Consider the following 144,179-nt stretch of genomic DNA (forward strand, 5'->3'; position numbering starts at 1 on the left):
AATGTACTTGTATGCTCAGGGCTCTAGTAGACAGGTACACTTCTGGAGTTTTGGGAAGACTGCTTAGCACCGGACTGCGACTCTTGTTGTCTTTTGTATTTCCTTGATGTAGAATATGTAATGTTTAAAACACTTATGTAAAACTTATACCTATTAATGCAATGGTTGGCTGTACTTTGATTACTATAATGCATGTGTTGTGATACTTACATGACGTCATCCGCCCCTGAACGTTTCCGCCATTTTGGTTTGGGGGTGTGACAGATTGGTATCAGAGCCTTATTTATAGCGAACTTAGTATATCTATCATAAAAGATATACAACTATAAACACATTGGGATAAAACACTCTGACTAAGAATCATACTTTAAGAATATATATCATTATGTTATAAAAGTATAAATATATATTCAGAATATGTACATGCTAGAACAAGAATCATAATAAGAAGAACAGAATAAAAGTGTTTGGAGGTTGGACACTGCGGTTAAACCTGGGCAGTTATGTAATCATGTCTAGGATCAATATAGCCTGATCAAGTATATTTATTCGAGACATGACCAACATGTGCTTGGGAGTGATTGTAGTGTTGCAACAAGTCTAAAACTTACCTAGATACTCGAAAAATTCTAGAACCAAACATAAAGGTTTAAAATACTATAGGAGTATTTTAGTTACTATAAGATAACAACAAAGTACCGAGCATACGATTACAATACTACAAAAGTAGTACTAGACTAAACGTCTGTTAAATATCTCTTTACCCCATTCTCGTGTAGATATCGTGGCAGGATTCCATCTCCCCGGTGACCCGTACTTTCCCAACCCAGGAAATGGAGGATGACTTGATGATGAGCCAGAAGAAGAACCTGCAATATCCTTAGATGATCACTCCGTTGAGAACTATTCGGAGGGTTCCGACTCCGATCCCGAAGTCACTAATCTACCTTCAGTGGCTCCTGTCCCAAATCCTAACCCTCGTCCGGTTTTTCAAGGCCCGACGCCTTTATAGGTGGAAAGCTTGGAAACATGGAGTCAAGTGCAGAATCAACCTATGCCCTTCAATGGAGACAGAAGCTTCTACGATTTGAGTGCAGGAGGCTCGGCAGACAGAGTCTTACCAATCCTGGTCCGCAGGGTTGCTCGGAATGAAATACATGGTAGGACAGTCCTCAACAGAATCATGGAAGTGGATACCATCCCCCTTGAAGATGCTTGTGAGAGTCCTTGAAAGACAACGAGGCCCTGCAGCGAGAGCTTGCTGCAACTCAAGCTGAAGTCATAGAACTCCGAGCACGCCAAAGAGTATTCGAAAGACACCTTCTTGACATGGAGCGCCAGCTAGCTAACTTAAGGATCTGTTCGAGGAGTGCTCGTCGCAAGTAGGAAGTACTCTACTCCTCCTTTCTTTTAGTTGAGAATAGCCTTCCTATCTATGCTCTAAGTAGCACTTTTCCCCTGTAAACATCTCTGTATTGCAGGTATTGTTTTGCTAGTTCTTCATACTGACAAAATTTCCTTCTGTTAGTATGTTGTAGACCTACTCTTAGGTCAAAATTTTCCTAACTCTATGTAATCTTAATACCAACTATGGAGACAATAGTCTTAACTCGGTTAAAGGTCATCATTAGCAAATGTAAATCTTAGATCAGTAACCTGCGAACTAAGTAACTTTATCAAAGTCGTACCATTATTCATCTTCGAAACATATTTATAGGCTGTACTCTTATCCTAGAAAATCACTTCTTTCTCATCAATCTCATGTCATTCTCCGTAAAGAGCTTCGATGTCATCATCGGCATAGATGAGTGAGCCTCAATCACACTAATAACTTCTGTTTCAAGTAAACGATTTGCCTCAATTTTCCCTCTGGCGAAGCCTTCACCATTTTCCGTGATAAACTCACTTTGAATCTTCGTATCGTTTCATGCATCAAATCCCAGAAGTACCCGCAGAAGGAATGCTCTGCATTTCCAGCTCATGATAATGAAATGCAAAAATGATTAAAGACCATGAGATTTTTCCCGAAGTCTGCAAATTTTCCCAATACCTTTCCCAAAAATCTTCCAGGAATTTCTCCCGAGCGCCAAGTCGAGTTTCGTATCGACTTAATCCATGGGGATACACTTGTAGCTAAACCTTCATATTATCTAACGCCGGCGGGAGTACAAAATTTTTCCAACCAGCCCAATGAACTGATCAGTAAAGGATTCATAAGTCCGTATCATGTGAACCTTATTATGGATAGTTTTCAAATATTTAAAAAAATTGGAAATCAATGTTCACTAATCGAAGGTAACTTAGTTCGAATGACACTCGGTATCTAACCATTCTAGAGACTTACTTCCATTCCTGCTAGGACCACATCATAGGGATGTGGGTCAAACCAATAAGAACCAAATAACAAAACGGGAAATACTCATGCATATATAAAAATTTAGAATACATCCAGAGGCAACCATTGTCACTCACAAGTTCATTTTCTCGACGTGTAGCAGATCATGACTCCGAAGAAACATAGTCAGTCCGCTCGTAAAACTCCAAACCTTTAGATGGATTCAGCTACGTTCCAAGCTGCCGTCACAGCAGCCGAAGTAGCCGCTATAGCTATCCTTAACACTAGCAACGCAAATGTGGGTGGAAACGTTAATGACAATCCTAATCTTGCGATAACCAATTTCAACAACAAGTGCCTACTAGAAAAGGCACACCTGACCTTGTAACAACCAAAATTTTCCAACTAAATTAAACTTTTCAAAAACAAACCAAATACATTAATTATCACAAAATGGTTTTTAGTATGTTTATTATCAGAGTATCGCATAAACATCAGTGTAAAAATGAGGAGTGGTACGATCACACCTTCGTCTTGCCACGATCTCCTGAAGTACCTGAAACAAAACACTGAAACTGTAAGCCCGAAAGCTTAGAGAGTTACCCCCAAAATACCAACCACATATAACCATAATAATATCATATCTCAATATAGATTAGCCATACATATCGAGTCTACAGTGTGACTGGTCCGCCCGCATCGTGCCTTCAATCTACCTGGCCCACTCTCTGAGTCTACAGTATGACTGGTCCGCCCACACCGGGCCTTCAGTCGGTCTGGTCCACTCTCCAAGCCTCAACACGTCTGGACCACCCTATTGGGGCCTTCACCTATCCGGACCGCTCGTTGGGCCTACGGTCTATCCGGTTCGCCGTGGGTATGTTGGCCTACAACACGAAGCAGGACACGCCTCAACCCAACCCCAATCAAACAACCATGTGCACTTAAAATAGTTAATCACATAACAATCCTTAGCTAAACAAACAGTTCTATCATATTAGACAAAATAACAACATGCTAACCAGGATACCAACCTAACCAGTCACTAACATAACATTACCCTATATACCAGGATACCGACCTTTACCAGGTTACCAACATAATACAATCCTAATTAACTGGATGCAGATCTAGCAAATCAATAACATATCAAACAAATACCCGGATTCCCATCCAATAAAGGGTCGACCTTGGTGCCTTAGACCCTGTTGATATAGTGAGGATAACTCACCTTGCAATTACCGACTGACGAGATAAGATCAACTGCTCCGACCACCGACACGAACTCCGCCACAGTACACTACGAAATAACCAAATCCATAAGTACCAATATTACCAAAATACCCTTGGAAGTCAACCAATCAACTCTTGGTCAAAGTCAAAGAACTCAGTCAAATTCAATCTTCCTGGTTGACCCTACTCGCCGAGTCAACCTAGTGACTCGCCGAGTTCATGAACTCAGAATTCCACCATTCCCGACTCGACTCGCCGAGTCACCTAATGACTCACCGAGTCCTTCAATCCGAGTCCTAGCCTGTCCAACTCACTGAATCCACTCGACTCACTAATCCGCATCGTAACCTGATGAGTTAGGGTTTGCGACCCAACTCGTCGAGTCCAAGATAAGACTCGCCGAGTCCACTCAAGTAATCCTTATTCAGACGATTTTAGACCATTTCATTGCTTCCAACTCATAGATCTGGACTTCTAGGGCTAGATTCACATGTAAAGTTTCCAACTTTACGAGCATGCAAGGCACTATGGGCTCAAAACAAGCTAGAAGAAAGGTTTAAGACAAGGATACTCTCATGCATACCCAAGGGCCGATGCTTTCTGCTTTCATGGAGCAACACATGCCTAGATCTGAAGTTGCAACCTCAGATCTAGTTTCTAACCCGAAATGGATCTCAAACAAGCTAAGAAGCCCAAAATCAACCACCATGGATGAATCTAGAAGGAAATAGCTTAAGGTAATGGCCTCTTACCTTAGAGACGTAGCCAAAACAATGTAGATCCCAGATCTATACGAATTCCTTGATGCTAGAGTTCCAAACTACAAGCTCTTTTCACCAAATTCCTCTTATAAGCTCTAATTTCCTCAATAATGGAGACTCATATGTATCTAGGGTTTGCTGGAACTCACAGGGGGAATAGGGTCCCGAAATGAGGACATAAAGTCCTTTAAATAGGGTGCAAACCCTAAAATTTAGGGTTTCTCTTCCCAGCACCGACTCGTCGAGTCCAGCCGCCGACTCGGCGAGTCAGGTCACTTATCACATGCCCGACACCCGCTTCGACTCGACGAGTCAGGAGTCCTAATCGCCGAGTCCTTTCCTTTATTTTCACATAACACCCTTCAACTTCTTGCTTTTGAACTTGGGATGTTACAATTCTCCCCCATTTAAATTAGGTTTCATCCTCGAAGCCTGCTGCAGCACACAATTCTGGATGATACTCCCACAATGCAGCCTCTGATCCCAAACTGGCCCAGGTTCCTCCAAATACTACTATCGAATCCCTATAAAATCCATATCTTCCCCTGTAGGGGCCTGACAACTGCTTCAAGCCGGCCACCGACTTCTTTTCTCTGATGAAAACACTTATCAACTAGGTGCCACCTGATGATACTACCATATTCCCGTCTTACGCATTCATTCGCCGCTTGCGAAAACTGGATTCCATTATAAACCACCGGGTCCTAACCCAATATTTACCGGCTATCCTTTGCCCAACTAGCACTACTTCTATCAAATTGCACTGATGGGAACTCATCCCGTTTCTCCCCTGAATCCAATCCCTTACCGCGTTGACAAGATAATGCATCCTTCAGCTTTCGAGCAGCTCCCGTGAACCCCCATTTATCGCACTTATACACATCTAACCTGACCCAATCAGCCTCGGGCTGGAAAACCAGGCACGCCTACGATGGGTCCAACCATCGCTCAGATGGATCACCACAGCAAACATAACCCATGACTACAACCATACTTGGAACCCAAGGATCTATCCTTGCATCACTTCCGAACTACTTTGATTCGACATCAGTGATAATCATCCCACAACCTCAACGGACACCTAACCCGGATGAGCTTCCATACAACTGGTACAATCTCAGTGCTCACTACCCATAACTGAAATACTTTCGATCATCCATTCACACTGCCGCTTTCACTTTAGTTACCCAACACTCCTTCCCTAAGCTACTTACATTTTGTCACACCCCCAAACCAAGGATGGCGGAAAGGTCCGGGGGTGGAGGACTTCATGTATAGTATCACAACAACGAGTATAATAGTGCTCAAAGTAAATACGACCATCATAAATATAAATGAAAAATTTACACCAAAGTATATGTTTACATTTTTCAAATCAATTACATTATGATGACAAAATGAACTTGTTTGACGATTTAACGTCCCATCCTCAAGATGCTGTCGGTTTTCCTGTTTCACTGATTTCCTGAAAATACAAGTAGTTTTGAAGAAGTGTCAACAATTAAGTTGGTGAGTTCATAAGCTTTTGAAAGTAAGTGATTAAAAGCCGATCTTTGTAAAGAGTTGTATGTTACCAAGAAAATCCGATATTTTCCTTATAAAAACGATATGTAGTCTTAAAACCCAAGAATGGATGTGCGTGTGAGTTTTGTGTTATGTGATCTCAAATACCGAGACCGAAAGTGTACAAGTAAAATCCATACCTATTGTTATTAAAAGTGGTTTTAGGTCAACATAAAAACCCTTTTTGATTTATAAAATCCCGTATACTTTAAGTTTTGTTAACTCCATACGTGGGTCACTATAACTATACTAAGATTAACCAGTACTTTGTAATTTACCCCTTTTGTATAAGCCCAGTACTGTATGGCCGTACCTCGCTTAATATATAACCTAGTACCATATGGCCGCACCTCGCTTAATGTATAACCTGGTACCATATGGCCGCACCTCGCTTAATGTATAACCTGGTACTGTATGGCCGCACCTCGCTTAATGCATAACCTGGTACCGTATGGCCGTACCTCGCTTAACGTGAAAACTCGGTACCTTGTATTCGTACCCCATTTATATGTAATGAAAACCTCTTTTAATGAGCTCAAAATTTAAATTTAACATAAAATATACCTATTATAGTTTATCATAATGTTTGTAATGTATATGCAACCTAACTATATCTATTATAGTCTAGCATACTTATTTGTGGTGCATAATAGACTTATTTATACTTATCATAACTAAGCATAATTATTTGTATTGGTAATAACCCCTTGTATAAGATTACTACTTTCAAGATAAGGTAAATAATATGTAATATCAACCACATGTATTTTGATTAGTACTTTACTTGTCATAGTTTACCGAATGTTTGTAGGTGATGGATGTGAACATTGTTTATGATAATTTATCATTTCACCATACTTATTATAGTAAAAATCCATTTGTTTTCTGATGAACGTTTATATACCAAGACAAAATGACATATAATGTAACAACATATAATCACGTAACGATACACACCTTGCTCAACAAGTTAGAAGGTGTAAATGAAATTGATAGTATTTTCTAATTATAACATTTCCATTCCTGTTTTTATAAAATTTATAGGAAAATCATCAAAGGTCGAAATCAGAATCTGTAAATTCTGAGAGTTTAGAAAATGTGTCTAGTTTGTTTATAAATTTTCCCATGATTTTTAGTGATCTCTAACATGTGTGAAAAAGTCCATAATCACAGACTAGTCCAGATTGGTTCTTGAAATGATAGACAGTTTTGTAAAAATCACCATAAATCGTAGAAAAATCATGTGGAGATGTGCAAGTAGTCATTTTATAGCTAAGAACTGGAGATACTTCCACCTAAAATAGTTTTGAAAACTAAAATTTTTAATTTGACCAAAACAGTCCGTGAATGGAGTTGAACGTTTCTGATGAAGGCTGTTAAATGAGTTTAGTTGTGTTCTTGGTGTTTTAACTTGTATTCCCCCCCCCCCCCCCCTTAAAACTTAATAAAAACATGAAAAGATAGGGGTATGAACTCACCTTGTGTGATTTCAGTGGATGAATGTCGAAGAAAAGAAGTGTTCCACTCAAGAACACTAAGAAGACGTGTTGATGATTCGAGAATCTAACACAAAGATGATGGAGTTTGTGTAAGAAATCAATGATTTGAGTAGGAGGATGTGAAACCATCATTGGAATGATGAAGATATTTACCAAATGGAGAAGGAAAGTCTTGGAAAGTTCCTTGGAAATCTCGAACTTGAGAGAGGAGAGTTGAGAGAAAAGAGTTTGATCTTTTGGTGGAATGAGAGGAAATGAATGAAGTGAGGAGAGAGGTGGGTTTTACCCAGCCTCTAGAACGTGGTTATGGATAGAGTATGATGGAAAAAGTACAATGAAGTCACTAGGTATGGTGGGGAGGTGTGGCTAGTCATGGAGTGGGTGTGGGGGGGGGGTTGCTTGTGTCATAAATCAAAGAAAAGTCAACACTCCACCCTCTTGTACTTCACCCACTCTTCTTGGATAAGATTTATCCCCAAAAACATGATTAATTAATAAATATGGGGCCTTATATGTTAAAAGAAAGTTTTGGGTGAAAATCTCGCGTTAAAATAATTAAAAACAGGCCTAAAATGCAAAACTAGTCAAAAACCGGGTGAAAAAGGGCTTCCTGCGAGACCTCTCGGTACTGGGCCGAGGTTCGGTCCCTTTTGCTACTGGGCCGAAGGCGAAATGGAGCGAAATAGCCCGAAGGCGAAATGGAGCGAAGCTGAAGGGAAGGCTCGGTCCGAAGGGAGGTTCGGTGCTCAGGCGAGGTTCGATCCGAAGGGACCTTCGGGTTCGGTCTATGCGAGCCCTTGGTCCGAGATAGGGTAGTTCGCTTCTGACACCTTCGCTTCTGACAAGTTCGGTTCCTAAGAGGGTTCGGCTCCTTAAGAGGGTTCGGCTCCTTAAGGTTGATTTTCGCGTAGACTTTCGTTTTCGAGCTGTTTTTGACTCGGTTAAGGGTCGGGATGGCCCGAAAGACTATAAAAAGTTTAAGGAAATTTTGAGAGAGATTTGGGAGAGATTTCTCACACACTTGGAGAGATTTCTCATACTTAGAGAGATTTGGGAGAGATTTCACATACTTGGAGAGATTTGGGAGAGATTCTAGATAGAGAGAGATAAAGTGAAAACGATTGAGAGAGGTTTCATGTGTGACATTTGTGAGTGTCCGGCTTCGCAACGCAAGGTCCGTAAACCCCGTTAAGCCATGTTTAAGGATCTTACACACTCCCGATGAGTATGCAACATTGTTTTATTGGTTTGGTTCATTACTTAAGGCAGTTTTAGGTTAATGAAATCTAGATATGCTAACTTTTCAATTGATGATTTCTCATTAGCATAGCGAGTTGTATAGTAATTACCTAACGTAAGCCTTAGTACCCACGGGTTAATTGAGTCGACCGGTTTGACTTGTTGACTTTAGTTGACTTTGACTTGACCGGAAATTGATTGTCACACATTTCCCTTCCATTATTCAAGGAAGTCTACTCGACGACCTTTGCCACATCATCAGGTGCCACAGTGCTAAAACTCCACTCTACACTACCCATTCTAGAGCAACCGCTACTCCATAACTCCCATATACTCCGAATCTGATCACATAACTAACGAAGCCCATACACGGCCTTTAGCTAACTCCATTATCATGATCAATACTTGGGGCAAGACCTATTGATTGCTATTGCATGGCGACATACTCACTTATTCTCCGCATACAAGTCTACTAACACATACAGAGTCTTCAGCATGACTGGACCGCCTTACCAGGCCTTCAGCCTATCTGGACCACTCTCAGAACCTTCAGCATGTCTGGACTGCCCCTTATGGGCCTTCAGCCTGTCTGGACCGTTCTTCTAGCCTTCGGCCTAACCGGTATGCCCACCGGCCTTCAGTCTGTCCGAACCGCTCAAAACTGTTGTTCATCACCCTGAACCATTCTTCCCAGGAATCTCTCCTATGTAGTCTGTTCTAGCCCATTAGGGGTTCCGAACTCCAGATCCATCCCATGAATTTTTAACCCCGACCAAATCCCAGGCCTCACGTCGTTCAATTATCCTATTTGAAATCATGATTTGTTCCCTTCCCCACATGTCTATCACCTGCTCTAACCAGTCCACACTCGCGGCTAAAGACACTGCTAAACCCAAACAGCTAACCAAACTTGGATGCTTGCTGATTCACCTGAGAATTTTCCAATTCTCCCCACTTAGTGCACCAACTACTAACTACCGATGGCGAAACCAACATGGATCGATCGACCCTACATGATATAGTCCCCCTTCTCCATGAACTGTTTCCCTCTAGAGTGGGCAACCTCCACCGAAAAACTCTCCCGTCATCGCACATCCTGAACTCCAAGGAAGTTCGAATCTCAACTGAACACTTCTCACATCGCAGTTGTTATTCCTAGAAAAGAGATCATCTATCTTATCTTCCGATCATCAATCCTCATGGACGCTAATCGACTACATCTCCTAACTACTAAGATCCTCAATCATACTACGAATCATTCGGAAAAGACAGACAGGTTTACAATACCACACAAATAACAAGATAACAAGATAACAAGATAACAAGATGGAAACATACCCGCAACTGCATCTGGCTCTACCATGACCTCCTCTGCTGTAAGCTGGAGAGCGCATCCCTGAGCCCTTGAAGGCTCCGCTCCACCCTGACCCCCGCCCATAATCCTCAAATTGGCCGGTACTGGAGCCTGCACCGGTCTTGAAACAAGCTGTGGACAGTTGACCCTCAAGTGCCCAACCTGATGGCAATGATAACAAATCCTCATATATTGAACTGGGGCTGACTGATGGCAATCCCTCGTATAATGCCCCTCTCTCCCGCACTTGCGACACGCACCACCGGACCAACAAACTCCGACATGAACCTTCCCACACTTCTAACAAGTGTGGCTGCTCTGACCTCCAATCCTAGAGTCAACGGTTTTGGACCATTTCGGCGTCGGCTGCGACTGCACTGGGGCCTGCCTCTGCTCTCGCAACTGCAACTCAATCTCTAACTCATGCTGCCTGGCGGCCTCCTGCAACTCTAACAAGGTATCACATCTCTACATGGACACAAACTGCAAGATATCCCTCTTGAGCATACTCAGATATCGGGACATCTGAGCCTGCTCAGAAGCAAACTCATGGCAAAACATCGCCCTCTCCGTGAACATCCTGTTGATCTCCGTCACTGACTCTGAATCTTGCTTCAGCTCCAAGAACTCCTAAGCCAAACTCTCTCTCTGAACCCGCGGAACATAACGAGTACTGAACATCTCCCGGAACTGATCCCAAGTAACCGCAGCCCGCTGCGCATTAGAATAAGATCCCGTAGTCAACTTCCACCAATCCTTTGCTCTGAGCCTCAAAACGTTCAGAGCACACCTCACCCTCTGATCCGCAGGGAATGAACACGTGAAGAAACAACCCTCCACATATGAAAACCATCTCATAGCAATGATCGGATCCTGAACTCCATCAAAGGTAGGGGGCTTCGTATTATCGAAGTCCCGATACTGAAAACCTCGACCGAATCCTCCCCCTGCCACTGGTACAGCCGCTGTAGCTATCGCGACAGCCGTCTCCGCAAGAGCTACATAGCGCTCATCAAAGTGCTCAACCATGGCGGTCTTGATGAACCCAAACATCTCCGACAACGGAGCCCGAAACATAGTAGCAACCTCATCAAGCAGGATCTCACGAATCCTAGCATCCAACTCATCCGTACTCATCTGCCCAATGACCTCGGGTGGCGCTGATCCACCATGAACACCCTCTCCCTCTCCCGATCCTGATCCGGATCCATCCCCGATACGCCGCGTAACCACCATACTGAAAATACACCACAAGAATATTAGGCATTCCTCATAACAATCCCCGGGAACTAACTCCCAACCAAACCCTAGGGGTTGTGACTTCCTTGATACGCATATGGGTCCTGTGCTTTAAGTAGTATGGTCCCATACTACCTTCCACACCTACCCATATTTGTATCAAGTATCACCACAAACACCCTAACAAGAACATATACATAACGAACGCTCAATCCTCGCTGATATAGGAGCACAACCATCTCATAACCGACCTACTGGTCCCACACAATCCACCCATCCATGAAACTTCCAGCAACCCTTCAGCACTAGTGTATGCTAATCATACATAACGCTGGACCTTATAGACTTTCGAATATTCAATTCCGTAATAAGATAACCCTAGGCTAGCAGGCATCATGTAATCAGGAAATTCTATCATGCAATCCCTGAAGATCCCTAGCCTAGTACTAGCATGTTGTTCTAACACATCACATAATCAAATAACTTGTATGGTATTTTGGGGTCAACTTACTGGATCCATCTAATCGTACACTTTGCCTCCTCCTTTTCTTATTTGAAAACAATTTTAGAAATCATTTTGAAAACTGCCCTTGATTTGAGAATGGATTCACACGAATGTTCCTCCAATACACTCAAACCAAGGCTCTGATACCAACTTGTAACAACCAAAAATTTCCAACCAATTTAAACATTTCAAAAACAACCCAAATCCACTAATTATTACAAAAAGGTTTTCAGTTTGTTTATTATCAGAGTATCCCAGAAACATCAATGTAAAAATGAGGAGCGGTACGATCACGCCTTCGCCTTGCCACGATCTCCTGAAGTACCTGAAACAAAACAATGAAACTGTAAGCCCGAAAGCTTAGTGAGTTACCCCCAAAATACCAACCACATATAACCATACGCATATCATATCACAATACAGATCAGCAATGCATATCGAGTCTACAATGTGACTGGTCCGCCCGCACCGGGCCTTCAATCCACCTGGTCCACTCTTTGAGTCTACAGTATGACTGGTCCGCCTGCAATGGGCCTTCCGTCGGTCTGGTCCACTCTCTGAGCCTCGGCACGTCTAGACCGCCCTCTTGGGGCCTTCAGCCTATCCGGACCGCTCGTTGGGCCTACGGTCTATCCGGTCCGCCCTAGGTATGTTAGCCTACAACACGAAGCATAACGCACCTCAACCCAACCCCAGTCAAACAACCATGTGCACATAAAACAGTTAATCACATAACAATCCTCAGCCAAACAAACAGTTCTATCAAATCATACAACATAACAATATGGTAACTAGGATACCGACCTAACCGGTCACTAACATAACATTCCCTGTATACCAGGATACCGACCTTAACCAGGTCACTAACATAATACCATCCTAATTACCAGGATGCAGATCCAGCAAATAAATAACATATCAAACAAATACCCGAATTCCCATCAGATAAAGGGCCGACCTTGGTGCCTTAGATCCTGTTGATATAGTGAGGATAACTCACCTTGCAATTGCCGACTGAACGGATAAGATCAGCTGCTCCGACCACCGACACGAACTCCGCCACAGTACACTACCAAAGAACCAAATCCATAAGTACCAATATTACCAAAATAACCTTGGAAGTCAACCGGTCAACTCTTAGTCAAAGTCAAAGTCCTCAGTCAAAGTCAATCTTCCTGGTTGACCGTACTTGCCGAATCAACCTAGTGACTTGCCGATTTCATGAACTCAAAATTCAACCATTCCTGACTCGACTCGCCGAGTCACCCAATGACTCGACGAGTCCTTCAATCCGAGTCCTAGCCTGTCCAACCTACTGAGTCCACTTGACTCACTGATCCGCATCGTAACCTGATGAGTTAGGTTTTACGAAGCAACTCGTCGAGTCCAAAAACAGACTCACCGAGTCCACTCAAGTCATCCTTATTCAGACGATTTCAGACCATTTCACTACTTCCAACTCATTGATCTGGACTTCTAGGGCTAGATTTACACGTAAAGTTTCCAACTTTACGTGTATGCAAGGCACTATGGGCTCCAAACAAGCTAGAAGAAAGGTTTAAGACAAGCATACCCTCATGCATACCCAAGGGCCGATGCTTTCTGCTTTCATGGAACAACACAAGCCTAGATCTGAAGTTGCAACCTCAGATCTAGTTTCTAACCCGAAATGGATCTCAAGCAAGCTAAGAAGCCCCAAATCAACCACCATGGATGAATCTAGAAGGAAATAGATTAAGGTAATGGCCTCTTACCTAAGCGATGTACCCAAAACGATTTAGATCCCATATCTATATGAATTCCTTGATGCTAGCCTTCCAAACTACAAGCTCTTTTCACCAAATTCTTCTTCCAATCTCCAATTTCCTCAACAATGGAGACTTATACGTATCTAGGGTTTGCTGGAACTCACAGGGGGAATAGGGGGACGAAATGAGGACATAAAGTTCTTTAACTAGGGTGTAAACCCTAAAATTTAGGGTTTCTCTTCCCAGCCCCGACTCGTCGAGTCCAGCCGCTGACTCGGCGAGTCGGGTCACTTATCACGTGCCCGACACCCGCTTCGATTTGACGAGTCAGGAGTCCTACTCGCCGAGTCCTTTCCTTTATTTTCACATAACACCCTTCAACTTCTTGCTTTTGAACTTGGGATATTACAGACCCAAACTTAATACCATGAAACGAAAGTTCGAGAACGAGAAATGTAGTTTTTCAACCCAAAGACCTATTGAAAGGAAACGAGCTGGGGCAGTCAATACTCCCGTCCGCCCTGCTATTCTCACACCAACCACACCCTACTTGGGAAACCTCCCGTATTGCAGCGAATGCAACTACCATCACTATGGAGTCTATCGAGTGCTGCATTGCACTAGATGCAACATGAAGGGACACACCGCCCGCATCTGTAGGACCCCAGTCGAGTTCATAACCCTGACTACCAATGATAAGGCTAGTCCAACATGTCACCTATGTGGTAGGGTGGGGCATTTCAAGAGAGACTGTCCAACAGAGAAGAACGATGGGGAAGCAGGAGGAGATTGACCCCTCAGAGAAATGGGGAAAACATCAAAGAACTATGTCATATTTTGGTACGCTCTCAAAACCCCAAATTTTTTTGCCTATAACTTTGATTACTCTTTTGTTAAAATTAAATCCTAACATTCATATAAACTTTGAAGCCCTAATGGGTGAACTATGATGGATTAATGTATACGTCAGGGTTAGTTATACATGACTAGTATACGCCAAATGATTATTGAGAGACCTAGTAAGGATCATTTCATAAAAAATTTCATAATTTCAAATTATCAGAACCCTCGTACCAGTAGTACCCGCCAACGCCGAACCAAAAACAGGAAACGCCAGGAACATACACCCCGAGGTACCAATGTTCTAACAGAACGCTCCATCTGAACTAACGTAACGCACGATTCTACGACGTCATTCCTCTTAGTCCGACTAAGTCTACGTTATACCAAACCCACACATCCATAAGGAGACCCTTCGCCTTAAACCACTCGAACTTCAAGGTTCCCGTCACTCGTAATGAAAAACTAGATGCGAACTTCGAAAAGTTTATCTCACTTCCAGAACCTGAAAATATGCACGCGAAAAGTATGACATCCACCCGCAACTTTCCTTAAACATTCTTGATAGACCATTCTATGATTCCCACTTGCGCAACAAGCTAAGTTCAAGCACAAAGACTAGGGACAAATATGGTTGGTCTATCGATGTTAAATGTACACACGAGGGTGGTATATAATTAAGATCCTACAGACATAGGATGTGTGGTTCCGCCCTATCTCCTGTTCCTTGTCTGGTTATAGACTTGGGGCAGAGTCACCCATCCGACCGTCTTATCAATCTTAATTATATACGACTTGTGTACACGAGACAATGATAGATGGACTAGGTATGAGTCCTACCATGAACTTCAAGGCGGAGACCATTCAGAGTTAGACAAGAGCTTGCACATCGTGGAAGAATCATCCTCATCTTTTCGAGTCCGCTATTTGTATTCCATGTTTGAATTTCGGGACGAAATTACCTCTAACGGGGGGGATGATGTGACAACCCGAAATTGCTTTTGCACGAACCATTTAAAAATAAATCAATTCGGATTTATTTTTGTTCTCGTTAGTATTATTTTGGGCCTAACTGAATATTGTAAGCTCAGTACAATCAAGGTTTGGGTCCAAGAACGAGTTTTTACGAGTCATATAGTAGCATTCAGGCCGAACACCCCTTCGAGAGGAGTGTACGACCACAAAATCGAGTTTACGGCCGTACACCCCCACCCCACCCCCTTGGCCGAAAACTCACCCCTATATAAGGGATGAGTGGCCTTCATTTCACACTTTACACACTCCAAAGGCTTTCTCTCTCTACTCTCTCTCTACCTTCATAAAAAATTCTTCAAGATCTTCAAGATGTAAGTTTTTTACCACCTTCATTGTTGCTACATTCCTTATTCTAGTGATGAATCCCTGTTTCATCTCATGAATTTCATCTTTTTCTAGATTTTCTCTCTCACCAAGAACACCAAGAACACACACTAGTTCTTGGTGGCTAAAAACCAGATTTCAAGCTTCCTAATCGTAAGTAACTACTCCCTATACTTTATATCTACTAGAAAACATTGATTATCACTTACAAGTCGGCCTAAAACGCATGAACATAGAGGATTTACGGTCGTGAACTATGTGTACGGCCGTACACCCTTCTTTGGCCGAAAACTCTAGTTTTGGTCAATTATTGGTCTTAAACCCTTCCTTAAGCCATGCATGGGACTTTGAACACTTCCAAGAGGCTAGAAATGACCTAGAAACGCTACAAATCACAGTTTTCCACGAGTTTTTACGGTCGTAAACTCATGGGCCGAAAAACCATAGGTCGTAAACGATGGGCCGTAAACCCATGGGTCGTAAACCCTGTTGGGCTGCAAACCCCTGATCGTACACTCCTTTTACGATCGTAAACTCCCCATTTTCAAATCACATGCGATTCTACCACTTAGTTTCAAGTGTTTCCTAGACCCTAAGGTGATTTCTTTTCGTAACTAATAAGTGTTATACTCTCACCTAATACATGGATATGCTACTATATGTTAAATAGGATCCGTTTGTGCCCGAGGTTTCCCTTGGCACTCAACATTCCTTCCTTTGAATCCCATGTCAAACTTTGAGTTCATACCCCTACATTTTTCCATGTTTTTAAATGTTTTCAGGGGGGGGGGGATACAAGTAAAAGCACAAGTAATCTTGTGATCAAATATATTATTTCATTTGATATATTATTGTTATCAATATACGAAAAATCCAGAAAATCAATTTTACATAATGCGTTAGAATATGAACCATGCTAAAGCCGTTTTAAAAATTAAGGAAATGAACCTACGAATCATAAAAACCAAGGATACTATTTTATAAAGATTTATGCATTATCAAAAAAAAGTTTTCCTGTATTATTATTCGTAAAGTCGTCAACTTAATTGGGAGACATGTCCTTGGGCGCTTGCAATGTAACTAAGTGGTGGACTACCCTTATGAACCAGAATTTCCTGGAGGGAAAACATGTAGATCTATACGGGACTGACTATCCTGCACCTGACTACTAGCTACAGTCGGACCGGCAGGTCTACGGGTGACAAATGTAAAGGATACTGGCCCCGATACGTGTCATATCAAGTTTAAATATGGTCATAAAACTCGCCAAATCGACAAAGCTTCTACGTAATAATATACCTCTCTTACATAACTGCTTTAATAATATAAGTGTAGTACTTATATCTTACGATTTTGGAATCATTAAAGCTAAAACCTCTCGTATTCCAGGGAAAATAACGGATTTTCCCAACCTCAATCTCTTATTGGTGGTAACCAGGGTTTTCAAAACGAAACTATGCTTAACCTATATAAGTATGGTAGATGCTTATACTTTCTAATTTAAAACGAATAGATCAATAGTTTTTCATTTAGGGAAATGTAGGATTTCCCAAGGTAATCATCAGTATTTTAAAAATAGATGGTTTATCATTTAACTAATGAACTTCCATTATCGATTCCATGATTTATTAGTTTATACATAAATAGTATGAACCAAAAGCCATAGAAGAAATGGGTTTAATCATGCTTTTCATAAGAAAATATGGGATTTTCTTGAGGAACACATTTCAACTAATATCAAAGGGTCATTTTTCTTGAGGTTTATGTATATTTGTTTATTTCACCGGACAGTATGAGAATTTCCGGGAAAGATATTTTATTTTTCAAAAGAATCGAGAATTGTTTTCCTAAAACAAAATGCTTATGAACTCACTAGCTTTATGTTGATACTCTTTAAAAACTTACTTGTATTCTCAGGGCTCTAGTAGACAGGTACCCCTCTGGAGTTTTAGGAAGACTGCTTAGCACTGGACTGCGTCTCCTGTTGTCATTTGTATTTCCTTGATGTGGAATATGTAATGTTTAAAACACTTATGTAAAACTTATACCTATTAATGCAATGGTTGGTTGTACTTTGATTACTATAATGCATGTGTTGTGATACTTACATGACGTCATCCACCCTCGAACATTTCCTCCGTTTCGGTTTGTGGGTGTGACAAAAATCGCATCAAAAACTGATATCCACTCTCGAGGATTGATGGCCTTGTCAACCAACTACAAGGAACCTGTTTATACTCAAAGACCGACCTAACATCCGACTGTGATCAACTCAGATTTCGAGAAGAAAGAATTTCAACGTTGGCATTTAGGACTTAATACAGTCACTTTTAGTTTCATGTTATGCCATTCGTATTGACCAACGACGCCAACCGAAGTACGCCAATTCCTAGGGCTTGCAGACTACTATTAGTGATTCATCGAGAAATTCTCTAAAATAGCCATCCTCTCACCGCACTAACCCAAAATGAGAGAAAGTTCAATTAGGGAGAAAACCAAGAGACCGCCTTCCAGAAATTGAAATAGTTATTGTGCAATGCACCATTTTTGTCTCTTATAGAAAGAACATAAGAGTTTATAGTATTTTGCCACTCATCTCATCAGGGGTTAGGATGCGTACTGATGTAATGGAATAAGGTCATTGCATATGCATCCATACAACTCAATCTAAACAAGACCAACTACATTACCCATGAATTAGAGTTGGGAGCTATAGTGTTTTTCTTAAAGATTTGGAAATACTATCTATACGGAACGAAGTGTGTCGTGTTCACTGACCACAGAAGCCTCCAACACATCTTTGACTAGAAGAATCTCAATATGAGACAACAAATATGGGTTGTTCACAAATGATTACGAATTCAAAATTCGTTATCATCCTAGAAAAGCAAATGCCATGGAAGATGGTTTAAGAAGGAAAGAGAAAGAAAATCCACATCGTGAGAAAGCCTTAAAATTAACCACCCACTCCAATCTCACCACCCAAATTTGAGATGCTCAAGTGGAAGCACTCAAACCCGAGAATATTGTAGAAGAAAACCTGCGAGGTATGGACAAAAAGTTTGACCTCAAGGAAGGGAGAACACGGTATTTATTGAACCAAATTTCATCCCAAAAATTTGGTGAAGTCAGGAGTCTAGTCTAAAATGAAGCTCATAAATTGTGATATTTAGTACGTCTCAGATCAGATAAGATGTATCTCGATCATAAGAAGTGGTATTACTGGTCCAACATGAAGGCATAAATTGCCACCTATAACAGTACGTGCTTGACTTGCTCCAAAGTCAAAGAAAAGTACCAAAAGCCATAAGGACTAATACAACAACCATCAATCCTATAATGGAAATGGGAATAGCTAACCATGGACTTCATAACTAAGTTGCTAAGAATTTCAAACGGTTATGATACCCTATGGTTAGTGGTTGACCATTTAACCAAGTCTACCCATTTCCTAGCCATCAAAAGAAAGCAACAAGATAGAGAAACTCACTAGGACCTATCTCAAGGAGGTAATCAGACTACATTGTGTGCCAATATCTTTTATCTCAAACTAAGATTGTAGATTCACTTTTATATTCTGGCAATCATTGCAAAGGTTCCTCGGCATCAAACTCAATATGAGTACAACATAGCATCCTCAAACAGATGGGCAAAGTGAAAGAACAATACAAACTCTAGAAGACATGCTCCACAATTGTGTGATAGACTTCGATAAAGCATGAGATACTCACTTACCGCAAGTTGAGTTTTCATATAAGAATAACTATCACACTAACATAATGAACGCTCCATATGAGGCCTTGTACATGCATAAATGTTGTTCTCTGATATGTTGGATAGAAGTTGGAGATACCCGACTAGCTAAAAAGCATGGTAGAGCTACTCTGGTCCTAATATCATTCATGAAACAACATAAAATACTGTCGAGATAAAGGAACAACTAAAGACCACATGCAGTTTTCAGAAAAGTTATGCTGATATGAGACGCAAATCCTTAGAATTCAATGTCAGTGACCATGTCCTACTAAAGGTCGAAGTATGGAAAAGTTTCATCAGATATTGAAAAACGAGGTAAACTAAACCTCCGTTACATCGAACCTATAGAAATTCTAGCAAGGTTAGGTCTAGTGCCTTGCAACCTCAATTTACCTCATGAAGTAAATAAAGTTCATGATGCCTTCCACGTGTGTAATCTTAAGAAGTGTCTCTCTAATAAGAACCTTGGATTTTCTCTCGATGAGATCTAGGTCAACGCTAAACATTACTTTGTGAAGGAACTGGTGGATATCATGGATCAAGAAATCAAAAGCCTCAAACAATCTCGCATCGCTATAGTAACAGTCTGATGGAACTCTTGTAGAGAACCAGATTTTACTAGGGAACGTGAGGACCAAAACAAAGAATACTATTTGTAACTTTTCAGCGGTGTTCCCTCCACTAGTAGAACAATGTAATCTAGAACTTAATAATTTCAGGATGAAATTCCCTTAACGGGGAGGTAATGTAACATCCCAGAATTTTGGTCAAAGACTGTGAATGGTTAAGTTCACAATTAATATCTTGGTAATTTGACTCATTGAGTTTTAGTGCATCGTATGTGAAATAAATGAGTTTATTCCAACTACTATAAAATACCAAATGGTACTTACTTCCAAATGTGTAAACTGCCAAACGAACCAAACAAATTAAACTGCAACCTTAAAAAATGCGTTTGAAAAACTAAAATTTCGTATTAAGCAATTATAAGCGAAACAAACATTCTAGTATCGCAGTACATGATTCCCTATTCTCGAAAATATAAAGAATGTCGAAAATGAAGTTCGTATGCAAAAGATACGACTATATTAAGAATCCAAAACCAGTATAATACTGATTTTCTTAAAACCATTAAAAGCGTTTCTATCCATTGAGGAACTTGCACACCTCATATTGAAATTCATAAAGAGTTTTTGGAATTTGATCATAGTTTTTTATTTAATTTCATACTGGAAATATTTTTGACAAAAATGTTTGAAAAAGTTGAAAAACTGGACGTTCCTCGTCCAATTAAACACAAAACTTTAGATACGATTTCCCAGAGTTCTACAACTCGAAAAATTAATTCGTTTAAGTATTTTTGGAATACTTGTAAAAGATACCATTATTCTTCATTTTTAGAAAAATTATTTGTGTTAGGAAGTAAAACGGATAACTAGCAAAACTATAAGCACACAAGACACACAATGTACGTGGTTCGGTCAAGGTGACCTATGTCCACGGGCACTCAAATAGTGGTTACAATTACAATTACACAGAGATTATCCAATCACTCTAGAGTTCAAGATACAAAATGACCTAGCTTGCAACCATACTTATACTTGAGGGATCAGACCTAAAACCATAATGGGCCAATCTCATTGGCCCATCGGGCCATGAATGGAGGAAACCCATCATATTCCACCATACAACATCTTTTAGAACATTCTTGAGCACCGTAGAGGACTTCATAGCATACTTGGTTCATCAAGGACCAAGATGGTCCAACTTGCACCATGATGGTGCAACAAGTGTATGGATTACACATCAGGCTTCAAGTATGGCACAAGAACATCAAGATTAGAGAACCAACACCACCTTGGCACAAAAGGAACATACATGGAACAACAAGGCCATGCATGGCGCAAGAGTATACTCCATGGCTCAATAGGAGTACCCCATGGCACAAGAGGGATCCTCATGGTGCAAGAGAGAGTATAGTGGCATAATAAGGAATGCGCTTGGCACAACATCATCCTTCTTGGCCCATCCCTTCAACATACGGCTCAACAAGGTTCCCTTGTTACTCCATATCACTCCTAAGTGATCCAAACCTCTTCTAGGTGCTCCAAACCCCCTTCTGTATGATCCATGCCATTGGAACTTGATCCGTTCTTTTATCATACGATCCATCCCTTTCTCATATGATTCGTTCCTTTTTCACATGCTCTATGAACCCCAAGTGCTCCATTGAGTTTCAAGTGCTCCAAATGCTCCATGAACATGATCCAAATGCTCTATAAACATGATCCAAATACTTGAGTCACATTTAACAATCTCCACCTTGCTCTGAGCATCCTATGAACTCCACCTCGAACAAGAACTTCCTCTCCCTTGCTGCCATTTGTCCCCTAAGTGACCTACCTCAATCTAACATCAAACAAGTCCAAGAAAAGATTGAATTTCTATATGGACAACAAATTTGTCAACATATCTACTGGGATGAGCTAGGTATCAATCTTTAGTATTGAAAACTTTTCTCCTTCCAGAATATCCCGAATGAAATTCAGCCTGATAATGATGTACTTCGTCTTGTCATGATACACAGGTTTCTATGGAAGACTCAAAGCACTTTGAATGTTACAATACAAGATATGCTTCTCCAATTTCAGAACAAGACTCTGAATAAGCCCTTGCAACCATATCTCCTCCTTTATTTCTTCTATCATGGAAATATACTCGGATTCAGTTGTAGACAAAGCAACGCTATCTTTAACGTTGACTCCCAACAGATGGCACATCCAAATAAATTCAATAGGTACCATGTCCATGAGTTGTGCTTCAAAAATTCAACACCATAATTAGAGTCAACATATCCTACCAATTCACTCTTCGTATTTGCTCCATACACCAAGCAAACATCTGGCGTTCCCTTCAAGTATCGGAAGATCCACTTTATAGCTTCCTAATGAGTCTTCCTTGGATTAATCATAAACCTACTAACCACACTAACTGCATGAGCCAAATTAGTTATGGCACAGACTATAGCATACATGAGACTTCCAACAACACTTGAGTATGGAATCCTACTCATGTACTTCCTTTCTTCATTAGTAATTTAGTAGTGGGTATAGTGCTTGCAACAATTTAAGAGTGAACTGCCAAAGGAGTTCCAACTAGCTTTGACTGATCAGAATTGAAGGATTGTGTAAATTTCTCCATGTACTTTTGTTGAGAAATACATAACCGACCTGTTCTTCTATCCCTTTGAATGTCTATCCCCAACATCTTCTTTGCTGCTCCCAAATCCTTCATCTCAAACTCATTCTTCAGGGTCGCCTTCAAGTCATTTATTCCACCCATGTCTTCAGCTACGAAGATAATATCATCAACATATAGCAACAAATATATAAGTATCTAGTGACAATTCCTTTGAGTAAACACACTTGTCGAACTGGTTTTGAGTTTAGCCATTCGAGATCGTGAATGAATCAAATCTCTTGTACCATTGTCTTGGAGACTACTTCAACCCATACAGGGATTTTTTCAGCAAACATACATGATACTTCTTAGAATCGAGGAACCCTTCTGGATCGGACATATAAATCTTATCTTCTAAGATCCCATGAAGAAATGTAGTTTTCACATCAATTTGTTCAAGCTCCAGATCCAATGCACTCACCATGGCCAAAAGAACCCAAATTGTTTTGTGCTTCACGACAGGTGAGAACACCTCGAGATAGTCAATTCCTTCTTTCTAAGAAAACCCTTTCACCACTAACGTTGCCTTGAACCTAGCTGGTTCAACTCCTAGTATCCATTCCTTCTTCTTAAAGATCCATTTGCATCCTACTGGCTTTGCTCCCTTTGCTAATAGAACAAGATCCCATGTTTCATTCTTCTCTAAAGATTGCATTTCTTCATTCATGGCCATCAACCAATCATTTTCTTCTTTACTCGCCATAGCCTCTTTATACAATTGAGGTTCTTCAATGTCAATGTCTTATCTAGCTGCTAAAGCAATAGCAATGGAGTCAAGTTCACCTAAATTCACACATCCCATATATATATATATATATATATATATATATATATATATATCAAGTTACCGAATGAACCTCTTTGATCTTCTCTTTGCTATAGATTTAGACATATCATCCTTCTCGGGCATCAACACCATTGGATGAAGATCCCATGGATTTCTCTTTGGTTTCATCCTATCCAGGTTGCTCACTAGCACCTTGCTCTTTGTCACTTATCACAACTTTATCTGGAGTTTGAGTTGTAAGCTTCACCTTCTGGCCAGCACCCTGATCATTGTTCCCTGCTTGACTTGTATCACCTCCTCCCTGGTTACCCATGAAAGATTCATTAAAGGTCACATCTTTGCTCATAATAAGTTCTTCCTTCTTCTATACACCACAATCGGTAACCTTTTACTCATGTCGCATATCCTAGAAATATGCACTTTATTGCATTTCGCTCAAGTTTACCATCATTCACATGAGCATATGTGGGGCTTCCAAATATATGTAAACCAGAATAGTCAAAGGGTTTCCTGGATAATACCTCTTGAGGAGTCTTCAAGTCTATTGCAATTGATGGTGATCTATTCACTAGGTAGAAAGCAGTGTTAACTACTTTCGCCCATAATTGCTTGGATAAGTTAGCAAATATTCATATGCACCTTGCATGCTGCATGAGAGTTTGGTTCATCTGTTCTGCCACTCCATTTAGTTGTGGTGTGTGTCGTATAGTGCGATGCCTCACTATACCTTTTGCATTTCAGAAATTATCAAATGTAGCATTGCAGAACTCCAACCCATTGTCAGTCCTCAGAGCCTTGACCTATTTTCAGTCCTTTTCTCAACCATGGTCTTCCACTCCTTGAACTTCCTAAACACCTCATCTTTGATCTTCAGAAAGTAAAAGCAAACCTTTTCTTGAATAGTCATTAATGAACGTCACAAAGTATGAGCATGCTCCTTGAGACTTCATTGGTGCAGGAACCCACATATCTGAGTGAATATACTCCAGGATTTCCTTGGTTGTGTGTTGACCGGTATCGAACTTCACTTTGAGATGCTTTCCCTTAACGCAAGCTTCACAAAAGCTTTATCTTTCTAGTAGCCTCTCCACCAAGTAGTCCTTGTTTACTTAGAAATTACATGCCCTTCTCACACATGTGCCCCAACCTATGATACCACAAGTCCATCTTGTCATCACCTTCATTCAAGGATTGGGAGATAGCCACCGTTCCCATAACCGTACTGCCTTCTAGGATATAGAACCCTCCACGATTCATCTTCTGTTTCATTATACCAGAGAGGCTTTGGTCATTTTGACCTATTCACCTTCACCAATGTACCTCATCACATTCTTAGCCAATGTACCAAGATAAATTAGATTCTTCCGAAGTTTCAGAACGTACCAACAATATAACTTCCTGACCATGCCATCGTGCATCTTGATCTACACCATGCCACTACCTTCGATACTGCTCACCCAATCATCACCCATCTTGACTGTGCCATCCCACTATTTGAAGGAGTTGTACCAGTCACAATTATACGTCATGTAGTTGGATGCTCCAGAATCCAACACCCAAGCATCAACAGAACTTGATGTACATATAGTCAGTACATAACCATCGTCCACTTCATTAGAACTTTCCTGAACCACTGCAACAGTGTTATTGTTGCTTGATTCACTCTTGAACTTTCCATTCTTCAGCTGTGGACAATTTCGCTTTATGTGCCCCTTCTCCTTACAGTTATAAAACTTGGCATTCGATGAACCTTTAGACTTCAATTTTAAATGTGATCTCCCTCTATTTCCCCGTTTCCTCTCTTCTGTCCTCCCTCTCCCAACAAAAAAAACCAGAACTGGACACCTCCTCTCCAACTAAAACTTTTCTTTTTAGTTCCTTGGATATTAGAGAATCCTTCACATCATTCACAGTGATCGTTGTCCTACCATAGAGCATGGTATCAATGAAATTCTCATATGAGTTACGAAGAGAACATAAGAGAATGAGTGCCCGATCTTCATCTTCAATCTTCATATCGACACCTTGTAGATGCAAGATGATGCGATTGAAGTATCTAGATGATCTTTCAATTGGGTACTTTCAGACACTCTAAGAGTATACAACCTTTGATTCTGATACAACTTGATCATTAGAGAGTTGTTCTGGTACTTGTCACAAAGTTTATCCCAGAACCCAAAAGTAGTTGTTTGATCCACGACGTACCTCGGTACTTCATCTGTCAAGCTCAATAGAATGGCACTATGTGCCTTCGTCAGAATGTCCACCTTCTTCTCATCTTCCATTTCCTTTTAGCAATTTTTCCCCTCCTTCCAGTGCTGCTGCACACCCTTGTTGAACCAGAAGATCCTTAATCTTCACTTTCCACAAGGTGAAGTCATTTGAACCATTGAATTTCTCCAAATCAAACTTGTGAGTAGACATCTTCACTAACATGAATACAAACCATAGCCCTGATACCACTTGTTAGGAAGTAAAGCAGATAACTAGCAAAACTATAGGCACACAAGACACAGTATTTGCATGGTTCGGTCAATGTCACCTACGTCCACGAGCAGGAGGGGAGTATTCTTTTATTTCAGAGCTCTTAAACAGAGGTTACAAGTACAATTACACAGAGATTAGCCTATCAATCTAGAATTCAAAATACAAATTGACCTAGCATGCATCCCTATTTATACTTGAGGGATCAGACCTTAAACTCTCATGGGCCAAGACCATTGGCCCATAGGCCTATGTATGGAGGCAACCAATCATATTCGTCATGCAGCATCTTGTGGAACATTCTTGACCATCATAGAGGACTTCAGAGCATACTTGGCTCATTAAGGACCAAGATGGTCCAACTTCCACCATGATGGCACAACAAGTGTATGGATGGCGCAACAGGCTTCAAGTATGGCACATGAACATCAAGATTGGAGCAACAACACCACCTTGGCACAAGAGGAACATACATGGGAAAACAACGATATGCATAACGCAAGAGCATACTACATGGATAAATAGGAGTACCGTACAACTCAAGAGGGATCCTCATGGCGCAAGAAGGAATGCCCTTTGCACAACAACATCCTTCTTGGCCCATCCCTTCAACATATGGCGCAACAAGGTTCCCTTGTTGCTCCATATCACTCCTAAGTGCTCCAAACCTCTTCCAGGTGATCCAAAACCCCCTTTCGTACGATTTGTTCCTTTAGTACCTGATTCGTTCCTTTATAAGAGGATCCATTCCTTTCTCAGATGATCCGTTCCTTTGTCACATGCTCGATGAACCCCATGTGCTCCATTGAGTTCCAAGTGCTCCAAATGCTCCTTGAGAACGATCCAAATGCTCCATGAACATAATCCAAATGCTTCGGGGACATGATCCAAATGCTCCAGGAACATTTAACAATTTGATATCAAGATCGATGACACACAAATCAAGAAAGTTAGAAAGTAATAATAAAAGTACGAAAGAATTAGTTCTTAAATGGTTGAAGACCTATACATATGTTTGTATACAAAAGCTATTCATCAATTCCAAAGATGAATAACAATCATATATAATAAATATTTGAGTCATAATTAGTTATAAAACAAACATTTTTATATATACATCAAAGTTATATAAATTAAAAACATTAGTGAATACATAGATATACCAAATATATAAATTATGACTTTTAAGGTTATTAATATATATAGACATGTTTGAAATGTATAAATATGTATCTAAACACAAGAACAGTCAACTCCTACACTATATTGTACCATCCATACATGAACTAGTGCAATACATTAATACATACACTAATACATATATAATATGCAACTTATTATCCAAATACATATACTTGTGTGTATGACTAGTATAATACATCCATGCACACCCAAATGCACAAATAATTGGGGTATTATATTGTTTATAAATCCGAACAATACATCAATAATTAAACCAATACATCAAAAAATAAATGAATGATAAAATCTATAAATTGCTTGCAAATTTAATATCAAATACACCTCTTAAATTGACAGCCAAAATAAAATGAAACTTATACACCTTACCAATCAATGGTACAACTTTGGAGTGTCCATCTACACAAAATATTAAAATATTACTTGCAAGACTCGTTACTTGGCTGTCAATTTCTAATTAAATATTGATTACACTGTTTCTTTCAACCAACACAAAATCATACCAACCAAAATCAAATCAGTTTTTATATAAAAAAAAGGATATATTCTTCTACCATTTCTTTCTTGTTTCTGGATCTTCAGCCAAAAATGAAGGCTGTTGCCCTTCTCTATCCTAGTAACGATCGCAACCTCATTTCTTCTTCTTCCTTTTGATTTCAAGAAGAAAAACAGCCTCATCACCGTAATCCTTCTTCACTCCTTCCTATCAAAATCGAATCCAAACACCCACTTAAGCCCTATCGAATCCTGCCAAAACAAAAAAGAAAAAAAAAAGAAAAAGAAAAAGAAAAAGAAGAATGATAGGGGAGCTGCCGGAGAAGCTAGGACTGTTCACTATTTGGATAAAACCGAATTATCCAATTGGACAATTTGGATTGGACTATTTGGTTCGGATATTCGGATTTTTGGATTGGTTTTTAACAAAACCGAAGTATTATTTTGGATTTCGGATTGGTTTTGGTTTATAAAATAAGAACCGAATAATCCAAAAAAACAGAATAAACATTTATTATTTATCTATTTATAATATATATCCATAGTTATTTATTAATTTGGTAATTTATTTTTTCAAATAGGTTCAAAATGTTTCACCCGATAAAAAAACATTAATATGTATTTCCTCTCAAAAGTTTTTTATCTATAAAATATTTAACTATAATATATCTTCTTAGTAGTTGTTTAAAAATTTCAAAGCGCAACTAAATAATTTGTTTTTGGTTCTTATGTAAAGTTGGATAATATTATAATTATATATTGTTTTAAAATGTTTCGTTTTTTGAAAACCGAATTATAAAAAACCGATCCAACCGAATTGTAATTGGATTGGATTGGATCGGATTTGAATTTAGATTGGACTATTCGGATCCATGTTTTGAAAACTGAAATCAATTTGGATTCACTTGATTGGATCGGATCAAACCGATCCATCCAAACGAACACCCCTATCCACTCACCTACAACCGCCGAAGACGACATTCAGCATCCTCCCACCATCCACTCACCTACAACTGCCGGAGAAACCCTCCATTGACTTCACAGCAACCTCCCACCATCGCCACATTCAGCATTCGTTGTTCGCTCCCTCGGATCGACCATCAACCCCACTCCTTCGCAGAATTCATCTTGAGCAGGGCTGCTCCTTCCGATTTCCTTCATCTCCTTCCGATCGACCACCAAATCACCCCTTTCCCCTCGCTATCATTCTATTTTGTTCCCATCGACCACATACCTCCGAAGGTCTCGACTTCGTCGCTACTGCTGATCACGACACTCCATCAGACCCTTTATTGCTTCGGCCTTGTCGACCCCCAAAGACGACATATTTCTCGAAATCGATCAACAAAATGCGATCCTTCCTACTCCCTTTCCCCTCTTGCGTTCGCCCGCATTCGTTCCTTGCCATCGTTTGCATCCTGTTTATTTGACGGAGCAATTAAGTGAAGTCGGAAGCATATGAGCCCAAAATTCAGTTCATTTTATAAAATGACAAAACTACTCTCCCTATTAAACCTTTTATTCAACATAATTCCCCAAACCCCCAACATTCAACCCATTTATTCAAAACAACCCCTCCTCTAGTATTTCATTAACCAAAACATCAATATTCATTTAAATAAATTTCCAAACAGCCCCTATAGTTTAGTGAAGTTATAAAACAACCCCTATAGTGTAAATTTGTTACAAAATGGTCTCGAGCGTATTTCAAAGTTCAAGAATTTTGGATTTGCAGTTTCACACAACAAGTTTCTCAAAAGAAATCGAATTCGAACAAATGGAACTCACGCTTTAAGGGTGAGTGCTTACAGCCCTTTTTAATATTTTAATTTTTTCCAGAGGGGATACATGTGCCTATATACTTCGTTTATACAAACAATTGATCCTTTTATACGAAAATACAATAAATGTAGTTTATAAAATGTTATTTAACAATTTAAAATATTTTTACAAATTGTGACAACCTGAAATTTCCATTCTGAACAAACCATATCAAGTCAATAGAAGTTAGAGCAATTACAGTGAAATTCCAGACTTTTGGGTATAAGTTTGAATATTTCAGGATTTACACTTAAGGAGATATTAGGAGAGTTGATGCACTAGGGTTTTGTGCAACACTGTTATTCCAGAACTCTATGATATTAGAGTTCATTTTGGGAATAAAATATTTTCTGCCAAAAATCCTAGGACTATATATAGAAATCTGAGCCATATTCATTCATTAGTTACATTTCCAACTAGAGAAAAGCCATTTTCTCTCTCACGGATCTTCGGTTTTTTTATCCCAAATCGTGAGTACTTGTATCTTGTTGTTTTATATAGCTTACATTGTGCCTAATAACATCAAAATCGGATCAAAACCCCAAGATTTGAGAGTTTACCGCCCAAGAACACTTGGAGAGTAAACTCTTTTATAATGGCCAAATGGTGCCTAGTCCTTCCTTAAGCCATGAAACTAGTTTGGACTTGTATTAGAATACAGTTACGGGACTAACCATTCCTCGGGCCTACTGTTTGCTATAGAGGCTGATGAACATCTACGGATGCCTACGGTTAATACTTATATTAGGAGTACCTTTACGGGACTAACCCTTCCTCCACCCTGCTGCTGCTACAGAGGACAATTGAACAATCTACGGATGTTCAAAGGTTATACATTTCGCTTTCTGCGATGTCATGTTAATCCTAATACAAAAGGATAACAATTACATGATTACATTATTCCTATTACTTTATTTTGTGATACATTCACATAAACGATGAGTTAGACTAAGTACTGTTTGTAATTGTCAAAAAGAAGGAAAAACTATCATTTTTATAACAGAACATTCAGGTCTTGGTAGAAGACTATCATATTCTTTTCCTATTTTACTTTATTTTGTGATACATTCGCATAAACGATGAGTTAGATTAAGTACTGTTTGTAATAGTCAAAAAGAAGGAAAAACTATCATTATCATAGCAAAACATTCGTGTCTTGGTAGAATACTACATTGCATACTAGTAGGAAATAAGGGATTTTCTAGGGTTTTCATACTTATATCAAATGTTTCATTTAAAGATTTACAAGGCATTCATAACAGCTTTCCAAAACAAGACAATGACACTTAAATACTTATGAATTCACCAGCTTTAGGCTGATACTCGCTTTCAAAATCACTTGTATTCTCAGGTCACCAGTTAGACAGGTACGATGGCCAGGCTTTGAGAAGACGGAGCACAGACAAGACTCGTCTTATTTTGATTATTCATTTTATTGTTGTACATTATAAAAGAACACACATGTATTAAAACTTTACTTTTAATGCAATGGATGATGTTGTTTCTTGTTTACTACTTTACACTGTTATGATACTTCACATGACGTCCTCCACCCCGGAACATTTCCGCCGTTCTTGGTTTTGGGGTATGACAGATTGGTATCAAAGCATTGTTTATAGTGAATATAGTATATCAACCCATAAAAGATATACTAACTATAAATACATTGGGATTAAAACACTCTGTCTAAGAGTTATACTTCTAAATAATAAAATATTTAAGTAAGTATACGTGCCTGTATTCATACTAAAATCAGTGTGACAATGACAAGAACAAAAGTATTACGATTGTTGAATATCACAAGTAAGCCTGGGGATGTTTGGTCAGTCTTGGGAGTGGCATAGCCTGATCAACTATGCTGTTCTGAGGAGTGATTAGTACATTCCCAAGAATGGTTGTGATATGGCAACAAGTCTAAAAACTTACCAACATTACCACAATGAGAACATTATAACAGAACGAAGTCTAAAATACCATAAGGGTGTTTTGTGTTACTATAAGTACTTTATACTTGTGAACTAAAATGGGATCTTCATTACTAAGTTGATAGTTGCTAAGTGGATACGCTAAAGTTATATGTAACTAGGATGTTATAGACTTAAAATCGGTGAAATTTTTGCTTTACCCCTATTCCTTGTGAATTTGGAGTTGAGGTCACTTATTCGAAGGCCTATCCTGTGTTGATTACATATAATTGGTATGCACTTTACAAATAGCAATGTAACTAATGAAGATTTCCTAAATAATTATCTAGATAGTTCGTCTAATAATTATTTTCTTACCCCAATTCTCGCATAGATAACATGGCTGGATTCCATCCCCACGACAACCAATACCTTCCGAACGAGGTCATTGCTGGATGGTTTGGTGAAGAACCGGAGAATGATCATCCTATCCTTTTCAATGATCACCATGACGAAGACCTTTCAGACGGTGCTAACTCCGAACCCGAGGTTGAGAACCTACCCCATGTAGCTCCCTTTCAAATCCCTAACCCTCGTTCGGCTTTTCATGGCCCGACGCCTGAGTGGGTGGAATGTTTGGAAACATGGAGCCAAGGACTCAGCCCACACCATTTAATGGTGACCGAAGCTTCTATAACCTGAGCAATGGGGGCTCAGCAGACAAAATCTTGCCAATCTTGGTCTGCAGAGTGGCCCGAAATGAGATTCAAGGCAGGACAACCCAACATCAGATCACTGAAGTTGTCGCCGATGCGAGAATGCATACCCTCCGCACCATTCGTCTAGAAGATGCTCGGGATAGATCTGATAGAAACCATGAAACCCTGCTGCAAACACTGGCTGAATCTCGAGCCGAAGTCATAGAACTTCGAGTATGCCAGATGTAACACTCGTGTTTCTAGCCTAGGCATTTATATTGAGTTGATAGTCTAGTTTAACCTTTGTAACTCATTTTGAAGAAATGAAAAGGAATTTTGTGAATGTTATGTGAATTATGTGTTTTATGCTTAATTATTAGGGCTTAATTAATTAAGAATAAAAATAAGCGTCAAAATTAAAGTGTGAGATAAGCCTAATATCTTTACATAAAGTTGTAGTGGTCGAAACAAGGATTTCGGGGATATAAAGAATATCAAAATCCGAGTTATAACGAAGAAGTTATGACCTGTCGAAGTTTCGCGACAAAACCGGCACAGTGCTGAATGTCGTAAAAAGTGAGTTTTTGATAAACTACTTTTTAGCCTTAGTAATCTAAACGAAAGTCGTAGTATTCGTTAAACCGAGAAGTTCGATAAAAAGAACGCCCAAATCTGACATCGTATGAGGAAGTTATGATTTTTCAAAGTTTCAGCTTAGTAGTAGACTGCTAAAAACTCGAATTTTAGATCGAGCGATTTTTAGCCGACAAAAACTAAATGAGAATTGAAGGTCTCATCATTAGGAACACAACGGTAAAAAGTATGATAAAAACGGACGTCGTACGAAGAAGTTATGAATTTTTAACGGATTTCCTGTCCCGGTCTGTTAAAAAAAATAATATAGAATTTAAATTCAAAATTAGCCGACGAAGTCTAAACGGAAGTTGTATAGCGTAATTTTAGCTACGCGTGCATATAAAGAACATCAAAAACGGAGCTCGTATGCAAAAGTTATGGATTTTAGAAGTTTTCGCGCGAAAATCGACAAAAAGTGCCACGTGTCCTGCTGAGTCACCAACCTGCTGAGTCAAAAACGAAGCTCGTATGCCACGTCACCCTTGCTGAAAAAGTGCCACGTGTCCTGCTGAGTCACCAACCTGCTGAGTCACTAAGCTGCTGAGTCATCCGAGCACATGGCCTAATCCGAAGTGGTCCAATAGCGGTGCGACACGTACCCTCTTAGCACATGTCCGAACCCTCTTAGCATGCTACGAACCCCCCTACTTCGGACCCTAGACCTCGGTCAATTCACAGACCGCCAGCAGCCCCTTCGCACGCGCTACCCTCGTGCGAGCCACGCCCTGCGAAGCCTCTCAGCCGTCAGATCAGAAGACTCTCAGCCCTTGGATCAGAAGCTTCACCCTATAAATAGAAAGCTGCGAGCCTTCTCGGATATTTTTAAGAAATTGCCATATTTAGCCCCTTTCTTCATATTTTCTTCACCTTAACCTTCCGCGAAGCCTCGGTATCGATTGTAAAGCCCGGAATACTCCACGAAGTGCCCGTGAAGCCCGGAAAATTTATCTTTTCGGTTTTGAAGCCCGACTGTTGTAGAGCCCGGTTTCTCAATAAAACTCCCGGTTTTATTAGAAACGATCGTTTTAGGAAACGAATTGCTGCCCGATTTTCACCAAAATACGTGAGTGTGTAGTTACTTTCAATTTACACATAGATATGAAGTATTTACCTTGAAATACGTGTTATGTGTAAATATGTTAATTGTTTATTTGAGGTGACTGTTGAATTGATGTTTTATACAAGTTTTAAACTGTATATGCTTTTTATCTACAAAATATGTTGGGTAGAACATGGGTAGATGAAATAGTTGATGTGTGTTAAAAAGGTGAGAGGCCTCGATGTTGTTGTTGTTGTTGTTGTTGTAGTCATGTAGCGGAGTATAGATGACGACCACGGACTTTTCTAGACAGTCCAGTGGAACACTAGCAGGTTCGCAACTTGTAGGTGTTGATGAATTAAATGTTCATTGGCATACTCCATCCACCTCATGGTTGCCTCAAGGACATGTATTGCTGAGGAAACCCCTTAGCGGTAGTGCCATCCCGATGATAATCCTTAGGCTAGGTCCCTTGTGATAGGTGTTTAGGGACGTAAAGTGAGGACAACGGGAATGGGTAATCATGGTTATTGTTGATTGGTGAACTTAATAAGTATATTATTGTGGGTTGAAAACCCTATATGCTCACCAGGCTCCCAAGCCTGACCTACTCAACTTTTATGATTACAGGTAGTAGACCCCGAGCATAGTCGGAGGAAGACGAGAGATTTTTGGATTATAGGCCAGTAGTTGTAAATAACTTTTGAAAGGCTTATAATGTCTTGTTTATGCTTTTGATCTGTATCGGAACATGACATCCTGAGGTTTTGATATATATGGAAAATATGTACCTTCTTAATGAAGGATTTTGATAAACTTTTATCATATGTTGTTTGGGGACCAATTCCGCAACATCTTTTAAAATGATTTCTCTAATTTTATTTTAAAAAGCATAAATTAAATCGGTCTTTTCTGGCCGAGAAATTAGGGGATGTCACTGTTGGTATCAGAGCATTAGTTTAAGCGAACTAAGAAATTGTAGATTTTCTAGACTTGAACTTAGAATGCTAAGTGATGATTGTGAGATGAGTGTCTACCATATTTTAGACACGAGCACTAGTTTATTTTAGGGGAGATGCCTAAAATGCCCTTATGTGCTAAATGTTATATGTTTACCATGTGTGCCATTATTTGTTCGGATCTATGGTATGTTGCCGACCGGATCTAGAAACCTTATGTGTGTAGGATTCTAAGCGTATGAATACGAGATTAGAACTAACATGTAAACGTTTCGGACTGATAAGGGAATTGACATGTCTAACAAGAATAAAGACCTAAATTCACCTTATTCGGTATATAGATTGAAATGGCAAGAACTCGGAGTGGAGTTGGAAATGCAAACAGAAACCAACAACCTCAACCCCAAGTGGTGGAACAGGTGCCTATAGTAGGAGCTGCACCCGAACCCATCACCATGGCTGGAGTACGAACTATGATTCAGGCCATGTTGGCTGAACAGAGGGAGGAATTGAGGCAAATGTTGCTGAACGACAGAGATGAACCTTTAGTTCCTGTTGAACAACGTGAACCAAATGATGATCGATCTGAAGAAGGGAACAACAGTAGATCGGTTGGTCATAGTGAACCGCTTGTGGTTGGGAGAAATAACCACGAGGGTAGAATGGAGAGAAATGGGTGCAAGTATAAGGAATTTATGACTTGCAAGCCATCGACCTTCAATGGAAAAGAAGATCCTGTCAGAGTAATGGACTGGATCTCGGAAATGGAGTTGGCTTTCATGACTTGTGATTGCCAAGGCAAGTTACAAACTACCTTTGCAGTACGTCAGTTCAGGGGTAGTGCTGCTCGTTGGTGGAGTACTTTTGGGGAAAACCCTAAGCCCTAATGAGCCACTGCAATTAACTTGGGCAGAGTTCTTAGTGTACTTCAAGCGCAAGTACTGCTCGTCCCAAAACGTACTTGAGTTAGAAAACCAATTTCTAATGTTGCAGAAGGGGAGTATGACCGTTGACGAATATACGAATAACTTCACAGACAAAATGGAGTTTGCTTTGCGTATTTCCCCATATGAGTTGGCAAAAATAGACAAGTACGCAAAGGGACTTCCATGGGAGTACGCGGTGCCAGTACGTCAGGCACTTACTTTGGAGGCAGCTATCTGGGCTGCCAAGTCTGTTGAAGATATGATAAAAGGGAGAGCCACCAGCAAGGTTGAAGTTGGAGAAAAGAGAAAGTTTGAAGGAAGTTCAGGTTCCAATAAAAAGAACAAATTCTCGAAGACTGGTTCGAGAAAATTTGGAGGAGGAGCCGAAGCCAAGTGGTGTGACAAGTGTAAGAAGAAATACGTTGTGAAGTGCAGCATGGAAGTCACTTGTTACAAATGTGGAAAGCCTAGGCATTATGCCAATGAATGCACCTTCATTAAGAACGTATGGTTTGGGTGCAATGAAGAAGGGCATATTTTGAGGGATTGCCCGAAGAAGAAGGGCACAGCAAAACCCAATCTACCACCATAGCCGAAGGCGAGAGCATTTCAGATGACGCTCGAAGCTGCGAAAGAAGAAGCCGATGTTGCTTCAGGTACCTTTCTCGTAAACGAATTGCGTACCCAAATTTTGTTTGATTCTGGAGCCAATTACTCCTTTATATCGCATGAATTTGGTAGAAAGCTAGCTTTGCCTGTAGATATGCTAGTTAATGCTATAATAGTCGAGATTGCTAGTGGCAAGTTTGTACCTGTTAGCCCTCGTATGAAAAACATCCTCATTGTCTTGGATGGGAATAAGTTCCAAGAGAAATTATTGCCTATCAAGTTAAATGGATTCGACATAGTTTTAGGAATGGATTCGCTTAGCGCCAACGATGCAGAAATACTATGTAGAAAGAAGATATTAACAGTAAACCCGCCAGGGAAAGAGTCATTTATGGTGTATGGAGACAAACGCAAAGTAAATTCTGGAATCATTTCCCTAATGAAAGCCAGAAAGTGTTTGGCCAAGGGATGTACATCATATATAGTGTTCGTGATCGATGCTAAGATGGAAAAGAAGGAGGTGCAGGATATTCTGGTGGTGTGTGAGTATCCGGAAGTCTTTCCCGAAGATCTTCCCGGATTGCCCCGTGATCGACAAGTAGAATTTCGTATCGACTTGTTACCAGGAACGACATCGATAGCAAAAGCACCTTACCGATTAGCGCGCCAACCAAAATGAAAGAACATATGACACAACTTCAGGAGTTAGTGGACAAAGGTTTCATTCGACCTAGTTCATCGCCCTGGGGAGCCCCTGTGTTATTTGTAAAGAAGAAAGGCGGGAGTATGAGAATGTGCATCGATTACAGAGAGCTGAACAAAGCGACGATAAAGAACAAGTACCCGTTGCTAAGGATCGATGACCTGTTCGACCAGTTGCAGGGTTCAAGCTATTTCTCGAAGATCGATATTAGGTCGGGATACCATCAACTAAAGGTGAGAGACCAGGATATCAAAAAGACTACGTTTAGAACGAGATATGGACACTATGAATTTTTGGTTATGTCGTTCGGACTAACCAATGCCTCAGCAGCTTTCATGGATTTGATGAATAGGGTTTGTAAACCATTCTTAGATAAATCTGTGATAGTATTCATAGACGATATCTTGATTTATTCGAAAATCAAGCAGGAACATGAAAAGCATGTACGTGAAGTGCTAGAAGTCCTAAAAAAGGAGAAGCTGTATGCAAAGTTCTCCAAATGTGAATTTTGGATTCAAGAAGTCCAATTTTTAGGTCATGTGGTTAACCAAGAAGGAATAATGGTCGACCTAGCAAAGATTGAAGCTGTAATGAAGTGGGAACAACCAAAAAGTCCTATGGAGATTCGAAGCTTTTTAGGATTAGCTGGATATTACCGAAGGTTTATCCAAGGCTTTTCTTCGATTGCTACTCCATTAACAACTTTGACCCAAAAAGGAGCCACTTATGCTTGGAATGAGAAGCATAAGGAAGCCTTTAAGAAGTTGACGAAGAGATTGTGTGAAGCACCGATTCTTTCATTGCCTGAAGGAGTTGATGACTTCGCAGTTTATAGTGATGCATCTAGAGTTGGGTTAGGTTGTGTTCTGACCCAGGGATAAAGTGATCGCGTATGCATCGAGGCAATTAAAGGAACATGAAAAGAACTACCCCACTCATGATCTGGTGTTGGCAGCGGTAGTATTTGCCTTAAAGATATGGAGGCATTATCTTTATGGCACAAAGTGTAAACTTTTCACTGATCATAAGAGTCTCCAATATCTCTTTAGTCAGAAGGAATTGAACATGAGGCAACGACGCTGGCTAGAGTTACTCAAGGACTACGACTGTGAGATACTTTACCACCCTGGTAAAGCAAATGTTGTTCCTGATGCTCTCAGTCGGAAGGTAAACCTTGAAAAGAAAAGGACAAGAGCGTTGAGAATTGAAGTTGTCTCACAAATTGTGGAAAGTATAAAGAAAGCTCAAGAGGAAGCTTTAGAGAAAAATGACCGAAAGGAAGAACGTTTGGGCAAAACGTTAGTGTTCGGTACAAACAACCAAGGGTTTAAGGTATTCCAAGATAGGATTTGGGTACCTAAAACGGGCGGAATAAGAGATCTTCTGATGGAAGAAGCTCACAAGACCATGTACTCGATTCATCCCAATAATAAAAAAATTTATAGGGATTTAAAGCCCTATTATTGGTGGCCGACGATGAAGCTCGATGTTGCTAAGTATGTGGCCGAGTGTGTAACTTGTGCTAGGGTTAAGGCACAACAACAGAAACCGTATGGGAGTTTAGAACCTTTACCCATACCCATGGGTAAATGGGAAGACATCACCATGGATTTTTTTGACTAAACTACCCAGAACAAGGAACGGTCACGACATGATTTGGGTGGTCGTTGATCGCTTCATTAAGAGTGCGCATTTCATAGCAGCCAAAGAGAAATGGTCTATGGATAAACTTGCGAATACTTACGTGAAGGAAATTGTGAGGCTTCACGGTGTTCCGTTAACGATTGTGTCCGATCGTGACAACTGTTTTACCCTGAGATTTTGGAGGAGTCTACAATAGGAATTGGGTATCAAATTGTGTTTGAGTACAGCTTACCATCCACAAACCGATGGTCAGAGTGAACGAACGATTCAAACATTGGAGGATATGCTGAGAGCATGTACCCTAGAATTCCAAGGTAACTGGGATGAACAGTTACCTCTAATAGAATTCTCCTATAATAATAGTTTCCACTCGAGCATCAAGATGGCACCTTATCACGCTTTGTATGGGGAGAAGTATCGAACGCCATCCTGCTGGCTGGAAGCTGGGGAAAAGCAGTTTATGGGACTTGAAATAGTCCATCAGACTGCTGAAAAGTTGAAAGTGATAAGGGAAAGGATGTTAGCTGCTCAAGATCGACAAAAGAGTTATGCTGACAAGAAAAGACAACTGATCTCCTTCGATGTTGGAGATTCGGTTTTACTTAAAGTCTTGCCGTGGAAGGGACATATAAGATTTGGTAAGAGAGGGAAGTTGAGTATAAGGTTTATTGGACCATTTAAAGTTCTTCAGAGGATCGGGAATCAAGCTTACAAGCTAGAGTTACCGGAAGAACTAGAGGGTATTCATAACACCTTTCATGTGTGATATTTGAGAAAGTTCACGGGAGATGTGCCCGACATAATTCCGATTTCAGAGTTAAGGTTGGATGAAAACAAGAGGTTGATCGAAGAACCTGAGGCAATCGTTGACCGTAAGACTATGAAGTTACGACGCAAGATGGTCGATTTATTGCTTGTGTGATGGAAACATACGAATGGACCAAATCTCACTTGGGAAACGGAGAGTGACATGATGAGTCGCTACCCGCAGTTGTTTGGTGATATGTGATTCCGGGGACGGAATCATCCTAAGGGGGAGAGAATTGTAACACTCGTGTTTCTAGCCTAGGAATTTATATTGAGTTGATATTCTAGGTTAACCTTTGTAACTCATTCTGAAGAAATGAAAGGGAATTATGTGAATGTTATGTGAATTATGTGTTTTATGCTTAATTATTAGGGCTTAATTAATTAAGAATCAAAATAAGCGTCAAAATTAAGATGTGAGATAAGCCCGATATCTTTACATAAAGTTGTAGTGGTTGAAACAAGGATTTCGGGGATATAAAGAATACCAAAATCCGAGTTATAACGAAGAAGTTATGACCTGTCGAAGTTTCGCGACAAAACCGACACGATGCTGAATGTCGTAAAAAGTGAGTTTTTGATAAACTACTTTTTAGCCTTAGTAATCTAAACAAAAGTCGTAGTATTCGTTAAACCGAGAAGTTCGATAAAAAGAACGCCCAAATTTGACTTCGTATGAGGAAGTTATGATTTTTCGAAGTTTCAGCTTAGTAGTAGACTGCTAAAAACTCGAATTTTAGATCGAGCAATTTTTAGGCGACACAACCTAAACGAGAATTGAAGGTCTCATCATTAGGAGCACAACGGTAAAAAGTATGACGAAAACGGACGTCGTATGAAGAAGTTATGAATTTTTAACGGATTTCCTGTCCCGGTCTGTTAAAAATAATAATATAGAATTTAAATTCAAAATTAGCCGACGAAGTCTAAACGGAAGTTGTAGAGCGTAATTTTAGCTACGCGTGCATATAAAGAACATTAAAAACGGAGCTCGTATGCGAAAGTTATGGATTTTAGAAGTTTTGGCGTGAAAATCGAGAAAATTCGCATAGTCACGAAATGCCACGTCACCCTCGCTGAAAAAGTGCCACGTGTCCTGCTGAGTCATCCGAGCACATGGCCTAATCCGAAGTGGTCCATTAGCGGTGCGACACGTATCCTCTTAGCACATGTCCGAACCCTCGCAGCATGCCACGAACCCCCCTACTTCGGACCCTAGACCTCGGTCCAATCACAGACCGCCAGCCGCCCCTTCGCACGCGCAGCCCTCGTGCGAACCACCCCTCTGTGAAGCCTCTCAGCCGTCGGATCAGAAGACTCTCAGCCCTTGGATCAGAAGCTTCACCCGATAAATAGAAGGCTGCGAGCCTTCTCGGATATTTTTAAGAAATTGCCATATTTAGCCCCTTTCTTCATATTTTCTTCACCTTAACCTTCCGCAAAGCCCCGGTATCGATTGTAAAGCCCATAATACTCCACGAAGTGCCCGTGAAGCCCGGAAAATTTATCTTTTCGGTTTCAAAGCCCGATTTTTGCAGAGCCCGGTTTCTCAATAAAACTCTCGGTTTTATTAGAAACGATCGTTTTAGGAAACGAATTGCTGCCCGATTTTCACCAAAATACGTGAGTGTGTAGTTACTTTCAATAAACACATAGATATGAAGTATTTACCTTGAAATACGTGTTATGTGTAAATATGTTAATTGTTTATTTGAGGTGACTGTTGAATTGATGTTTTATACAAGTTTTAAACTGTATATGCTTTTTATCTACAAAATATGTTGGGTAGAACATGGGTAGATGAAATAGTTGATGTGTGTTAAAAAGGTGAGAGGCCTCGATGTTGTTGTTGTTGTTGTTGTAGTCATGTAGCGGAGTATAGATGACGACCACGGACTTTTCTAGACAGTCCAATGGAACACTAGCAGGTTCGCAACTTGCAGGTGTTGATGAATTAAATGTTCATTGGCATACTCCATCCCCCTCATGGTTGCCTTAAGGACATGTATGGCTGAGGAAACCCCTTAGCGGTAGTGCCATCCCGATGATAATCCTTAGGCTAGGTCCCTTGTGATAGGTGTTTAGGGACGTAAAGTGAGGACAACGGGAATGGGTAATCATGGTTATTGTTGATTGGTGAACTTAATAAGTATATTATTGTGGGTTGAAAACCCTATATGCTCACCAGGCTCCCAAGCCTGGCCCACTCAGTTTTTATGATTACAGGTAGTGGACCCCGAGCATAGTCGGAGGACGACGAGAGATTTTTGGATTATAGGCCAGTAGTTGTAAATAACTGTTGAAAGGCTTATAATGTCTTGTTTATGCTTTTGATCTGTATCGGAACATGACATCCCAAGGTTTTGATATATATGGAAAATGTATACCTTCTTAATGAAGGATTTTGATAAACTTTTATCATATGTTGTTTGGGGACCAATTCCGCAACATCTTTTAAAATGATTTCTCTGATTTTATTTTAAAAAGCATAAATTAAATCGGTCTTTTTTGGCCGAGAAATTAGGGGATGTCACACCAGAGGGTGTACGAAAGACACCTACTTGATGTTGAACCCCAACTAGATGAACTGAGAGTTCACCAGAGGGATGACCGTCGCCAGTAGTAGATGCTTTTCTTTATTTTCCGTGTTAGAAAGGAATCATTTTCTGTCTATGCCCTATGTGGCATTTTCTATGAAACTATCTTTTACTGTAAGTACTTTTGGTTAGGTCTTTATGCGGTCAAGAACTATCTTCTCTGGATATGATGTAAGACCTTTTTACAAGGTCATTTTCCCGAACTTGTACGTCATGAATATCAAAGATATTGACAGTCGACTAACTTCTGTGTCATTCTTTATTCAAATACTCTTATCATACTTTCATCAGAGTCTATTTGAAACATGCTCTAGTCAAGTCATTGGACTATAGCAATGTGACTCCGGAGACATCTTCAAGTCTCTTTTAATGGTTGGATCATGTTATTCAACAACCAACGATAACTCGGCTCGAACGACAAACATCTTGAGACCATTGTATGAACATACTTCCATTCCGTACTAGGACTGCATCATAGGGATGTAGGTCAAACCTTAGGGAGCACACTTCTATTCTATACATGAGCGATCGAACTACGTCTAGGTTCAACCATTCTCGCTCACAAATTCATTTCTCTTTCCATGTAACAGAATCATGTCGCCAAAGAAAAACGATCAACCCCTCAACCAAACACCAACTCTTCAGATTGATGCAGCTAACTTTCAAGCTGCAGTCTTGGCTGCCGTGTCAGCTATTCTGACCCACCTAAACGCTAACAACGCAAATGTTGGTGGGATTGTTAGCAACAATTCCAATTCGAGTAACAATCAAGCACCTCAATGAGCAACAAACTACCATGATACCCCAAGTCCCAAGACCAAGAGTAACAAAAGGAAGACTTGGGCCAAATCTAAGGACAAATCGCTTCGAAGGGCGAACAGGAAACGAGCACCAGTAAAAACCTTGACAGCCACGACATCAGTACCTCTTACTACCATCCCTTCGGGCATCCCAATTGTCCCTAACCCAGCGAGGCAATATGTTGGCAATCTCCCAAAATGCACCCAATGCAGTTATCACCACCATGGACATTGCCGGGAGATGCAGTGCTCAAACTGCAACAGAAAGGGGCACACCAGACGTTACTGTAAGAGCCTAACAAGGCCGATCAACCAAGTGCCCAACTCCGGTGTAAACCATGCTTGCTACGGTTGTGGCAAGGTAGGTCACTACAAAAGGAACTGCCCTAAGGCAGCAAATGCTGGCACAGACGAAAGTCTACTACCGACTACCGCCACAGGAGAGTCAACTCCGGACCCACATTAATGTAATTTAGGCGTTTCGTTGTAACAGACTTATAAACTATCCAAAACTAGTGCAACCAGAGTCTTACCTTTTGCGAGATCCCGTCCGTTAAGGGATGCTCGTGCTGCGTATACTTGTCTTTTGTAGTATACCTTATTCGCAATAATAGCCTTGTAGTAAATCCTAAGTACAGTAACTCTGTTAAAGGTTGGACTGTTGTGTTTTGTCTGTAACGCCTTATGTTCAAATCTAATGTCTTTAGTTTCCATATGATTCTGACTTTATCATACGACTCAAGTAAATTCGATCCTCGCAATACCAGCTCCATACATACATCTCTTTCTCAGTAATCGTCTTTTAGCGAAGCCGTCATATCAGAACACCGAAGTACTCATGCATGGAGTACCTCATAGTTCTTTTCCTTTCCGAAGGAATCCCCGCTGTATCACTCGTACAGTACATCAAGTTCAATCCAAATATTCATACGGTCGATCTATCACTGAAGAATGTATACATGAGAGTAATATATAATCAAGGTTCTACAAGTTTAGAATTGATGATTCCACTTTAACTTCTTTTCCCTCGATGGGATGTGAGCTTAAGGAAGAATCAGTTATTCGACTACCTTTTCAATCTTAATTATATACGACTCGTATACACGAGATTGTGATCGTTGAACCATGTATGAATTCTAATATGAACTTCAGGACGGAGACTGCCCAAGACTACGAGTGATTGCATTGGCATGTGAACAAACTTGGAACCCAGTATGACTCTTCTAACCAAATCGCCTTACAGTCTAAACACCTATGGAGATACAAGAAACAGCTCGGAAAACTCAACAAACTACTCAGCAATAGAATTGGAAGACTAGGCTTCTCACCCTTGAGAACTCCTGTCTTATTCTTCCAGAAGTCGACGGAGTGCATCATATGTACCTCGACGATCGGGGACTCCATTAAGATTTCCTTTAGAAATCGTTGCCTTTGCCTCGCATAGATGAGTTGATTGAGCAAATGCAGGGAAATAATTACTTACAGAAAAGAATCTGAGATCCGAATATCACCAATTCGAGTGTTAGGGAAGGATGTCCTGAAGACTACCCTCCGAACTCGATACGAACACTTCGAGTCCGTAGTGATACCCCTCAGATAGGACCAATACGCCCATAGTATTCATAAGCTAAATAAGTAGGGTACGCCTTTCTTACTGGGATCAGTTCATCATTTCTTCATGTAATGACTTACTTATCTACCCTCGTAGTAAGAAAGAACCCATGGAAACTTTACCTTCAGAGGAACTTTCGTGAAGTTCTCTAAACACGAGTTTTGAAATTGCAGAGTCAGATTCCTAAGACACAGGGTTAGTGATGTGGGAATTTTTTAGTGCTCTTTCAATTTGTCAAAACCGCTGAGAATTTGTCAACACTAGAGAAGCCGGCAGAAATTCGCCAAATTCTTGGTCGTACAGACCTACTATCGTAGTCCATTCAGAACTCCTCGAAATCCACAGAAACCCTTTCGACCTTGACTCGGCAAGGGGTGGCCCTTGACTGGGATGTTAAGCAAGAGAAAGAACCTTTGGAATTCCAAGTGAGAGACCAAATTCTTTAGGAAGTCTCACTCTGGGAATGGCTTAATACGCTTCGTCAAGCGTGGAAAGCTAAATCCAATATAGTTAGGACCTCCGAGATTCTTACTAGAATCGGTCATGTACCTCAGAAACTAGACCTACTCCGCGAACTCAGTAACGTACATTTTTACCCTTCGCATCTCGATTTTCAAACCGTACCTATCCGTTAGGACTCTCGTAAGCCACTCGACGAGATCGAGATGAACAAGATCCTTGCCTTCGTATTAGAACTGTAGTGACCCTCAGCCGAGTGGTCAAGCAGACGAAGCAACGCCGTCGCCGTTAGTGAAGGTTCGTTGGAATACCAACTGAGGACCCGATTTCACTTGGGAGCGCGAGAACCAATCGATTAGGAAGTTCACCTAACGACTCGATCACTTCTACCTACTTCCTTACATAGATTCTAATTTCGGGATGAAATTCCCTCTAATAGGGGGATGATGTGACAACCCGAAATTTCCATTCTGAACAAACCATATCAATTCAATAAAAGTTAGAACAGTTACAATGAAATTCCAGACTTTTGGGTATAAGTTTGAATATTTTAGGATTTACACTTAAGGAGATATCAGGAGAGTGGATGCACTAGGGTTTTGTGCAACACTGTTATTCCAAAACTCTATGATATTAGAGTTCATTTCGGGAATAAAATATTTTCTGCCAAAAATCCCAGGACTATATATAGAAATCTGAGCCATATTCATTCATTAGTTACATTTCCAACTAGAGAAAAGCCATTTTCTCTCTCACGGATCTTCGGGTTTTTTTTATCCCAAATCGTGAGTACTTCTATCTAGTTGTTTTATATAGCTTAGATTCTGCTTAATAACATCAAAATCGGATCAAAATACCAAGATTTGAGAGTTTACCACCCAAGAACACTTGGAGAGTAAACTCTTTTATAAGGGCCAAATGGTGCCTAGTCCTTCCTTATGCCATGAAACTAGTTTGGACATGTACACTAATGAGTTTAGGGATAGAAAACATTAAGAATCAAGGGTTGAAGGTGAGTTCACGGCCAAGGATGTTCTTGGGTCGTGAACTCCATACCAGGATGCCAAAATGCCCTAAATGCCTTCCATAAGCCAAGAGACAAGCATAGCACTTTACCATGATGTGTTTAGGACTCAAACCAATCAAAATACCAACACCCATGAGTGTTTACGGCCGCAAACACATGACCAAATGGTCCATGGGCCGTAAACTCAAGATAGGGGTGTTTTGATGCCACAAACACTTCCAAAGGCTTAGGCTTGAAGTTAGGATGCTTCCTTATGACCTTTAGGACCCTCATAAACATAAATGGCCATGATTTTACGGTAGTAAACTCATTAGGGCCGTGAACTCTTCAAAAACTCCAAAGTTGGTGGTCTTTTTCATCCTAGGTTAGAGCTAATGTCCCTACATCATTCCCTAGCCTTCAAACTTGCATTCCCACATGAATAGCCATGATTTTACGGCCGTAAACTCCTTTGGTCCGTGAACTCATGGTAGTAAACTCCTGTGAGTGCCTTTATACCTTCCTATGTTGAATCACATGTGATTCCAACACTTGGTCAAGGCGTTTCCTAGTCCCGGAAGGTGTTTCCTTTCATATAGATTCTATAAACACTATATTCATGTCAATATGTGTCCTTATATGTCATTTAGGACTTATTGTGTCTCGGGACTTCATTCATGGAACTTCTCATCCCTACACACATACCCATTAGAACCACTCACAACAGGTGAGTTCATACCCCTTAATCAATGTTTAAATGATTTTAAGTGCTTTAAATGGGGGGTGGGATACAAGTAGAAAACATCATGTTCTTAAATCAATCCTAGATATTTATAACTGTGTTTTCATCCAGTAGATTTCACATACTTCAAAATGTGATGCATGAAATGGTTTTCTATCTTAAAAATACCTTGGTAGCAAAAGTATTACATTTGAAATGTTTATTAAAATGACATCAAGTCATTGTTAATTATTGTTCAAAAATCATAGATATCTTACAAAACCATTTTTACCTTCTTGAACAAAACTATATCTATACACTTATGTTCTTATATATGTATTGATGTTATAGTTTTCATCCTTTATTCAGTTCCCACACTCTTGAGTAGCAAGGGTGTATAAACCTGCTTGGACAATCAATTACCTTCTAGTTAACTATTATAGCGATAGTTAGGAGATACAAAACATTATTCCTATTACAAGGAATCACACAAGAGTCAGTTCATTCATGAGTCTATACCAGTACATTACATGATACATGAGTACATTTACATATGCTTACATGATACATGAGTACGTTTACATATGCTTACATGATACATGAATACGCTCACATGAATACACTTACATGAATGCCTTACATGAGTACTATTACATAGATACATTTTCCTGTATACACTTACATGGATACTTGTACCTAGTCTTACGAGGATGATTTATTAATACCTTCTATGTAAATTGTCCTTCCTATCCCAGTTCAACGGGATATCTAGACGGGACTAACCATTCCAAAGCCTAGCTGTTAGCACCAGTGATTGATGAACATCTACGGATGCCTACGGTTATTACTTATATTAGAATACAGTTACGAGACTAACCATTCCTCGGGCCTACTGTGATGGGTTTTGAGCATCCTAACACTTCCTAAGTGTACATGCAACCCTAATAACCTTGGATCTATGTTTGTCTAATAATCATGCAAAGTTGTTTTTCCAAGGTTATGAACCTATCTAGCATACATGGGGAACAATTTTTCATTGTATAAATGATAGAACTACATACCTTGTTGATGAAAGTGTTCCTTGAAACCTTGTGAGCCTAGCACCTCAAGTGTGATGCCTCAAATGCTTCACACAGCACCAAATGCAAAGTATAAACTTTAGAGAATACTCTAACACACTCAAAATCAGCCAAGCCCTCTTGTTTCTCTAGTTGTAGTCGATTTTGGGGAGAGACATGGTCCTTATATAGTGTGTTGCATTAGATAAAACCCTAATGTAACATGACTCTTCATTTCTCAATCCATGGGTTAACTCCATGGAGCATCCTATTGGTGGAACCCAACTTGATAATCCATGGAGCCTTTTAGCCCACTATATAAGATATGGAAGATTTACATAATCTACCCATATATTTAATTAGTTATCTTTTTGATCACTTAATTAATTCTAAATTAATTCTTGATCAAAACTAATTAAATAATATTATTAATACATTAGAACTTATAATATATTAATAAACCATATGTGTTATTTCTCTCATTTAGTTTATCTAATTGCATGGTGCCATGCAACCAAAATGGACCATGCCGGGTCGGGTCAAGTACATACCAGAAATAGTTATGGACTTAGACACCTTATCCAACAGTCTCCCACTTGGATAAGTCTAATAACTATAACTGCAATACTTCAGGAACCGATCGGCAATTGTAGCTCTTTCAAGGTCTCTCGGAACTAAGAATATGTTGATACGCCATTTAAGATAAGTTATCATATAATCCTCTGTTCTAGATATCAGCCGAACAATTTCATGGAACAATGTCTTACTTATTGTCCAACAGTTTGTTTCCCGATTTCTGATTTGTTTGACAAAAACTAAATTGAACACATCAATTAGGTTCTGACCGGGCCCGGTACATAGGTCAAAACAAAATCATCGAGCGGCCTAGATATAAGCTTCTAATCCAAGAAGGAACAAATAAACTTCGACTCATATGTTTGTTCTACTACTAGTTGAATCATACACAAAAGCACGTTTTATAACATCGAGTTACCAATGCGTTTTCGTACAATCAATGCATAACCAATTCATAGGCAACAAATCATATCTCTAGGTTTGAAAACTTATATGATATAACCGTGTCACGATCACTCGAGATAAAATTCCATGAAGTGATTCCAGTGAGCGTGGGTTGATTCCAATACTCAGAACATATGAGCATTCATGATTGCTGTAGCCATGTCCAACACCTTAGACCTCTGCAATCAATCATGACAGTCTTACTTCATATCTACTTCCAACATATGACCGACTGTGGAAAATTTGAATAATATGTAAAATCACAACATACTATTCTGGAAGTCAAAACATGCAAAAGAAATTATAGTAAACGATTGACAAAAGATAGTAACACTTTACTCATAAATAAACACAACTTTTATTCATTATCAAATGTCAATTACACTTTACAAATTTCATAATTTATCTAACTACTAAAACTTATATCATCCTTTAGCCCTATGCTTCGAGCATGTTGAAGATGCTTAACCCTACTCAGTCCCTTCGTGAGGGGATTTGTTGGGTTCTCATCTGATGATACCCTCTTTGCCACGATGAATCCTTCTTCTATGCGATGTCTGATAAAGTGATATTTTTTGTCGATGTGTCAGGATCTCCCGTGATCCCTTGGTTCCTTGGCTAAGGCAACAACACTTTCACTATCACAGAAAATTTCCATGGGCTCCTTTATAGCTGGTACAACTCCAAGGTCTCCTATGAAGTTCTTCAGCCATATAGCCTCCTTTGCTGCCTCGCTCACTGCTATATACTCTGATTCACAAGTAGAATCAGCCACCATCTCCTGCTTGGAACTCTTCCAAGTGATTGCTCCTCCGTTTAGGGTAACGACCCAGCCCGACTGAGAGCGGAAATTATCCCTATCAGTCTGGAAACCAACATCACAATACCCTACAACTCTCAAGTCATCACTCCCACCGAGGGTAAGGACCCAGTCCTTAGTCCTCCGTAGGTACTTGAGAATATTCTTTACCGTAGTCCAGTGAGCCTTGCAAGGGTTCCCCTGATACCTGCTAACCATGCTCAAAGCAAAGGCTACATCAGGTCGAGTACAAGTCATAGCATACATGATCGAGCCTACTGCCGAAGCATAAGGTACTCGAATCATTTCTGCTATCTCAGCCTCAGTACTAGGGCATTGTGTCTTACTCAGTCCGGCGTTACTCTGGATGGGTAACTCTCCTTTCTTGGTGTTCTGCATGCTGAATCTCTTCAACACCTTGTCCAACTAGGTACTTTGACTAAGTCCAATTAGTCTTTTACTCCGGTCTCTCAAAATCCTTATCCCTAGAATATAGGCAGCTTCTCCTAGGTCCTTCATAGAGAAACACTTCCCAAGCCAGGACTTAACTTCCTGTAGAGTTGGGATGTCATTTCCTATGAGTAGTATGTCATCCACATACAATACCAAAAAGCTAACCATAGTCCCACTAGCCTTGACATAAACACAAGATTCATCTTCACTCCTAGAAAAGCCAAATTCCTTGACCTTTTCATCAAAGCAAAGATTCCATCTGCGAGGTGCTTCCTTTAATCCATAAATGGATTTCTCAAGCTTACACACTTTATTAGGGTACTCGTTGCTGACAAAACCTTCTGGATGACTCATGTAAACATCTTTAGTCAACTTTCCATTAAGGAAAGTGGTTTTCACATCCATTTGCCAAATTTCATAGTCATGAAATGCAGCTATGGCTAACATAACCCTAATAGACTTAATCTTGGCTACTGGAGAAAAGGTGTCATCATAATCCACTCTAGGAATTTGAGAGAAACCCTTTGCAACCAGTCGAGCCTTATAAGTGTGTACATTACCATCCATGTCGGTCTTCTTCTTGAAGATCCATTTGCACCCTACAGTCTTACAACCTGGTACATTCTCAACCAAGTTCCAAAGTTAATTGTCATACATGGATTGTATCTCGCTATCCATAGCCTCTTTCCGTTTAGCAGACTCAGGGCCTGCTATGGCTTCCGCGTAACTGTTAGGTTCATCCAGACCTACTAGTGTCTCATCACTAATAAGTGTCTCACCTTCCACAGTAATATGGAAACCATAGTAATGCTCAGGTGCATTCCTAACTCTCGTGGAACGCTTCAGAGGTACAGACTCGTCAATTGTCTCAACAGGAGTTTCCTCCTCAAGTTGAGGGCTAGGGTTTGAAGTTCCTTCACCACTTGACTCTTGAAGTTCTTCAAGGTGAATTTGCCTCCCACTGTCTCCTTGGCTTACAAACTCTCTCTCTCTCTCTCTCTCTCTCTCTCTCTCTCTCTCTCGAAAGACTCCTCTTCTTGCTACAAAGACCACATTATCACTAGGTCTGTAGAAGAGGTAACCGAAGGATCTTTGTGGGTAGCCAATGAAAATACACCTCTCGCTTTGGGGTTCTAGCTTATCATGAGTCTCACGCCTCACAACCCCAAATCTTAATGTGGTCTAGTTTGGGTACTTTACCAGTCCACATCTCGTGAGGAGTTTTGGCAACTTTCTTTGTAGGGACTATATTAAGGATATGGGCGGCAGTCTCTAAGGAATACCCCCAAAATGAGATTGGTAGCGAAGCTCGACTCATCATGGAACAAACCATATCCAACAAGGTTCGATTACGCCTATTAGCTACACCATTCTACTGTGGTGTCCTGGGAGGTGTCAATTGTGAGACAATCCCACATTCCCTAAGATAGTCGAGGAACTCTGAACTAAGATACTCACCACCTCGATCGGATCGAAGCATCTTAATGTTCCTGCCCAATTGATTCTCGACTTCCTGTTTAAATTCCTTAAACCTTTCGAAATTCTCTGACTTATGCTTGATTAAGTAGACATATCCATATCTACTATAATCATCAGTAAAAGTCAAATAATAACGATTAGCATCCCTTGTGGCATGTTTGAAGGGTCCACACACATCAGTGTGTACAAGATCCAACAAACCTTCACCCCTTTCACAAGAACCAGTGAAGGGTGACTTTGTCATTTTTCCAAGTAAGCATGATTCCCAACTCTCATCCGACTTTAGGTCAAATGACTCCAAGACTCCATCCTTTTGGAGTTGGCCTATGCGTTTCTTGCTTATATGTCCAAGACGACAATGCCATAATGATGCTTTATCCAAGTTATTATTATTAACAGAATCAATACACAAAACATTATTTCCTAAGTTATCAACCACAGATACAGTTTCATACACACCATCACAAGGTAATGCTTTAAAATAGAGAACAATATTGAAGAAAGCATTAATTGAACCAACTTCATTATCAAATGAAAAGGTAAAACCTTGTTTATACAATGCATGAAAGGAAATAATATTTCTTGCCATTTCTGGCGAGTAACAACATTTATTCAAATCTAAATTAAACCCACTACTTAGCGATAAAGTATAAACTTCAATCTTGGTGACAGGTGAAGCTTTCCTGTTTCCCATGATCAAGTTTATTCTTCCTTGCTCCACATTCTCACTTCTTCTTAGTCCCTGCAAATCAGAATAGATATGAATACCACAACTGGTATCAAGGACCCATGAGTTAGAATGGGGTGAGTTATTAGATAAGATAGTGTAAATACCTGCATGGTTGGGTTTAACTTTCCCATCATTCACATCTTGCTGGTACTTTGGGCAGTTCCGCTTCCAATGTGCCTTTTCATGACAATAGAAGCATTCAGCATCTTTTGGGTCAGAAGAAGGAGTGATGAAACCTTTCGTGGTTCCACTTGAAGAATAGCCATCAAGGGTCCTAGCCTTGGTACCCTTCAAAGAACTCTTTCTCTTCTTCCCTCGTCCTTTCCCGATTGCCAAGACAGGGGCAGAGTTGGTAGGAGTAGGAGTAGTAACAACCGCCTTACCCTTAAGACCACTTTCCACGGTCTTTAGGAGTCCTTGAAGTTTGCTGAGAGTGACCTCTTCCTTGTTTATGTGGTATGTCATGCGGAATTGATCATAACATGAAGGTAAGGAGTGCAAAATGATATCTATTGCAAGCTCCTTAGGGAAGTTCACATTAAGTTTCAGCAAACGGTCCACAAATCTTTGCATTTTCTGCATGTGGCCCGTGATGGGTTCACCATCCTTCATTCGGGTTGTTATCATGGATGAGATGATTTCATACCTCTCTTGACGAGCACTTTGATGGTATCTTTCCATCAAGTCTTGGTGCATCTCATAGGGGTAGAAATCTTCATAGGATTTTTAGAGATCGGCTGTCATAGTGGCCATCATGATGCATGTCACTTTGGTGGCATCCCTTTCATGTGCCCTAAAGTCAGCGATCTCTTGAGGATTAGCAACTGTCTCATCAATCTTCTTAAGCTCCTTATCGAGGACATATTCCTTGTCCTCGTAGCGAGTAATCATTATGATGTTTCTGATCCATTCATTAAAGTTGGATCCATCAAAAGTGACTTTCCCACACAAGTTCATAAGGGTAAAAGAGCCATTCGGATTAGAGCCAGAAGCAGCAGTGCTTGCAGACATCTGAGAAGAAAGAAAGGATTAGTTTAGATATAGAGATAGTCCTTAATAAAACACCCAAATGTAATATTAAGGCTAGGACCCAATCACAATATATTATACTTAGAAGAGTTATGCCGTAATCTAAGTAGTAACATATTTGAAATGTAAGTGAATGACGATTCACCAATTTCCACCAAAGACGAAATATTAAAAATATTTAATTTGGTTCTTAGAAACTCCTAGATTCTTTTGAGATTCAATGACATTTTCAAAGGCATGTTTCAATCTCGAGTGTGCCCTCCAAGTTTTGCGACTGGGATGCCGAGGATCACAAAACAAGGTACCCTTAATGTATTACCCCTCAATCGATGTGTCGGTTAAGCACACACGCTCCACTGATACTATGATAAACATTAAGTCACCCTTTACCTACCTTGTTAAGTTCAAGTTAGTGTGCCGGTTAACCACACACGCTCCACTAACGACTTGGACAAAGTGTAAAGTGTAATTTCATGGATTAGCACCTTATTCACATTTTCCTAAAGTAACAAAGATTGGGAATTTAATAAAACATTTAGTTACTTTATAATATTCATCATACTTTTAATGAGAATTTATAAGTCCTTGTCCTACCCGTTCGGCTAACGACCCTCCACCAGTCAAGCAAGCGGTGGGTGAGAGTGGACACCCATTAAGTTGCCATTTTATAGGCAACAACCTTATACCCACTTTATAGACTGGCTTCGTGAATGAGGCGTACTAGCGGTAAGACGACTTTGATCTTATACATATATATATATATATATATATATATATATATATATATATATATATATATATATTATTAACTTATAATATTATAAGTATAATGGTTGAATTTTAACTTTTAAAATTCTATGGGTTGGAACTAAAGTTTTAATCACCACTTTACTTGTTCCAAAACTTGAGGGCAAGTTTTGTAAACTTTCAAAACTTTTCATTTCTTGTAACTTATGAGTTAATTAGAGTATTAAAAATGAAGACTCTTCATTTTTATAACCCATGTGTTCTTTTAATGGTTTTAAAACAAAGTGACTTTTGGTTTTCCATAACTTGAGGACAAGTTATGGACTCCATTAAAACACATAATGATCATGAATTAATCTACCACATAGGTTACAAATAATTCTTATGATCATCTAAACAACATAAGATCAAGAACATGAACATGAATGCTTTCATGAATCAAAAAATTACACTTAAAAATTTGTAATTTTGATAACTTGTTGTTGTAAATGGATTAGCATGTACATTCCACCTACTAAAATAAGTTTTCAAGTACCAAAACAGTTTAGTGTAATGTTCCTAGTCCATTTCCAGCAACTAAAGTCGAAAAACTGCATTCTAAGCCTCCTACTTGCCGAGTGCATGAAGCTACTCGGCGAGTAGGTTGAAGATTCACATGAACTCGGAGAGTTCCCTCATGGACTCGGCGAGTTCATCAGCCAGATTAAACAAAATCGAATTTTTTCAACTATTTAGCACAAATAAAAACAAACAAGCCTAGGCTCTGATACCACTGATGGGTTTTGAGCATCCTAACACTTCCTAAGTGTACATGCAACCCTAATAACCCTGGATCTATGTTTGTCTAATAATCATGCAAAGTTGTTTTTCCAAGGTTATGACCCTATCTAGCATACATGGGAAACAGTTTTTCATTGTATAAAAGATAGAACTACATACCTTGTTGATGAAAGTGTTCCTTGAAACCTTGTGAGCCTAGCACCTCAAGTGTGATTCCTCAAATGCTTCACACAACACCAAATGCAAAGTATAAACTTGAGCGAGTACTCTAACACACTCAAAATCAGCCAAGCCCTCTTGTTTCTCTAGTTGTAGCTGATTTTGAGAAGAGACATGGTCCTTATATAGTGTGTTGCATTAGGTAAAACCCTAATGTAACATGACTCTTCATTTCTCAATCCATGGGTTAACTCCATGGAGCATCCTATGGGTGGAACCCAACTTGATAATCCATGGAGCCTTTTAGCCCACTATATAAGATATGGAAGATTTACATAATCTACCCATATATTTAATTAGTTATCTTTTTGATCACTTAATTAATTCTAAATTAATTCTTGATCAAAACTAATTAAATAATATTATTAATATATTAGAACTTATAATATATTAATAAACCATATGTGTTATTTCTCTCATTTAGTTTATCCAATTGCATGGTGCCATGCAACCGAAATGGACCATGTCGGGCCGGGTCAAGTACATACCAGAAATAGTTATGGACTTAGACACCTTATCCAACATACTGTTCGCTACAGAGGTTGATGAACATCTACGGATGTCTACGGTTAATACTTATATTAGGAGTACCTTTACGGGACTAACCCTTCCTCTGCCCTGCTGCTGCTACAGAGGACAACTGAACAATCTATGGATGTTCAAAGGTTATACATTTCGCTTTCTGCGATGTCGTGTTAATCCTAATAGAAAAGGATAACAATTACATGATTACATTATTCCTATTACTTTGTTTTGTGATACATTCACATAAACGATGAGTTAGACTAAGTACTATTTGTAATAGTCAAAAAGAAGGAAAAACTATCATTTTTATAACAGAACATTCAGGTCTTGGTAGAAGACTATCATATTCTTTTCCTATTTTACTTTATTTTGTGATACATTGATATAAACGATGATTTAGACTAAGTACTGTTTGTAATAGTCAAAAAGAAGGAAAAACTATCATTATCATAGCAAAACATTCGGGTCTTGGTAGAAGACTACATTGCATACTAGTAGGAAATGAGGGATTTTCTAGGGTTTTCCTACATATATCAATTGTTTCATTTAAATATTTACAAGGCATTCATAACAACTTTCCAAAACAAGACAATGACACTTAAATACTTATGAATTCACCAGCTTTAGGCTGATACTCGCTTTCAAAATAACTTGTATTCTCAGGTCACCAGCTAGACAGGTATGATGGCCAGGCTTTGAGAAGACGGAGCACAGACAAGACTCGTCTTATTTTGATTATTCATTTTATTTGTGTACATTATGAAAGAACACACATGTATTAAAACTTTACTTTTAATGCAATGGATGATGTTGTTGCTTGTTTACTACTTTACACTGTTAAGATACTTCAGATGACGTCCTCCACCCCGGAACGTTTCCGCCGTTCTTGGTTTTGGGGTGTGACACAAATAAACTTAGTGTATACGTATTATGGTTATTTTATCGTGAAATAACTAGTCCACACAACAAATACTACATGATAAAAAAATATATGATTTTTATGTGAGATTTTACATAATAACAAGCGCGTTATAAAACAGAATAATATAAACAAACTGATGAGTTGAAGAACTCTTAGATCGTTTAGATCTTACACAGGTTAATCAGAATAATATATACAAACAAGCAAACAAGACAATGAATCAATAATGAGCTGAATGATTCAATAGATTCACGCCTCAGCAGAGCTCGATGAAGAACTTCCGCTGTAGAGGCTTTTAGGGTTACAATCGCTAAAACAGTAAAAACGTTATGAATAATCGACTCCAACTCTACGTACAAAGATGCATGCAAACATCTATAAATACTAAACCCTAATAATTAAATCATGGATGGATAGGCCCAAACCGGATACAGAATGGACTAAGGACCGAGCCCATGACGCAACACATAATGGACCCTACAATCTCCCCCTTTGCATCAAACGGGGCGAGACTTTACTTTGGCTTACTGGATCCTGCTACGTTAACCTTCTTCGTGGTATCGAACAAAAAAGGAATGATGGCAAGAATAGTTTGTCTGAAACGAATATACCAGTGGATCATGTCATTGAAGTACTTCTTATCATCTTCAGAGTTTTGCTTACACTGATTGATGATCCCTAGAACATGCTCCAGACATGTAGTGGTGTAAAGATGTTTGTCAGCTAAAGCAAACAGACACTTCTGGCCTACATTCCTGGTGAGCATAACTGAGTTTCGCTTTGGATCGATCCTCCCCATCTGCATTTTATTCAGATCACTTGCAGAACCGACTGGGGAGATGGTGGGCTTCTTCCTGAATATGTTAGCGATTTCATGATCCATCTTAGCAACCTCCATGATGTAGCAAACCAACATCCTCTTGAAGTGATCTATGATCGGCCCATATTCAGATTCGTTGGTGAGGAGGATGTTATGCAAAATGATCCAATCGTGAGGATTCGGGTTAGGAAGATCAGCGAGAGAAATGGCATGTTTGGCTTTATCTGATCCCCTTAAGAATTTGAATCTGACGTTCGTGAAGCTACCCTCCCGAAATGGTTTAAGGACCCGAACGTTGATGATCTTCTATGCACTCCACGTCTGATACTGAGTCTGAGCAGACCTCAGATAGAAGTCAATAATTTCCCTATCGACCTTTGGGTGAGGATGAGGGACTTCAGCAATGTGGGGAAATGCATGAAATATAAAGGCCTTTCGGTTCAAAGGCATGTCGAACTGAGAGTCAACATAATTAACCCTGTCCAAGGAGATCACAGGTTCCAGCTAGAGGATGCTGGGGACTCGATAGCTTCTTTGATAAGCTTCTCAAGAGTCCACGGAGGGAATAGGGTTTTTCGACTTTCAAGGAGATCATGATCCTCCTTCATCTTCCTTTCATTTGCTTCGGCCTCCCTAGCGATCCGAGCACTCATGTCTGGTTCCTTGTCCATGGCCTGTTTGTTCAAGATATCAGCAATGGTTTCTTTGTCATCATCGCCATCACTATCCTCAAGAATCTTTTTGCCTTTGTCTTGAGCACCCGAACCTGATGCATGACCAATTGTTGGTGGTTCGATTGCTTTAGCTGGAGCGGATGAAGAAGTAGGAGGCGGTTGAACTTGATGACTACCATTTGAAGGTCCTTCTCCCCCTTGTTTTGGATGGACCACGTGCTCAGAAAGCCCCTCAATTATGCTGAGCAAGGCAAGGGCAGGAGCAAGTTTCTCAGCAAGAGTTCGCCTCACTAATTAGTTTAGAATTGGGTCGTGCGCTTTAATAATGTTTGAGAGGGCTCCGTGGATATCCAAAACACAACTCTTAATGACAGCTCACTTAGACCGAAGAGAATTAACTTCCTTTTCAGATTGGGACAGCTGAAGACTCTTGATCTTTAGGGCAGTTGTTTTGCGAGCAAGTGCATCCATCACCGAGTTTTCTGTGGCAAGGTCTTCTTGGAGCTTAGTCAAGCGCTCCTCAACGGCTGCCTGGAAAGATTTGCTGTCAGCTTCAAGGGTCTGACAAAGACTGGCAAAGTGGTGTTTTTCTGTTTCAAAAGAAGCAGCCAGCTTCTCAACAACGGAATCAACCTTAGCTGCATTAGATTCGGCTGCCCCTGCAAAGACTCCAAAAAGATGTTAGCATCGCGAAATAGTTTTTCGACTTTTTTGGTCGCAGCAGCACAGGCCTTTGTGGATGCATCGATAGCAATAGTGGCAGAGCGGATAGAGGCTTCGTGTGCCTTGGTAAAAGTATCAACCATCCCCTGAATGGCAGCTTCTGTGATATGGGATCGAGAGGAGGATGAAGAAGCGATGAGACTATCAATTTTCTCATGAAGTTCCTTGATGTGCTTTTTGGTAACAGGAGCATCATCGTCATCATCGCTTTGAACCTGGTAGGGACTGTAGTAAACAGAATCGAAGGTCATATCTTCCCCTCCAAGAAAAGTCTCGGTTTCGGCTAAGTGATTGGGAGATAAAGGCGAAGGTGGAGGTTCGGTTGTGGAATTAGGTTCGGGTGCTGAAGTACGAGCCCCTGTATCAGATACATTGGTTCGAACTCCAGTGGTTGTTGTTGTTGTAGCGTCTGAGAAAATGGGAGGTGGTACCGGAATAGAAGTAGGTGGAATATGAGTGGTGGAGGTTATGGGAGGAATGGAAACAGAGATAGTGATAGGAGGAGAAGAGACAGGTTTGGTTGTAACTGGTACCTCATGTGAAGGCGAACGGGGAGAAGAGTCACCTCGAACCGACTCCTCTGAGTCTGAACTTTCATCCTATGATTCAGCTGAGGAAGAAGCAAGAATGAGTTTGCGTTTAAGCAGGGTTTTCCTCTTCTTCGGTGGAGGTCATTGGGGTGCCTTTGTTGGTTTTCTCTTCTTAGGAGAAGGGCCTTTCGCCCCTTTGACTACTTTCTCGTCTTTCCCTTTCTCCGGTTTCTTACCCTTAGGAGCAGGTTTGTCTACGTCGTTGATGGATTGAATCATCTCTACAGTTAGCTCTCTTGGACCCGAAGGAAGAAATTCCTTGTATGTCTTGATGATGTGGCTCTCCGCGGATACACAAGAATACATTGACTCAGGAATTGAGCCAACAAACAGAAACTTGGAAGGATCAGTAACAATGATATTTGTAGTGTGGAGGACGCCAATCAAGGAGAGTGGACAAGTGGCCACAATGGGGACATGATACTTGCCCATTGCCCATTTGGTAACAAGCGTCCAGAACCTGGCATAGGATATTTCAGTGTGTCGAGAGGTAGAGGCGAGGCTTTGGATTAACTGCTGCCATAGAACTGAGCCATAGTCGAGGTTGATCCCATTGTACAACCCATAAAGAATTGTCATGAACAGACGACTGGCCCCATCAGAACCTGCACTCCTCTCTGATAAACCTTTGAACAGTATCGTGAAAAATCCATTCCACTAAGGAGGTAGGCACGATTTCTTGAACTTCGTGACAGTAGTGAGGATTTCAGTGTAACCCATGTTGTAGAACATGGTGACCGAATCAGGGTTAACCCTCGATTCGTCAGGTTCAAACCCTAGAAGTGAGCAAAATCGCTGCTTTGTGATAGACATTTTGGTGTCAAGGATGTCGAAGTAGATGCGATCAATAGATTTGTCGTAGAGAGCAGTGGAGAAAATCTGGGATAGACATTCCGTAGGCACAATTTCAACCTTGGTGAGTGCAAGAACTAGTGGAGAGTATTTGAGACACTCCACGATGGGATACATGAAGGCGTCATAGGAGATTGGGGTGAGATCGATGACCAGGCTTTGTTGAGGTCTGATTGGGAGAATGTTAGAGGTTTCATGAACAGAGGAGGAGTCCGCCATTATTGAATGCTTCGAAGAAGAAGATGAACAGTGGGAGAAAAATTGCCTTTGTTTACTCTCAGAAATTTAGTTTGCAGTAAAAAGGTAAAACAATTAGGGTTTTATCCTTTATACCGGGTATGAAGGAGAGAGAAAAATCCGCCCCCAAATCCTCTTGAAATGCGAAACGGTTCCTGAGATGATTGAAACGTGACAGTAGGCAACCCCGATGATAATGTATGAGAGAGAAAATCGTTTCAATTTAGCACACCTGCCCAACAAATCCCTTTTTGAATTCTGGAAACCTTTAACCTTCCGGCTGAGTCATCATCTTATCTTTTAAGTGAGCTGTCATCATTAAATAAAACCAAAGACTTAGAAAAACCCCAGCATTCCCTTGTTCAATATATCCTTAAGACCCAAAGCTACATAGAGGAAAATAGCATGTAGAGAACCAAACCAGACTTTTGGAAAATCAAAAAGATTTTTGTGCATAGAGTGTCAAAGATAAAGAAATAAAGCAACATCTATGTGGGAATATGTGATGTCAATATAGACACGAAACAATGGATCCCGGGCATGAATCTCTTCCTTCTAAGTCAAGAGAGACTTTAAAGTGTCTGTGTGGTTTCCCGTTGAATTACGATCAAGCACTTGTTAAGAAGTGTTGAAAGGCATCTTTTCATGAGGCTTAGAAGTGTGGCTTTCTCTTTAGTTCAGAATTCCGGATCTTGACATAAGACCGAAACCGAACGAAGTACCTGTGAGACCGATGTGGTCTGTTGAACAGGTAGGTTTGGTCTAAATCCAGTGACTTATTGGAAAAGTTTGGTGTGAAATCTCAAAAAAAAATTAAAAATTGGATTCTATGGGAAGAAATGTTATGATGTTTGATAGTTTCATAAGAATCATGCAAAAGAAAATAGAGATTTCATGGTACAACCACTTGGTTGGGTTCGTTAATTCATGGGTAAAAGCTAGAGCAAGTTTAATTGTTCACCATCAATGCATAGTGGGTATTGAATTTTGGGTTTCACTTAGCACGTAGTGACACGAAGCTAAGATCATAAACACAAAAATTGTGTAACCATAAACCTTAGTGGTTATTTCTGAGAGTCTCAAGGGTTACATATATGAAACAGAATGAGATGGAGAAAAGTGTTTGAGGTGTTGTAAAGAAACCAAAGTACCTCTGCTATAAAAGAAATGACCAAGTAGAAAACTCTTAACTCATATGAGAAAAGAGTAAGGTAGCTCATGATTAGAATAAATTTAGCAGCCTAATTGGGAAGACAAGGTTTGTATATACCCAGTCAATAAGGCTTTATTCAAAATCAGTTGAGGCTTAGGACAACATGCAGCAACATGCTTCTAGGGACACTTAGCTAGTATAAAGTGTGAGAATGATACATGCCTCATCGATATTGCAGAACCTGTTAACATAAATAGAAGTGGAGACAAAACAAAAGAACATATTTTTGGAATATTGATATTTTGAAAAGAGAAGAACAAAACAAACCAAACAGAAAAAAAAAAATTGAACCGAACCAGAAATGGACCGAACGCTCGGTTCATTTCGGTTCCTTAAAAAAATATGGATTTTTGGAAAATGATTGTACAAAAGTATACAACTAAAGACATCTCCTTTTTGCGATAAACGAAAACAGGTGCAGTGGAACCGAACCCGAAATAGACCGAGTGTTCGGTTCATTTCGGTTCCTGTGTGAACCGAGCCCGAAATAGACTGAGCATTTGGTTCATTTCGCTTCCAACTTTTATTTTTGAGAAGGTGTTTTTTGTACTGACTCCGATTCCATCATACCTAGGCCTTGTAGGATTTTATTGAAATTTGCTTCAGGAAGGGCTTTGGTGAAAATGTCGGCCAGTTGATCAGTGGTTTGAACAAAGTGAATTTCAACATTTCCATCTTCCACATGATCCTTAATGAAGTGATACCTCAGTGCTATATGCTTGGTCTTGGAACGTTGCACTGGGTTATGACAGATCCTAATTGCACTTTCTGAGTCGCAATATAGTGGGATCTTTTTCATATTGAGTCCATAATCCCGGAGTTGGCTTTGGATCCAAATCACTTGTGATGTGCAGGATGCAGCTGCAATGTACTCTGCTTCGGCTGTAGATAGAGAAACACATGTTTGTTTCTTCGATTTCCAGCTAACCAACTTCCCGTCTAGGAATTGGCAGCCTCCTGTTGTGCTTTTTCGGTCTAGACCACATCCTCCTAAACCTACATCTGAGTATGCTTGAACAAAGAAACCTGAGTTTGAGGGATACCAAAGACTGAGAGAGGTGGTTCGCTTCAAATACCGGAATATATTCTTCACTGCCAGCATGTGTGGTTCACGAGGATTTGCTTGAAACCTGGCACAATAGCATACTGAAAACATTATATCGGGCCTGCTAGCTGTGAGGTACATCAGGGAACCAATCATTTGGCGATATAGAGTTATGTCAACGACTGGTTTTTCCAAAGACAGTGTGAGCTTGGTGCCGAGTTCCATGGGGACTTTGACCTTTGAGTCTCCCATCATGCCGAATTTAGCAAGGAGAGTCTTAGTGTATGCTTCCTGGTTGATAAAGATGCCTTCGGGTCCCTGTCTAATATTTAAACCAAGGAAAAAGTTAATAGGACCCATTGAGCTCATTTCAAATTTAGTCTCCATCAACTTCCTAAATTCAGCTGTTAGGCTAGGATTCGTGGAGCCGAAGATGATATCATCGACATAGATTTGAACTATCATAAGGTGGTTACCTTCCTTTTTACGAAAGAAGGTTGGGTCAACCGAACCTTGTTTGAATTTAGACATCTTTAAAAACTTAGTTAGTGTTTCATACCATGCCCTAGGAGCTTGTTTCAGACCATAAACTGCCTTATCCAAGATGTAGCGGTGATTTGGATGCTTTTCATTCACAAAACCAGGAGGTTGCTCAACGTACACGGTTTCTTCAAGTTCCCCATTCAGAAAGGCACACTTCACATCCATCAGGTAGACTTCAAAGTTCTTGTGTGCAGCATAGGCAAGAAATATGCGAACGGATTCCAACCTTGCAACCGGAGCGAATGTCTCTTTGTAATCGATACCTTCTTCCTGGAAATATCCCTTCACCACTAACCAAGCCTTATTCCGTATTACGTTTCCCTCCTTGTCCATTTTGTTTCTAAACACCCATTTAAGACCGAAGACTGAGGCATCTTTGGGTGTTGGAATTAGTCTCCAGACCTTATTTCTTTCGAACTCATTGAGTTCGTCTTGTATTGGCTGAACCCAATCAGAATGATCGAGAGCAATATTGACGGTCTTCGGCTCTATTTTGGAGATGAAAGAATTAAACATGCAGAATTCTACTTTGGAGAATAGAGCAGTTTGCTTCGCCTTCAGTTGTGATCGTGTTAGAACTTTTTCTGATGCATCACCCACAATTTGAGATACAGGATGATCTCTGGTCCATTTGGTGAGAGGAGGATAATTTGGATCATAAGAGGGATCCAATTCAGCATTTACCATTTCTTTGATCTCTGATTGAATATCATCATCATACTACATATAGGAATTCTCCCCCTCGACAGATGATGAATCATTTGGGTGTGAACCAAAAATTCTTTCTTCGACTGGTCTTTCGGTCTGTTCCAGACTATCGGTTGCTCCATGAATTTCGGGTCTAACCGGGCTTTCAGTTCTGGCTGGGTGTTCGGGTTGTCCTGGACTTTCGGTCACTATAGGACTTTCGGGTGCAACCGGGCTTTCGGTTCTGGCTGGGCTTTCGGTTCTGGTTGGGCTTTCGGTCCTGTTAAAGATTGGATTCTCCCCTGGATATGTGAGTTTTGTCGATCTGAAGAAAATTGATTCTCCCCCTCGACTGAAGGATTGCTCTGAGGAGGTTCGTTTCTAACCAGTTCTTCTTCTGCCATTTGTTTGGCTACATCTTCAACAATTTTCTTAAAGTGATCCATCTTGTTGTCAGCTGCCGTGGCTTCAGAGTGAATAGCCTTCTCAGGTTCATCAAATAAATCCATGAACTGGTCAAACAAATTGGTGATTGAGGCTGTGACCTGACCGGTTTGAGAGAAAATTTCTTCAGTAGCCCCTTCGGTAGACTTCAACTTCCTGACATAATTGTCATCAAACGTTACATAATAGGTTTCTTCAATACGTTTAGAATGCTTATTCAGAACCTTGTACGCCTTTGAAGTAAGAGAATATCCCAGAAAGATGCCTTCATCGGCTTTGACATCAAATTTGTTACGATGCTCTTTGGAGTTAAAAATGAATCACCTCGAGCCAAACACATGGAAGAACATAACATTCGGCTTCCTGTTGTTTAGAATCTCATAGGGGGTGAGAGAGAAACACTTGTTGAGATAAGATATGTTTTGAGTGAAACAAGCTGCAGCAATGGCGTCTGCCCAGAAATATAAAGGAAGAGAGGAAAAACTCAGCATGGTTTGGGCCGCCTCACACAAGGATCGGTTTCGTCTTTCGAAAATTCCGTTCTGTTGAGGTGTATAGGGGCTGAGAAATTGTGACTGGTGCCTTTTTCTGCTAAGAAATCTTCGGATTCTTTGTTCTTAAATTCCATTCTATTGTCGCTCCTGACATTTCGAATGATTTTTCTTAGTTGCACTTCGATTTGCTTGATAAAGATCTTCAGCTGAGTCGCCTCAGATTTGTGCTTTAGAAAGAATACCTAAGTAAATCGAGAGAAGTCATCAACAATAACAAGGATGTACTTGTTACCGCCAATGCTCTCGATTGATGATGGACCACATAAGTCGATGTGAAGCAACTCAAGTGGTTCGACAACTTTGGTGTTTATGATTGTTGGGTGATTTTGGCAACTTTGTTTCCCCATTTCACATGCAGCACATAAGTGTTCTCGATCGAACTTAAGCAGTGGAAGTCCCCGAACATGACCACCGATGACTAACTTGTTGATGTCTTTGAAGTTGAGGTGTGAGAGCCTTCTGTGCCATAACCAACTTTCGTCTGAATGGGCTTTGGACAAAAGACATATGGATGGATTCCCTTTGATTGGTTTGAGATTCAGAGGGAACATTTCACCTTTTCGATCTGACTTGAGAATGACTTTGTTGGATTTCTTCTCTATTATCTCTGAACCTTCGTCATCAAACGATACTTTGAGACCTGTACCTCCCACCAGTTGAGACACACCGATGAGGTTATGCTGCAACCCCTCTACGTAAGCCACCTTCCTGATTGTGAAGTCTCCATTGGTTATCATCCCATATCCCTTTATCGATCCATAGGAGTTGTTCCCAAACTTGACATTACCACCGTTTTGAAGGGACCGAAACTCCCTTAAATCTTCCTTCCTTCCTGTCATATGACGTGAGCAGCCACTGTCTATGTACCATTCTTCGTCGAACTGCTCGCCACTTATAACCTGCAAGAATTAAGCAGATTTAGGAACCCAAAGTTTCTTGGGTCCACGTGAGCCTTTTACAGAAACATGAATAGTAAGAGAAACATCAACAAGATAAGTTCGTTTTATTAAGGTTGTTTTATCTTTCCTCTTAATAGTAAACACTTTGATTTTATTGGTGTTAGATGCAGGTATTTCGGATTTAGGTTCGGGAGTTTGGACTTCAGCTTTCTTTCGTTCTTTATTTGCTAAGGAATTCATACTTTTTCTTTTCAAATCCTTCACTGATTGTGAGCTTGGTGTAGGACGAGAATTAGGCTTAGAAGAAGAGTAAGAACGAGAAGAATTAGAGGAATTAGAATGAGAGTCTTTCCTGACTTGAGGTTCAAAATGATCCTTTCGGTTGTGATCATTTGAGGGACCGAACCTGGACCTTCGGTTGCTATTTGTTGATGGACCGAAGCTGGGTCTTCTGTTGTAAAAGCTTGAAGGACTGAATCCTAGTCTATTTATGTTGTTGTTTGGTGGGCCGAAACCGGGCTTTCGGTTGTTGTTACTTTCAGGACCAAACCTATCCTTTGGTCTTGTTCTTTTTGTGGCCCGAAAGTCTTCTTTTGGTTCTTTTGATCCAACGGACCAAAGATCCTTTCATCCTTAGTCTCTTGTCCTTTTGGCTTGGATTTTCCATCAAAGTGAGTATAGTGAGGATTTTGAGAGCGCCAAAATTGCTTTCGCTCTGAGAGATTTTTCTTGTATCTCAGATTCCTCTACTGCTTTTGATTGTTCACCTGTTTTGGTTGTCTGTGAATATTTGCCTTCTGTTTCGGCTTCTAAACAACAGGTTCACTTTCCATGGAAGAGCTTTCGTTTGTTGAGGAGACGTTTCCCATTGGAATCTCTTTTGTGCCACTGGTATTGGGTACGTCAAAGTTGGTAGGTTTATTAAGTGGTTCTGCCACATATCTACCTTTGACTTTCCATGATGTTCACTCCGACAAACCAACTGTTTCGTATGCATTGTCTATCGGTGGAGACCAGAAAAAGTCATCACAACCATCTACATTATCTTCATTCACCAATGAAGTGAGTTCGGCTGTCTGATGTTCGGTTACTTCTATGACCTTAAAAACCTGATTGGGAGTGGTTCTTACCTTTTGGTATACGACGACCTTTTCTTTAAGGATTGGGGACTTATTTTTGGACAAACGAGCGAATTCCACAGAATATTCAGAAATCAAGTTGTTGTAGTTTTCAGATTCGCTCCTAATAAACTCTGAACAGTGATTACAGAGATTTCACTCATGTCATCGTCCTCATTAAGTTCAGATGCATTTTCAACATCAATTTTATTTTCTGAACTTAATTTGGTACTCAATGAGTCAATTTTTGTATAGTTTCGGCTCTGAGTTTCAACCTATCATTTTCATCCAAAAGGTTCTTTAGCATGTCCTTATGGTCTTTGGGCTTTATAAACGATTCAGTTTTGTCCAAACCAAACATATAAGTGGGATTTACATCATCTGAAGATACAACACTTTCATAGTTGTATGCTACGGCTTTGATTTCATCCTCCTTTAGCTCAAGGAAGGGCAAAATCATGCGATGTATTTTCTAGCCAATTTCACAGTCTAAATGCAGTTGTGTAATGTTAGCATAAAGTCTTTTTGCAATCAAACAAAAAGCATTTCTCTGTTTTAACAACTTAAGATTGTCTCTTTGTAAATAGATATTTTCATCTCTAGACTTAACCAGCTCCAACTCCTTCTGCTCAATCCACATTCTTGGCTCCTCACTTTTGGATGACACCCTGCTTATTTGGTCAGTCAGATTAGAATTCGTGACCCATGTTTGAGTTAAACAGTTATCTAGATTTGAAAGTCTTGAATTCAAGTTATTTAATTCCTTTTCATATGATGTTTGTGGAATTTTAAATGAAACAAAAATGGATTGTACTTTCTTGATCAGTTCATCAAGTTCACTGATCTGCACACTGAGAGGCTTCGCTATAAAGCACATGTCCTTTCGCTCCTTAGCCACTTCGTTTCCACCATCAGTGTTGTATCCCCTCATATGGGATACATCTGTCACCATCAAACATCTTCCACCAGCATCACCACTCTTCGCCACATAAGCCTTTCCATGAGTAGGCTTTCTCACTTCATCATCTTTTGAGTCCGTTGACCACACCTGTACACCACCGAACTCATCATCATCCACCGAATCCTGCACAACAAGAGCATTCATAGAGGGATTAGTAGTAGCTTTCTTCCTGTTAATCTCCTCTAGTCTTTTCAGGAGACTTGCTTCTTCATCCTTCTCCTCTTCTTTCTCTGCCATTTTCTTCAACACGCAATCTTTTGCATAGTAATTTTTCCCTCCACAGTAAAAACAGCTGACACCAGAATCAGCTTCACCCTTCTCTTCTTTCTTTGGTTCTTCACCCTTCACTTCTTTCTTTGGTTCTTCAACCTTCGGCTCCTCTTTCACTTTTTCAGAGCTGTAGCTTCCCTACCAATTTCGGTTCTTGTTGGTAGCGAACTTCTTCTTGATGAACCTCCTGGGATTTGACACCATCATTGCATAATCTTCAGATGTCAGATCATAGTCTCCCAGAGTCAGATCTTCCTCATCTTCAGCTGCACTTTTACCTTTAGACAGAAGGGCCAAAGATCCCAAGTTTGAAACCACGCTCTTTTCTTGTAGCACAATCTTTTCCTGAGATTTCAGAATCCCCACCAGTTTCGCCAACGAATATGATTTGAACTGCTCATGCGCTTTAACTGTCGACACAACTGCCCTCCATTCGGGTCTTAGGCCATTTAAGAAAGTGACCTTCTGTTCGATGAGCTTTCTTTCTATGTCATGTTTGATCATCTTACTGAGAAGATGATTGAACCGATCGAACGTCTGTTTAACAACCTCCTCTGGCTTCTGCTTGAACTCTCCAAATTCTGAGAGAAGAAGGGTTTGAATTGAGTGCTCCAGATCTTCATCTGTGGAGTACAATTCTTGCAGCCGATCCCAGATTTCCTTTGCTGTACCACAAGAACTTACTAACCGGAATGTGTCATATTGAAGGGCGAATCGAATTAGTCTCAATGCCTTAATGTTGCATTGGAACTTCTCCTTTTCGTCCTGAGCGACGTCCTTCACATCTTTTAATAGATCATTGTACTCTTTCTGAGTTTTAATGATTCTTGAAGTGCTTGAGTGAGCGAAGGGGCCAGATGTGATAGCTTCCCATATCAGATACCCGTTATCTTCTGATCCAATAACGTAATCTTCAAAATGGTGCATCCACACTTCATAGTCTTGAGTGTAGAGGATTGGGATCTTGGTTGTTGATCCGATGCTGTTAGAGATGTTGATGGGATTGGATTGAGAATCGCCCATGCTTGATCGTTTAACCTGTTATAAGATCAGACTTTGTAATATGTAATATTAGGGCAAGATGAATAATTAATGAGATACGTCAATAATGGAGTGACGGCTCAATAAATGTCAATGAATGCGGAATTAAGCCTAATTACTTCTTTCACAGAACAGATGTGTATGAATTACACAGTCTCCTGCTATGATACCAATTGATGAGTTGAAGAACTCTTAGATCGTTTAGATCTCACACAGGTTAATCAGAATAATATAAACAAACAAGAAAACAAGACAATGAATCAATAATGAGCTGAATGATTCAATAGATTCACGCCTCAGCAGAGATCGATGAAGAACTTCCGTTGTAGAGGCTTTTAGGGTTACAATCGATAAAACATTAAAAATGTTATGAATAATCGACTCCAGCTCTACGTACAAAGATGCATGCAAACATCTATAAATACTAAACCCTAATAATTAAATCACGGATGGATAGGCCCAAACCGGATACAGAATGGACTAAGGACCGAGCCCATGACGCAACACATAATGGACCCTACACCTACACTACTATAATCATTATTATTTGGAGTGATATACATATGTATAGATCTGTATGGGGTTGACATCCCCACTTGCGGTTGCTAGATACAACCTCGACCGATCAATTGAAGCGGGAGATAAGTGTCTACAATTGTTACTATAACGTCCAATAAAGCGTTGTAGTGGGGGTGCATTCAGCCACATAGCTCGGTTATAGGATTCACTATAAACATTAACTATAATATCTTTCTCTCTGACTTCAAACCATGAGCTTAGTTGCTTCCAAAACTATAATACCAATGGAATTACCTATGTTACAGTAGAGTTTGGTTTTCAAGGACATTCAAAGATTCTTTAAAACACGGTTTTTAAGTATAGATTTGTAACGCCCGGTTCCTGGTATATATTCTAAATAAAATTTATTTACTTATACATGAGAACTCGACGAGTTGGAGGCCCCAAACTCGTCGAGTGGGAATTATTTTTGGGACGCAGGTTAAGAAACATACTCGACGAGTTGCGAGCCCCAACTCGACGAGTAGGGCTGGCAGAGTAAAACGCTAATTTCAAGGTTTTGCACCCTATTTAAACACATTAATCCCCAAAGGTTGGCCTCATTTACAGCCTCCAAGTCCCGAAACCCTAGCCACGAAACCCTAGAGTCTAGTGTGAGCTTGTGAGACCTTTTTTTTAGAGAAAACTTGTGCTTTTGAAGCTTGTGGAAGAAGAGGAAGCTAGAGGACTCAAGAAGAAGAGAGTAGATCCAGAAACTTCACTCCATTTGCAACATTTTCAAGTAACCAAGTCTAAAAATTGTTCAATGATTTATTAGATCTCTTCATTTCACTTTTAGGGGGGGGGGGGTGGTCTAAGAATGTTAGCTTTTGGGACATGGACGTCCCAAGTATGTGCACTTCTAGATCTAGGACCTTGAAGTGTTGTTATGGTATAAAGGTGCAAACTTTATGGCAATTAGAGTCCCCATGCAAGCTCTAAGATGTCATTTTGGCCTTTTAAGCCCCAAAAGGCCATGCATGGAGATAAAGGCAAAAACTTTACGTGTTGCAATGATGTCTAGGGTGTAGATCTTAGTTTATATGTCTTAGTTCGAAGTATATATGGCTTTTGGATCAAGATCTGGATCTTGAAGAATTAGGGTTTGAGCTAAACCCATTAAAGGAAGCTATTAATGAGTAAAGTTGGAAACTTTACCTTGAAAAGGAGATTTTATGTGTGTAGAAGAAGTTTGGAGTCTAGATCTGGAGGGTGGGAGCTTAATCTATTAAGATGGCTAAACAGAATAAAGAACTCGTCGAGTCCATAGAGGAACTCGACGAGTTGGGTTGAAATGTCTCGATTCTGTAAATGGGAAAACTTGAACAAGTTCAAGGATGAATCGACAAGTAGAATGTGAAAGTCCCAATACCATGGATAGGAGGAACTCGCTGAGTTGGATCGCGAGTTCAGAGTTTTCTGATTTATGGAACCCGATGAGTTGATGGGTCAACTCGGCGAGTTAAGTTAACTCAGAACGTTAACTTTGACCAGGGTGTTGACATTGTCAATTACTTTGTACAAAGTTGACCCTTAAGGGGTTATGAGCATGAAAAGGGGTAACTAAAGGAAATATTTATGTGTAGGAGTTTGAGTGGGGCAAATTTCAGAGCCGAGGACAATTCAGCTACTTCACAACATTTGAGGTGAGTTACCTTCCGGTAGAAGTGGGTCGAAAGCACCAATGTCGACCCACTAGTAGTTGATTATAGTTGAGATGATTGTCTTTGTGATAATTGTCTGGTATACCAATATTTGTTATGCTTTGTGTGCTAGTATGCTATGATATTATGTGGTAGTGGTAAGAAGGGTAGGATAGACTTTGTTACCGGTCAAAAGGACTGAAGGGGTAGGCCATCACCCACATATCCTAGGCAGTATGTGACATATGTATATATGCTAGGATATTATATGGTAGTGGTAGGGGTGAAATAGCCCCCGGTCACCGGTTGAAAGATACCAGAGGGGTAGGCCAGCACCTAGGTATGTTAAGCAGTTTCCGGTTGAAAGAGATCGAAGAGGTAGGCCAACACCCAGGTATGCTAGGCAGTTCTCGGTTGAAAAAGGAAGAAGGGGTAGGCCAACACCTAGGTATGCTAGGCAGTTCCCGGTTGAAAGAGAACAAAGGGGTAGGCCAGTACCCAGGTATGCCAGGCAGTTGCCGGTTGAAAGAGACCGAAGGGGTAGGCCAGCACCCAGGTACACTAGGCAGTTTCCGGTTGAAAGAGACCGAAGGGATAGGCTAGCACCCATATATGTTAGGCATTATGTGATTGTATGGTATGTGGTATGATGGGGGAACTCACTAAGCTTTGTGCTTACGGTTTTCAGTTTTGGTTTCAGGTACTTCCTCTTTAAAGGGAAAGGAGTCGGCATGACTGCAACGCATCACTCCAGGATTTCCGCACTATGATGTCCTTGGGATTTGTACTCTAAGATTATTTTTTTCATGACATGTTTTGACTATGGATACATTGTTTTTGATATGAGTTAGTACTATGAAGTTTTCAGCCAAATGGTTTTACAATTATTAAATTAAAAATGAAATTTTTGGTCATAAACTTATGGATATTACAAGATTACTTATATAAAGATACATTTTGGCTTTCAAAGACTCTTTGCAAGCATATTTTTAACTATTATTATACATAAAAAGATAGCACTTTTTAGATTTTTTAAAAGTATTACTATTTTTAGCAGAAAACCTGTAACTCTCACCAACCTTGTGTTGACCCTCAAAACTACATGTATTCTTAGGAAATCACTAAACATACATTCAATATGGATTGGATTACAAATGTCCTAGTTTACTTACTATTGTTCTATATGCCTATCTGTTAAGGCAATCCATGTACTATTATTATCTATAAAAATCTTGTATTCAAACATCAAGATGGAACCTGAATGCTACTTTGTTTATTGTTGTAATTGTGCTATATATTCAGTTTACCTATGATCCTTGAACTTTGTCGCACAAAACGACGTGTAACGCTGCCTCGGACGATGGTGTGACACAAGATAAGTGTTCAAGGAATGTACCTTGAATTAGTAACTTCATTACCATGAAATTGCTTATAGTAACAATGTTTCAATGTGATATTATGTAATATCAAAGACTCATTGTTTAAGACTTTGGAATCTTGCTATCATAGGGTATTAATGCATGTTAGGTTGGAATTCCATCACATATTAGATAATGATAAGAATTTGGACTGTGAAATGAGCATAATTGGAATAATGTCAGTTGATATGTTCATAAAGCAAGGACTATAGAGAGGCACAGTTTTCATGTTCATAACATGGCATGAATGACGCTTAATTAAAGTTGTTAGTTGATTACTCGAAACATTATGCAATAAATAAAGTCATAACTATTATTGTAATTAGATAATGGAGGTTATTTATATTAGTTAGATTTGAGACCATAGCTAATTAGTTTATTATTTCATTTTATTGTGCATGTTTACTTCCTGAATAATTTGATTATTCGAAACTCCACAATCGCTCATAATTTAGGAAGTAAGTAGTGAATGAAGATTGCCATGAACTGTAACGCCCCATTTCTGGTATGTGATTTAAATAAAGTAATTTTTGATTCTAGAGGGGTACTCGACAAGTCTGTAGCCCAACTCGTTGAGTAGAGACGGGTTCTGCACGCGTTTTAAGTTGGCTACTCGACAAGTCCATATTCTTGGACTCGGGGAGTCTGCCATTCTAGATGAAACCCTAATTTCAAGGGTTTGCACCCTATTTAAACAACATTATGCGCCCTAAACCAGCCTCCATCACCCTCAGAAAGTCCCTTACTAAACCCTAGCCTCCCTTTAAGCATTCTTGGAGTATTTCTCATTTTGTGGAGGATTTTGGTGCATTTTTAAGTTAGAAGAAGAAGAGAGAAGAGGGGTTTTCAAGAAGAGCAAAGAAGATCTGAGTTTATTGTGTCATTCCAGCTTCCATTAAGGTATAAAGCTCGAATCTTTGCTTGTCATCATGTAGATCTCCTTAAAAGCTTGCTACTGTTGTTTTTGAGCCTTTTCTAGACTTTGAGGTCGATTTAAGGGTAGTTAAGATGAATGGGTTTCAGATCTAAGCATTTCAGGACTCCTTAAGCTCAAGGTTGCCACCTTTATTGAGCTAAACACCCATTCCAAACCTAGATCTCCTCTTTTAGCTCCTTATTAGACATTTTAGCTTCTTATGAGCATGCATGAACGTAAAGTTAGAAACTTTACGTGTGAAATCAGTCCTAGGAACCCAAATCTATGAATTGGATGCATTGGAATCGAGAAAAATCTACTGTATAGTAATAGCATGCTTGGGACTCAGCGAGTTGTTCTTCAGACTCGGCGAGTCGAGCCGCGAGTCCCCACTTCCCGCCCCCCCCCCCCCCCCATGGTTTGAGAGTTTATGGTGAATCAGTGAGTCGGAATGGACTCGGTGAGTTAGAGTTCAGATCTAGTGATGGAGGGACTCGGCGAGTCTACGCTCTAACTCGGTGAGTCTGGTCAACTGAAAGTTGACTTTGACCAGGGGTAAAATAGTCATTATACCCTTAGGACAGTTATCAGTACCTGATCTAGTGTTTTTGAAATTTGTAGCCGGTGAGTTCCGGAGCAATAGTCAGCCAGTTTTAGAGTCAGTATCTCAGTAGCCAGCGTTACGAGGTGAGATTTCCTTCCAGTAGGAACGAGTCTACGACCACAATGTCGGCCCGTCTAGTTAGCAGTAGTACTGGACTTCGGTCCGATGCAGTAGTTCAGTGTGCTTGATGTCTTTGTGATTCAAGCATGTCTTTGTGTTATGTGTTCCTGACTTCGGTCCGATGTAGTATGCAGTATATGTGTTCATGTTAGTTGATATGTTTAACCTATGCTATGTTTAGTCAGTTTCCGGACTTCGGTCTGATGCAGGGGACAAGGTCCTAGTCAGTTCTGAACTTAGGTCTGATGCAGTTAGTTCCGGACTTCGGTCCGATGCAGGGGACGGGGTCCCAGTCAGTTCCGGACTTCGGTCCGATGTAGTTTTCGGACTTTGGTCCGATGCAGAGGGCAAGGCTCTGGTTAGTTCCAGACTTCGGTCCGATACAGTTTTCGGACTTCGGTCCGATGCAGTGGGCATGGCCCAATAGTGGTTTATATGTTATTGTATGGTATGTGGTAGTTTGGGGGAGCTCACTAAGCTTCGTGCTTACAGTTTCAGTTTTGGTTTTAGGTACTTCCGCTGGCAAAGGGAAGAGCTCGGGTTGATGGCATCGCACACACCACAACTTCAGTTTTATCCTCGGAGTTTTATTCAGATATTTTGATACGATTGATACAGTTTTGTTTTGACACAGTTACTATGACTTTTGAGTTACTCATTCCAGGGTTCATTATATATGACATTCGATGAAGTGATTTTTAGTAATGTTAAAACAAAAAATTTTGGGTTGCATTTTGGGTCGTTTCATGAACTGTATTGTAGATTGTCTAAGGAATTTGGACATAGAAATTGTGTTGCTACAACGTTCATGAGTACTTAGAAAATGGAGATTTGAGCATTCGATAAACCCAACTCATAGACTTAATTCATGGATTATATAATGAGTATTTTGACATGATAATATATTATATTCTTAAAATGGAGATATATGAGTTGTAATTTGCAAGTTGGTTATAAAATGAAGTGTCATGTATAATTTGGTGAGTAAACAGTACACGCATCATAAGAGTCAATGTTTATTCGTTTGTTATTCCCTAATAGGAAATACGTTATCTTTGGGCCCCTCGGTGATTTGGTGGTGACTTATAGTGTTGGGCCAAGCTAGGACTAAGTTGATGTGTTCAATTACAAGTCTTATGACGTCGTCACAAATTAGGAAATCGGGAAACAAAATTTTGGACAGTGAGATTTATTTTAATCCATGTCTCATATCCATATGATATTTTGTAGAACGGATGAATATTTGATCACTTATCTAAGGACCAATATCTGATCGGATTAGAGTTCGACACTTGCTTTAGATGTAACGCCTAGTTTCTGGTATGCATTTATTTATAAATTATTGATTTTGATAGAGCTACTCGATGAGTTGGAAGCCCCAGACTCGTCAAGTAGAAATGAGTCACGGATACGGGTTTTAAGCTTTCTACTTGACGATTCGAGAGCCCTCGACTTGGCGAGTAGGTCTGCCAGAGTGAAACCCTAATTTCGTGGTTTTGAACCATATTTAAGCATCATAATCCCCACCTTCCGGCCTCATTTCTAGCCTCCAAGTCCCAAACCCTAATCCACGAAACCCTAGAGCATTGTCTGAGTGTGTGAGCCATTTTGAGTGTTCTTGTGTGTTTGGAAGCTTGTAGAAGAAGACGAAGCTTGAGGACTCCAAGAGAAGATTGTAGATCCATAAGCAACATCTCATTCCCTTCACTTTCTGGTCATCAAGTCTCTAACTTGATCATTTATTCATTAGAGCTACTTATTTCCACTTTTTGAGGGTTATGGTTCAAGATGCTAGACTTTTGGGGTTTGGATGTCCCAAGCAAGGATCCTTTCAGATCTAGGATCATTAAGGGTTGTTAAGGCATCAAGGGCCAACCTTTATGCCATTGAATCCCTCATTTTTTTGCCCTAAAAGGCCATGCATGGAAGGAAAGTCTGAGGCTTTACATGTTCTTCTGGTATCTAGAACCTAGATTTGGGTTTTCATGCATTGGTTTGGAGTAATAAGGTTGTTGGACAAAGATCTATGTCCTAAGGATCTACGGTTTTAGCTAAACCCATTAAGATGGGTTATTAGTAGGGTGAGCATCAGAACCGGGTATCCAGTACTGGAACCAGAACCGCGTTGGAACCGTTGGTTCCGGAACCGGAACCGCCTTAAGCGGTTCCTGTTACCCGCTGGGTACCCGCCGGAACCGATTATATATATATATATATATATATATATATATATATATATATATATATATATATATATGGCTTAGTAAATATGTGTTGTTTTGTATCGAACATTAGGTATAGAACCATCGAAAACGTGTCCTTTTAATTGAAATTTTATTAACTAAATATCAATTTCACCCAATATCCGTTGGTAGGCTTATAAAAAAAAAACTAATTATTTAATTGTAACAATTAAATATAAAATATCATTAATGTCTTTTATTAATTTATGAATGTGTAGTGCGGGTAAGATGAACTAAAACAGATACTCAGTAATCACTAATCCAATTAATATCTAATAACCGATGCAATTTATTTTCTAACAAATTGATATCTAAAATTCTATCATTAGCACATTAAAGGCCGGTGAACTGAAGCAAAAATAGTAAAAATGGATAATTTTTAAAGGAAAAAATAAATAAAATATATATAAAAAAAAAGTTGAAAACAACCGGGTACACGGTACCGGAACCGGTCCCGCTGGTTCTAGTTCCAGTTCTTACCTTCCAAGAACCGTCAGTTCCAGTCCCAAACAATTAGGGCGGGTACCTGCCTATACTCACCCCTAGTTATTAGCGGGTAAAGTTGGAAACTTTACCCCTAAAAGGGGCATTCCCATTGTATAGAAAAAGTTTGGACTTTGGATCTGAGAGTAGAGGCTTAATCTGTTAAGATGGCCAAACAGACAGGACTCGTCGAGTCCATAAGGGACTCGACGAGTTGGGGCGTGCTATCCCGTTTCAGCTTAAGATAGAACTCGACGAGTTTGTGAAGGGACTCGATGAGTTGATTCGCTAAATTGCCACCATGAACAACCCGACAAAACTCGACGAGTCCGGGGGATGACTCGGTGAGTTGGGTCGCGATTTCAGGACTGTTGAGTTAAGAACTCGGTGAGTTGGTCAACCTAGAATGTTGACTTTGACCAGAACGTTGACTTTGACCAAGGGTAAAATTTTCATTTTACCCTTAGAAGAATTATCAGTTTTTGACTAAGTGCTTATTGTGATGATGATAGTCGGGGAGTTAATTGGAGTAGCCATCAGAGAATTCCTCACATGAGATTTTAGCAGTCAGCTTGAGAGCTGAGTTTTCCTTCAGTAGGAACGGGTATAAGGCAACAATGTATGCCTGTTTATTTATGTTAGTGTATTCCGGACTTAGGTCCGATGCCGGGGCTAACCCGATGTAGATTATATGATTTCGGACATTGGTTCGATGTCGGGGTAAGCCCGACGAAGGATTTGTATGCATGTATTTGTTTATATGTTCTGGACTTTGGTCCGATGCCGAGGCAAGCCTGAGGAATGTTTAGTTATATGTTATATGTTATGTGATCCAAACTCGGTCTGATGCTAGGTTAAGCCTAAGGAAGGATTTAACTTATATGTTTATGTTATGTGTTTATGTTATATGCTTGTTCTTATGTGATATGTATACCGGATGTCAGTCCGATGTCGGGCGGGGCATGATGCCGAATTCAGTCCGATACAGGGCGATGCCCGATATAGTGGGCAAGGCCCAATGTATGCCATTATGTGATTATGTGTATGGTATGTGGTATTTTGGGGAGACTCACTAAGCTTTGTGCTTAGAGTTTTTAGTTTTGGTTTCAGGTATTTCTGGTAGCATGGGGAAGAGCTCGGGATGATTGTAGTGCATACACCATTTGATTCAGCCTGGGATGTTTAGACTCTGATATTTGGCACATGATTATGATATAGTATTCTATTATGATGATTTAAGATACATTACATATGTTTTTATGCGATGACAAATGGTAATTATGGATTTTTAAAAATAATCAAAACAAAATTTTTGGACCATATTTTTGGGATGTTTCATTAGAAGGCACCCTTTGTTGTTTGATTTAGAACTTATACTTGTAATTTAGTTTTTAGACTTATCCAAGTGGGAGACTGTTGGATTAGGCGTCTAAGACTATAACTAAATTAGTATAATTTTGAATTACTAGTAGATTCCTTTTGGGTTGTCCTCAAACCTAGTAGTTGACTGGAATGTTTTTTAAAAAGACAGACTAATTTATTAATTTATTATATGGTTAATAAATTAATTCAAAATCAAAATGAATGACATATTAATATATTATCAAAATAATATATTAATTAGAAGTAGTATTGTTTAATTGAAAATTAACCAGAAATTAATTGGAATTAAATTTAGGATTAATCGGATTAATTAAAAGTAGAAGGACTAAAGGTGGCAATGTTCAAAAGTTGAACATCGACCAATTATAGAACCTCCCATATAAGGGATAGTTTCTAGAGGGTTTCTATAGATATTCTTTGTCTCTAAGGAAGCTTGGAATGCCTTAGGAAAGTAACAATGGGGTAAGGGTTATTTAAATGGTACATACCTTACATACAGCCTTCCTAACACCTATATAAACCCTTAAGCTTTTAGAATTTCAAAAATTATCTCATTATAAGAGCTTAGATTCAAAATTCTTCCTTCTTATCCTCTGTCCTTTTTAGCATCCAGTTGCTAGGGTTTTGGTGTGAGCCATTAGAGGCAGGAGACTTCTCGTTTCTTGATATTCAAAAGGTATAATAAACAAAAGGTATGTTTTTCTAATAACCCTTTTATAAATTCAAAAGAAACAATGTACTTTTAGGTTTCTTGATATTCACTTGTTTGCTGCAAATCATAGTGAGTACATAGATCCTTCAAGTTACATGTGAACTTAGCGTTTAAGATTTTCCGCCAAAATAAGATTTTTTTAACCTATAAAATCCATCACTCTCTTCCATTATGGGTTTACCAGATTACTTAAGGTATCAACTACAATATTCGCTTTACCAGTGTGGTAAAGTATCTCGTAATCGTTGTCCTTGAGTAACTCCAACTGTCCTCTATACCTTATATTTTTGCGTAAGGAGATATTTAAGGCTCGCATGATCTGTAGATAGTTTTCATTTGGTTCTGTAAATATAATGTCTCCGGATCTTTAAGAAAAAAACCACTGTTTCAAGCTCTAGATCTTGAGTTGGGTAATTTTTCTTGTGAACCATCAACTTTATCGAGGCACAATCTACCACATTGTCTCTTTGGGTAAGGACAAATTCCAATCCAACTCTAGAAGCATCACTAAAAATTGCAAACTCATCAGTTTGTTGCAGTAAGACCAGAATTGGCGCTTCACATAATCGCTTCTACAATTCAATGACAACTTTTTCTTGCTTCATGTTCCAAGTATCAACAACTCCCTTTTTGGTCAGTGGTGTTAATGGAGTTGCAATCGAAGAGAAGTTTTGGATGAATCTTCGATAGTAACCTGCTAGTCCCAGAAAGCTATGAATTTCAGTGGGAATCTTTGGCATCTCCAATTTCATAACAATTTATATATTTGTTGGGTCAACTATTATTCCCTTATGGTTAACCATGTGACACAAAAACTATACAATTTTTCTTATCGTCATAAATAAAGAAAGGCTCTCTCCTATGGATACTAATACGTACCATTTTCTTCAATATAAAATCTTTGCGAGGTTACCACCCCACTAATCCATTCCCGAAATTATGTTGAATTTGTTTAACTTGAAGGGTAATAACTTTTCACAATTTTCATTCTTTTTCAAGTTAATGGTTACGTTCTCTAACCTATTGCTAACAACTACATTCCTACCACCAACTACTTCTACCATAATAGGAGTATTTCGACAACATGTGATAATTTATGCTTTCTACCAAATTCATGCGATATAAAGGAGTGACCTGCTCTCAAATCAAATAAAATCTTGGCAGGAATTTGATTTGTAGGAGTGTACATGAAGCAACGTTAATATCTTCCTTAGCTTCATTAAGGGTCATTTGGTAGCTTCTACCCTTTAGTTTTACTTGTTGGATCCTTGGGGTTGGTTTCTCTATTGTTGGGTACTCAACCTTCATGTGCCCTTCCACTCCGCAAGTAAATCAAACTTTTTCTTTCACTGGGTAGTTTGTAGAGATATACCCCAACTTTGTGCACTTATAATAAATTACACATTCGTAAGAATGCTTCTTCTTGCATTGGTTGCATCACTAACCTTCTTGAGAGTAGTTGCACCACTTACCTTCTTTTTTACTCCCAAAGTTGTTGATCAACTTTGAGAACTTCTTCTTCTTCTTCTGTTGCTTTTGTTTCCAGAGAATCTATCAGCTTTCCTCTTAGAACCGACTTCATCTTTGTCGGTAGTCCTCATCTTAATCATGCTCTCAACGGATCATGCATCCAGATAGATGCCTCAAAAATAGGGGTCTATTTAACTGGCACATCAAACTCTCATAACCGTCCCCTAGAGTACCTATCAATCTTGGCCACTTTGTCGGGTACCACACGCAGGGAGAACTCCATTTTATCAGTGAAAGCATTGGTGAACTCATCAACCGTCATGCTTCCCTTTTTCAATGTTAGAAGTTGATTCCCCAACTCTAACATTTCTTCGGTTGAACAAAATTTGTGCTTAAAGTGGATTAAGAACTCTTCCCATGTCCGTTGCAATGTCTTATGAACTTCAAGAATTTCCAAACGTTTTCCACCAGCGAATCACTTCAACCTTGAATTGTAACAACCCAAAAATTCTATCTTGTACAACCATTCAACTCAATCAAAGTCGGATTCGTTTCTGATATCTATTAGCACTGTTTAGGGTCTGTTTGAGTCTTCTAAGCCTAGTATAATAGAGGTATAGGTCTAGGGATGAGTGCATTTTAGTTAAACCCCTTTCAATTGAGCCAAACACCCCTTCATGAGGTGTGTGCGGCCGCACACATGGGTGTACGACCGTACACCCATCCTAGCCGTACACTCATGTGTATATATGATATGTGTATTTATATATATATTTTTATGCATTATATCTTAATATTTTGGCCTTTATTATTCTCTTTTAGAACTAAAGAGTACTCATAATGCTTTGAATTATGTTTTGCAGCTATTCGTTGTCGATAAAGCACAAAAGAAAAGACTAAAGCGGAAACCGGGCTTAGAGGCTAAAAGAAATTAAAAATGTTGGACTAGACCGATTATGCCCCGCGTCCATAGCAATTACGCCCCATTTGACGACCAAATTGACTTACGCCCCGCGTAACATAAGGGTACACCCCGCGTACTGGTTGGCCTCGGATAAGTTCAATCGCATAGTAATCCGTAGTACGCCCTGCGTAATCCGACTTACGCCCAACGTACGTAAGTCGGCTACAAAGGTTATAAAAGTCGATTTTCAGCTAACCAGGAGGGGGGATTCGACTTCCAACTTGATTTAGTCGATATTAAACTTTTGTTAAGCCGTTTTGAGGGTCTAGAAGGCGGCCGGAAGGCCGTGAGGCTAATGGGAGCGGAGATCGGAAGGGTTGGAGAGCGGATACATGTCGGTAGTCATATGGTTTGTTAACGTGACCATGTTTAGAATTCCAATGTGGTACTTTTCTGTATTTAGTTTCTGATTTGGGTGTAAAAACCTTTTACTTTGTGTTTATGATTGAATGAAGCTTAGATTATTAGACCAATTGCTATATTGAATTTGTTTGTTTATGTTTAATTTATCTTGCCAAATTTGTTAAAAGATCCTTATGTATTAACGATAATTATTTGCTGTTAATTGTTAAGTAAATTAAGTAGGATGAACATTTGCTTGATTGCTTGTCTCTTATGATTTTGATGACCATCGAGATTATAAGTCTAGGAATAACGAATGAGAAACTAGGATTAACTTGAGAATAAATAAGTTAATGTGTGAGCCTTGTTTGATGACCATTAACAAGAGGTTAATTGAATGATTAATTTGATTAACTATATTTACAAGTCTTGCTTGATACGAACTGAACACTAGGAAGCATGTTAGTTTAACCAATTGATCACTGTTTGAATTGACTTGTTTGCTAAAGGATTAGTTATAGTGAACGTGAATCTAATCATTTTAGGAATCGGTGAACATGAATTAATGAATTTGTGTATGCAATTGTCTATGTTTTTAAGGTGTAATTTATCTAAACCAAAGTACCTGAAGAGATGTGCTTTCCTGTTAGTTTATCGAGAGTTATTAATTGTTAGTTTGAGATTTATTAAACCATTTTCTTTATTATTTTCGCGTAACATATAATCAAATATTTTTAAATTAATCCATCGTTCCCTATGATCGACACCCGACTTACCTAAACTATACTGTAATCTGACTAGGTACACTGCCTATAAGTGCATAGTTAGTCTAAGTTTGGTAGGTTATAAATATTAAAATTAGTGGGTACTTTTGTGCACATCAAGTTTTTGGCGTCGTTGCCGGGGAACAAATTTCAATTAATTTAGTTTATTTGATTATTCGTTATTTGTTTTTAGTTAGTTTTTTATTTTTTTTTTATTTTTATTTTCGTTGATATCATTTCACTTGGCGGGAAGGTTTTGTTGCTATGTGCAGGAATTCGTGATCATACACATTGTTTGGTTTTACTTTTTGCATGGGTTTCGAGATTGCAAGCGATTAGGGAATTCTTGACTTGTTTAGTCTACTACTTTGGGTGATTTGTCCAACTAAATCCACGAGGCGTAGTATAGCAAGGCGTATGGAGGTGGTTAAGTGGAATATCGAACTCTTGCTACTCTTGACTAGTTGGGTCGACTCTTGTTCTACTTTTTAGTTAATGGTGCAAAGAAAACAAAGGAAATAGTCTGACAGGTCCCGAAAGTTTTTGTTTTCACAAACCACCTCTTGCATGCAAGGGATTTAATCAACAATTGTAGCTTGATTTCGACGAAGACGAGTGATTGTGATATCCTTTTTAGTTATTTTTTTTTATAGTTATTTTAGTGAGTTTTTATTTTTATTTTTAGTTTGTTTTACTTTTGTTTTCCATGTTGATGCTCTTTGGTTTTTTAGATTTCTACAGAATTTTCGCCCTTAGAAAGCTAGCAGTAAGTTCAGCAGCTAGGTCCGACTGTTGCTAGAGAGAGCCGTGCGACAGTTGAAGAATATAGTCAAGACCCACAATTTGTCATAAGTGTGGGGTGCATATTTATTTCGTGAGCGATTGTTTTGAAGATTGACATTTTTACGATGTTTTGACTCTTATGATGTGGATGAGCAGTTCCCACACCATAGAGTTTTATTTTGATGTGAGGAAGACGTATCATCCCGGCTGCCATGACATGGTTGACACTTTCCTATGTTGTGGGGGATTTTTCATCGCGAGAGAAGAGATGCCATTCTTGACAAGACGACGTGGTCGACACTTTCCCATGTCATGGTTACTACACATTGCATTTGTTTGCAATCTTTTGCACCACATTTTTGAAGACGACGGTTATGATTTTATTTTTCGGCAAATTCAGAAGCAGCAGTTCCAGTTTTCAGTCTTTCAGCAATATTTGAAGCAACTTGTAGCATCCCCATTCGATCTCGCCACAACTACCCAAGGGAGTCTGTTCCTTTTTCTCCCTTTTTTATGTTCTTAATTTTTTTTAGCATACAATGAGGGCATTGTATGAAATAAGTGTGGGGTAGGGGGTCGGCAAAAGTAAATTAAAATTAAAATAATAAAAAAATAAAATAATAGTTAGGAAATTGCTAGATTCAGGAAATTTAAAATTTTAAAAACTTGAAATAATAGTTTAATTTAGAAAATCTAGTGATAATTTAAAATTTTTGCTAATATTGTACGAAATGATCCGATAAGAACTCAAATGTTTAGTTGAGCCAATATACGTTATAGTGCATTTGTGGCCTCCCTTATTTTAGTGAAATCATGGAACAAAAACATAACCCCGCTTGGTTTGAGGGATGCAATATGTTTAGTAGCCTAAACCTGAAATGTATCCAGGAAAATTATTATCATTAACCAATAAAGGTTGAGGTTGAGCGCCTCTTCTTAAGCATGTAGGTTTTGAGTGAAAAAAAGTGAGGTACATGTAAAAAAAATAAAAATAGAAAAGAGAGAATTACGAGTAAAGTTTGAAGAATTTTGGAGCAAATAAAGTGAACATCAAAAGATCAAAATTCTAAAGAAATCCAAAAAGTTGAAGATACCAGATATCAAATAAATAAAGGTGGTGAATTCAAAGAAATTAAAAATCAAATGTCAAAGAATTGAAGAATTCCAAAAGAGCTGCATAGTGGTATCGAAAAGTTGTAATTCTAGATTATGTATGCTTAGGTTGCTCAACTAAAAATACCTTGAGGTTAGGAGGTTTTCTGCGGATGGATTCGGAGGGTTGCATAAAATGAGCATTGTTCGGAAAAAGTGGGCAAGTGTTTATGAAGATTGTGAGTATTTAAAGTAGGGGTACTTTAGGAAATTTTAGACACAAAAGCATGCGTTGCGGTCTTGACATAATGGCTGAGTTTTAAATGGATTGTTTAATGCGATATTGGTAAAAATTAAAAATAAATTTGCTTGAGGGCAAGCAAAGGCTAAGTGTGGGGTATTTTGATATGTGTATTTTTATATATATTTTTCTGCATTATATCTTAATATTTTAACCTTTATTATTCTCTTTTAGAACTAAAAAGTACTCATAATGCTTTGAATTATGTTTTGCAGCTATTCGTTGTCGATAAAGCACAAAAGAAAAGACTGAAGCGGAAATCGGGCTTAGGGGCTAAAAGAAATTAAAAATGTTGGACTAGACCGATTACGCCCCGCGTCCATAGCAATTACGCCCCATGTAACGACCAAATTGACTTACTCTCCGTGTAACTTAAGGGTATGCCCCGTGTACTGGTTGGCCTCGGATAAGTTCAATCGCGTAGTAATCTGTAGTACTCCCTGCGTAATCCGACTTACGCCCAACGTACGTAAGTCGGCTACAAAGGTTATAAAAGTCGATTTTCAGCTAACCAGGAGGGGGGATTCGACTTCCAACTTCATTTAGTCGATATTAAACTTCTGTTAAGCTGTTTTGAGGGTCTAGAAGGCGGCCGGAAGGCCGTGAGGCTAACGGGAGCGGAGATCAGAAGGGTTGGAGAGCGGATACATGTCGGTAGTCATATGGTTTGTTAACGTGACCATGTTTAGCATTCCAATGTGGTACTTTTCTGTATTTAGTTTCTGATTTGGGTGTAAAAACCTTTTACTTTGTGTTTATGATTGAATGAAGCTTAGATTATTAGACCAATTGCTATATTGAATTTGTTTGTTTATGTTTAATTTATCTTGCCAAGCTTGTTAAAAGATCCTTAAGTATTAACGATAATTATTTGCTGTTAATTGTTAAGTAAATTAAGTAGGATGAACATTTGCTTGATTGCTTGTCTCTTATGATTTTGATGACCATCGAGATTATAAGTCTAGGAATAACGAATGAGAAACTAGGATTAACTTGAGAATAAATAAGTTAATGTGTGAGCCTTGTTTGATGACCATTATCAAGAGGTTAATTGAATGATTAATTTGATTAACTATATTTACAAGTCTTGCTTGATACGAACTGAACACTAGGAAGCATGTTAGTTTAACCAATTGATCACTGTTTGAATTGACTTGTTTGCTAAAGGATTAGTTATAGTGAACGTGAATCTAATCATTTTAGGAATTGGTGAACATGAATAAATAAATTTGTGTATGCAATTGTCTACGTTTTTAAGGTGTAATTTATCTAAACCAAAGTACCTGAAGAGATGTGCTTTCCTGTTAGTTTATCGAGAGTTATTAATTGTTAGTTTGAGATTTATTAAACCATTTTCTTTATTATTTTCGCGTAACTTATAATCAAATATTTTTAAATTAATCCACCGTTCCCTGTGATCGACACCCGACTTACCTAAACTATACTGTAATCTGACTAGGTACACTGCCTATAAGTGCATAGTTAGTCTAAGTTTGGTAGGTTATAAATATTAAAATTAGTGGGTACTTTTGTGCAAATCAATATATGATCTATCCATCCATTTTTTTATCACTTTACACTCTTACAAGCCTAGCAATTGGATTTCTCTCTCAACTATCTTCAAGATTTACACTTTGATCTTCAAGTAAGTAAGTGTTTTCATCCTTTGATTAGTGTATACATGGCTTTAACTACATCACCCTTTGATTTCATCCATGAAATTCATCTTTTTGGGTTAGATCTTCAAGAACACCAAGAACACACACTAAGTTTTTGGACCTTAAACACCCTTTCAAGCTTCTAACACGTGAGTGATATTTCCATAGCTTGTTACATACTAGAAACTCTTGATGTTCACCATGAAATAGACCACTTTTACAAGATCATCAAGGGTGTGCGGCCGTACACTCCTTGTGTGGCTATACACACCCTTTTTGAGGTCCAAAATGGTAATAAACTTCCATTAAGGTTAAGCATTGGTCAAAACACACTTCCTAGATGATTAATAGGAATTTAAAATACCCATTGGCATGTTTCACCATGAGTGTGCGACCGCACACGCACTTGGGCCATACACTCTGGCCGTACACACACATGAAACATACCATTCTGGCCGTACACACCAATGTGTGGTCATATACCCCTTATGTGCAATCATATGTTATTGTAACACTTCATCATAAGTGTTTCCTAGTCCCTAAGGTGGTTACCTATCATGATTAGTTGATCATACACTAATTATATCCATATATGTATCATTATATGCTTAATAGGATCCGTGTGTGCTCAAGTCTTCACTTGACAGTTAGCTTCCTGTACCGATTTTACATTTGCATCACTCGCTACAGGTGAGTTCATACCCCTAACTTATCTTTTAAATGATTTTAAATGCTTTTATGGGGGGGATACAAGTAGAAACATCGTAGTTATTATATCAATCACATGTAATTAATAACTATCAAACAAGTGGATGTTCTTATACTTCAAACTGTTTTATCAATCAAACTCTTCATAACATTTTATAAATTGACATCAAGTCGTCTATTGCTATTCAAATGGTTACAACTCTTTTATATGTTAAACTTTTATTAAACTCTTTTAAACTTATATATTGTCAAAATCATGTCCATATAGATATAGTTATATAAGTAAGGTTGAAAGGACTTAGGACTGATAACTCACTTTATTTCCTGTTCCTTGTTTGGTTGTGGACTTAGGGTATCCGGTTATTTGTACGAGTGTCGTTTGAATCTTAGTTATATATTATGTATATATGTATGTATATATATATATATATATATATATATATATATACTTAGACATTCAACCCACATTACTAGTAAACTATAATAGGTATAGTTTAGGGATTTACTACTCACTACTTCTAGTACAATGAAACATACAAGAGTCAGTTCATTCATGAGTAAATACAAACATACTATGATGAGAAACTAAGAGAACATACACTACACTATACAAAGAGAACATACTATACACTAGAACAGAGAGAACATACAAAACACTAGAACATACTATACAAATACAAGAATACTATAACATTAATGTGAGCCACTACTTCATGGCATGACAATCTACTGTTGTGTAACATTTTGTAACCAAAGTTTCCTAGAAGGAGAGTGTGAATTTGTATATAGATCTATACGGGACTGACCGGCCTACACCTGGCTGCTAGCTACAGTGGGACCTGCAGGTCTACGGGTGACAAATGTCATACCATTTCGACGTCTTTGAGCGTCGTGTTTTACTAGTCGATCAAGTATGGTTACAATCATATCACATTTTACCTTAATTAACAAACTGGTTTAAGGTAGTTAATACATTGGTAGTTACTTATATACAATACTACAGTACATCATTATTTTCCCATTGCGTTCACATTGTGATCTTTTCACATAAATGGTAATGTAATCTATATTTTGGTAGTGAAAGGCATATGATCGAGGTCGTTGTCTCGGTCAAAAAATAAACCTCACATACACTAGATAGCTAGGGTAAGTAAGGTTCGAATCCACGAGGAGGTTGTGGTCAAACTTTGTGTTAAAATAGTTAATGAAAAACTACTAACAATTGTCACGAAATTATTTAAACTAAAAGTTGATGAAAAAGCTAAAAACTTGGTAATGCAAGAACTACTAAAACAAACTACTATCAAAGAAAAAAAACAAGATACTTTCGGTTTAGTTTTCTAGATGGTTGGAGTTACACGCTTTTCTTCCCTTAAATTCCAATTTAATTACCTAGACATAATTAAGGATGATTAACTTGCAACAAATAATTTTGAGCACACAATATGTTATCCCAACTAGTTGTCTTACTCCCTATGTCTAATTGGATTAGGAACAACTAGTGGTTTGGCAATAATGTGTCTTACGATTACCTATTACAATGTTGAGTATATAATACTACAAATTTGGAATAATGTTATGCTTATTTTACTTTGTTGTTTGAAGCCCTCCACTTTTTGAATCCTTTCCAATAATCAACCTCATGAGTAATCAGTTGAACTCATTACCAAAGTCCCGTTTTCAAGGTTCACTAACATAGTTAGCGCAGTCGGGTACACTTAATGGACCAACCCATACACTCCCGTTATCGAGGGGTTACATATTGTTTCACACAATGTCTTCAACTTGAACTTTTCTTCATATTTATCTTGATTTTGCATTCTTCAAGTTATTTGACGGCTTCATCGGATTTGATCATTTTTGTATTTGACTTGAGCTTGAATATATATACTTGGAAGTTCTTCAATATCTTATGATGTTTTTTGGTTGTGTGAAAACAATAATAGTCCCCTCCCAACCCCAAAGGCGCAGGAGTAAGTAAGACCAAGTACTCAAAGCGTGATGACACATATTGTTCGGTTGGGTCCTCAACTGAAAGATCGTAGGCTCGAGCCAAAAACCTTCATTTTTCAAACACTTGGGTATTTCACATAACAAATTTTAAATAAATATAATTATTCCCAAACCGGCTGAGCAACCCAGAAAATCAATATTAAATAGATATTATGACTCGATGTACGAAACTCCTATCATTTTCCATCTTGATGAGTTGCATTCAAGACATAGAGAAGCTACTAACTCATCACAGATTTCATGGTGACCAACTCCAGGATAAGATAATTAAAACATAAAGTTTAAGATAGAAGTACATTCATCCTAAGTTGATTATCCAAAAAAATCTATCAAAGTTAATGTAAAAGAAATTAAAAATATGGAGGACGATGCACCTGATCGTACTGATGGTAGAGGCGGTTTTGATTTCCAAAAAAATTCACTAGTTGGAGGTATTTGCATAATGTTTCGTTATACCCGAATAAACATCGAATAATTATGATTTTTATTTTAAAAAAAATAACTTTTTCTTCAATCCTCCATCTTTTTCTTGTGTACACCCCTCCCCAACTTTAAGTCTTGCATCGTCCTCGATGCATCAAAAGATAAATTCCTAAAATAATAAAAGAAACCAACTACAAGCACACAAATCAAATCAAATAAAAATAAACTACACTAACTAGCCCTCAATTTTGCCGGGGTCCACGATTGCACTTGGAACGTGCAACAAGCCTTTTAAACCGCTAGGTTACCCCTAGTGGACGAGTGAAGTCGAGTGAGGGTTTGCAGTGAACACACCCACAAAGTTCCAAAAGTGCCAAATTTAACGTCTGTAGCGGGACAGGTTACCTCAACCGATGTCTATGGAGGATCATATGTTAGTGGACTTTTTTGAAATCCAAACATGAGGTTGCTCACCTTACGTTGAGGAATCACATCATGTGGAATGCATTCCTTGACTAAATAAACCATTTTGCGTTTAATCCTTCCACGATGATGCTTAAACCTTGTTTTGAAGAGCCATGCATCTTTCCATCTAGTAAACTTCTTTAATCGATGCTTGATATCATGTAACACTTTCATTTTTGATTTTTAAGAGTGTGTATAATAATGCTTCTTGTTCCTTAATCTTCTTTTCTTGTGTTGACTCATGCAATCATCTGATGCTTTTGAGCTGTTACATGATAAAATTTTCTCCAAATTGTGGGTGGTGCCATAGACCATATTTGTGGTATGCTCATAAACATAATCATCAATCGTATTGATTACAACCAGGTCACCACTAATTGGAGGATCATTAGTAGGTCCAAATAATAGGAGTCTCAATTTATGGCTTACAAAGGTCACATTTATCACACCTTCCTGACAACTAATATGAGCATATATAGTTTTCAAAAAGGACGATCAATGATTATACTTTGTTGTTTGTATTTGGCCAATATTTTAGACTCCTTCAGAAGAAGTTGTGGGTCAGTTTTTTAAAAAGTTGTTGGGTAGGAGATGGTATTAGTCTCAACAAACCATTCCCCAACTTTGGACGCTTATAACTCATGAAACTCTTTATTATACTTTTCCAATTCAATTACAACTTCTTTGATTTCAAACATCCTTTTGGTATCATTAACAATTAAAGGTGCATGATCCTCCACCACAACCTCAAGTTCGGGTGGTGTAGGATTATGCACAATGTTATCATTGCATAGAAAACTAACCTCATTTATTTGGGTAGTGTCTGAAGTTTTTCCTGGTGGTTGTTCCTTTAATTGCTCTGTTATTCGTTCTAGTTGATCTTCAATTGCCGAAATTGATTTGAAGTTGTCTTCCTCCTTGTTGAAGGTTTCATTCAACATCTCTAGCATTTGATCCAACTTTTTGCTGGATGAAGATTCATTTGATTCTTGGTCTTCCGGGAAACAATGTGATTTATGGTGTCGGTTTTGAGCCGAATCGCTAGTCCACCAACAATCATCATCATATGGATAATCATTATAGTAGTGATATTGGCCTAGATTTTCGTTCTCCCACCACATGTCTTGATTGATGTAATTATATTCCTCCATTCATGATCGAGTATCAGCAAGAATATATATGTTGTGCCTTGTTTGCAGACACGAGTGTGCCTACACAAAAACAAAAAAGAGTGAAGATTCCAAACTAAAAATAATACTAAAAAAACTAAAATTTAATTGACTACTTAAACACAATTGTTTAAGCGCATAATCTCCCCGGAAACGGCGTCAAATTTTGATCGAGGTCGTTGTCTCGGTCAAAAATAAACCTCACACACACACACTAGATAGCTAGGGTAAGTAAGGGTCGAATCCACAAGGAGGTTGTGGTCAAACTTTGTGTTAAAATAGTTAATGAAAAACTACTAATAATTGTCACGAAATTATTTAAACTAAAAGTTGATGAAAAAGCTAAAAACTTGGTAATGCAAGAACTACTAAAACAAACTACTATCAAAGAAAAAAAACAAGATACGTTTGTTTAGCTGTTTAGATGGTTGGAGTTACACATTTTTCTTCCCTTAAATTACAATTTAATTACCTAGACATAATTAAGGTTGATTAACTTGCATCAAATAATTTTCAGCACACAATATGTTATCCCAACTAGTTGTCTTACTCCCTATGTCTAATTGGATTAGGAACAACTAGTGGTTTGGCAATAATGTGTCTTACAATTACCTATTACAATGTTGAGTATATAATACTACAAATTTGGAATAATGTATGTGGGTTCAACTGATCATCTTAGTTCCTAAACTACTTGAATTCAGAATGATTAGTGAATTAACAATACACTATCTTAGTTGGAATATCACCCAATAAGAAAAATCCAACTCCAATTATTGTAAGTAAAATTCATAACTTTAAGAATGAAACAATTACTGAAATTGACTAGAATAAAAGTAATAATCAAAAAATGTTCATCCTAACATCCTACAACATTCCCGGAAGCAACCAAGGTGGTTTAGCTTTCCATATGATTAACAAAACACACAACTTCAATATAAGTAATGGAATTAATGCTAAAATTCACAAACCAACTTGGAATCATAAATTCAATGAAGTCTAATGATCAATCAACTATGGAACGATGAAACTTTGGGATGAAGTAATAAAATCTGGAGCTTGATGGAATAGATGTAGATAATGAATTTGATGATTTACCGCTTTGGATTTGGAAATTAATGATCAAAAAAGTGTTTGGAGAAGGTTTGAACATGTTTGGAACTCTCCAAAACTGGGAAAAATCACAGAGGAGAGGTCCAATGTCGATTAGGGTTAAATCTCCTTTAAATAGGTGCTGAAAAACTGATTTTTGGAGTTGTTTCCGCGTCGGCGTCCTAGTAGGCGTCTTAGACGTCATACAGGACGTCCGAGTGGCCTTCAGGACGTTTTACATGTCTTCTGCCATCCTTGATTTGCAATTGAGAATGGCCTCAAACAGGTAGGCGTCTTAGACGCGTTCTAGGACGTACCTTATCTTTGTTGCCCCCTTTTGGTGATGAAAACGGTAGAATCAACAAAAACGCAAAACATGAAAGTTGTAAATTTTGTCTAGTTTCTAGAACTTCTTCATTCGTGTCAATCAGAGCTTTAGATCTTGAGATATGATCAAAACATTGAAGAGTGGTCAAATTTGTCAGCACCATTTTTCTTCATTCCTTTAGCAATTCGTCTCCCACGCTTGTTAACTTCATTTTGCTCATTTTTCTTGCAGTTTGCACCCAATTTTAGTCATATATAATGACCTGCATATAAAGTTCAACAACTCATCAAAGTAGTGCCATTCTTTGGCAATCATAAATTAATTCAACATATTTAATACAATTTATTGTCTTATAAATATAGACCGATCAACATACTTGGGAAAGATACACACTTTTCCAACAAAACAACATTCAGAACATTCGGGCCTTGGTAGAAGGCTACTTTTTAGAAGAAAATATAGGATTTTCTAGGAAATAAAAATATTTACTATAAACACTTACAAACATTTACATCAAACATTTTCATACAGAAAATGACACTAAAATACTTATGAACTCACCAGCTTTAATGATGATCTACTCTTTCAAAATAATTTGTATTCTCAGGTCACCAGTAGACAGGTACCGATGACCAGGTTTTGAGAAGACGGAGCTTTCAAGACTCGTCTTTATTTTGATTATTTGTTTTTGGTATCTTATATAACTATACATAGAAAACACTTGTATTAAAATTATATTATTAATGCAATGGATGATTTTGTTTCTTGTTTACTATTAAGCATTGTTGTGATACTGTACATGACGTCCTCCGCCCCAGAACATTTCCGCCATTTAGGTTTTGGGGTGTGACAGATTGGTATCAGAGCTTTGTTTATAGTGAACCGAGTATATCAACCCATAAAATATATACAAACTATAAACACAACGGGATTAAAATACTCTGACCAAGAGTTGTATACTTTTAAATAATAGAATATTTAACTAAGTATACTGCCACACCCCAAAACCACGAACGGCGGAAACGTTCCAGGGCGGAGGACGTCATGTACAGTATCACAAACAATGAATAATAGTAAACAAGCAACAACATCATCCATTGCATTAATAAAATAATTTCATACATGTGTGTTCTTTTCAAAGTTATAGACACCAAAATATACATATCAAAATAATAAGATGAGTCTTGAACAAACTCCATCTTCTCAAAAACCTGGCAGCTGTACCTGTCTAGTAGTGACCTGAGAATACAAGTTATTTTGAAAGCGAGTATCAGCTTAATGCTGGTGAGATCATAAGTATATTAATGTCTGAGTTTGTATGAAAACGTTAGTAAGATGTTTCTACAATATGTTTTTGTGTAATGTTTGAACTCTCCTAGAAAACCCTATGTTTTCTACTAACAGTAGCCTTCTACCAAGGCATCTAGTGTCTGTGCGCATGCCTCTTGAGAGAGTGTGTGTTTTCCCCACTTCGTACTATCATTTACCAAAAATATAGATTCTACATTACCGTGCATCGTGTGAAAATTCACGAAGTGAATGTAAGTGGGAAAAATGAAATAGTACTATGGTGTAGTGTCGTACTACAACCGTACTAATTACCTTAAGTCTAGGGTAACTTTTATAAGTACCGTAGTATTTGTAATAAGTGACTACCCCCGTACTCCTATTGCCTTATTTGAGGGATAAGGCCTAATGTGATGGCTAGATCCCAGGCTAAATGCTCCCCTATCAAAGGGATTTTGGGACCTTTACACGACGCTTGCCTATATGCAAACCGTGAACATCCACATTACTATGATCATGTATACCCGATATAACTACCACAATGCATTGTAATTCATCAGTATAGTTAGATCCTGAACTTGTTCCTATGATATAGTACCTAATGATGTCTGTCCTATCAAAGTATATGTAATCGCACTCATGTAAACGAATATGTGTAAATGTACTCATGTAAGTGTAATTATGTAAAACATATCTATGTAATAGTATAGTAATGTACTGTAATGTTATGTGTGTGCTAGCTGTAACGAATATTCTCTCTCTATCTAGCAAGTATTGACTCATGAATGAACTGACTCATTGTATGTTTCATCGTTCTAGTAATAATAGACTCTTCTTGTGCTACCCCTATGGTAACTTACTGGTGATGTACTGGTACGTATGAACATGTGAGTATACCCTCGCTACCCAAGGGTATCGAATGAACTGGAAGGACTTTTAATGACTATATATGTACACACGATATACAACTAATATTTAAACGACCTTCGGATGGGTACCCGATATCCCACCAGACCACATCTCAAGCGTGAAAAGGAAATAGGGCGGGCAGGCCTTCCTAAGCTTTTTACACATTGCTTATATAACTATACATACCTAGACATGAAATTGATAATAAGGAAAACAGAGTTTAAACAAATGTATTTGATAAGTATAAGAACTTTGTAAAATAGTTTGAAGCAAAACAGTTTGATAAACAATTTGAACAATAAGGAAATCACTGGTTTTGTAGTTATTAATCACATGTGATTGATGTAATAACTATAAGTACTTGACTTGTATTCCCCCCTAAAGCATTTAAAAAAACATTTAAATCATTGGTTAAGGGGTATGAACTCACTTGTGGTGAGCGGTTTGGGTTGTAGTGTCGGATACCGTGCTAGGTGGCAAACGGAGACTTGTTCACACACACGAGCCTATTTATCATATAATGAGCATATATATAACTAATTAGCCAAATAATAACTTAATGAAATAAGTTGGGACACTCAGGAACATGCAAACACTTGGTATAAGTGTTATAGGTCCTAATGGTTGCATCTAAGTTGCTACGGGACAAGGCTAAAGGGGTTTAATGCCCCATATGACCTTGTCTACGAGTTTACCACCCAACAAACCCCGCCTTTGGAGTTTACGGTCATAAACCCTTGAGTTTACGGCCGTGAACTCTTGACTTGGTGGTTTTGGGTGTTTTAAAGTGTTAAATGAATTCTAGAATAAGCCTTGCATTGGTGGTTTAATCCTTTAGGTAGTTTAGGGCCTTATAATGCTCCTTTGAAGAGTTTACGGCCTAAAGACCATATCCCCTAGAGTTTACGGCCGTAAACTCCTATGGGGTGGGTGTTTTAATTCATTTAAGCCTCTTGCACACAAAGGATAAATTCTAGACTTTTGTTTAAGGCTAAAGGGGACTTTAGGCACACTTTGGTGCCTTTACTTGGAGTTTACGGCCCAAGAGCATATCCTTGGCCATAAACTCCCTTTAAGGGGTGTTCTTGATGTTTAAAAGTACATAAATTAGCTAGGATTAAATGGGGTTAAATGTCTAAAGCCTTAGGAGTAATTAGGACACACTTTTGGCCCTTGAAATTGGTGTTTACGGTCCAAGAACTTCTTGGGCCGTAAACTCCTAAAACTTGGTGTTCTTGAATGATTTCTAGCCTCAAATGATCCTACATATTATGCTAAACTAGTTGTCTAACAAGGAATTGGGACTAGGTGGCTCTTAGGCTTCGTTTTGGAGTTTACTCCCCAAGAACGTTCTTGGGCGGTAAACTCCCAGATCTTACATATTTGACATGCAAACAATGTTATTAAGCATATAACAAGCATTAAAACACAACTAGGAAAGTAGACTCACGATTTGGGATGAAAACCCGAAGATCCGTGAGAGAGAAATTGGGTTTTCTCTAGTTGGAAATGTTAATAATGAATAATTTAGTTCAGAATTCTATTTATAGTCCTGAAATATTTTGGCAAAAATATTTTTATTTCGGAAATGGACTATAACATTATGAAGTTTTGAAATGCTCAAGTTTCACAAACCCAAGAGCATCCACTCTCCTGATATCTCCTTAAATGTAAACCCTATTGTACACAAACTTATTCGGAAAAGCCTGAAATTCCTTGAAACTGGACTAGCTTCTATTGAATAGATAATGTTCGTACAAAATGGAAATTTCGGGTTGTCACATCATCCCCCCGTTAGAAGGAATTTCGTCCCGAAATTAGAATTTAAGCAAAGAAGAAGTTACAAACAATTAAGTGAAAAGATGAGGGTATTTCAGTGTCATCTGATCCTCGCGTTCCCAAGTGAATTCCGGTCCTCGCTTGGCGGTCCAACGAACCTTCACGATAGGGATACGGCTTTGCTTCGTCTGCTTGACCTCACGGTCCATGATCTCTACTGGTTCTTCCACGAAGTTGAGGCTCTCGTTGATCTCGATCTCGTCGAGTGGGATTACAAGAGTCTCGTCGGACAGACACTTTTTCAAGTTAGATACGTGGAATGTAGAATGTACGTAACGAAGTTCTTGCGGTAGATTGAGCTTGTAAGCCATAGGGCCGATTCTCGCGAGAATCTCGAAAGGCCCTATGTATCTTGGATTGAGCTTCCCACGCTTTCCAAAGCGTATCAAGCCCTTCCAGGGTGAGACCTTCAGTAGGACTCGGCCGTCCACCTGGAACTCCAATGGTCTCCTACGCTTGTCAGCGTAGCTTTTCTGTCGGTCTCTAGAGGCTTTCAATCGTTCATGAATTTGAACGATCTTCTCTGTCGTTTCCCGAATGATTTACGGACCTGTGAGAGTGCTTTCGGGAACTCGTCCCTTAACTAACTGGGTATCACCCACTTCAGCCCAGCACAGAGGGGATCTGCACTTTCGGCCATAGAGGGCCTCGAACGGAGCTGCCTTTATGCTTGTATGATAATTGTTGTTGTAGTAAAATTAGACAAGGGGTAAATGAGTATCCCAAGCTTTCCCAAAGTCAATCACACAGGCACGCAACATATCTTCCAAGGTTTGGATAGTCCTCTCACTTTGCCCGTCGGTCTGTGGATGGTAGGCTGTACTCATGTCCAGCCTAGTTCCTAGGGAACTTTGTAATGACTGCCAGAACCTCGAAGTGAATCTACTATCTCTGTCTGAGATGATAGATAAAGGAACACCGTGCAGTCTTACTATCTCCCTAATGTAAGTTCTGGTAAGTTTCTCCATCTTGTCTGTTTCTTTGATCGGTAGGAAGTGTGCAGACTTGGTCAGTCTAGCGACGATGACCCATATGGAATCAAGTCCACCCGTCGTCTTGGGAAACTTGGTTATGAAGTCCATAGTGATCCGCTCCACTTCCATTCGGGTATCTCCGGTTGTTGTAGAAGGCTGGAGGGTTTCTGGTATTCGACCTTGACCTTTGCGCAAGTAAGGAATTTACTCACGAAGGTAGCAATATCTACTTTCATGTTAGGCCACCAGTATAACTTTTTAAGATCCAGATACATCTTATTGGAACCCGAGTGGACGGAATAACGAGTGTTGTGAGCTTTGGTCATGACTAAGTCTCTGAAGCCACCGTGTTTCGGTGTCCAGATCCGATCCATGAGGTATAAGGCTCCGCCACCCTTGACTTCCAAGTTCTTATCCATCCCTCTAAGGGATTCGCCCGCCACATTTTCAGGTTTCAAAGCATCGAGCTGAGCCTCTTTTATTTGTGTGGACAAGTGTGAATGGATAGTTAGAGTCAAAGATTTGACCCTACGACCAGTATATTCTTTCCGACTTAGGGCGTCGGCTACTACATTGGCTTTACCCGGATGATAACGAATTTCGCACTCGTAATCACTAAGTAGCTCGACCCACCGTCGTTGTCTCATGTTGAGCTCTCTCTGGTCGAAAATGTGTTGTAGACTCTTATGATCCGTAAAGATCGTGCTTTTGTACCATATAGGTAATGTCTCCAGATCTTCAGAGCAAACACAACTGCTCCTAGTTCAAGATTGTGGTTTGTGTAGTTAACCTCATGTGTCTTCAGCTGTCTCGAGGCATAGGCGATGACTTTACCTTGCTGCATCAGAACACATCCGAGTCCTTGATTGGATGCATCGCAATAGACAATGAAGTCTTCTATCCCTTCGGGAAGGGATAGTATCGGGGCGGTGCACAAGGCTCGTTTGAGCGTTTGGAACGCTCGTTCCTGTTTCTCTTCCCAGTCAAAGGCCACGCCTTTCTGGGTCAGGGTTGTAAGAGGTTTTGCTATGCGGGAGAAGTTCTGAATGAACCTGCGATAGTAGCCAGCTAGACCTAGAAATTGATGAATTTCAGTAGGTGTCTTTGGTGCTGACCAGTTCTCGATGGCCTTAATTTTGGAAGGGTCCACGTGTATACCTTCTTCACTAACCACATGGCCCAAAAATTCGACTCGCCGAATCCAAAATTCGCACTTGGAGAACTTCGCGTAGAGCTTCTCCGATCGCAATGTTTCTAAGATTTTACGGAGATGTTGACTATGTTCCTCCTTACTTTGAGAGTAGATGAGTATGTCATCAATAAAGACGATGATGAACTGATCCAAGTAAGGACGACACACCCTATTCATCAGATCCATGAATACTACGGGCGCGTTAGTTAATCCGAATGGCATCACTACAAACTCGTAGTGCCCATAACGAGTTCGGAAGGCTGTCTTGGGAACATCATCCTCTAACACTCGTAATTGGTGATATCCGGATCTTAAGTCAATTTTTGAAAAGAAGCTGACCCCTTGCAGTTGGTCAAACAAATCGTCGATCCAAGGTAATGGATAACGATTTTTGACCGTCAGTTTGTTGAGTTCCCTGTAGTCGATGCACATACGAAACGATCCGTCTTTCTTCTTGACGAACAAGACTGGAGCTCCCCAGGGTGAGAAACTTGGCCTTATAAAGCCCTTACTGAGCAGTTCGTTAAGTTGACCGGACAGTTCTTGCATCTCTGCAGGTGCTAGGTGATAGGGCGATTTGGCTACCGGGGTAGATTCGGAACTCGACTTGACGTTGCGGAGGTAATCCTGGGAGTTCTTCTGGAAATATGTCAGGAAATTCGCGTACTATTGGAATGTTCTGAATGTCCTTCGTTTCTTGGCTCACATTGACCACATGAGCAAGGAATGCATGACATTCCTTTCGCAAGAATTTCTGAGCCTGGATGCTCGAGATGATACGAAGGTTCGTGCCGGGTTTGTCGCCATAAACTACTAAGGTTTCGCCAGATAGCAGGTTAAAGCGAATCACCTTTTCGTAACACATGATATCGGCACGATGAAGACTCAGCCAATCCATGCCGATAAAGACGTCGAAACTTTTAATTGAGACCGGCATAAGATCGATAGAAAATGAATGGTTATCTAAAGTTAGGGTACACCCTAAGAATATACTGCTAGTGCTCTCTGTTTTCCCATTAGCCATTTCTACAGTGAACGGTTCATTAAGTGCTCGTGATTTCTGCCTAAGTAAATGAGCAAATCTTTGGTTCACGAAACTCCTCTCCGCTCCACTATCAAAAAGAATGCATGCATAAGAGTTATCGAGGAGGAACGTACCAGTGACCACTGTTGGGTCGGCAACTGCTTCCTCTTGGCCTATGGCCAGAACTCTCGCCACTCCACCGGCAAACCCTGCCTTCGGGCAGTTTCTTTTGAAGTGGCCTACTTCGCCACATCCGTAGCAAGTTTGGCCCGCTCCAGCACCGGGGGCTTGGTTGATTTGCTTTGCCGGGGCTTTACCGAAACGAGCAGTGTGCCCCTTTCCGTTGCAGTTCAGACACCGCATCTTCCGACATGCACCGACGTGATGGAAGTTGCATTTGTTGCACTTAGGCAAAATTCTAGAGTAGTGCTTTACCGGAGCAGTAGCGGCAGGGGCTATCGCAGCATGTACTGCCACGACCTGCCTTTTCTTGGCAGCCTTAGCCTTCTTCTTTTCATCCCAGAAATTCCGCTTGGGGTCAGCGGTCCTTTCAGGTTCTGAGACGGCCAGGGTAGTTGTTGCGGTCGGGGTACGAACCCCATGGTCTATGAGCCGCTGCGCCAATCGTTTGGCGCTATCAAATGTGGTGGGGTGTGATGCCAAAACATTTCCCTGGTATGGGGGCACCAGTCCCCATATGTATCTTTCAATCTTCTTTCCCTTTGAAGGAATCATGTTGGGACAGAGGGCCACCAGTTCACAGAATTTGGCGGTGTAGGCGACTACATTGGAGCCCTTCATGGTTAGGCTCCACAGTTCTTCTTCCAGCTTTTGGATCTCGCCCCTCGGGCGATATTCCTCAATCATGAGGTCTTTCAAGGTTTCCCAGCCCATCGCATTAGCCACTATAAGAGTTAATGACTTAACATGGCCGTTCCACCATGTTACGGCTTTTGTTTCAAAGGTGCAAGCAGCATACTTCACCTTGCTCTCCTCGGGACAAGAGCAGATTTCAAAAACTGATTCGGTTTTCTCGAACCATTGCGAGAGGGCAATGACTCCGCCAGTCCCTTTGAAGGACAATGGCTTGCAGTTCGTGAAGTCCTTGTAGGAGCACTCTTTCGAGCGCACAGGAGCTTCAACCTGAACCGACTGAACAGGGGTTCCTCCTCTAGTAGAACCAGACGAATGATATTGGGCCATGGTGTGATCCACAGTCGTGGCTACGGCAGCATTTAGAGCTGTCGTGTCGAACTGAGGAGTAGGTGGTTGTGGATATGGAGGAGGTGGTGTTTCGTCATTTAGGTTTCTCCTTGGATTTCTGCGAGGCGGCATCTTTGATCTTTAAGTTTATGAAGATGAAAGCATTGGTAATAATTCAATAGAAGAATTGACGAGAATGACTAATGGACTAATTCCCCATAGCCCAACAATACGATTGAATGAAGGTTTAAACTAATACCAATGTAAAATACTCCTATAGTATTTTAAGTTTAATGTTATGTTCTATTGTTCTTGTTGTGGTAGGGTTGGTAAGATTTTAGCATTGTTGCAACCACACACTTAAACTTAGGCACATGCTAGTCAACCCTCGGATAATATAGGTGATCAGGCTATATCTTCCCAGTTTTGACCATATGTCTCTAAGCCCACTTGTGTTGCCCAACAATCGTAATTCTTTTGTACTGTCCTAGTGACACTGATTTTAGTATGAATGCAGCACGTATACTTACTTAAATATTTTACTATTTAAAGTATAAACTCTTGGTCAGAGTATTTTTAATCCGTTATGTATTTATAGTTAGTATATCTTTTATGGGTTGATATACTTAATTCAATTTAACCTCGCTACCCAAGGGTATCGAATGAACTGGAAGGACTTTTTATGACTATATATGTACACATGATATACAACTAATATTTAAACGACCTTCGGATGGGTACCCGATATCCCACCAGACCACATCTCAAGCGTGAAAAGGAAATAGGGCGGGCAGGCCTTCCTAAGCTTTTTAAACATTGCTTATATAACTATACATACCTAGACATGCAATTGATAATAAGGAAAACAGAGTTTAAACAAATGTATTTGATAAGTATAAGAACTTTGTAAAATAGTTTGAAGCAAAACAGTTTGATAAACAATTTGAACAATAAGGAAATCACTGGTTTTGTAGTTATTAATCACATGTGATTGATGTAATAACTATAAGTACTTGACTTGTATTCCCCCCTAAAGCATTTAAGAAAACATTTAAATCATTGGTTAAGGGGTATGAACTCACTTGTGGTGAGCGGTTTGGGTTGTAGTGTCGGATACCGTGCTAGGTGGCAAACGGAGACTTGTTCACACACACGAGCCTAGTTATCATATAATGAGCATATATATAACTAATTAGCCAAATAATAACTTAATGAAGTAAGTTGGGACACTTAGGAACATGCAAACACTTGGTATAAGTTTTATAGGTCCTAATGGTTGCATCTAAGTTGCTACGGGACAAGGCTAAAGGGGTTTAATGCCCCATATGACCTTGTATATGAGTTTACCACCCAACAAACCCCACCTTTGGAGTTTACGGTCGTAAACCCTTGAGTTTACGGCCGTGAACTCTTGACTTGGTGGTTTTGGGTGTTTTAAAGTGTTAAATGAATTCTAGAATAAGCCTAGCATTGGTGGTTTAATCCTTTAGGTAGTTTAGGGCCTTTGAATGCTCCTTTGAGGAGTTTACGGCCTAAAGACCATATCCCCTAGAGTTTACGGCCGTAAACTCCTATGGGGTGGGTGTTTTAATTCATTTAAGCCTCTTGCACACAAAGGATAAATTTTATACTTTTGTTTAAGGCTAAAGGGGACTTTAGGCACACTTTGGTGCCTTTACTTTGAGTTTACGGCCCAAGAGCATATCCTTGGCCATAAACTCCCTTTAAGGGGTGTTTGATGTTTAAAAGTCCATAAATTAGCTAGGATTAAATGGGGTTAAATGTCTAAAGCCTTAGGAGTAATTAGGACACACTTTTGGCCCTTGAAATTGGTGTTTACGGTCCAAGAACTTCTTGGGCCGTAAACTCCTAAAACTTGGTGTTCTTGAATGATTTCTAGCCTCAAATGATCCTACATATTATGCTAAACTAGTTATCTAACAAGGAATTGGGACTAGGTGGCTCTTAGGCTTCGTTTTGGAGTTTACTCCCCAAGAACGTTCTTGGGCGGTAAACTCCCGGATCTTACATATTTGACATGCAAACAATGTTATTAAGCATATAACAAGCATTAAAACACAACTAGGAAAGTAGACTCACGATTTGGGATGAAAACCCGAAGATCCATGAGAGAGAAATTGGCTTTTCTCTAGTTGGAAATGTGAATAATGAATAATTTAGTTCAGAATTCTATTTATAGTCCTGAAATATTTTGGCAAAAATATTTTTATTCCGGAAATGGACTATAACATTATGAAGTTTTGAAATGCTCAAGTTTCACAAACCCAAGAGCATCCACTCTCCTGATATCTCCTTAAATGTAAACCCTATTGTACACAAACTTATTCGGAAAAGCCTGAAATTCATTGAAACTGGAGTAGCTTCTATTGAATAGATAATGTTCGTACAAAATGGAAATTTCGGGTTGTCACATATACACACTTGAATTCATACAAAAATCAGTGTAACTAGGACAGAACAAAAGTATTGCGGTTGTTGGACAACACAAGTAGGCTTAGGGACATATGATCAAATCTAGGAGTGATATAGGTTGATCAACTATATCTCTCTGAGAAGTGATTAGCATGTGCCTAGGAATGGTTGTGGTGTTACAACAAGTCTAAAAACTTACCAAAACTACTACAATGAAAACATTAGAATAGAACATAAACTTCAAATACTATAGGAGTATTTTATGTTACTTTAACTACTTATTTGAGAACTAAAGGTCTTTATTAATGGGTCAATAGATGCTTGGTGGATACGCTAAGGTTATATGTGACTAAGGTGTCATAGACTTAGAATCTGTGATCTTTGCTTTATTTCCTGTTCTTGTTTTGGTTATGGATTTAGAGTTAGGGTCACTTATTCGAAGGTCTATCCTATTTTGATTACATGTAACTGGTATGCACTATGCAAGTATTGAAGTAACTGATAACGATCATCTTATAATTATCTTAATTAGTATGTCTATTGACTATCTCTTTCATCCCTTTTCTCGCGTAGATATCATGGCTGGATTCAATCTCCTCAGCGACCCGTACTTCCCCAACCAAGGCAATGATGGATGGCTCGATGATGGGACATAAGAGAATCACCCAATCCCTTTGGATGATGACTTCGCAGAGAACTTTCCGGAGGACTCTGACTCCGAACTAGAAGTCAATGATGTGCCTCTGGTGGCTCCGATCCTGAGTCCTAACCCTCGTCCGACTTTTCAAGACCCGACGCCTCTATGGGTGGAATATTTGGGATCATCGAGTCAGGAGCAGGGTCAGCCTATTCCATATAATGGCGACCGAAGCTTCTACAACCTAAGTGAGGGAGGCTCAGCAGACAGGATCATGCCCATTCTGGTCTGCATGGTTGCTCGTAATGAAGAGCTGGGTAGGACAACCATCCATAGAGTCTTAGAGGTTGACGCGAATGTGGTAGTTAATACTGTCCACATCATTTGTCTGGAGGATGCTCGTGAGAGAGCTGAAAGAGACAATAAATCTCTACAACAAGAACTGGCTGCAACTTGGGCTGAAGTCATAGAGCTCCGAGTACGCCAAAGGGTTTATGAGCAACACCTCCTGGATGTGGAGCGTCAGCTGGCTGACTTGAGGGTTTGTCCAAGGGGTACCAGTCGCCGGTAGAAGACGCTTTACTTGTCCTTTCTTTTGGGTTAAGGAATAGCCTTCGTATCTATGCTCTATGTATCACTTTTCCCTGTAAATATTCCTAACTTTCTAGTACTCTTGCTAGGTTTCTATGCTGTCAAAATTCTCTTAGTTGTGGTTTGATGTAAGACCTACTTTTAGGTCATTTTTCCAAACTTGTTACATCATTAATACCAATGTTATTGACAGTTATCTAATCCTTTGAGGAATCAATATCCAAGTGTTGTTAGACTTCTACTGCTAGATCTACATATCAATCATACTCTCATTTTTTTTGTTGGACTATGGAAAGTTAGTCCATGAACCACACTCATTATATATACTTTCAATTGATCCTTACTATCATCTTCATCTTTGTAAACTTTTAGTTGAACGTTGCTTCCTCGAAGAGTGACGAGGCGTAATCCTCCAATAACTCCTACGTAACCACCTCCACCTCATCCACAATACAATCTGACAGCCATCTAAGCTGCGGTAAATGCGGCTGTTACGGAAGCCCTAGCTCAGTTCAATGCTAGTGGAACTAGCGGGAGTGGAACGACTGTGCATTCCACTCAAGGTGATGCTCCGATGCGCTCTAGAGAGTGCTCATATAAGGACTTCACCAACTGCAAGCCCATGTCCTTCAATCGGACTAGCGGAATCATTTCCCTCTTGTAATGGTTTGAGAAATCGGAATAGATATTCGAGATCTGTTCCTGTCCAGAAGGAAGCAAAGTCAAATTTACTGCCTGCACCTTCTCGGACAGAGCCCTGATGTGGTGGAATAGCCATGTCAAGTCACTAACCCTAATAGTGGCCAATGTTATGGGCTAGGAAGCTCTAAAGGAGCTCATGATAGAAGAATACTGCCCGAGAGGTGAAGTTCAGAAACTTGAACAAGAACTTTGGAGCCTGACCATGAAGGGCTCCGATATAGTGGCTTATACTGCCAGATTCAGCGATCTGGTAGCACTATGTCTGGGAATGGTCCTTACTGAGGGAAATAAGTTGAGAGGTATATTTGGGGGCTGTTGCCTCCATTTCAAGGGAATATCTTAGCTTCAAACCCCACTACCTTCAATAGTGCCAAGTGATTGGCACAACGACTCATTGATCATGGAGTTTGCACCCCAACAAAAACAACAACCCTGGCCATCCCAGAACCCTCCAAATCCGCTAACAATAAGCGCAAGTTCTGGTATAAGAAGAAGAAGAACGCAGCGCAGAAAGCTGCCAAAATGCAGCATGTTGTGGTTGTTCATGCTGCGATAACACCTACTACTACTGCGTCGATGAAGCAGTATGCTGGGAGATTGCCAAACTGCAACAAGTGCAGCTTCCATCACAACGAACCTTGCCGGGAAATGCACTGCGCTAACTACAGCTCCACTCACCCTTCCAACACCTTCCTACCAACAACCACCCTCCTTTAAACGAGAAAAGGCTCCGCTAGCCCCCAAAACAGCCATGGGCAACCGCTGCCAGCTGTCGCGCATCGAGTAGCTTCCAAAATGCACCAATTTGACCTCCTTTAGCCCCTCTACATGCAATTTACTTGTTATTATATTTATATCAACATTTTAAACTATTATTTAATTAGATATAATTCTAAGAATTGTTATAATGGTTTGTTAAAACAACAAATTATTTGAACCAATATATACTTATTTTTGGATATATATATATATATATATATATATATATATATATATATATATATAATAAGTGTTAAGTATTTTTAGTTTATAATTTTAAATGTTGAACAAATCATAAGAGCTATAAATTGGTAAATAGTTGTCTTTTTGTCAGAAACAATATATATACATCTATTTAGCCTATTACACATATTTGGACTTGTTAGTTTCACGTTGGTTAAAGCTTGGTTATTAATCAATTTACAATCGTTATACCGCCCAAATTTTATTAGGTTGCTATAACGATTATTACAAACAATTGAATCTTTTGTCTAGTAACTTCAATATTTAAAGTTTAAGGTACACACTCATTCACTTTTCAAACAATTTAAACTCTAGCAGTCTACATGTCGTTGTGTATAAATCTATACAGGTTGAAACCCACAACTATGGTTCCTAGCTATGGCATTTCTCTGACGAGTCACAACGGGTGATAACTGTCCATTGTATTTACGACATCGATGAAGCGTCAGGAGAATTGTTTTTGGCATGCCCCTAGTTGAAAGACCCCAAATTTCGTATTTCTGAAAGACTCATACTTTCATACTATTCCAATATTACTCTTAAGTTACTTCCTCAAAACATGCTACATGGATATTTATAAAACAATATTTTATATTGATAAAGTGATTACAAAAGATTGGATACAAACCGACTAAGTTTTATTACATTACATATCTACCCAGGAATCTGCTATTCATATGCATACATGAACATTAAATATAGAGAAATAGTATTAACTATTCTAAATCTTTCAGCCGTATAAAACTATACTAGATACTCATCACCTGCAATTGTTAAACATTGAGAGGGACAAGCGATAACGCTTGGTGAATTCAATAAATGGATACAGTATAATCTTATGCCTTATATATACCAATATGTCAGATGCAAAGAGGAACAAGAACAACAATAACATATGCGTATCATATGTCAGGCTTTCAATATCAACTCCAGATTTGATTCAAAGATTTATGATCAATGAGACATAACGATTTCAATACTTGATATGCATCAATAAAGCTTCGGCCCAAATGGCACAGAAAACATACAATTTTTGATTAACATTTTGGTAGATTTTAGGCTTATAGCACTGTCTAACCATTTGCCAATACCATAGAATATAGGTTATTCTCTTACGGAGTCATGTTCTACATGGTCAGAGGCTACATACCGGTCCTATCTAACTTTCTGCCAATGCCATAGAATAGAAGTCATTCTCTGTCACACCCCAAAACCACGAACGGCGGAAACGTTCAGGGGTGGAGGACGTCATGTACAGTATCACAATAGTGTAATATAATAAACAAGCAACAACATCATCCATGCATTATAAGTAAAGTTTAATGCATGTGTGCTCTTTCATTGTAATAAGACACCAAAAATATACAATCAAAATAAAAGACAAGACTTGTCTGCTCCGTCTTCTCAAAACCTGGCCTCCGTACCTGTCTACTGACGACCTGAGAATACAAGTTATTTTGAAAGCGAGTATCAGCTTTAAAGCTGGTGAATTCATAAGTATATAAGTGTCATTGCCATGTTTGTGAAAATCTGTTATGAAAGCCATATAAACCTTTAAATGAAAATGTTGAGGTAAGTATGAAATCCCTAGAAAAACCCTTATTTTCTATAAGTATTAAATGTAGCCTTCTACCAAGACCCGAATGTTCTGTATGTATGAAGTGTAGTCTTCTACCAAGACCCAAATGTTTTCTAAGTATGAAGTGTAGTCTTCTACCAAGACACGAATGTTTTGTAAGTATGAAGTGTAGTCTTCTACCAAGACCCGAATGTTCTGTATGTATGAAGTGTAGTCTTCTACCAAGACCCAAATGTTTTCTAAGTATGAAGTGCAGTCTTCTACCAAGACACGAATGTTTTGTAAGTATGATGTGTAGTCTTCTACCAAGACCCGAATGTTCTGAATGTATGAAGTGTAGTCTTCTACCAAGACACGAATGTTCTGTATGTATGAAGTGTAGTCTTCTACCAAGACACAAATGTTTTGTAAGTATGAAGTGTAGTCTTCTACCAAGACATGAATGTTTTGTAAGTATAATGATAGTTTTTCCTTTCTATTGACTAGTACTAGAGCACTTAGTCTAACTCCTCGTTTATGTGAAAGTAATCACAAAATAAAGTAAACAAGGAAAATATAATCATGTAAGTGTTATTGTCTTGGGTTACCAGGACAAACACGACATCGCTGAAGCGAAAGATAGACCCTATGGAACATCCGAAGAGTGTCCCCTCATCCTCTGTAGCGGCAGCAGGGTGGAGGGAGGGTTAGTCCCCATATCGATCTCTTAATGCAGATCGTCAACCTAATGATCCTCCGAAGATTCACATCTCATCCACTGTTGCAACAGTGGACAGTGGGATGGTCAGTCCCGTCACTGACTACTAAATAAGTGACAACCTTAGACATCCGTAGACGTTCATCGACCACTGGTGCTAATCAGTGGGATTCGGAATGGTAAGTCCCGCCGAAACATCCCATTGAACCGGGATAGGAAAGACAATTTACACAGTAAGTACTAATAAATCATCCTCTTAGTTCTAAGTACAAGTATCCAAAGTAAGTAAATACAGGATAATGCACCTATGAAGGAGTGTTCCTGTATGGTATTCATGTAAGTATGTCCATGTAACAAGTAAGTATATGTAAAAATATTCATGTATCATGTAATCCTAAGTACGTGTACTCATGTATCATGTAAGGCATTAGTATAGACTCATGAATGAACTGACTCTTGTGTGATTCCTTGTAATAGTAATAATGTTTGATATCTTCTGACTATCCTTATGATAGCTAACTGGAAAGTATGTGGTTGTTCAAGTAGATTTATGCACCCTCGATACGCCAGGGTGCGGGAAACTAAACGAATGATGAAAACTATAATCTCTAACATATAAATGAACATATGCGCATAAGTATAGTTTGATTCAAGAAGGTAAAATAATGGTTTTGCAAGATATCTAGGAGTTTTGAACAATAATTTAGAGTGACTTGAAGTCATTAAACATTTCAAAACTAATACTTCTGTTATCCAAGTATTTTAAGATAGAAAACCATTTCATGTGACACCTTTTGAAATATATGAAATCTACTGAGTGAAAACATAGTTATAAAATACATAAGATTGATTTAATAACATGTTGTTTTCTACTTGTATTCCCCCCCCCCATTAAAGCATTTAAAATCCTTTAAAACATTGATTAAGGGGTATGAACTCACCTGTAGTTGGTGATTGGGATGAACTGAACGATATAGGATGGCTAGGTGTCAAGCAAGGACTTGTGCACACACTACGATCCTAATGAACATATAATCACACATATATGCACTCAATTAGACTCAAATGACTAATTGATAATGTTTAAGACATCCTAGACATAGATAACACTTTATATAAGTGTTTTAAGCCGTAAGGATTTCATCTAAGCTATTATGGGATAGGGTATTTGTGTTTAGGGTTTCCAAAGGACCCTATATGAGAGTTTACTCTCCATAAACCATCACACATGGAGTTTACGGTTGTAAACTCTTGAGTTTACGGCCGTAAACTCCCAAACATGTGTGTTTGGTGTGTTTTGAAGTCCCAAATGCTTTCTAGAATTATCCTAACTTAGTGGCTAAGTCCTTGGAAGGGTTTAAGGTCTAGAAGTACTCCAAATAGGAGTTTATGGCCTCAAGGCCATTCCCCTTGGAGTTTACAGCTGTAAACTCCCTTGGGGTGTTGTTTTTGTTGCTTTCAAGCCTCTTGCACTTGTGGGATATGTTCTAGACTTTTATTCCTAGCATATGAAGGCATTAGGCACACCTTAGTGCCCTTTTTAGGAGTTTACGGCCCAAGAACTATGTCTTGGCCGTAAACTCACTTGGTTAAGTGATTTTGATGTGGTTTGGTCCTTCCATTAAGCGTGTAACAATTTCTTGTAAAGGCCTAGGGCTTTAGGTGTCATGAAAACACCCTTTTGTCCATTTATTTGGAGTTTACAGCCTAAGATTCCCTTGGGCCGTAAAATCACCTTTGTTTGTGTCATTTGATGTGTTTAAGACCTTATACTACTTAGGAAAATAGCCTAGATACAAGCCTTAAATCCTTAAGTCCTCAAATCACCATTTTGTGTTAGAAAATGGAGTTTACGGCCTATGAGAGTTCTGGGCCGTAAACTCCCAATCTTGGGTGATTTGTGTATGTTTTCTTGTCCCTAACTTGCATACATAATAGTCTAAGGCTTTATCATAACACAAGTGTCGATTTTTGGCTTCGTTTCGGGAGTTTACCGCCCAAGAACACCTTGGGGAGTAAACTCCTAGATCTAATGATTTAGCCATCTAAATCATGTTATAAGCATCTAATAAGTATTCTAACACTACTAGAAAGAGTTACTCACAATCTGGGATAAAAACCCGAAGATCCGTCAGAGAGAAAATGGCTTTTCTCTAGTTGGAATTGTGAATAATTAATTAATTTAATTCAGAAAACTATTTATAGTCATGAAACATTTTGACAGAAAATACTTTTATTCTCGAACTTGGACTGTAACATTATGAAACTTGAAATGTTCAAATTTCACAAACCCAGGAGCATCCACTCTCTTGATATTTCCTGAAGTGTAAACCCTAATGTACACAAACTTGTTCGGAAAAGTCTGAAAATCACTGAAATTGGACTGGCTTCTATTGAATAGATATTGTTCGTACAAATGGAAATTTCGGGTTGTCACATTCTCTTACGAGACAGGTTCTACATGGCCAGAGGCTACATACCAATACCACCGTAAATCTAAGTCATTTCACTGATCACGTCGTCAATGTATAACTATGCTACAAATATAGCATGAAATAACAACACGAGATAATAACACGGAAAAAGCAAATAGCACATATAACACATAACATACAATTGTTCCTATATATTGAACTCACCATGAATTAACCGGGGGTTAAACTATTAATTTGTGCAACACTTCATTACTATAAATAGCGTTCTTCTATAAAAACTGGGAGATATATTGAAAACCGGGCTCTGCGTAGGTAGAGCTTCAAACCGAAAAGATAAATTTCTCGGGCACTTCGGAACGTATTTCGGGCTTTCAAAAAGATATCGGGGCTTCTGGGGATGTCAAAATAATAAAAATATTGAATTTAGGGTGAAAAATGTCAAATTTCCAAAACTACCCAGGAAGGCTCGCAGGGCTCCCTTTTATAGGCTGCGAGGGCGGGGGTTCGGCCAATCAGAGGACGCGTGCCAGTAGCGGAGGCGAAGCGCGTGGCAGCAGCTGGTGGTCTTGGATTGGCCCGCGCTTCGGACAGGCGAGGAGTCACCGGGTGACTAAGCAGCTTCGGACACGAGGGTGCACACACCTCGGATCTCGGCTGCACAACTCATCATCGTCGGACACGGGGCCCGCTCGACGTGGCTCGCATCGGATACGTGTCACGCGAGGAGCAAGGGTGACGTGGCCGAACTCAGGCCATGCGATTTTTCTTGGATTTCACAATTATTCTCGATTTTTGTGCCAAAAACTTCTAAAATCCATAACTTTCGCACACAAGCTCTGTTTTTGACGTTCTTCATATGCACGCGTAGGTAAAATTATGCTCTACAACTTTCGTTGAGACTTCGTTGGCTAATTTTGACTTTATTTTTAATATTATTATTTTTAACAGACCAGGACTGGTAAATCCGTTAAAAATTCATAACTTCTTCATCCGACGTCCGTTTTCTTCAGACTTTTTACCATTGTACTACTATTGATGAGACCTTCGATTCTCGTTTACGTTGTGTAGGTTAAATATCGCTCAACCTTTATTTCGAGTTTTTAGCTGTCTACCACTATTTAGAAACTTAGAAAAATTATAACTTCCTCATACGAAGTTAGATTTAAAAGTTCTTTATATGAAAATTTATTATGTTAAAGAGTTCTACAACTTTCATTTAGATTACTAAGGCTAAAAAATAGTTTATTGGAAACTCACTTTTTACGCGACATAGTGTTTGCCGGTTTTTATCACGGATCTTCGATTGGTCATAACTTCTTCGTTATAATTCGGATTTGGACGAGGTTTTCGCCTAAACTTTTCTAAAGAGATTCTTTATAACATTAAATAATAAAATTGTACTTATTTCAAATTTCATATTTTCGCTAAAATTTCACTATTTGGCTTTTAATTGGAATCCTATAAGATTTCCAATATAGTTTTACTTTATTTCTAGTTAAAACTATCTGTTAGAAATCAACACTCAATATTATTCACATTTAATAATTACATAACACGATAACAGAACGTGTATCTTACACTAGTAGTGCGAAGAGGAGGAATGATTGGGTCATATAGCTCAGTTATAGACTCATGTAACCCCAAGTACACTCTAAAAGCACTCAAATAAATTGAAATTGGATTTGAATTGATCCATTACACAACTATGGGGTTTACATGTATATATAAATATACAAATCAAGTAAACACTGACACACACTTGTAAGGTTTATATGTTCAGGTAAAAGTTAGGTAAACACTTACACACAATGAGCACATAATTGTAGGGTTTAAAAGTATTTTTTTTCTTCTATAAGTCAAGTATGAAATTATACACCCCAGAAATATACTAGTACTTCTTGTTATAAAAGTACTTAGAGTCAAAACCTGTGAATTCGCCGACTTTATGTTGACGTATTTTCAAAACACGTGTATTCTTTTGAACATAAGAAGCTAGAGTGTCATAGACAGGAACACTCATGGAACTTTTTGTTCTGAATCACAGTTTTGTACTTCATTTATCTTCATGTCGTTTATCTTCATGCCCGACACAAAGGGCACATACCGCACTTTGATTATCTTGTAATAATACATCAAAAAATGTAGCTTCTATTTTTCGTATTAATAAAAGCTTGTACTTTATGTTATATTTTTATACTATTCAATGTTTGATCAATAAATGTGACCCATGATTAAGTTTCATAGCTCGGTGTTTCCTCCCCTCGTCGGGGGTGTGAAACAATCAAAGAAAAAGTCGACTTCTAAGAATCAATACAATCAATAGCTTCAAATCGGCCTACAAGAATCAAAAAATCAAAAAATAATTGATTGAAATGAAATCACAGAATCGTCGACTCTTCCGATTGAGAATTATTCAACATCAGATTCTATCAGCTGCACCTTAAATTGTATAATAGAAATTGAAATTTATCAATGAAGGTAAGAAACAAAGGACTCTACATACTATTACAACACATAATTGATTTAGAGGAACTAAAAACGATTATAAAAGTGTAATCACAAAATCAATCAATTTAAGAATGAAACCCTAATACCGATTGAGAGAGACAAGATCTAACAAGTAAGATGAAGAAGAATCAAATAGCGTATCGTAATCATACGTTTTTTTATAAGTTTGTTTGAAATCTGCAAGAATATGAGAAAAAGTAGAAAGAATGGAATGCATAAATCTTATTTCACGTAAGGACTTAATTCCCATATTATAATTTCTCTCATTTATCTATAGAACCAGATAATCCACCGGAAAAGAAAACACAAAATTACTCTTATTAGTTAAAGACACATATTAAACAAAGAATGCTACATTAAAATACTAGGTGTGAAACCCGTATGTTATACGGGTTTGATAAAACAAAAAATTCAATACGAAAGTTTAAAAAAAATATTTAAATTTGAAATTTTAGATTTGAAATTTGAATTTAAAAGGAAATATATTAAATACTATATGAGTACTAATATTGTAATTTATTAGTTATTTTCAATTAAGGCAATTATTAATTGAGGTGTAAATATAATTGTTAATTAATAAAAGATAAAAAAAAATTAGGAAATATATTAACATAACAATTTAGATATGGTTGTTAATTTAAGTCACTTGTTAATTATTTGTTGAATAACAACTTCATCACAAACCAGCACCAACACTGGCACATTAAGGTAAAGAACATCATTCTCAAGATGAATCTCGTTGAAAAGAGAATGATTTTTTAGGATTAATATATAGAATGTGATTGGTGGAGTGCAAAACAAAAATGTGTTTACTAATAGATATTTAAAAATAATGAGTAAAATACTGATAATATACCAATTAAAAAATGTTTATATTGAATAATGAAGATATTACATTTCATCCTTATTAAGTCAATATGTTTGGTTGAATAACTCATATGGTTGAATAAGAATTATCAAGTCACAAACAAATACCAATACAAGACGAGGATCTTTTTCGTGAAATTGTTAGCAAATCAAAAAAATAAGTTACAAATTTCAAACAAACGATAAACGAACTTAGGTAAAATATATATAATAAAACTTCTGAAGTACTATAACAGAAAAACTAAAGACTAAACACATTATTTAACGTGGTTTGGTCAATTTACCTAAGTCCACGGGAGAGAGAGAGAGAGAGAGAGAGAGAGAGAGAGAGAATTGATTTATTAACTTCCAAGAACAATTACAATTACTCACAACGGTTTTAGCAAACTTGAGCTCTCAAAAAGATATATATATATATATATATATATATATATATATATATATATATATATATATATATATATATATATATTACATCATGCTTCAAATGATGTGCTCACAACCTCACAATGATTGTTTTCTTTCAATTTATGCATTATATATATATATATATATATATATATATATATATATATATATATATATATATATATATATTACATAATGTTTCGAATGATGTGCTCATAACCTCACAATGAATGCTTTCTCTAAATTTATGCACTAACATTCACATGTATTTGCACATCAAAAATGTGTTTACTAACAGATATTTAAAAATAATGAGTTAAATACTGATAATATACCGACTATAATATGTTTATATTGACTAATGAAGATATTACTTTCCATCCTCATTAAGTCAATATGTTTGGTTGAATAAATCATATAGTTGAATAAGAATTATCAAGTCACAAACAAATACCAATACAAGACGAGGATGTGTTTTGTGAAGTTGTTAGCAAATCGAAAATATAAGTTACAAATTTCATACAAATAGTAAACGAACTTAGGTAAAATATATATAATAAAACTTCTCGAAAACTATAATCGAAAAACTAAAGACTAAACACATTATTTAACGTAGTTTGGTCAAATTACCTAAGTCCATGGGCGAGAAAGAGAGAAAGAGAGGGAGAGAGAGAGAGAGAGAGAATTGATTAATTAACTTCCAAGAACAATTACAATCACTCATAGTGGTTTCAGCATACTTGAGCTCTCAAAAAGATATATATATATATATATATATATATATATATATATATATATATATATATATGTATTACATAATGCTTCAAATGATGTGCTCAAAACCACACAATGATTGTTTTCTTTAAATTTATGCAATATATATATATATATATATATATATATATATATATATATATATATATATATATATATATTTATATAATGCTTCGAATAATGTGCTCATAACCTCACAATGAATGTTTTCTTTAAATTTATGCACTAACATACACATGTATTTACACAACAAAAATGTGTTTACTAATAGATATTTAAAAATAATGAGTTAAATGTTGATAATATACCAACTAAAATATGTTTATATTGAATAATGAAGATATTACTTTTCATCCTTATTAAGTCAATATGTTTGGTTGAATAACTCGTATAGTTGAGTAAGAATTATCAAGTCACAAACAAATACCAATACAAGAGGAGGATGTGTTTTGTGAAGTTGTTACCAAATCAAAAAAATAAGTTATAAATTTCAGACAAACGGTAGACGAACTTTGGTAAAATATATATAATAAAACTTATGAAAAACTATAATCGAAAAACTAAAGACTAAACACATTATTTAACGTCGTTTGGTCAAATGACCTAAGTCCACGAGAGAGAGAGAGAGAGAGAGAGAGAGAGAGAGAGAGAGAGAGAGAGAGAGAGAGAGAGAATTGATTTATTAACTTCCAAGAACAATTACAATCACTCACAACAGTTTCAGCATATATATATATATATATATATATATATATATATATATATATCTATATATATATATATATATATATATATATATATATATATATATATATATATATATATATATATATATATATATGCTTCAAATAATGTGCTCACAACCTCAACCTCACAATGAATATTTTCTTTAAATTTATGCACTAACATACATATGTATTTGCATAATGAAGGGGATATATGCTTATTTATAAACAAACATGGGAATCTTAGTTCTAAGAGGCCAGAATATATATATATATATATATATATATATATATATATATATACTTCAAATAATGTGCTCACAACCTCAACCTCACAATGAATATTTTCTTTAAATTTATGTATATATATATATATATATATATATATATATATATATATATGCTTCAAATAATGTGCTCACAACCTCAACCTCACAATGAATATTTTCTTTAAATTTATGCACTAACAAACATATGTATTTGCATAAGAAATAATGAAGGGGATATATGCTTATTTATAAACAAACATGGGAATCTTAGTTCTAAGAGGCCAGACGTTTCAATAATTAGCCCATGAAGGGGATAGCCTAATTGTCAACCAATCACATAATGTCATGCATGTGCTTCTAGAACACTAAGTCTCGACAGATGTGCATGGCAACCTGTTATGCACATACAAGCACAACTAGCTTTCCCTGGCGTAACGATATGGGAGCATCATGATCAAAGGGGTTGCACGGTGCATCCAACTGGGGTCATCATGACTAAAAGGGGTGCACCTTGTTGTTAAGGTGGCACATTATGCTCCAAGGGTGCATCTTGCTTCCAAAATGGCGTCGTCTTGCTTCCAAGGTGGTGTATCTGGATGCCTGGATGCATAGAATACTATGCCTCCAACACATCATCTGCATGCCTGGACAATTTATACTTAGCACTAGTATCCCGTCAAGAGGACCTTCTTTCCTAAGAGAATCTTCTCTGACCAAGAGCATCTTTTGCTCACACGTAATACATTTAGTTTCTAAGAGTACATCTGCTCACCAAGAACACTTTTACTCTCTAAGAGCACCTTTGTTCACCAAGAACATATTTATTCACCAAAAGCATCTTTGCTCAAGTCTTCACGCCCATGTATACAATATAAGTCATTAGTAATTTCAAAACATAGGATTGAAAATCAACTTTTAATCAATTGTTTTAATTTTCAAATTAGCACATACTTCTTTTCATTTAATAAACAAAACTATAAAATTAAAGTGAAGAGCCATACGATCATCTTATTATTGTTTGGCAATTTTTAATAGAATTTGTTGTATATGAAATGGATTAATCCAAAGTTGTTTCCTGAGCTTCGTTGACGTTCTCATTAGTTTGATGACTATTTCAATTATTTTACAAATTTGAGTGACAAGTTTGATAGCCCTAATTTTACAAGTTAAACGTAACTTCATTACAATTTCAAGTTCAAAATGTACGATCTTTAATTTTCAAAACTAAAAACACTATTAATGCACAAACTTCTTTTACGATATCTTCTTTAAAATATGTTTACTTTCTTTTATAAAGTTCAATTAAATGTAACATTTTTGTCCAAAATACGGGATAACATAAATACCATATTAACGATCCAATATTGTTTACCATCTATAAGAGTATTTTATTACTATTATTATTAAATAAGGTCCCTGGGATTAGATATGGTGGTAATAAACAAGATGTCGGTAGTCATATTTTATAATTTACACATGTGAAGTTTCAGAGTTTTGTTGGGAACAAGCAAAGTTGTGACAGAATCGTGGCTTTTTATTCTCAGACATGTACAAATTGTGGCGTATCACACTTTGTTTTCTTATTAAAGGTTTGTATTCGTATCCAAGGACCGTCAATCATATAATTATATTATTCATTTACACAAAAAAATGTAATGTCATTTGTTTGGGCTTCTTTCATGTCGATTTGGAAGTATCGTATAGTGTAGTTTTACTCACCATGCATATGACGTTTTTGATGTATTAATATTATGCAAAAATTTGTTTTTTCTAGATATTGGCAAATATAAAAAGAATGTTTTTTTTATCCACACTGGTATAAAAGATTAAGGTTTTTTCAAGCTTATAAAAAGAGTGCAAAACTTTTGTTTAAAAGTATCAAATAAATACAATTTAATTATTTCATTTTTTTCCTTCACTTGCTTTAGGGTGTAAAGAATACGGTGTCAATTCATGATATGACATGACAAAAATACATAATACAAAACAAAATGCAGAAGAAACCAAATTCTGAATACATGATCGTATAAAGTGTAAAAAACACGACATCTTGTCCATTGCTGGTTCTAAGGATTTAAATGCCTAAAACAAATCGTAAAAAAGACCCGTAGGCCATAACGTGAAGCGAATTAGATTATATAAAGTAATGTTTTTTTTAAATGACAATAAACGTTATAGTATTAACATAGCAAAATCGTAGTATTTTAATGAGTAATTATATATTGTATCATCTAACCGAAGATCGGTGAAGCTAGATCTACTAGCATTCTTGATAGCAAATTGGTTGATCAACTCTTCGTAGTCTATGCTCTCTAAGATTTTGTTCACGATAGATATCATCGTCAAATCTCTAAGATTTTGTTATCGATGGATATCACCTTCTAGGATCACATATATCAAGAAGCTCATTAACGAGCTCTTGTTTTCTGCTTCTTCTACTTCTACATGCTCTTCTTCTTGAACATGTTGTTGAACATGCTCTTTAACGTGCTTTTCAACATGCTCTTCAATAGGTTGTCTATAAATAAACTTATCTACAACATCAACGTCAACATTTCTCTTTTCATCATCTAGTTTTTTTTTTTAATTTTTTTTACTACCGAATGATTGTTTAGACTTCATCACTACAAGTTCATTAGTTTCAACTTTACACAATCAACATTGATTCAGATTTCAGAATTTCAACATTAACAACAATCTGATAAAGTGATTATGATAATCTATTCACTCAAGTATAAAGTATTCAATTTCAACATTCAAAATCTTATAACATAAATTAATAAATTTCAAAAATTTGAATTATGGAACAAAAAACAAACTAGATATATGAATATCGAATGAAATTGAACATTTAACTGATTAGTAACCGATTAACAGAAAGTAATTATAATCGGCAATCGACCCTGGTTGAGCACGCTCAATGATCAACAACTGCAATGACAATCACTTTTGCGCTTCATTCTCACGTTCTGCTAATTCGCTTAACTTGTCGACTGGACTTGGACCAATCTATCATTCATTCATTTGATGGGTCTCATATGAATATAGTATATAAAAAGTTGGGCTCGATAGAAAAATGGGCCATGTGCCTATGGCCATATTTCCTATGCTAGTTGTAACCTCGACGGTCAAGTCATGGGTGATAACCGTCTACACACTTATGACATCCGATGAAGCGTAGGGAAGAGTGACAACTAATTATATTGAGAGCAGTCTAAATACAGTTAATATATAAGTTGAAATAGTACGTATATATACAGTAAGACACACACTTTTGGGTTAAAAAATACATATAAATATATAAGTTAAGAAGCACTTATATACTGTAAAAAATACTTTTTAGTTTAAAAAGTACACACATTTCAAACATACAAACAAGTGAATTCACCAAATTTATGTTGATGCTCTTTGCAATAATATGTATTCTTAGGGAATTAAGAGTCGAGATACGTACAATCTTTTGGGAACAATCATCGGATGACAGTTCACTTGGAGTAGTTATTGTTGTTAATATTGGCCTACTATTAAGGTGCATATACGTATTTAAATTTCAAGTATTTTAAAACTTGATATCATACATAATATTTATTCAGTAATGAAAGTTACACTTTATGTTATATTATTGTATTTGGTTCAATGTTCTAACGCCCCAAATTTCAACCCAAACTTCTCGATTAAAACTTTAAGTATTTATTTAATTCACAACGACAAGATCTTAAATCATTTATCAAAGTATCATTAAAAGATATCAAGTAAAAAAAATCTCCCACTGATGTTATGCAATTGAGCTGTTACCCCTCCTTTAATATGAGAAAACATGAAACGTGTAAACCAAAAATCGTAAGCAAAAAGCTTAGTGAGTTCCTCAAAATACCACACACAACACAAATAAACAGCTATGTGTTATCAGCAACCCTAGGGACTATCGACAATCCCTGTGGGCTAACAGCACGCCTAGTGGGTTATCAACAACACTGGAAACTATCAGTAGTCTTAGTCAAATATAAACATCATAACACAACAATAATGGTTGGACACAACTGGTCACAGATACAACGATTCTACCACACAGGCTCATACAAACATGCAAGAGTCACAAAGACAGCTAGCATCCTTCATACAAAATTTAGTGAGCCAACATTGGTGCCTTCAACTCACGAGCACTGGGAGAAGACTCACATGAAACAAAGAACCCTGAAATACTATGAAGCAATCCTTTTTCTACAATGCTCGCACCCTCGAATCCACTAATACCATGTAACATCCCCCTCTGGCACATATCACAATATTGTCCTCTTTAGGCTCTCGACGCGAAAACTTCCCAGGGGGTTACTCATCCCTGGATTGCTCTCACCCGAGCACAGTTAACTGCAAAGTTCTAATGGGATATGCTACCATCACTACTTTAAAACTCGTTTGTGACAAAGAAGATATCCACACTTCTTATAAGGAATGTTTGGTTCTCATTCCCAGCCGATGTAGGATTAGGTGCAACCCACCTTCACCCCCCCATTATAGGGTTCGATGTCCATGTCGAACACATCGACCCCTACCCTGGACCTATACCATTTGCAACATCCCCCTCTGTCACGTATCACAATATAGTCCGCTTTGGGCTCCCGATGCGAAAACTTCCCAGGGGTCACCTATCCCTGGATTGCTCTTGCCCAGGCACGCTTTACTACAAAGTTCTTATGGGATCTGCTGCCCTCACGGATTTAAAACCCATTGTGACTGGGAAGGTATTCACACTCCTTAGAAGGAATGCTTGGTTCTATTTCCCATACGATGTAGGATCAGGTGCAACCCACCTAGGTGAAAGGTGGGTTGCACCTGATCCTACATCGCCTTGGAAAGAGAACCAAGCATTCCTTATAAGGAGTGTGGATACCTTCCCTGACACAACAAGTTTTAAATCCGCGAGGGCAAGAGATCCCATAAGAACTCTACAGTTAAGCTTGCATTGGTGAGAGAAATCTAGGGATGGGTGACCCCTGGGAAGTTTTCGTGTCGGGAGCCCAAAGCGGATAATATTGTGATACGTGCCAGACCGGCATGTTACAAATGGCATCAGAGCAGGGCACGGGTTAATGTGTTCGATGGGGACGTCGAAACCCTATAATGGGGGGTGAAGGTGGGTTGCACCTGGTCCTACATCGGCTAGGAAGGAGAACCAAGTATTTCTTAGAAGGAGTATGGATACCTTCCCTGACACAACGTGTTTTAAAGTTGTGAGGACATCAGATCCCATAAGAACTCTAAAGTTCAGCGTGCCTGGACGAGAGCAATCCAGGGATGGGTGAACCCCTGGGAAGTTTTCGTGCCGGGAGCCCAAAGCGGACAATATTGTGATACATACCAGAGCGGGATGTTACATACCAGAACCAGATAAAATCTAAATTAATAACCGAAAATTCTCAAGTTTGACCCAAGGTCAAAGTTGGTCAAAAAGTCAATGGTCAACGGAAGTCAAAGTCAACAAGTCAACTTCAGGCTAAGTACAGCAGCGTACTCAGCTCGTACACATGGCGTACTCACCATCCAGAATCGGGACCCCATATGAGTATGCGTAACGAATTAGTCGAATTAATTTTAGGATTAATTCGATTAATTAATAGTGGAAGGACCATAAACTATGATAATATTGATGGGTTTTACATGCAATAACGCAGATAAAACCTTATACACTTAAGGGTACAGGCAACCTATTAGATCTATGGCATAACACTATTGAAATAACATTCTATTTAACAACAAGAATCTAATAGACCCTAGAAATTTTCAAAAAATCATAAACAAGTTAGGGATTACATACCTTTTGATTATTCTTGTAGATAATCAATGAATTCCTCCTTTAATTTCTCTTGGAAGCAAGCACCATATTTCTCGTGCCTCTGATGGTTCACACCCAAACCCTAGCAACTATGGAAGATTGAAGAGATATGAGGAGAGGGAAGATTTTCGGCCATGTACTTTTCAAGAATAATGGGCAAAAATATGAAGCTAAGGAACCATATTTATAGGTGATAGGAAATCCCTAGATAACTCTTATTTAATTAAAATAATAATATCTCAAATCAGGTAGGTTTCCAAATTATCTACAAGAGATATTTTAGTTACCCTATAATCACTATCCAAACCGTCCACCTTTGTGGGGAAGGTTGTGGAACGCTTTTGTTCAACAATTAAACAATTATAACTTAGTCCTTCCACTATTAATTAATCGAATTAATCCCAAAATTAGTTCTAATTTATTTCTGATTAATTCTTAATTAAATAATATCATTTTTAATTAAAATAATTTCACATAATATATTAATAAATCATCTATTGCTATTTATTAATCATATAACAAATCAATAAATCAGTATCTCTCTCTCTCTTAACAAGTCATCATGTCCAATTACCATGTTGCAAACTACCCAAAAGGACTTTGTTAATAATTCAAGTACATATTAATTTACTTATTAGCTTGGACACCTAATCCAACAGTATATATATATATATATATATATATATACACACACACACACACCCACACACACATACATGTATATATGTGTGTGTTTATGTGAATTTCAGTAGACATTAGGTGTATATTATATCTATGCAAAATCTTACGTCGAAATGTAATCTGAACTAAAGTTATAATAATCAAAAACTCAAACCCATGCATATAAAGAATGCCTAAATTTGACTTTGTTAGAAGAAGTTATGAGTTTTTGAAGTTTAAGCACAACAATGCATGACTTAAAAACCAAAATTAAAAGTCAGTCGATTGTTAAGAAAAAAATTCTAAAGGAGAGTTGAATATCTCGTCAATAGGATTTCGTTGATATAAACACAGTCAAGAGCGGATATTGTATGAGAAAGTTATGTTTTTTATACGAACTTTGACAGTCTAAGCCTGCTAAAAACAACTTGAGAATTATTCGTCCGAGTCTAAAAGAAAGTAGTAGTAGCCGTCAATAGCTACGTGTTGTTCTAAAGAACGTCGAAAACAGAGTTCGTATGAAGAATATATGCATTTTTGAAGAAAATATCTTTGTGCGCACTGATATCATGTGCGGCGCGCACAAACATGATGTGCAGCCCACACAGGCACTTAGAGACGACCCAATAGATTTTTGCCACATGTTAGCAGGAGACAGGAGCCACGTCAATGATTTCGACCAGAATTGGGAAATACATAAACAAGGCGCACGACGCGCTCCTCTTATTCCCGCTATAAATAGGCGTCAATTTTTTTTTATCATTTGTCACCCAACTTTGTTCCAGAACTCTTTAGGAATCTTCCACTCCTTAATCCCCTTACTCTCTTGTTTCCAACCACTTTAGTAAGTCCCTTCGACATCAAATTGCATGTAGTTATAGTCTAGGTCAGTATAGAATAAAAAATTTGCTAAGTTCCAAATAAGATGAATGTTGCATAAGTCTCATTCTGGGATAGATTGTGAGATTAGAGTAGAGTGTAACGGTCCTGCACTTTTTGGATGACCAGAAATGGAAGGTCCAAATCAGATAATTGACAAGTATGCCTGGTCATCGACCAGAGTAGATGACAACACTTAGTATTCTAGGCAGTCTAGTGAATTAGGTTACTGTATACATTGGTTGCTATAATATGATTTACACTGGCCAAGGAAACATGTTGCTGAGTAATGAAATTGTTTTCATACGTTTCATTAGGTAAGGTGATTCTTCCAGATGATCGTCGAATTAGGATTTGTGTTAATTGATTGGGCATGGTAGGTGGTTTTACATTAGATTATATACACCTATAATTTTTGTTTAAAAGAATATTATTATGATTTTTTATCATTAAAATATTATTGTCTTGAAAACCCTATGTGTCTCACCAGGTTACCCAAACCTAACCCACTTAATTAATATGCATCACAAGTAGTAGAACTAAGGCTACTAGAATCTAGTTAGGTTGTTGAGTGAAATAAGAGATGACCAATCTTTATTAGTATTTCAGGGACTCTTTATTTTATGATCTAACCAATCTTTGGTTATTAATGGTGACATTCGTGGTTGGTATCAGAGCATTAGTTTAAGCAGAATAAAACGAAATAATATATGTTATCTCACTTCCTTTAGTTAAACTGATATTTTTCGCAACACAATAACTTAAAGTGTAAAAGAATGAATTTTAATCGTTTCTAAAAATATAGGTGTCACACCCCCAAGAAAATCCTATATTTTCTTATGAAAAGCGTGTTTGTAAACCCATTCATTCCATGACTTCCAGATTCGTACAAGATATGTACAATCTAAGGAGTTGTGGAATGAATATGAATATCCGTTGGTTGTAAACAGTCCATTTTGAGTATTCGGTTTATCCCGAGAAAATCCTATATTTTCCCTAAAGGTTGATGGTTGATTATCCGTTTTAAACTAAGGTTTGCAAGTATCTACCATACTCGTGTTGATAAAAGCAGTTTTTTTTTTAAAACCCTGGTTACACCCAGAGAAGTATATTAGTCTTAAAAACTATATAAAAGAAAACCATGATAAACTATGTCCTGAAGATATTATTATTAATACCCTCCAGTAATTAACCGGTTATTACTTTGAGGTTAGTTCACTTGATTCATTATTACAAAAGTAAATCTCTGCTACCTAAGTTTTGAGTTTCATGACCATAACTGACTGGATATAGCCCACAACGGCTTGTATCCTTAATGACTATGTCACCCACAGAATTGCCGGTACGACTGTAGCTAGCAGTGAGGTGCGGGATTGTCAGTCCCGTATAGATCTATACACAACAGTCACGTTCTCCCAACAAGAGACTCTGGTCACAAGTGCTAGTCCTACACTCTGATTCTGTGGGAGTGTTACCAAGGACGTGTCTCAAACTTAGCCTAACAAATTTACAAGTAATAATACAGAAAATCCTGTTTATGATTTGCATGAATCCTTTATAAAATAATACATTTTACTACATGATTCACAAGTTCATTGTTCTAGTTTTGAAAACTGTTTCCACGTGTTGATTTCTTAATCGGTTGGTAAAACTGTTTTCCGTGTTTAAAAGCATACTGAAAATATAATTATCTTAAACAAAATAATATATTTGAGCATAAGTTTCCTTGTACTTTTTCTTGTATTCCCCCCTAAGAACATGAAAAACTCGGAAACACATAGGGGTATGAACTCACTATTTGACGAATGATTCGAGCGGATGATCGGTTACGAGTGTTGAGTGTCAAATGAGGTTTCGCACTCACGTGGATCCTAGTAATATATAATAGCATATATATGTATTAGATTTAGGGTATATCATGATTAAACATGATGGGAAACCACCCTAAAGACTTGGAAATGCTTGTCGGGACCCTATATGATCAAATAAGGGAGGTGTACGGCCATTTGAATGAGTGTGCGGCCAGGGTGTGCGGCCAGGAAGTGTGTGCGGCTGCACACAGGAGTGTGCGGCCGTACAGAGGGTGTGTGCGGCCGTACATAGGAGTGTGCAGCCGTACACTCCTCATTTGTTCCCGAAATGTCGATTTTGAGGTGTTCTAGTGCTAATACCAAGTCCAACTAGTAAATGGAGGCCACACTCTTCACTTTGGAGAGTTTTAGTGTGTGTGCAGCCACCTTATGAAGGTGTGCGGCCGTACACCTTCTAAGGATGATGAACATGAAGAACACTATGAGTTTTAAGCTTAGATTCAGGTGTTTTACCAGTATAACAAGTTGATTAATGGTGTGGTTCATGTTCTTGAGGCCCTTAGAGTGTTCTTGGATGATGTTTCTAGAGAGAGAAAGTAGAGAGAGAGTAGAGTGCAACCAAAAGAATGAAAGAGTGAATGGAGGGGGGGTCTCCTCCAATATATAGGGTCGGGTGTGAGGCTGGAGGGTGTGTGTGGCTGGGTGTGCGGCTGGCTGGCCGCACACGTAGGTGTGCGCCCGCACACACCTTCTTTGGTGTGTTTGGCATGATTTTGCGAAGCTACACACTTTCTAAACCTTCTTAAGACTCATATCTACGTTTTACTAAGCGTAGAGCACTCATATGGACCCACAATTTCGTTAAAAGATGATAAATTTGAGTTTAGTATTGATATACGGACCAATTGCACAAGATAAAAGTTTCGGGTTGTCACAATAGGGATGTCACAGTTGGTATCAGAGCATTAGTTTAAGCGAAGTAGGAATTTTGATAGATTTCTAGACTTAAACTTACAAGCTAGGTATAAATGGTGATTTATGTGATAGAATGCTTTAGGATAGATACCTAATTTTCTATAGACTCAGGCAATAGCAAGCTATAAGAAAATGCCTTAATTTTTAAGATGCTTTAACTGGTATTTTGTGCAAAATATATATAGTAAGTAAAATAATAATATTATAAAATACTCGTATTCTACGAGTATGATCATCAATAATGAAGGAGGTCCAACACCTCAGAATGCTAGAGCAGGAGCTGCTCAATTTATGATGGAGGAAACACGAACGTTGATTCAATATCTACTCGATTGAAAACATCGTGAGTTTATGAATCTCCTAACTCTAGAGCTAGCAAATGCTAGAGGTAGAGCACCAGTGATCAACGAACCGATAGTCGTTGAGTAATTCATCAATGCACCGGTTCCCCCTCATCCAACAACAGTTAATTAAGAAAACAATGACTCCAAAAGTCATCAAGGACCACTCCATCCTTTGGAAGACTCAAAGATCCGAAGGAATGGTGAATCTAGGGGCTACCGCAAGTATAAGGATTTCATGACTTGCAAGTCGTCATCATTTAATGAGAAGGAGGATCTAGTGGGATTCATGGACTAGATTTCAAAAAATAGAGATAGATTACACCACATAGAGTTGCATTGGTTCATTGTAAACCACCTATGATGTGAGACAATTCATGTCACACCCCAAAAACTGAACGACGGAAACGTTCTGGGTCTGAGGACGTCATGTACAGTATCACAACAATGCATAATAGTAAACAAGCAACAACATAATTCATTGCATTAATAATATAATTTTAATACAAGAGTGTTTTGTGTATAGTTATATAAGATACCAAAAACGAATAATAAAAATAAAGACGAGTGTTGAAAGCTCCGTCATCACAAAACCTGGTTATCGGTACTTGTCTACTGGTGACCTGAGAATACAAGTTATTTTGAAAGAGTAGATCAATATTAAAGCTGGTGAGTTCATTAGTATTTTAGTGTCATTGTCTATATGAAAATGTTTGATGTAAATGTTTGTAAGTGTTTGTAGTAAATGTTTGTATTTCCTATAAAATCATATATTTCTACTAAAAAGTAGCCTTCTACCAAGGCCCGAATGTTCTGAATGTTGTTTGTTTGTAAAAGTGTGTATCTTTCCCAAGTATGTCTATCATTACCAAAATATAGATTACATTACCGTTTATGTGAGAAGATCACAATGTGAATGCAATGGGAAAATAACGATGTACTGTAGTATTGTATATAAGTAACTACCAATGTATTAACTACCTTAAACCAGTTTGTTAATTAAGGTAATATGTGATATGATTGTAACCATACTTGATCGACTAGTAAAACACGATGCTCGAAGACGTCGAAACGGTATGGCATTCGTCACTCGTAGACCTGCAGGTCCCACTGTAGCTAGCAACTAGGTGTAGGATGGTCAGTGCCGTATAGATCTATACACAAATCCACACTCCCCTTCCAGGAGACTCTGGTTACAAAACGTGAAACCACACTAGATTGCCATGCCATGAAGTAGTGGCTCACATTAATGTTATAGTATTCTTGTATTTGTATAGTATGTTCTAGTGTTTTGTATGTTCTCTCTGTTCTAGTGTATAGTATGTTCTCTTTGTATAGTGTAGTGTATGCTCTCTTTGTATAGTGTACTGTATGTTCTCTTAGTTTCTCATCATATGGTGTTTGTATTGACTCATGAATGAACTGACTCTTGTATGTAGAAGTAGTGAGTAGTAAATCCCTAAACTATACTTATTATAGTTTACTAGTAATGTGGGTTGAATGTCTAAGTATGTTTGTACACCTTTGCTACCCAAAGGTGTTGGACAGAAGTAAGAACTTTTATATATATATATATATATACATATATATATATATATATATATATATATATATATATATACATATATACATAATATATAACTAAGATTCAAACGACACTCAAACAAATAATCGGATACCTTAAGTCCATAGCCAAATAAGGAATAGGAAATAAAGTGAGTTATCAGTCCTAAGTCCTTTCAACTTTACTTATATAACTATATCTATATAGACATGATTTTGACAATATATAAGTTTAAAAGAGTTTAATAAAAGTTTAACATATAAAAGAGTTGTAACCATTTGAATGGTAACAAATGACTTGATGTCAGTTTATAAAATGTTTTGAAGAGTTTGATTGATAAAACAATTTGAAGTATAAGAAAATCCACTTGCTTGATAGTTATTAATCACATGTGATTGATATAATAACTATGATGATTCTACTTGTATTCCCCCCATAAATGCATTTAAAATCATTTAAAAGATAAGTTAGGGGTATGAACTCACCTGTAGCGAGTGATGCAAATGTAAAATTGGTACAGGAGGCTAAGTGTCAAGTGAAGACTTGAGCACACACGGATCTTATTAAGCATATAATGATACATATATGGATATAATTAGTGTATGATCAACTAATAATGATAGGGGAACCACCTTTAGGGCTAGGAAACACTTATGTTGAAGTGTTACAATCACATATGATTGCACATAAGAGGTATATGACCACACATTGGTGTGTACGGGCAGAATGTTATGTTTCATGTGTGTGTACGGCCAGAGTGTACGACCCAAGTGGGTGTGCAGTCGCACACTCATGGTGAAACATGCCAATGGGTGTTTTTAAGTCCTATTTAGCATCTAGGAAGTGTGTTTTGACCAATGCTTAACCTTATTTGAAGTTTATTACCATTTTGGACCATAAAAAGGGTGTGTACGGCCGCACACCCTTAATGATCTTGTAAAAATGGTCTATTTCATAGTGAACATCAAGAGTTTGTAGTATGTAACATGCTATGGAAAGAGTACTCATGTGTTAGAAGCTTGAAAGGGTGTTTAAGGTTCAAAAACTTAGTGTGTGTTCTTGGTGTCCTTGAAGATCTAACCCAAAAAGATGAATTTCATGGATGAAATCAAAGGGTGATGCTAGTTAAAGCCATGTATCAACTAATCAAATGATGAAAACACTTACTTATTTGAAGATCAAAGTGTAAATCTTGAAGATAGTTGAGAGAGAAATCCAATTTCTAGGCTTGTAAGAGTGTAAAGTGATTAAAAATGGAAGGATACATCATATATACACATGAGTGTATGGCTAGGATGGGTGTACGGCCGTACACCCATGTGTGCGGCCACACACACCTCGTGAGGGGATGTTTGGCTCAATTGAAAGGGGCTGAACTCAAATACACTCATCCCTAGACCCATACCTTGATTATACTAGGCTTAGAACACTCAAACAGACCCTAAACAGTGCTAATAGATAGCAGAAATGAATCTGACTTTGATTGAGTTGAATGGTTGTACATTATAGAAATTTCGGGTTGTCACATCATCCCCCCGTTAGAGAGAATTTTGTCCTGAAATTAGAGTTTAAGCAATTAAGTAGTTACAAATAACTATGCAAAAAGATGATGACATTTCAATTTCATTTGATCCTCGCGCTCCCAAGTGAATTCAGGACCTCGCTTGGCATTCCAGCGAACCTTCACTATCGGAATACGACTTTGCTTTGTTTGCTTGAACTCTCGGTCCATGATCTCTATTGCTTCTTCTATGAAGTTGAGGCTTTCGTTGATCTCGATCTCATCGAGTGGGATTACAAGAGTCTCGTCAGACAGACACTTTTTCAATTTTGAGACGTGGAAAGTAGAATGTACGTTACTAAGTTTGTAAGGTAGTTTGAGTTTGTAAGCTACAGGACCGATTCTAGCGATAATCTCCTACGGTATTACGTATCTTGGATTTAGATTTCCACGCTTTCTGAAGCGTATCAAGCCCTTCCAAGGTGAGACCTTCAATAGAACATGGTCACCAACTTGGAATTCCAAAGGTTTCCTTCTCTTGTCTTTGTAGCCTTTCTGTCGGTCTCTAGAGGCTTTCAATCATTCACGGATTTGAACGATCTTCTTTGTCGTTTCCCGAATAATTTTCGGACCTGTGAGAGTGCTGTCAGGAACGCGTCGTTTAGCTAACTGAGTGTCACCCACCTCAGCCCAGCATAGAGGGGATCTGCACTTTCGGCCATAGAGGGCTTTAAATGGAGCAGCCTTTATGCTCGTGTGATAACTATTATTGTAGGAGAACTCGACAAGGGGTAGATGAATATCCCATGCCTTTCCAAAGTCAATCACACTGGCTCGCAACATATCTTCGAAAGTTTGAATAGTCCTCTCACTTTTCCCATCGATTTGCGGATGGTAGGTTGTACTCATGTCCAACCTAGTTCCTAGGGAATGTTGTAGCGACTGCCAGAACCTTGAAGCGAATCTACTATCTCTATCAGAGATAATGGATAGGGGAACACCATGCAGTCGTACGATCTAGTGAGTTTCTCCATCTTGTACGTTTCTTTGATAGGCAGGAAGTGTGCAGACTTGCTTAACCTGTCTACGATCACCCATATGGTATCGAGACCACCCGTTGTCTTGGGAAACTTGGTTATGAAGTCCATCACTGTCTGCTCCCACTTCCACTCAGGTATCTCCGGTTGCTGAAGTAAACCTGATGGTTTCTGGTATTCGACCTTAACCTTGGTGCAAGTAAGGCATTTACTTACAAAGGTAGCAATCTCTGCTTTCATGTTAGGCCACCAATATAGCTTTTTAAGATCCCAATACATATTATCTGAACCAGGTTGGACGGAATATCGAGGGTTGTGTGCTTCTGCCACGACCAAGTCTCTGAAACCGTCGTGTTTCGGTGTCTAGAACTGATCCATGAGATATGAGGCTCCGCCACCCTTGACTTCCAATTTCTTATCCATCCCTCTCAGGGATTCACCCGCCACATTTTCAGGTTTTAAGGCTTCGAGCTAAGCCTCCTTAATTTGTGTGGACATATGTGAATGGATAGACATAGTTAATGATTTGAATCTACGACCAGAGTATTCTTTCCGACTTAGGGAGTCAGCTACTATGTTGGCTTTACCAGGATGATAACGAATTTCGCATTCTTAGTCATTGAGTAGCTCGACCCACCGTCATTGTCTCATATTGACCTTCTGGTCGAATATATGTTGAAGGCTTTTGTGTTCTGTAAAGATAGTTCTTTTCGTACCATACAGGTAACGTCTCCAGATCTTCATAGCAAACACAACTGCTCCTAACTCAAGATCATGTGTGGTATAGTTGACCTCGTGTGCATTTAGCTGTCTTGAGGCATAGGTGGTGACCTTACCTTGTTGCATGAGAACACAATCGTGTCCTTGGTTGGATGCATCACAATAAACCACGAAGTCTTATATCCTTTCCGGGAAGCATAGTATCGGTGGGGTGCATAAGGCTCGTTTTAGCGTTCGGAACGCCTTCTCTTGGTTCCCTTCCCAGTCAAAGGCCACGCCTTTTTGGGTTAATGTAGTAAGCCGTTTTGCGATCCTAGAGAAGTTCTCAATGAACCTATGATAGTAGCCAGCGAGGCCTAGAAATTGATGAATTTTTGTAGGCGTCTTCGGTGCTGACCAGTTCTCAATGGCATTTATTTTGGAAGGGTCCACATGAATTCCCTCTTTACTAACAACGTGACCCAAGAATTTGACTCTTCGACTCCAAAACTTGCATTTAGAGAGCTTCGTGAGAGCTTCTCTGATTGTAATGTTTCCAAGATCTGACGTAGATGCTTACTATGCTCTTCCTTACTACGAGAGTAGATAAGTATGTTATCAATGAACACAATGATGAACTGATCCAAGGAAGGACGACATACCCTATTCATTAAGTCCATGAATATTGCGGGCGCATTAGTCAATCCGAATGGCATCACTTCAAACTCGTAGTGTCCATAACGAGTTCGGAAGGCTGTCTTCGGGACATCCTCCTCAAGCACTCGTAACTGGTGATACTCGGATCTCTGATCTTTCTTTGAAAAGTAATTCTCCCCTTGCAGTTGGTCAAACAAGTCGTCTATGTGAGGTAGATGGTAACGATTCTTGATGGTAAGCTTGTTTAGTTCTCTGTATTCAATGCACAAACGAAACGATCTGTCTTTCTTCTTCATAAACAAGACCGGTGCTCCCCAGGGTGAGAAGGTTGGTCTAATAAAGACCTTGCTGAGATATTCGTAAAGTTGACTGGATAGCTCTTGCATCTCAACTAGTGCTAGATGATAGGGCGATTTGGCTACTGGGGTAGCCCCTGGAACTAAGTCGATTCGACGTTGCGGATGTAATCCTGTTAGTTCTTCTGGAATGATGTCGGGAAAATCGCATACCACTAGGATGTTCTTTATGTCCTTCGTCTCTTGGCTCACATCGACAACATGAGCAAGGAATGCACGACATTCCTTTAGCAAGTAATCCTGGGCTTGAATACTCGAGATAATGTGAAGGTTCGTGTCGGGTTTTTCGCCATAGACAACTAGAGTATCGCTAGACGGTAGATTAAGGCGAACGGCCTTTTCATAACACATGATGTCGGCACAATGATGACTCAACCAATCCATACCGATAATGACGTCGAAACTTTTAATTGAGATCGGTATAAGGTCGATTGAAAATGAATGGCTATCTAGAGTTAGAGTACATCCTATGTATATATTGCTAGTGCTCTCAGTCTTTCCGTTAGCCATTTCTATAGTGAACAGTTCTTTAAATGCACGTGATTTTTGCTTAAGTAAGTGAGCAAATTTTTGGTTCACGAAACTCCTCTCCGCTCCATTATCAAACAGTAAGCATGCATATGAGTTACCGAGGAGAAACATACCAGTGACCATTGTGGGGTCGGCAACCGCTTCCTCCTGGCCTATAACTAGAACTCTTCCCACTCCGCCAGCGTTCCCTGCCTTCGGGCAGTTCCTCTTGTAGTGACCCACCTCGACTTGGGTGATTGGCCTTGCCGGAGCTTTAAAAAAACGGGCAGTGTGCCATTTCCTGTAGAGGGTGGCTGAAGTGGTGGTGCACAACAGTGGTATGGTGGCTGGTGGTGTTTCTAACAGAGAGAAAGAGAGAGGAGAGATATCTAGAGAGAGAGAGGGTGGTGTGAGTTATAATGATTGATTTCCCTCTATATTTATAGACAAATATGAGAGATGCGGACCACCCAAATAACGCCAAGTGTACCCTTCAGAAATGTGGCTAGTGTCACCGCCTCGAACCATGTGCAACAGTCTGACGAAAACTGACATCTCTCAAATTTTCCAAAAACATTAATTTTGATGTCCCGTAAATGGCGGTTCCGAATGTGTATAAATATTTACTTAATGAATAACTTAACTATGTCAAAAACGCATTTGAATTCCTTATTAGGTATTTTTCTAGTTGTTGTGATTAAAAGTGTTATAACATTGTGATACGAAACTTCTAAAGTGGAATCAAATATTAGACTATTTTCTGATTCCAAAAATGTGTAAAAAAATACTTAATATAATGCGTAGCTAACCCAATGAATCAATGTAAAGTCTGTTTACAGAAAATCAATTACATTACTGATTTGTTTTCTTTAAATTATTGTAACTTTTGCATATGATCTCTTCTGTTGATGTTCTTTATATCCATGAAATTGTATTTAAATGCTCTATCTATTTGGAGTGTTATTTTTACATAAAAAATACTTAATAAATAAATCTTATTTTTAATGTACTAAATCATTACTTATGTATTGTGTGCAGTGTTTTAATGGAGTGGAATACATTACAATAGGTGTATTAAAATTTGTGTTCACAATGACCTAGACCGGTGAACGATGACCTAGTTTTACCGGCTGTCACATTCTCCCCCCGTTAAAAGAACTTCATCCCAAAATTTAGCTTGTAGTTATGGTATCGTTAAATAGTTGGGGGGTAATTCTGTTTCATTTGATCCTCGCGTGGTCCTTCGTTAGTCGCCTGATGTATTTAAGTCGCATATAATCTAAGATTGCATAGTCTATCAAATTAATGATTCTACCCTATACCCATAACCAAACATGGAACATGGAATAAGCCTTAATCAAACACTATAAGGTTTTTGATTCCTAGTTATATGTAACTCTGAAGCATACACTCAGCAAGTATGGAATACCATCATATTTTCTCAATTTATGACTGAAATATAGGGCTGCTTCATAGACTTCATTATGAGATATAGCAAGGATGTCATCAAACGTACACCTCTTGAGGTTAAGCATATGGAACACGCAATGCACATTGTTTTACTCTTAAGGTAGTTTAGTCAATATGTAGTGATCCAAATTATGATGAAGAATGTAGAATATGAAATGATTTAGTGAATCATGCAAGAATCATGAAAATGAAGAACACAAGAGTAAATAAATCTTGTTTTATGCTCTCATTAGACTAGAAAGTATTACATAGTAGTTTATGCAAAAATACTCACACTAGACTAATTTCACACAAGTTCTTAGATAAAATAAGTGTCACTCACTTCCTTATAAAGGAAAGACAACCGATTACACACATATAAAGGAGTAAGTACACATGACATCCAAGAGCGACTTTGCACCCTAACACAATATGAAACAAGGCCAATTATTGCAAAATTTTTGAAAGGTCCTATGTATCACGATTTTAACTTGCCTCATTTTCTGAACCAAGTCATTCCTATCTAAGGAGAGACTTCCAATGTTATTCTATCTCTAACCTAGAATTCTACAATCTTACGTCATATTGTAACATAACTATTTTGATGATTACATGCAATATTTAGTCGGTCCTTGATTTGCGCAATCGTTTTTGTAGTCTCGTGAATTATTTCTGGGCCAGTGAGTGGTGTATCACAGGTATGTACTCTGGACAGTGCATATCTCCAACCTCTACCCATCATAATTGTAAATAAGTATGCCAAGCATTTCCAAAGTCTATTATGCATGCTTGGAGCATATCTTTCAAGGTTTGGATGGTCTTTTCACTCTGACCATATGTTTGAGGATGGTAAGATGTGCTCGTATCCATACGTGTTTCCAACAATTTCTGTAGTGATTGTCAAAATTGTGAGGTGAATATACGATATATGTATGAGATGATGGAAATCGGCACCCCGTGCAATTTGACGATTTCCTTGAGGTAAACAAATCAGATTTCTTGTCCTTTTCATTTTGATTTTGAAAATTTTCATTTTAATTTTTGAAAGACACTTTTTGTGCAACTAATATTTCTTTCGTTTTGAAATCATGAGCTTTTGCCTTTTGATTAATAGAATCATTAGGAAAAAATTGCTCACATTTTTTTTAGTTTTACTTTCGACATTTGATTTTTCAGTTTTCACTACCTAAATTTTGTTCAACTTCTTTTCATTCTCTTTTAAAAATGATTCCTGACTCTTTTGACGTTGAAAAACATGTGATCTTTGGTTTAACCTATTCTCTTCCATATTTAGATATAAGTAAAGACCTCTATCAATCACTTTTCAATTGTCCTCTTTCAACAATTCGTTTATTTTTGGGTCAAAATTGTTAGCATTTCCTTTTTTCACAAATACTTGATTTGGAAGACCTTTGATGCATGTGGGAAAAAGGACTGTATTCAGTTCCAAATAATTGTTTCAGTTTTTTTCATGATCTTTGAGTATTCCTCTGTATCATTATATAATTGTGATTCCACAATTCGAGAAATTTCCTTCTCACAAGAATCATCGTCACTGTCACTTTCATTGTTTGTTATGTCCTCAGCAACAACATTTTTATTTTGAAAATCACAAGTATTAGTTGTCGAAGATGACTTGTCATTTAGCTTCGCTTTTGAATCAATGTCTTTGTCTTTAGGTAACAAAGTGACATTAATGACAGATAGTTTCGAACAATCAACACATTCCTCTTTCTCGATTTCATTTATATTGTCTAAATCATCTTCAATATCATAAAATTTTTGTTGAGTACTTTGTGTCGATTTTTTAGTTTTCTTCACATGTTTGATTTACTTTATTTTAGTCAAGGCTCATTCATAATGTTAACAAGCTCATCAACATTAAAAAAACATTTATGTTAAAAACACTATAAGCATAGGAATCATTACGAATGGTGGCATTGTCAGCTACTTTACTCTCACAGTCGAAAGTAGTCTCATCAACTAACTCTCGTTTGAAGGTAATAAAGGGAAGCAACTTCCGATGATCCTCAACACAAATGTCGGCAGAATGGTAAAGATCAGTTAACTTCAATACAATCTTTTCACTATGTTGCGGTAGATATTACGTTGTTTAAGTAACAATTTATTGTCCATTCTAAGAGTGTACCTATGACACATAATACTTGTAATAAAAACCTCTAAACTCTCTATCTTAGTTTTCTTATCTTCTAGTCCATTACGAGCTTCATATTGGGACGCCTTAGATTTCTCTGCTTTACTACTTATCGAAATAAGCATGTCATTCAAGTAAGAACAAGTTTCGTCAAATTCTCATAAAACAATATGATAAGAATTCCAAGGAATAGTAAGTGAAACGAAAAGATCATGTACCTTTGCAATCATTGGAGATTTTGGAGTTGTCGAAATGAAACATCTCCTAGTTGTCTCCTCTCCAATATCTTCTTTCTAGATTCACATTCTTCATAATTTTCGAACAAAACGCCATAAGTAAGATGACACGTCTCTTCGTCATCAGACCCAAAAGGCCAAATTTAAAGTAATATTAAGTGAAAGATTTTTTGTTTAAAAATTCAAAGTAATATTAAGTGAGAATATTGATCAATTAAAAGTTCAAAAGAAAGGGAATTCAATAAACAAAGGAGCAGGGGGTTAGAGTTTTCCTTTTGTCAAAACAACTTCTAATGTTGATCCCAATGATAAAAGGAAAAACGTTATAGTGGAACAATCTGTAGAATAGAATAAGAAATTGCAAGAGAAAGAAATAGAAAGAGAAAGATAAATAAACAATATTCATTGTCAAATAGTGAATGATCCACTAGGCCTGAACAAAGGTGATCCTAATAGACATTGGTTTTTGTGACATCCCCATATTTCTCGGCCAGAAAAGACCGATTTAATTTATTCTTTTTAAAATAAAATAAGAGAAATCTTTTTTAAAAGATGTTGTGGAATTGGTCCCCAAACAAAATATGATAAAAGTTTATCAAAACCCTTCATTAAGAAGGTATATGTTTTCCATATATATATATATATCAAAACCTCGGGATGTCATGTTCCGATACAGATCAAAAGCATAAACAAGACATTATAAGCCTTTCAACAGTTATTTACAACTATTGGCCTATAATCCAAAAATCTCTCGTCGTTCTCCGACTATGCTCGGGGTCCACTACCTGTAATCATAAAACTGAGTGGGTCAGGCTTGGGAGCCTGGTGAGCATATAGGGTTTTCAACCCACAATAATAATATACTTATTAAGTTCACCAATCAACAATAACCCTGATTACCCATTGCCGTTGTCCTCACTTTACGTCCTTAAACACCTATCACAAGGGACCTAGCCTAAGGATTATCATCGGGATGGACACTACTGCTAAGGGGTTTCCTCAGCCATACATGTCCTTAAGGCAACCATGAGGGGGATGGAGTACGCCAATGAACATTTAATTCATCAACACCTTCAAGTTGCGAACCTGCTAGTGTTCCACTGGACTATCTAGAAAGTTCGTGGTCGTCATCTATACTCCGCTAGATGACTACAACAACAACAACAACAACAACAACATCGAGGCCTCTCACCATTTTAACACACATCAACTATTTCATCTATCCATGTTCTACCCAACATATTTTGCAGATAAAAACATATACAATTTAAAACTTGTATAAAACATCAATTCAAGAGTCACCTCGAATAAACAATTAGCATATTTACACATAACATGTATTTCAAGGTAAATACTTCATATCTATGTATAAATTGAAAGTAACTACACACTCACATGATTTAATGAAAACCGGGTAGCAATTCGTTTCCTAAAACGATCGTTTCTAATAAAACCGGGAGTTTTATTGAGAAACCAGGCTCTGCGAAAGGTCGGGCTTCGAAACCGCAAAAGATAAATTTTCCGGGCTTCACGGGCACTTCGTGGGGTATTCCGGGCTTTACAATCGATACCGGGGCTTTGCGGGATGTTAAGATGAAAGAAATATGGGTTTAGGGCTTAAATATGGCAAAATTCCAAAATTACTCGGGAGGTCTCGCACCCTTCTATTTATAGGGGAGAGGCTTCTGATCCAAGGGCTGAGAAGCATCTGATCCGACGGCTGAGAGGGTTCGCAGGCGAAGGCTCGCACGAGGCTGCGCATGGCTCGCACATGGCTCGCACCTGCGAGGGCTCGCTGGCAGCTTCTAAGTGGACCAGAGTCTACTGGTGCACCTGCGAGGTTTGGAGCTAGGCTAAGCGAGGCTCGGAGCTAGGCTATGCGAGGCTCGGAACACGCGGCAGCAGGGCGAAGCTTCGGCTGGGGAGCTAGCTGCTTCGGATTGGGCCTCCTCCTCGATCGAATCAGAAGAGGACACGTGGCTTTGCATGACTCAGCAGTTTCGGTGACTCAGCAGCCTGGTGACTCAGCAGGACACGTGTCACATTCTAAGCGAGGGTGATGTGGCAAAGTGTGACTATGCGAATTTTCTCCATTTTCGCACCAAAACTTCTAAAATCCATAACTTTCGCATACGAGCTCCGTTTTTGACGTTCTTTATATGCACGCGTAGCTAAAATTACGATCTACAACTTCCGTTTAGACTTCGTCGGGTAATTTTGACTTCAAATTTTATATTATTATTTTTAACAGACTGGGATAGGAAATCCGTTAAAAATTCATAACTTCTTCATCTGACGTCCGTTTTTGTCAGACTTTTTACCGTTGTGCTGCTAATGACGAGACCTTCAATTCTCGTTTAGGTTGTGTTGGCTAAAAATCGCTCGATCTAAAATTCAAGTTTTTAGCTGTCTACTGCTACGCTGAAACTTCGAAAAATCATAACTTCCTCATACGAAGTCAGATGTGGGCGTTCTTTTTATCGAACTTCTCGGTTTAACGAATACTACGGCTTTCATTTAGATTACTAAGGCTAAAAAGTAGTTTATCGGACACAATCGTTAACGGAACACCATGAAGCCTCACAATTTCCTTCACGTAAGAATTCGCAAGTTTATCCATAGACCATTTCTCTTTGGCTGCTATGAAATGCGCACTCTTAGTGAAGCGATCAAGAACCACCAAATCATGTCGTGACCGTTCCTTGTTCTGGGTAGTTTAGTCACAAAATCCATAGTGATGTCTTCCCATTTACCCATGGGTACGGGTAAAGGTTCTAAACTCCCATACGGTTTCTAATGTTGTGCCTTAACCCTAGCACAAGTTACACACTCGGCCACATACTTAGCAACATCGAGCTTCATCGTCGGCCACCAATAATAGGGTTTTAGATCCCTATACATTTTTATACTGCCGGGATGAATCGAGTACATGCTCTTGTGAGCATCTTCCATCAGAAGATCTCTTATTCCGCCCGTCTTAGGTACCCAAATCCTATCTTGGAATACCTTCAACCCTTGGTTGTTTGTACCGAATACTAACGTTTTGCTCAAACGTTATTCCTTTCGGTCACTTTTCTCTAAAGCTTCCTCTATAGCATTCTTTATACTTTCCACAATTGTCGAGACAACTTCAATTCTCAACACTCTTGGCCTTTTCTTTTCAAGGTTTACCTTCCGACTGAGAGCATCAACAACAACATTTGCATTACTAGGGTGGTAAAGTATCTCACAGTCGTAGTCCTTGAGTAGCTCTAGCCAGTGTCGTTGCCTCATGTTCAATTCCTTCTGATTAAAGAGATATTGAAGACTCTTATGATCTGTGAAAAGTTTACACTTTGTGCCATAAAGATAATGCCTCCATATCTTCAAGGAAAATACTACCGCTGCCAACTCCAGATCATGAGTGGGGTAGTTCTTTTCATGTTCCTTCAATTTCCTCGATGCATACGCGATCACTTTATCCCTTTGGGTTAGAACACAACCTAACCCAACTCCAAATGCATCGCTATAAACTGCGAAGTCATCAACTCCTTCAGGCAATGAAAGAATCGGTGCTTCACACAATCTCTTCTTCAACTTCTCAAAGGCTTCCTTATGCTTCTCATTCCAAGCATAAGTAGCTCCTTTGTGGGTCAAAGCTGTTAATGGAGTAGCAATCGAAGAAAAGCCTTGGATAAACCTTCGGTAATATCCAGCTAATCCTAAAAAGCTTCGAATCTCCGTTGGACTTTTTGGTTGTTCCCACTTCATTACAACTTCAATCTTTGCTGGGTCAACCATTATTCCTTCTTGGTTAACCACATGACCTAAAAATTGGACTTCTTGAATCCAAAATTCACACTTGGAGAACTTTGCATATAGCTTCTCCTTTTTCAGGACTTCTAGCACTTCACGTAGATGCTTTTCATGTTCCTGCTTGCTTTTCGAATAAATCAAGATATCGTCTATGAATACTATCACGGATTTATCTAAGAATGGTTTACAAACCCTATTCATCAAATCCATGAAAGCTGCTGGGGCATTGGTTAGTCCAAATGACATAAGCAAAAATTCATAGTGTCCATATCTCATTCTAAAAGCAGTCTTTTCAGTATCCTGCTCTCTCACCTTTAGTTGATGGTATCCCGACCTAAGATCTATCTTCGAGAAATAGTTCGAACCCTGCAAATGGTCGAACAAGTCATCGATCCTTGGCAACTGGTACTTGTTCTTTATCGTCACTTTGTTCAGCTCTCTGTAATCGATGCACATTCTCATGCTTTCGTCTTTCTTCTTTACAAATAACACAAGGGCTCCCCAGGGTGATGAACTAGGTCGAATGAAACCTTTGTCCATTAACTCCTGAAGTTGTGTCATAAGTTCTTTCATTTTGGTTGGCGCTAATCGATAAGGTGCTTTTGCTATCGGCGTCGTTCCTGGTAACAAGTCGATACGAAATTCTACTTGTCGATCAGGGGGAAATCCGGGAAGATCTTCGGGAAAGACTTCCGGATAATCACACACCATCGGAATATTCTGCACCTCCTTCTTTTCCATCTTGGCATCGATCACGAATGCTAGATATGATGTACATCCCTTGGCCAAACACTTTCTGGCTTTCATTAGGGAAATGATTCCAGAATTTACTCTACGTTTGTCTCCATACACCATAAACGACTCTTTCCCTGGCGGGTTTACTTTTACTATCTTCTTTCTACATAGCATTTCTGCATCGTTGGCGCTAAGCCAATCCATTCCTAAAACTATGTCGAATCCATTTAACTCGATAGGCAATAATTACTCTTGGAACTTATTCCCATCCAAGTCAATGAGGATGTTTTTCATACGATGGCTAACAGGTACAAACTTGCCACTAGCAATCTCGACTATTATGGCATTAACTAGCATATCTACAGGCAAAGCTAGCTTTCTACCAAATTCATGCGATATAAAGGAGTAATTGGCTCCAGAATCAAACAAAATTTGGGCAGGCAATTCGTTTACGAGAAAGGTACCTGAACCAACATCGGCTTCTTCTTTCGCAGCTTCGAGTGTCATCTGAAAGGCTCTCGCCTTCGTCTTTGGTGGTAGATTGGGTTTTCCCGCGTCCTTCTTCTTCGGGCAGTCCCTCAAAATATGCTCTTCTTCATTGCACCCAAAACATACATTCTTATTGAAGGTGCATTCATTGGCATAATGCCCTGGCTTTCCACATTTGTAACAAGTGACTTCCACGCTGCACTTCCCAGCATGTTTCTTCTTACACTTGTCACACCACTTGGCTTCGCTTCCTCCTCCAAACTTTCTCGAACCAGTCTTCGAGAATTTGTTCTTTTTATTGGAACCTGAAGTTCCTTCAAACTTTCTCTTTTCGCCAACTTCATTCTTGCTGGCGGCTCTCCCTTTTATCATATCTTCAACAGACTTGGCAGCCCAGATAGCTGCCTCCAAAGTAAGTGCCTGACGTACTGGCACCGCGTACTCCCATGGAAGTCCCTTTGCGTACCTGTCTATTTTTGCCAACTCATCTGTGACAATACGCAAGGCAAACTCCATTTTGTCTGTGAAGTTATTCGTATATTCGTCAACGGTCATACTCCCCTTCTGCAATGTTAGAAATTGGTTTTCTAACTCAAGTACGTTTTGGGCCGAGCAGTACTTGCGCTTGAAGTGCACTAAGAACTCTGCCCAAGTTAATTGCAGTGGCTCATTAGGGCTTAGGGTTTTCCCCAAAGTGCTCCACCAACAAGCAGTACTACCCCTGAACTGACGTACTGCAAAGGTAGTTTGCAACTTGCCTTGGCAATCACAAGTCATGAAAGCCAACTCCATTTCCGAGATCCAGTCCATTACTCCGACAGGATCTTCTTTTCCATTGAAGGTCGATGGCTTGCAAGTCATAAAGTCCTTATACTTACACCCATTTCTCTCAATTCTACCCTCGTGGTTATTCCTCCAAACCACAAGCGGTTCACTATGACCAACCGATCTACTGTTGCTCCCTTCTTTAGATTGATCGTCATTTAGTTCACGTTGTTCAACAGGAACTGAAGGTTCATCCCTGTCGTTCAGCAGCATTTGCCTCAATTCCTCCCTCTGTTCAGCCAACATGGTCTAAATCATAGTTCGTACTCCAACCATGGTGATGGGTTCGGGTGCAGCTCCTACTATAGGCACCGGTTCCACCACTTGGGGTTAAGGTTGTTGGTTTCTGTTTGCATTTCCAGCTCCACTCCGAGTTCTTGCCATTACAATCTATATACCGAATAAGGCGAATTTAGGTCTTTATTCTTGTTAGACATGTCAATTCCCTTATCACTCCGAAACATTTACATGTTAGTTCTAATCTCGTAATCATACGCTTAGAATCCTACACACATAAAGTTTCCAGATCCGGTCGGCAACAGACCATAGATCCGAACAAATAATGGCACACATGGCAAACACATAGCAATTAGAACTTAAGGGCATTTTAGGCATCTTCCCTAAAATAAACTAGTGCTCGTGTCTAAAATATGGTAGACACTCATCTCACAATCATCACTTAGCATTCTAAGTTCAAGTCTAGAAATTCTACAATTTCCTAGTTCGCTTAAACTAATGCTCTGATACCAACTGTGACATCCCCATATTTCTCGGCCAGAAAAGACCGATTTAATTTATGCTTTTTAAAATAAAATCAGAGAAATCTTTTTTAAAAGATGTTGCGGAATTGGTCCCCAAACAAAATATGATAAAAGTTTATCAAAACCCTTCATTAAGAAGGTATATGTTTTCCATATATATGTCAAAACCTCGGGATGTCATGTTCCGATACAGA

Source organism: Lactuca serriola, chromosome 4, assembly GCF_051521515.1.
Source record: "Lactuca serriola cultivar US96UC23 chromosome 4, Lser_US96UC23_V15, whole genome shotgun sequence".
Classification (NCBI taxonomy): Eukaryota; Viridiplantae; Streptophyta; class Magnoliopsida; order Asterales; family Asteraceae; genus Lactuca; species Lactuca serriola.